Source organism: Notolepis coatsorum (genome assembly GCF_963971535.1).
Source record: "Notolepis coatsorum genome assembly, contig: SCAFFOLD_273, whole genome shotgun sequence".
In the NCBI taxonomy this organism is placed as follows: domain Eukaryota; kingdom Metazoa; phylum Chordata; class Actinopteri; order Aulopiformes; family Paralepididae; genus Notolepis; species Notolepis coatsorum.
Genome location: NW_028173722.1, coordinates 1 through 144179, shown reverse-complemented (window position 1 = coordinate 144179; position 144179 = coordinate 1). Strand labels below are relative to the sequence as shown.

The 144179-nt window shown below is 43.4% G+C and overlaps 1 protein-coding gene across 1 annotated transcript; it reads right to left on the bottom strand.

Annotated features, from left to right (window-relative positions):
* Positions 1–51008: 51008 nt before the first annotated feature.
* LOC311247723 (uncharacterized protein) lies at positions 51009–128320 on the bottom strand (the record flags this gene model as incomplete). The annotated part of the gene is made up of 5 exons (XM_084338729.1): positions 128090–128320; positions 96833–96965; positions 88364–88446; positions 60499–60918; positions 51009–51038 (listed from the first exon to the last, which is right to left on the bottom strand). The coding sequence occupies exons 1-5, from the start codon at positions 128204–128206 to the stop codon at positions 51009–51011; spliced, it is 783 nt and encodes a 260-aa protein (XP_084194855.1). The 5' UTR covers positions 128207–128320.
* Positions 128321–144179: the final 15859 nt, after the last annotated feature.

Below are 144179 nucleotides of genomic sequence, written 5' to 3'. Positions count from 1 at the left end.
GACTATGTTTGGACCCTAAGGAGCTAAACAAGGCTATCAAGCGCCCGCACTACCCTCTGCAGACACTAGAGGACATCACACCCAGACTAACAGGCGCACGCTATTTCAGCGTACTGGATGCAAGGTCGGGATACTGGTCCATCAAGCTCTCCACAGAATCATCGAAGCTGACGACGTTCAACACACCGTTTGGACGATACAGATTCCTACGATTACCATTTGGGCTTGCTTCTGCCCAGGACGAGTTCCAACGGAAAATTGACGAGACATACGAGGGACTGAACGGAGTAGCAGCTATAGTAGACGACATCCTTGTATATGGCGCGACCAGAGAGGAACACGATAAGAACCTACATGCAATGTTGGTGAGATCACGGGAGAGAGGCGTTCGGCTCAACGCAGACAAGTGCACCATCGGAGCCACCGAAGTGAGCTACTTCGGGCACGTCCTTTCAGCTGACGGCATGAAGCCTGACCCAGGCAAGATAGCTGCCATCAAGGAGATGGAGGCGCCAAAGAGCCGTGCAGAACTGGAGACCGTGCTAGGTATGGTCAACTATCTGGCGAAGTTCGCCCCGAGCCTCTCCGCGATCATCGCACCCATGAGACAGCTGCTTAAACAATCGAATGAGTTCCTGTGGGACGCGCAGCACGACGCTGCATTCCAAAAGATGAAAGACATACTTACCAGTTAACCGGGGCCAGTCCTCATCTACTTTGACCCAGATAAGGAGCTCAGCTTGCAAGTGGACGCATCAAAGTATGGTCTGGGTGCTGTGCTGATGCAGGAAGGAAGGCCCATTAGCTACGCATCCAGATCACTCACGGACAGCGAGGTCAACTACGCACAAATCGAAAAGGAGATGTACGCAGTCCTTTATGGATTCAAACGCTTCCACCAATATGCCTACGGTCGCCATGTTATGGTGCAATCTGACCACAAGCCCCTGGAGTCGATCATGAAGAAGCCGATCGCCGCAGCCCCACCGCGGTTACAGAGGATGATACTGCAACTACACAAGTACAACTTCACAATCGTGCACCGCCCTGGGAAAGACATCCCAGTTGCCGACACGCTGTCCAGGAAATCACTCACCTCTCACGACGACGGTCTCAGTGAAGGGAACAGCTAAAGCTGCTCAGCCAGGCTATCCTGGAGGGATGGCCTGAGGAAAGAAAACAATGCCCCCAGAACATCACTGAATACTGGAATCATCGAGAGATGAACTATCCAAAACGAATGGAATCATTTTCAAAGGGGAGAAAATAGTCATCCCTACCAGCCTCAGAGGAGAGATGCTGATCAAGATCCATGCAGGCCACATGGGAATGGAAAAATGCAAACTGAGAGCACGAGACATCATGTTCTGGCCTGGAATGGGTAGACATATAGAGCAAGTCGTGGAGAAGTGCTCAATATGCCAAGAGCGCCGCCCATCAAACACCAAGGAGCCTATGATGCCTCATCGTATCCCAGACCGCCCCTGGCAGGTTGTAGGGACAGATCTCTTTAACTGGAACAACCAGGACTATGTTGTGACCGTCGACTATTACAGCAGATTCTTCGAACTAGACAGACTTCACAGCACCACATCGGCAGCTGTTGTCCACAAGCTAAAGGCAGCCTGTGCCAGGCATGGCGTCCCAGAGACCATAGTCTCAGACAACGGACCACAATACAAGTCTAAAGAGTTCGAGGCATTCGCCAAGTCGTGGGAGTTTACACACGTCACGTCAAGCCCACATTATCCGCAAAGCAACAGACTAGCGGAGAGAACTGTGAAGACGGCAAAATCACTCATGGACAAGGCTAAGGCAGACGGAAGAGACCCGTACCTAAGCCTCCTGGAGTATCGTAACACCCCAGTCGACAACTTCAAATCGCCGGCACAGCTGTTGATGAGCCGCAGGCTACGCTCAACCCTCCCGAGCACCAACCAACAGCTGCGGCCAGGGGTAGTAAGCCCCAAAGATGGACATGACAAGCGAGTGCAGAGACAACAGCACCAGAAGAAATACTATGACAGGTCAGCTAGACCACTGCCCCCACTACATTGTGGTGAATCTGTCAGGCTCCAAGAACATGGACGCTGGAGGCCAGCAGTAGTCATACAACCAGCCGACACTGCGCGGTCATACCACGTTCGCACCCAAGATGGACGCGAATACCGCCGCAACCGCAGGCACCTGAGGGACACAAAAGAGGAACACTTCCAGGACAGCGACGGTATGCCAAGTCCAGAGAGCGTCGATCAACCGCCGGAGACCAACGACCCTGAACTGTCAGAGGACTCAGAAGAGAACTCAGCTTCATACTACACCAGATACGGCCGAGCAGTGAAGCCACGGGGCATTTTAGACCTATAAATGTACAGGGTGCAGGCGGATCGCTGCCCTATTATAACACTGTTTACCCCATTGAAAAAAAAAAAAAAAAAAGGGGGTGGTGAAATGTAACAAAATATTAATGTATGCTGAAATGATGACTTACTATATGTGTTGAATCTATGACTTACTTACCTTGCTTACTTGCCGATATAGTCCCATTTTGTTAGCAAGTTAATTCTACAATTAAGAGCTGCATATGGTAAGAGTGGTGAGACACACGACCAAATAAGCCTTAAATACATACCTTATTCACAGCTGAAGTATTCAAATATTAAAGCAGACTTTCCAGAATAAGAGGGCACACAATACGAACTGTAATACCTTTGATACAAGAATCTTTTTATGTTTAACATATTAATCTTACCTGTTTACATTGCCTGGTCCTGACACAGGTAACGCACATTTATTGTTTACAAAGAAACTCTTACAGAGTATTGCACAACCTTTCTTTATTTCAATTTTGTTCATAGCTTATAAAGCTTTCTTTAAAAGAAGGAGGATGTAATATTCATGCTTTGAATATATCATTTTACGACAGGCGCGCCAGGCGCACCTTCCTATTATGTATACCTGACAAGGGGTCCTGATAGTCAGTTGGCTGCCAGCCGTGGATGGAGTTACACTCATGCTTAATGAATGCTTACCTTTGAATAAATCTCTAAATGCAATCTCCTCGTCCTGAAGATTATTCTCTATAAATCGAATACGACAGGAGTGATGGATTATTCTCTTCTCTTTCAGATTAACTCTCTTCTGTCTCCACATCAGTCAGTAGTGTGTTGGATATTGATTCTCATAATAAAATGTTTACTAAATAGCGTACTCACTGTAATTAATAATTGAGGCACATTTACTGTTTAGTGAAAAATGACTTAGAATTCAGGGGTAAAAGGTTTTGACTGTGTGCAATGAGAACGTTTATAGATCTGGCTAATATTTTCATACTAAGGTTAAAAATGAATAGAACAGTCATCATACTGTAAGTATAAGTCTGTGCTTTAAATAAATAAGCAATGACTCCTAGTCCAACTGTATAACTGTGACATCATGGTTAATTAGTCACACAGGGTCTTGAATATTGTGATTCAATAGTTACAAGTATTTCTGAACACACCACTGATAATAGCTTAAACATATGTGCTAGCCTATATGATATACTTGACTAGGACATTCTGGACCATTCCAATTTTAGAATATGAGGAGTGGTTTGTTTACGTCACCTGCAGTGAGGCTGCCACCCAGTGGAGACTTGTGGTAATGACAGGAACATTCCTGAAGACACTCAAACTCTCAGAGGCAGAATATAAAAGCTGAGACAGTCCCACTGCTGAGACACAACACAACACAAGCAACACTGAACACACTCCAGCCTTCCATCACAACAAGAGGACTCAACAGTCAGTGAAGATGCTGTGCTACTGTGGAGTCCAGCCTTCTCTCAGCCCCTTCATGGACTTCTATTGGCCTGTGAGCAGTCTCTGGCCAGAGGTCTCACCTCTTCCCTGCCAGGGTGATAGACTGCAGAGAAACATGCAGACGCTCCACAGCAGTCTGGAGTTTTTGGACAAACTTCAACAGAAGATCTTGGAGGAGGTGGAGTGTGTCCCAGCCTCTGTGGCCATCCAGCCAGTCTCCTACAAGCCGGAGAAAGAGGGAGAGAGCTTTGCCCTGACCCTGGACACTAAAGACTTGGTTGGTGTCTGGTTAGTGCAGCAAATCTACATGGTTAAACTTCTACTTTATCCAAACAATGACATCATTTTCTTTTTATGATTGTATTTGATCAATAAATGTTCTGGAAATGTACCTATTTCCTTTTCTTTTACTAATGTCGCACATAATCCTCTAACAAAACAAAATAGCTTATGGGACTCCAACATCCCAGATTTGTCAGACTGTAAGCCTTTCCAATTAGTGGTGATGTCACAGATGTTATGCAGGTGGACTAGTCATGGCCTTACATCAGATATAAGGATGTAGGCACAGCAGAAGTCATTTGATCAACTGAATATTGACACTTCGTTCCATTGGCGTGACCAAGGTAGTGTCATAACAAACTTTTTCCACGTCTTTACATTACGAGCATTTGTTTTCTGGCCTATGGTATTTTCACCCAAACTCATACTATGTGGTTCCAGCTAACAGGGGTTGTGCTTATAGGGACTGATACCTTCACATTTCACTGAGCTGTAATGCTTCTGAGATCCAAATGTTCTCTCAACTGTGGCCGTGGACGTTTGATTTAAAACATGGCAAGAGTAATCAACCGGAGGGACAGTTGTTGGAAAGCTAAAGAAATTGACAATGATGTCAGAAATAAATCCCACTGGGAACAGATGTATCAGGAGATAAGTTCCCTTTGGAGGTACAGATACAGACGACACCGGCAACCAATATGGATGTCAACTCAGTTATTAAAATATCGCAACCCTTTTAGTTTATTTTATTTGTAAATTTGATTTGATTATTTTCATTGTTTGCCCCCCCACCAACTACATTTGTTAACTCTTTCTGGGAGGTACGACGACGCTACCTGAAGACCAGCTGTAACTACCCCTGTTTATGCTTGCCCTAACCTTCTGTTTCTTGTGCCCCAGGACTTCGCTCCAGCGTCCTTCCACCCTGACGTCTCAAGCTCCAGCATCCTTCCACCCTGACATCTCGAGCCCCAGCGTCCTTCCTCCCTGACGTCTCGAGCCCCGCAAAGAGGACTCCTGCTCGCTCTCAAGTGCAAGACCTGTGTCCTCTCTCTCTTGCTGCCGACAGCTGCACTGGAGTGCACCTGCTCTCATTCTTCTCCCCCCCAAGAACATTATAACCTCCGTGTTGTTCACATTCCTGTTTCACATTCCTGTTATACTCTGCTTGGTTGGGAAGAATAATTAAAGAACCCTAAACCGCTCCATTCTCTCCTCCTGTGTTTTGCTATTGGACTCCGCAAGAACCCCCCATCCTTACACACGGGTCTTTTACGGGTCTTTCATGGGTCTTTCAAATAATTGGTTGTTGAAGGTCACACAGAATAGTAACTTGAATGGTAATGTCTCTTTATTTATCAATGCAAGATCACACAACACAAAGAGAGAGAACAATCATAAAGGTTATATATTATGATACAGTAGGAGGCAAATGTCCTCTTGAAGTAAACAGAGATATTGTTGACATCAATCTCATCCACAGCTGGCTCTGTTGCCTCCTCTCCCTTTCTGTGGAGAAATCCAAATATTTGATATTAATAATCACGCAGTGCTTTAATGAATATTGAATATTGTAGCAGCCAATGGGATCATGGACTCTGATGATACTGACAGGCATGCAGTGGCAGGTAACATACTGTACTAAGAATACACTGTTTGTTCACTATGTGTGTGAGGCACATTTGGCAATAAGGTCCTGGATCGTGCTACATTCTATTCTGTAGGGGTGGGGGGGGGGGGGGGGGATTTGATAGTGATATTTTGCATGCCGATATTATATCGATACACTGATGGCAAGTATCAATCCCATTGTGCTGCAATAAGAATTATTGGAGTGAGGTGAACAGACGAACAACCTTACTGTATCATATTAGATCAAACAAATGTATATTTTCTTTGTTGAATTTGCAGTTGAAAAAAGGTAAAACATCGTGATATTACAGTATCATGACTAGTATTGTGATCGTGATGATTCCCACCCCTACTATTCTGCATTATTGTTCTTCTAAATGCAGTGCATGCATACACAATGGAGTTGAATGTTATTGTTGCACAATGTCTATTTAGTTTGGAAGGCTAAGGAAGTGGGAGACAGAGTATAGGCAGAAACACAGACACAACGTTCTGACAGGACTCCATGCCAGCCCAGCAGGGCTGTACTTATGGTTCCAGATATCTTAATCACTACACCCTAATTAGTATACATTATAGTATTAGTTTTCTTGAAGCTAAGGACAAAATATGCATCTGACATTAGACATGGTCTGTGTGTACTTGTGGCTACACTGGTCACACTTACAGCATTTGTAGAGCTTGTTGAGCTTGAGAATGTTGAGGTCAGACAAGCTCCTCCTCTGTCCAATGGGAACAGTGGCGTCAGGGATGGGCGTTATGGTTTCCTCTCTGTGCTTGTTGCAGGCACGCGGGAACTATAAAACGGCAGGGGGTGCTGGGGGGTCGCCAGATGAAACATTTTTTTTTTTTTTTTTTTTGCGGTCAGGCCACTGAACTTAGAAGCAGGCCAGGCCAGTGTTTCTATTTGCACCAGCGCAATAGTTAGATAACCTAGGTGGGGAACAACCAGGAGATCACTGCAACTCACACAAGTTGGAGAACTATCTCTCTCTCTCTCTCTCTCTCTCTTGCTCTCACACACACACAAAGGGAGCCGCATGTGATTGGTGGAGGCGGGATCCTTACGAAAAACTGCTAATCATTGACACATGCTAGCCTGTAATAATCCCCCCCAGAAAAATGTACTTTGCATTTGATATATTGCAAATATATGCCATCACACACACTGGCATTTAAAGGGTTAGAATTATAAAATGAATATGTGGTGTTATGATCAGGGCTGAAGTTGAATAAAATATTGTATTTATCAATTACAAAAAACTGAAAATCCATAAAAATCTGTGTTGTTGCTAATCATACATATGCTAGCCTGTTTTTTAACAATAAGTTGTGAAGCCATCACAAACACTGGCATTTAAAGGGTACAAATAAAAAAAATGCCTGCACCAGAATGCAGGAAATTAAGTCTTTGTAACAAAAAAAATCCTGGTGGGGGACCCCCAGACCCCCTGCTTAAAAAGTGGCCTGACTGGGGCTATATTTCCTGGCCTGAATGATTTCCCCAGTCCGGCCCTGGTTAAAAGCCTCCAATGCTTATTAGTGTGTGTGCGTTTGAACGTTTGCATGTTTCAACCATACATTTCCATAATTTTTTTTTTACCTCCTATAATAGTGGGGGTCGCGGCTCTCTGACACCGTTTTTTTTGGGTCGCGGCCTGAAAAGTTTGGGAACCCCTGGTCTAGCCTGTACCCCCCAGACATGTTGCTGGCCCCGTCAAAACAGTATCCTATCAGCCTCTCCATGGGCAGGTCGAGGCGTAAAAGTATTTTATACACAAAAACAGCGTCTCGGCTGTTGTGTCTGGGCCGGGCATTGTAAAAACCCCAAAAGAAGTTCTGAGCTTCCAAGTTGTCATCGGCGAACTGTATATTACACGAGAATTGTTCTTTTCCAGTGAGTGACATCAGTGGTTCCGTCAGCGCTCAAGCCAAAGATTGGGCTTTTGGATGCTTTGCCTCTAATTTGTCGCTGAATATCATGGGCAAGCAGCTGTAAGATTTCGTTTTGGATGTTGTTGGACATCCAGTTGTCTCTCTTTTGGAGCCAATTCTTCAACTCGGGATCAGACTCGGTGCGCACTCTTTCCATCATGAGCTGCCATAACACCCCATCCCTATTTGCATCACCCCTCAGTGGAAGCCCCTGGCGCCCGAGGGGGGGTATAGGGGAACAGACTCAGTTAACTCTTCAATACCTGATGCTGAGGCTGAACCTGTAGTCTCTGTCTCTCTCTGACGTTTATCAGATTTAGTGGGACTGTCACTGGGACCGGCGGGACGTTTCGAAAATAAATCTGATATTTTTCTTTTCTGCGAGTGAGACATTCTGTGCTAGCAAAGTCTGACTACTAGCTCAAATCGACTGACTGCGCAAGCACTGTATCACAGTAGCTCAGTGGTTCGTGGCGCATGGGAAGGGCGGGAGACGGGAGGTGAATACAATTAGTTGTTTCACCTGTCATTCAATCAGTCTGTGACAGTCTGTCATCACTCGAAAATCTACTCGGTTTTACACGTATGATTGTGTACATACAGTAGTGTAATGAATGAATGAAAACTTTATTTAACAGATTGGAGAATGGCTACAATACAGTACGGCTCAATACACACAATATTAAAATGGTGACGTGCTTTGAGCAGGATAAACTTATAATATACAGTGTTACAGTTATACAGTTACAGTATATACAAATATATAAATACTGTCATAAAAAAAAAAAAATTGCAATAATTGAGAGGGGGTGCTGCAGCCCCCCCCGCACCCCCCCTTCCTGCGTCCCTGGCTTGTTGGTGAAGGCCGTCCTGCAGAGATGGAGACTAAGATGATTGGAGAAGAACAGGCATTCCTTTCTCATGTGAATTGAGATTGAGAAACATGTAGATCAGTGGTTCCAAAACTGTGGTGCGCGCACCCCTTGTGGTGCGCGAGCGCCCTCTAGGTGGTGCGTGACATGAAAAGGCTAATGGTGGTCAATAATTTTTTTTTTTTTTTTACAATAAAATTTCATAAAAATCTTAGTCAACCCTTTAGTATTATGGATATTAAACATGCTGGCAGAGTACATGCATCCATGTTGTCGTGAACATTTTAATTAAATAAAGAAATTCCCTATCCATAGTCGCCGTGGGAAGAGATAAAATAAAAATAAAAATCTGTGCACGGAGACCAGCAAAAAAAAATTCTAACAGAAACCCATTGGGGGGTGCGTCAGCTAGGTCGGGAGGTGACAGGGGGTGCACGGCCAAAAAAGTTTGGGAACCGCTGATGTAGATTGTTCTTTAGCCTAGCGGTAGGCTTTTTCACAGTCACTTTTTCACATTTTCCGTTAGAAACTTTTCTTTTGCAGTGTTTGCATAGCAACTTTTCCCATGTTTGCATAGGAAAACATGAAAAGTTTTAAATTTGTTTTTACTCTGGTGTTTACATTTCTGTGAATATTGTTCTCACTATGCACTGTACAATCGTCGTTCCTGTAAATGAGGGAAACCTCAGATGCTCACGAATTTAAATAAAGGTTGAAATGAAATTAAAAATAGATATCCTACCCTTTTTCCCCAGGATTCATTATTATTATTATTATTATTATTATTATTATTATTATTATTATTATTATTATTATTATTATTATTATTATTATTATTATTATTATTATTATTATTATTATTATTATTATTATTATTATTATTATATATTTTTTTATAACTCTTCCTTTTTAACTTTTACATAAGCATTGTACAGAACAGAGTAATATGACAACCACCACCACAGGACAGACAAGACAGACAAGACTCACAGGACAGGACAGTGTTGCATGGTGGGCGGGGAGAGCTGTATTTGCTCTTGGTGTGTCGGGTCTGTTTTGATTGAGCCATGGCAGTCTTTACATATCTAACGGCTCATATGTTGTCCATTTCGACCAGCGTCTGTCGTATGTCTCTGCCTTCATTCTCAGCAGGAATGTCATTTTTTCCATATCGCTTATCTCCTCCACTATTCCCCTCCATGTCTCTTTGTCTGGAGCGGCTTCTTTGAGCCAGCTCCTTGTGATGGCCTTCTTACCAGCTATTGTCATGATTTTGAACAGGTACAAGTCTTCATTGTGTATGGTCTCCTCTGTTATCAATCCCAGGTATATCAGCTGGGGTTCCATGGGGAATTCATAGCTAAGAATTCTGTACATTTCCTGTGTAACACACTTCCAAAATGGTTGCACTTTATCACATAGCCAAAATATGTGAGAGTGGTTGGCATTCATCTGTCCACACTGTCTCCAGCAGGGTTGTTGCCCTTTTAATGGTTTACTCTTAATTTGCGGTGTGATAAAAAAATCACATTTTTCCAACCGAATTCTCTCCATCCTCTAGAGCTAGTGGATGAGTGTTGTGTCTCACATATAGAATGCCAATCATCCTCCGTCAAGATTATACTCAGTTCACTTTCCCATTTCTTCTTCACATTATATGAATCACAGTTGTTGCGAGCTTGTAAACTTTTGTACATTTCCGATACTATTTTCACTGGAGTTCGCGTATACGCCATTTCCATCATTCCCACCATCCCGTTACCACCTACTGATATCCTATTCTTGACTTCTGTATCATAGAAGTGTCGCAGCTGTAGATATCTAAACAAATTGTCATTTCCCAAGTCAAATGTTCTCTTAAATTGCTCAAAAGACATGAAGTTATGGTTCTCTAAAAGTGTACATATGGCTGTTATACCTCTTATCTCTCCACCCGTCAAAAGTGGCGTCCAGTGGTCCCGGGCTAAAGCCTGGGGTCTGGGAAGGCCAAATCAGAAGTCTACTGTCTTCTTTTGATTTGTATTTCCTGACCACCTCATTCCAAAACATCAGTGTGTGGTCCACTATTGAATTATTTCCCTGTTTTGTTGTGTGTTCTTTCCCCCCCAATCTGGCCTGAGGTTGGACACGTCCTAGGTGTGTCTCTATGTCCTTCCACCTGGCCCTGTATGCTCTTGAGCACCAGTAAACTGCATATCTCAGCTGGGCTGCATAGTAGTATTCCTTTAGATTAGGTAGTGTCAAGCCTCCTCCCTTTTTTTCAATTAGCAATGTTTTGAATTTCACCCTAGGTCTGCCCCCTGCCCATATGAACCTAGAGATCTGTCTGTCCCATGCTATGAATTGGGAGTCGGGGACCTTGACTGTAGTGAGAGGAAGAGATACAACAGCCTTGGCAGAATATAAATTTTGATCACTTCTATTCTGGTACTGAAATCCATCATGTGTGTAGCCCATCTCGACCAGTCCTTCTGTAATTTATCATTAATCTTATTGTAGTTAGCCGCTTCTAATTTGCGCATATCCTTGGTGATAATCACTCCCAGGTAGGTCATTGATTCAGCTTCCCAGTTCAGTTTGTAATCATTCCTCATTCCACTACTGGGTGAGAAGTTGTAAGTGAGAATCTGGGTTTTCGCGACATTCAGCTTGTATCCTGACATCCAGCCATAATCATTTAGTATGGTCATTAACTTGGGGAAGGTCAAATTTGGGTTCTGGAGGTATATTATAATATCATCCGCGAAAAGGCCTATCCTGTGGTCCCCCCTTGCTATTCTAACACCCTTAATTTCTTTACTTTCTCTAATGGCTTGGGCTAATGGTTCTACGAAAATCGTGTAGAGGGCGGGGCTTGCACAACATCCCTGGCGCGTCCCTCTGAACAGTTTGAATCTGTCCGACAAGCTACCGTTAATCTTTACTCTGGCATTTGGATTGTCGTATAGAGCTCTTATACAGCTGATGAATTGTTCGTCGAATCCAAATCTTTCCAAAACCCTAAACAGGAAGGACCATCTGACCCTGTCGAAGGCCTTTTCCGCATCTAAACTCACCAAGGCTGCTGGGAGTTGTTGTTTTTCCACCTGTTCTATCACATGTAAAGTGCGCCTAACATTGTCCTGTGTCTGTCTGCCTATTATGAACCCTGTCTGGTCCTCGTGAATCAGGTCAGGGAGGATGTCCTCCATTCTCCTAGTCAGTATAGATATGAACAGCTTGTAATCCCCATTAAACATCGTTGTGGGACGATATGATTCGCAATCTTCCTTATTCTTCCCTTCTTTTGGTATAACTGATATCACCGCCTCTTTCCAGGACGGGGGGGCTTCTGCCTTTTCAAGTGTCCAGTTAAAAGAATCTAGCATTACTGGGGCCAGGTCTTCTTTAAAGATTTTGTACCACTCGTTTGGAAACCCGTCGCTCCCTGGACTTTTGTTTGCTTTCAGTCTTCCTATGGCTATATCTAGTTCTTCCTTTGTGATGGGGGAGATCAAGGCTTTATTCTCTATTTTCCCTATACTCGGGAGATCCAAGGATGATAAAAACTGTAACATTTTCTCCGTCTTCCATCTCGGGTTGCGAGTACAACTTTTCATAGTATTCCTTGAATATACGTTGAATTTCTTCAGGTTCATAAGTCGCTTCTCCTGATTGGGGTTCCCTGATCTTGTGAATAAAGTGTCTACTCTGCTGGGCCCTGAGTCGTTTTGCTAAGATCTTGGTTGCCCTCGGGCCTGATTCATAGAAGGTTTGTTTTGTGTATCTTAAATTCTTCTCTAGCTCTCCTTTTCCCCATCTCCTCAAGCTGTGATTGTATCCCCTTCATCTGTTCCCTGTCACCCCCCCCCTCTCCCCTCCCTGCACCTGTTGCTCGAGTTTTCTCAAGTCTCTCTGTAATTGATCATATTTCATTTGCCTATACTTATTCAAGTGTGCAGTCTTTGAGATTAGGTATCCCCTCATAATTGCCTTGATTGTGTCCCATAGGATGGTCGGTTTCACTCGGCTGTCCACATTATTTTTAATAGATTCGGTTATCTCCTTCCTGATCTGATTCACGAGATCCTCCCCATTCAGAATCCCCAAGTTCAGCCTCCAGAGTGTGTCTCGTTTTCTGTTGTTCAAGTGTATGGTCAGATATACCATATTGTTCCTCTACCTTCTATCTTACCTTCCATAGTGCATGATGGAGGAGTAGTCATACGGAAAGTCCAGGTTATTAGTGTCCTTCTTCTGGAAGTTGTAGGTATTATCTGATGAATGAAAATAACATGTGAGTATGTACTATAAAGCGATAGACAGCAACAGATGTTGCCTGATTGGTTTTCCCTTATGATATAGACAATTTCTAGGCAGCAGCTGTATGACTGCAGCTAATTTCCTGTCGGGTTTGCTGTTAATATCAAAACATGGTGACAGTGGCTCAGGAGATAGAGCGGTCGTCTGGTAATCAGAAGGTTCCTGGTTTTACTCAATTAAAGTAAGTCATTTTACACAATTGATGAGGAGACACACACATACAGAAATAAACATGGGGTTACATTCTCTGCTTAAAATCATTTCGACAAATGTCAAGAAAGGTTGGTAAATTGCATACAATCTCAAAACAGACCATTCTGTATCTTCTGTAGCTTGATATATTGCATACTCTCTTTAATCCAGCGTATTGCTCTATTTCATTAGACTTTGATCTGAGAAGATCTTTGTTGTTGGATGTGATTTAGTCCAGAGATTAGCTTCTATAGCTGAGATAACAGTAGACAGTGAAACCTATGATCAGGATAATCAGAATATACTGTATTCTCTCATTGGACTATTGGCCCCATTTTTCTGGGGACCCTCTGGAACTACCGGAAGGACTCCTGGTTTAAGAACCACTGGCTTAATACACGACAGCTGCTCCAAATCCTCTGAGTCTGGCTCTGGTGATAGTTACCTCATAATCGTCCTGTGCCCCGCAGTGGCGTGGAGCGACATAAAACAAAGTACATGGGGATCCTATTGAGTATACTCTTTAGTATAAGTACATGGGGATCCTATTGAGTATACCGTTTAGAATAAGTACATGGGGATCCTATTGAGTATACTCTTTAGTATAAGTACATGGGGATCCTATTGAGTATACCGTTTAGAATAAGTACATGGGGATCCTATTGAGTATACTGTTTAGTATGAGTACATGGGGATCCTATTGAGTAACGGAACATAAGCCAATCTCGGTCACTCTCTTTGTCTGGGAACGCCCAGAGCCAAATTCGGCCACTCATCGCAGGTGAGGAAGTGGAGAGAGTCCTCTGCTTTAAGTTCCTAGGGACCTGCATCGCTGAGGACCTCACCTGGAGTTAGACAAGAAGATACATACCTTTTTCGTCTCTGTGCATGCAGTAGGAGTAGGAAGACGCGCACCGTTAACCTAGCTTAGCGTCAGTCACTGGAAGTAGGTTCCTCCATTAGCGTAGGTCTTGTTTGCTGTCCTCTCCTATCTCTCCTCTGCCTCCATATGGGGCTCTGTGCTGTTTACACACACAAACACACACACACACACACACACACACACGCACACACACACGCCACTCGTGCCGCTCATGCACACACGTGCACGCTCTGTGCTGTTGTCCTACTCTCCTACTCTCCTCTCCTCTCCCATACGGGGCTGCGTGCAGTTTACACACACACGCGCACGCGCGCACAAACGTGCTTTCTGCTCGCTACAAGTACCTGCCCGCCCATGCTCAGTGTTGGGAAATAGGCTAATGGAGGAACCTACTTCCAGTGACTGACGCTAAGCTAGGCTAACGGTGCGTGTCTTCCTACTCCTACTGCATGCACAGAGACGAAAAAGGTATGTATCTTCTTGTCTAACTCCAGGGTAGATGGCAAATAAGCTAATTTCCCAAAATGTTGGTGTTTTCCTTTAAGGCCTTCTACCACTGCTCTATTCAGAGCAGTAACACACTCCATCACAGCATGGTACGCAAACTGCACAGAATATGAAAGAAAATCCCTCCAGAGTCATAAACACCTGCCAAAAAATCGTCGGTCTCCCCCTGCCCACACTGGATGACATCTTCAGAACGCGCTGCCTCCGCAGAGGAAATGAAACGCACCCCTCTCACCACCTCTTCTCCCTGTTGCCATCTGGGAGGCGATACAGGGCCTTCAAAGCCCCCCCTCTCACCACCTCTTCTCCCTGTTGCCATCTGGGAGGCGATACAGGGCCTTCAAAGCCCCCCCTCTCACCACCTCTTCTCCCTATTACCATCTGGGAGGCGATACAGGGCCTTCAAAGCCCCCCCCCCTCTCACCACCTCTTCTCCCTGTTGCCATCTGGGAGGAGATACAGGGCCTTCAAAGCCCCCCCCCTCTCACCACCTCTTCTCCCTGTTGCCATCTGGGAGGCGATACAGGGCCTTCAAAGCCCCCCCCCCCTCTCACCACCTCTTCTCCCTGTTGCCATCTGGGAGGAGATACAGGGCCTTCATCTGGGAGGCGATACAGGGCCTTCATCTGGGAGGAGATACAGGGCCTTCATCTGGGAGGAGATACAGGGCCTTCATCTGGGAGGAGATACAGGGCCTTCATCTGGGAGGAGATACAGGGCCTTCATCTGGGAGGAGATACAGGGCCTTCAACTGGGAGGAGATACAGGGCCTTCATCTGGGAGGAGATACAGGGCCTTCATCTGGGAGGAGATACAGGGCCTTCATCTGGGAGGAGATACAGGGCCTTCATCTGGGAGGAGATACAGGGCCTTCATCTGGGAGGCGATACCGGGCCTTCATCTGGGAGGAGATACAGGGCCTTCATCTGGGAGGAGATACAGGGCCTTCATCTGGGAGGAGATACAGGGCCCCCATCTGGGAGGAGATACAGGGCCTTCATCTGGGAGGAGATACAGGGCCCCCATCTGGGAGGCGATACAGGGCCTTCATCTGGGAGGAGATACAGGGCCTTCATCTGGGAGGCGATACAGGGCCTTCATCTGGGAGGAGATACAGGGCCTTCATCTGGGAGGCGATACAGGGCCTTCATCTGGGAGGAGATACAGGGCCTTCATCTGGGAGGAGATACAGGGCCTTCATCTGGGAGGAGATACAGGGCCTTCATCTGGGAGGAGATACAGGGCCTTCATCTGGGAGGAGATACAGGGCCTTCATCTGGGAGGCGATACAGGGCCTTCATCTGGGAGGAGATACAGGGCCTTCAAAGCCTCACCTCCAGGCTGCGGAACAGCTTCTTCCCGAGAGCCATCACTGAACTGAACAATCACACCCCCCCCCTCCATATTGCCACCACATCTACATCTACCTCACTATATGACAGATGTTAGGACATCTGCAATAATGGTATTCATTAATGTGCATTTTTTCTCGCCGATGTGCAATCTTTTTTTTCCACTATGATGCTTTGTATTGTATTGTAGTGCATAATGTAGCAGAGGGTCTGAGTGGGTACATGTGTGGTGTGTCAGTGAGTGTGGGTACAACACATGCATGTATGGTAGTGTGTCTATGGGTACATCATGGATGTGTTGTGTGGTAGAGTGGGTACAACACATGTATGTATGGTAGTGTGTCTATAGGTACATCATGGATGTGTTGTGTGGTAGAGTGGGTACAACACATGTATGTAGGTAGTGTGTCTATGGGTACATCATGGATGTGTTGTGTGGTAGAGTGGGTACAACACATGTATGTATGGTAGTGTGTCTATGGGTACATCATGGATGTGTTGTGTGGTAGAGTGGGTACAACACATGTATGTATGGTAGTGTGTCTATAGGTACATCATGGATGTGTTGTGTGGTAGAGTGGGTACAACACATGTATGTAGGTAGTGTGTCTATAGGTACATCATGGATGTGTTGTGTGGTAGAGTGGGTACAACACATGTATGTACGGTAGTGTGTCTATGGGTACATCATGGATGTGTTGTGTGGTAGAGTGGGTACAACACATGTATGTATGGTAGTGTGTCTATGGGTACATCATGGATGTGTTGTGTGGTAGAGTGGGTACAACACATGTATGTATGGTAGTGTGTCTATGGGTACATCATGGATGTGTTGTGTGGTAGAGTGGGTACAACACATGTATGTAGGTAGTGTGTCTATAGGTACATCATGGATGTGTTGTGTGGTAGAGTGGGTACAACACATGTATGTAGGTAGTGTGTCTATGGGTACATCATGGATGTGTTGTGTGGTAGAGTGGGTACAACACATGTATGTATGGTAGTGTGTCTATGGGTACATCATGGATGTGTTGTGTGGTAGAGTGGGTACAACACATGTATGTAGGTAGTGTGTCTATAGGTACATCATGGATGTGTTGTGTGGTAGAGTGGGTACAACACATGTATGTATGGTAGTGTGTCTATAGGTACATCATGGATGTGTTGTGTGGTAGAGTGGGTACAACACATGTATGTAGGTAGTGTGTCTATAGGAACATCATGGATGTGTTGTGTGGTAGAGTGGGTACAGTATGTAGGTATCGTTATTTTAGGTGCTGCACCAACCAATCTCGTTGCACTGTATTGTGCAATGACAATACATCTTTCTACTTCTACTTCTACTACTTCACTCCCCATTTTGAGTGACATCCGGGGTTTTTTACTCTAAACCGTTGGGATTTTGACGTAGAAAGGTAGTTGATGTGAAATTATACTTATTTTTGAATATATATATCAAATTTCATGAGTATTCATCTATATTTAGTAATCTAATGACTATTAATATGAACATATGTACCAGTAAGAAGTGGGAATCTTGTTTTGGGCGACAGTGTTTCCAAGTACGGGTAGCCTCTCTAATCGTTGTCTGTTAACTCCCTACTTGCCCCAAGATAACGTCAAATAGTTTGGCTATGTTGTTAGCCATATAGCCAGTGTTATGTCCGACAAAATGGGGTAAAATGCATTGTAATCTTCAGCCTCTGGATGGGAGTTTTTTTGCACCCTTGAAGGCAGATTTCTCCGGGCTTGTGGGAGATCCGTCTGCAGTTAGCCACTCCTTCATGATTTCTAAGAAAGAGTTTTTTTTTTTTTTTTTTTTACTTTGACCAGACAGCTGGTTCTTTTTAGCGTTTATCGCTTTTTCTGGTCAAGCATGACCGACAGAAACAAGTTGAATGGGATATAGATCAGGGGAAGACACTCTGAGAAAATACGGCGAGTCCGGGAGTCGAACTCGTGTACCCCAGATCCGTGACGCGCACGGTTGTCCCCGACGCCGAAATAGCGCCGAGATACGCGGTGAGCTACTGGAGCTCCCCTAGAGAAAGAGTTTTCAAGGGTGTTCAGAGCCTCCTACCAGAGGCAGAAGCATCGGAGGGTGGTGGTGGTGGCTTCAGGAGGTGTGGCCTCAACCCTCTGGCTATTGATTGGTCGTGGGTCACGGCACAGGACCCCTGCCCCTCCATCTCCTGGTGCCAACCCTGCTGTTAGGGTTTGTACACCTTTTCCAAAGCAAAATGCAAGCACTTTTCAAGCATTTTCAAGGTGCCTTTTCAAGATTTTCTAGCATCTTATGCGGCTGTGGTCAATTAAATATTTACTCAAAATGATTATTTCACTTCTTCCATCACATTAAATCAGATGTTATTGTGCTCTATAAACAACCAAAATGATGTAGACTTGGCATCATATATAACCTGGCTGAGCCGATATGAAACAATCACTCAAATAATCACCAGATAAAACTTTGGTCTTCATCAGGGAAGAGAAATGAGGAGCTATCCCACATGTGGTGAGGTATGCCACTTTATACTCCCCACAAGTAAATTGCTTTGCTATCACACCGTCAGGAAACATGGTTTGAAACATGTCCCCCATGTCATTACATGAGTGGTAGGAATAGTGGCTGGTTACAGCTTTTGTTGCCCAGCATATTTCAGCTTGAAGTGTTGGATTAGAGGTAAAAATGATGTAATGGTGCCTGTGGTGTTGCTGGTTGACTGGTTCTTGGATGAGCCTGGGGATGGTAGAGGGGCAACTCCACTGCAAGCTACTCCACTGGCTGCTCTGGCTCTCACTACACTGCTGCTTGTTGATGTGGATGTAGCTGTGCTGCTTGATGCATTGCTCGTCTGCTGGAAATAATCCACTAATGCAGGACCTGGATTTAGACGTGCTTTCATCAGAATGTGATGCTTCTTCCCTAAATAAAAAGGAGCAGCATGTTATAAATAAAACAGTGTTTTATTAATTTAATCTCACTGGTTGTACTTCATTTTAAGAGTGTTTATTGTTTAATGTTGACATTTAATCTAAATGGATCATTATATTATACATTTATATTTCATTAAATGATAGGCTACTGCCTATGAATTTCAGAGCCTAATGATGGCCTACCTAGTACCTACAGGAACTAACTACCTTAACATTATTATCGATGTAATTTACTGTAAAGTTCACGTTAGCTCCATAAATTAACATGCTATAATTGGCCTGGCTCGTCACGTTTGATTGAAAACTTTATTAACAGATTGCAGAATGGGTACAATACAGTACGGCTCAATACACACAATTGTTAAGGGGATGCAGACAGACCAGAGAAATACTTTAGTCTTGTTTACATCAGGGTCCCCCATTTTCAATTCATCATGACATACAGATATACAGTACGTTACTGCGTTCCAGACTACAACTGCTCCACACCAGTCTCCGTAAATGTTCCGTTATAAAAATTAAATACCATTTCAATACACAAGTTATCGTGTATGAAATACATGGAAGGGAATGAGCTGACATTAATTCGCCTAACGTTAGGCTAGGCTACATGTAGCCCATTTCAAAACACTGCGGTGAAAAACAGAGTCCGGTAAACGCGAGTTTGTAATTCCAATAGTGTATTCTGCCTTTGACTATTTCGATTATTGAAGTGGTATTTTTATAACAAACATTTACGGAGACTGGTGTGGAGCCGGCCCACTGTAGTATCGAACTTGGCGAGCCAGGCTAAGTCACGTTAATAACATCCATGGCTCACCTTTCAACGTGGCTCGAAAGTGCAGACTCCCATGGTAAAAATCTGCAGGTCCTTTCTGCATATTTTGCACACGGCTACTCGAGGATGTTCTCCTCTTTTTAACCATGAATTATATTTGATATCTCCAAGCCAGAGCTCATTAAAACGGCAGCCTCCCGGCATGTTGGCCAGTGGCCACACACACACACACACGCTGTTCTCAGATGGCACAGGTAAAAAAACAAAAAAAAACACTACGGCTCGAGCCCAGCCACATTTCATTCTGCGTGAAAGGCGAAAGTGGCTCGCTCGAGTCGCTCAGACTTATTTTATTTCTTTATCTAAAAACCAAACTATTCAGTCAGATAGCGAGTGATTATGAAAGTATAAAGTGCAATTACAATTTCAATAACTTTCCAGCACTTTATACACAATTCAAGCACATTTAAAACCTTGAAAACACCAGATTGAAATACAAGCATTTTCAAGGATTTCCAGCACCCGTACGAACCCTGTGTTACCCCCCAGCCCCGTGCTCTTAGCTCCCCACCCAGCCCCGTGCTCCTAGTCGTGCTCCTGGCCAGGCCAGACCGACAGCGGGCCGAAAAACAAAGAACCCGGACTCCCACAGCCTCCTCCTGTACCCCGCGTGGCGGCTCTCTCCCCAGCCGCAGAAGAGGAGTGTCCCCCGGGGCCGCTCCCACCACCAGCTCCGGTCTTGCCATCGCCGGTCCCTCAGCCTCCATGCCCCCCTCTTCTGCCTCCCAGTCTGCTGCCCGCCTGTAGCCTCCACACCAGTCACACCAGCACTCGCCTGCCTGCTTTGAGAGGGGAAGACCACCACCCCTCCACCTCTTCCTCCTCAACAGCCATAATGGATGCTATTTATTTATTTGTTTTCGCTTAAGTTATTTGGGAGACAGCATTCTCAGTTAGCAAAAGAGTATTAATTTTCATATGAATAAATAATCATGTTTTCTTGTCATGTAGTGATGTTAATAGTGTTTTCTTAACTATTTCTCAGAGCCTGCAGTCCCAGCGCAGTCCAGCCGGTGAGGGTCCCAGCCAACTCCCTCCCCCTCCCACCGTACGCTTTTCAAACATGCTGTAACTGTGGGGGACACTGTAAGTGCTGTTGCATAAATATTCATTGATTAATGATTGATTTCTTATTTTCATGTATAAAGTAATAATTAGATAAATAATGTGATGCAAAAATAATTTGATGTAAAAAGCTAAATTCATTGGTCAACAGTTAAACGTGATAGGCACAAAGTCACAAGAGTATGTCACATTTAACCTTAGAAAGACGATTGGACGACAGTTCAGCAAGAGTATACGCTGCTCAACCCGTTTTAATTTGATATTTTATGGACGTCTGGTGTTGTAGCAGACCGTCAAAACAAAGGTATTCCATAGGACAAGGACTCAAGAACCTCTTTTCCTGACAAGCGGCCAACGAGGTATTTTATTTCTTTTGAGTAAATGCATTTTGTTTGATGCGCCATTGCATTGTAACCGTTACATTTGTACTGTGTCTGTGTTCATCCAATAAATATAGTTCTCATGGCGTGAGAGGGACGAGGATTGTGATGAGCCCAAGACAATAAACGCCTGTTTATAAAGAACCGACCTGTGTGTCGCTCAGCGTTTCCGTTAGAACATATTCGTGCCGGTCTGGGTGTCCTGCAAGATTTCTATCCCCGGACATATTTGAGAAATTCCGGTCAGCCTGGTTTTCCTTTTTACCGGCTGAATGCCACCATCGGCGCCAATGTTAACGTTAATATCGCCTAATCTATGTTTTAAATTATGGCTATGTGTCTAATCTGCCCATCGCATTATCAAAGACTATTTTCCAGTCAGTGCTGTCAAGGCTGTTTATCGCGTCGTTTCCGTTTCAGAGCATTTAGAAAAGCCCCCGTTTTCAGATAAAAAACAGCTCATTCTGGAGCATTCTATGAAAATCGTCTTTTAGTGGAATATTCCACAACGTTGATATTCGTCGGCCTTTTTATGAATCGTTTTCAAATAAACGCTAGATGATCAATATTATACGTGCACGCAAGCACATTACGGCCGCGCGCGGATAATCGCCCCGTTGATTTCCTCTCGGACTTTTACAGTGAAACCGAACAAAACAGCTTATAACTTCATCAAACTTACTCTGATTATCCTAACACTGATAACATAGAGTCCTTACCTGACATCAGATGGTATCCAACTGGTATATTCCAATTCCTGATCACCATTCGAAAAAATCGATACGTGTATGGATCCAACGCGATACTGTAGAACTCCATGATCAGCGGGGATCTGAGGTTCCAGAATGAACTGTGGTAACCCTGGCTGGATCAGTGAACTGGAAAATGTGGATATAATGTCGCACCTCAGCCAGGAGAATTAAACTTTCCACTCGGGCCTGAACGCTCGACATTTCTGTTTCTGTTTTCTTTCACCACGGCATCAGCGGTCTCTGTGACTTCAAGTTCAGAAGACTCATCTTCGTTGTCATTATTATTAGACCTGCTTGTGCTTGGTTTCATGAAATATTTGTTAAGCTTAGCTTGTTTTGGCCATCTCTCTCTCTCGCTCGTATACCTGTTTGTCGTTATGGTGGCCAGACAGGCTCAAAAAAAAGAAAGAAAAAAAGATTCACATCCGAGCGGCGCCATCCGCGCTTTATCAGAGTGAAGCAACATGTAATGATTGTTTCGTTCATCGCATAGGCTATTTAATTTTAGCCTATTGTAATATGTCGTATATTTATCTAAATAAAACCTGTAAATTAAACAATAGAAATTATGCACATATATGAAATAGCAAAGAACTAGGTTATTTTCTCTTAGAAAAGTAGAGACTCACAGCCATGCCAAATCACCTGTTAGGTTAACCATACATTTGAGTCAACAAGAAGGCTGTTAACTGGCCTCAGTCTAAATGGTGACAGATGGCCAAAAGCTACCTTGAGATGTACGGAGGGGAAACACTGAATACAGGTCAGGGAAGGACAAATGTGGATAGCCTTCAAATAAACTGAGACCAGCAGAAAAACGTGTTTGTGTAAGGTTTAGAAGAGATTTTATGACTACACAGCCCCACAGTTCAAAGGAAGGGTGATCGTTTCATACAGATGTACTGAGACCACAGGATGAAACCTCTTTCCCCACACAACAAAGTGGGATGGAGGGCCCAATACTTAACTTTAAGTCAGGCCTGAAGGCCAGCACCAGAGTTCTGTTTACTTTAGCTAAGCAGTTCAAACAGGCCATTATTTCAATCGGTATGAGGGTCGCATTCAGGGACACTTGGGTAGATCATTCTAAGAGAAGACTAGTTCCTGTCCCCTCTGTAAGGTCACCTTGTAACGCTGTTTCGCAAGACCCAAATGACTCACTTAGAGGGGAGACCTTCTAGCCAATAGAAAAGCAGGCTCTCTGGGGTTACGGCACTGGATGGGGCAAGGGTGGGGGGGGATTCTCTCTTCTCTATAAAACCTACAGGTTGAATGATGGAGAGAAGACAGAGACACAGAGACACCGAGACGCAGAGAGACACGCAGAGAGAACGGAGAAGCAGAGACGGAGAATCCACCCCACCAGTTCGAGAATAAGAGACGCCACTAAGAAGCCCTCCGGGAAAAGCTGATTAGAGATAGAAAATAATTGATGCTGTGAACCAGATAATTTAAGCTGTTGGATATTCCAATAAAGCAACGGTCAGACCGTTTTCACCCGCAGCGCTGTCTCCGCCTCCACGTGATTTCCAAAGGACCACATTTGAATGAACTGTTACTTTAACGGGAAATACAACGAGCAGAGTAAGCTATTCCACTATACATTAGAGAAAGATCATATAGCTATAACATAGAATCATTGAGAAGATACATTAAATACAATTCAAATAATAAAATTGTGCTTAGAGAAATTATTTTCACCGGACATTATGACCGGAGAGATTTAAATATTCGGACTTCAACATATTTTGCCGGTCAAATACCGGTAATTACCGGCTAACGGAAACGCTGGTCGCTCAGAGGCTAGCCGTGCCCACTGCCCCGCTCTCTCACCATGGTCTGTGTGGTGATATGTTACAAACAAGGTAACGGGGAACTACGCCCAATTTCAGAATTCATACATGTTATTCCCTTGGTCTAAGACTGTACACAAATATTAGTGCAAATGAACAACTCTCTCTCTCAATTTTTCTTTATATGATCCACTAAATTGGCCGAAAGGAACAGGAAGAAGAAAACTCTTATTGTACCTGCCCCTACACACATACAGTAGACTGTTCATAGGGCAATGTTTACCAAACCAAACAAAATGTACATACTTATTTTGCAGAAATGAAAACATCAACACAATTAAATTAACATAAATAAATACATTTTGTGTAACTCAGTTAAATTGCATATTTATTGAGGTTCATTAATTTATACATACACACATTTATCTATATATTTATAGTACACATTTCTATTATATCATGTATTATTCTATATTATACTTCTATATACTATATAATTGTATTATTTTGATTTATTATACTATAATTATATAAATATATAACAACCCTCCTTATTATATTATAAAATATATTCTTGATGACAGAGTACCCAGGGAGTTCAGAACTGAGACCACAACTATAGAATAAAGCTCATCTGTATATTAAAAATAAAACAAATGTTCTGTGGGTCTCCCTTCATTGTCAATGGAGCAGTTCCAGACTTCATAATTGATGACATCACAAGTTTGATCCCAAAGGTGGGCCGCGAGCAGCCACGGGAGGGCCGCGAGATGATTAAAAAAAATCAATAATATTTTTTTTTTTTTTTGTCAGGCCACTGAACTTAGAAGCAGGCCAGGACAGTGTTTCTAGTTGTATTCTAAAATTCTATTCTATTCTATTCTAAAATGTGACTATATGGTTTTATATTAACTTAATAAATAAACAAAAACGAAAAATTTACTTATTTCAACGAACATTTCAAACTAAATAACAGATTATGCACATAAAACGCTGAAAACAACCGAAGCAACAATAGTATTTTAATGAGGCTATTATTATTATCATTATTATTTTGCAACAAGTTAGCACTCTCATAAATAGCACATATAAATGAATAACTAACTTGAACTAACTTAATAGGATTGAAGTGATATTTGGCTTAAAAAATCGGTCGCCTGGCAAAAAAAAAAGAAAAAAAAGCCTGACGATGTGCATTTTCTGACGCCTTATTTTCTGGGTCCCGGCCTGAAAAGTTTGGGAACCCCTGCTATAGATCACTGGTTTCTGGCTATATGAGAAAGTAGCTCATGTTAACATATATTGATTGAACGGTCTTAGACCATGTAAATAACACATTATAATGTATGATTTTGAGTGGTGCTCCACTTATTGTGTTGCAGCCTCCTGTATTCCTGGACCATCAGGAGCATCGACCTCCTGCTCCAGACCAGACCCACGACACCCATCAGGAGCCTCGACCTCCTCCTCCAGGCCAGACCCACGACACCCATCAGGAGCCTCCACCTCCTCCTCCTCCAGACCCACGACACCCATCAGGAGCCTCGACCTCCTGCTCCAGGCCAGACCGCGTGTAGCTGTTTCGCAACAGTAAGTGACTTCCGGGGTAGGCCTGATTGGCCCCGACAGGCACGTGACGCGCAACTTTCTCTGCCGCGCGGCACGCTCCGCGGAGCCCTTACGGAATTACGTAACCGTCCAAATACGCCATGACTCTCATTCGGCGCTATAGCTCACCTCGCAGAGCAGCGGTCCTGCGATCCTGCGGTCCGTTGTTGGTGAGTTCGAATCCCATCAAATCTTTTTTTTTTAACGTGATTTTTTTTTTAACGTGTATTCTTTCGCCGGTTAAGGTTAGGCATGGTTAAGGTTAAGGTTAAGGTTAGGCATTGTTTCGGAGTTGGTTAAGGTTAGAACGGTTAAGTTTAGGCGCTGTTAAGGAGCTGGTTAAGGTTAGAGTTTGTGTTAGAGAATGGCAATATTCTTTCTATGGTTAAGGTTAGGCATGGTTAAGGTTAAGGTTAGGCATTGTTTCGGAGTTGGTTAAGGTTAGAACGGTTAAGTTTAGGCGCTGTTAAGGAGCTGGTTAAGGTTAGAGTTTGTGTTAGAGAATGGCAATAGACAGCCTATTTCCGCGCGACAGCTCTCAGCAGCCTCGTTGCGCGTCCTGAGTTTGCCGCGTCACGTGCCTGTCGGGGCCAATCAGGCCTACCCGGAAGTCACTTACTGTTGCGGAACCGGTACACGCGGCCAGACCCACGACACCCATCAGGAGCCTCCACCTCCTCCTCCTCCAGACCCACGACACCCATCAGGAGCCTCCACCTCCTCCTCCAGACCAGACCCACGACACCCATCAGGAGCCTCCACCTCCTCCTCCAGACCAGACCCACGACACCCATCAGGAGCCTCCACCTCCTGCTCCAGGTCAGACCCACGACACCCATCAGGAGCCTCCACCTCCTCCTCCAGGCCAGACCCACGACACCCATCAGGAGCCTCCACCTCCTCCTCCAGGCCAGACCCACGACACCCATCAGGAGCCTCCACCTCCTGCTCCAGACCCACGACACCCATCAGGAGCCTCCACCTCCAGGTCAGACCCACGACACCCATCAGGAGCCTCCACCTCCTGCTCCAGGTCAGACCCACGACATCCATCAGGAGCCTCCACCTCCTCCTCCAGGTCAGACCCACGACACCCATCAGGAGCCTCCACCTCCTGCTCCAGGTCAGACCCACGACACCCATCAGGAGCCTCCACCTCCTCCTCAGACTGAGGGCTTAGTGTCGTGGGTCCAGTAGAGAGGAGGACCCTGCAGACTGAGGGCTTAGTGTCGTGGGTCCAGTAGAGAGCAGGACCCTGCAGACTGAGGGCTTAGTGTCGTGGGTCCAGTAGAGAGGAGGACCCTGCAGACTGAGGGCTTAGTGTCGTGGGTCCAGTAGAGAGGAGGAGCCCCTGCAGACTGAGGGCTTAGTGTCGTGGGTCCAGTAGAGAGCAGGACCCTGCAGACTGAGGGCTTAGTGTCGTGGGTCCAGTAGAGAGGAGGACCCTGCAGACTGAGGGCTTAGTGTCGTGGGTCCAGTAGAGAGCAGGACCCTGCAGACTGAGGGCTTAGTGTCGTGGGTCCAGTAGAGAGGAGGACCCTGCAGACTGAGGGCTTAGTGTCGTGGGTCCAGTAGAGAGGAGGACCCTGCAGACTGAGGGCTTAGTGTCGTGGGTCCAGTAGAGAGCAGGACCCTGCAGACTGAGGGCTTAGTGTCGTGGGTCCAGTAGAGAGGAGGACCCTGCAGACTGAGGGCTTAGTGTCGTGGGTCCAGTAGAGAGCAGGACCCTGCAGACTGAGGGCTTAGTGTCGTGGGTCCAGTAGAGAGGACCCCCTGCAGACTGAGGGCTTAGTGTCGTGGGTCCAGTAGAGAGCAGGACCCTGCAGACTGAGGGCTTAGTGTCGTGGGTCCAGTAGAGAGGAGGACCCTGCAGACTGAGGGCTTAGTGTCGTGGGTCCAGTAGAGAGGAGGACCCTGCAGACTGAGGGCTTAGTGTCGTGGGTCCAGTAGAGAGGAGGACCCTGCAGACTGAGGGCTTAGTGTCGTGGGTCCAGTAGAGAGCAGGACCCTGCAGACTGAGGGCTTAGTGTCGTGGGTCCAGTAGAGAGGAGGACCCTGCAGACTGAGGGCTTAGTGTCGTGGGTCCAGTAGAGAGGAGGACCCCCTGCAGACTGAGGGCTTAGTGTCGTGGGTCCAGTAGAGAGCAGGACCCTGCAGACTGAGGGCTTAGTGTCGTGGGTCCAGTAGAGAGGAGGACCCTGCAGACTGAGGGCTTAGTGTCGTGGGTCCAGTAGAGAGGAGGACCCTGCAGACTGAGGGCTTAGTGTCGTGGGTCCAGTAGAGAGGAGGACCCTGCAGACTGAGGGCTTAGTGTCGTGGGTCCAGTAGAGAGGAGGACCCTGCAGACTGAGGGCTTAGTGTCGTGGGTCCAGTAGAGAGGAGGACCCCCTGCAGACTGAGGGCTTAGTGTCGTGGGTCCAGTGTGACAACTGTGTACAGTGGGAGGAGGAGGACGAAGGTGTTTGGATGAATGAGTATGAATGAATAAATGTATGTATGGTGTGTACTGCGTTGTAAATAGTTTATATTGTTTTAAATTGTTTATATGTTTATAAAATGTTATGAAGTGCTGGCTGTTTGTCATATTTTTCAAAACACATGTACTCAATAATGTTAATGTGACAAGTGATTGTGATTAGTATTTGTTTGTTAGAAAATATAAATGACAGTACTGTTGTTGTTGTTGTTGTTGTTGTTGTTGTTGTTGTTTTACTTAATTCAGTGTTAGCACTGCAGTGATGAATCTAAAGCATTTACCATTTTTTTTAAATGCATTTTCCATTGAAACCAAAATAAGTAATAAAAAAAAACATATACATTTGGGTTTTGAACTGAAAATGGCCTGTGGGGGGCTTTATTTACAACTTCCATACAGTACTTTTCTGTAGTCCAGTAGATGGCAGCATTGGTTTAAAAGGTGAAACGTTATGTCAGAAAAGGTCTGTATGTCAGAACTACAAATCCTACAAATCCCAAGTCCAGGGGTCGGCAGCAGATTAAAGGTGAGGAGACGCCACCTGAATACAGTGGCCGAGATTGGTTAACAAATTAGCATAACAAAAGTGCGACGCTAGCGTTACGTTTGTTGTCTAAAGGGGGACATGTGGTACAATTTAAGATTTTAATGATAGTCCGCTTATAAAGAACAAATAAAGCATCGTTAATTTGTAAGAAACCTCAATGAAAACGGTGCAGGATGAGTTATATTCACTATTGTTGTGAAAATGTGATAGAATCCTAGCAAAATGTGGCAGAATTTGGCAACCGTGACGTTATACTGTTTAGTATGAGTACATGGGGATCCTATTGAGTATACTGCTTAGAATAAGTACATGGGGGTCCTATTGAGTATACTGCTTAGAATAGGTACATGGGGTTACTATTATGTAAACGGAAAACTGTTTTGGGACCTGTTCCCTCTTCTTTTCAAGTCTACTCCCAGCTTAAACTTAAAATGTTTATTTTTTCAGTATGAGTTCTCATGTGTGTCTTCAGATCTCCCTTCATACTGAACCCTTTCCCACAAACTGAACAACTAAATGGTTTCTCTGCTGTATGAGTTCTTATGTGTTTCTTCAGATCTCCCTTCATACTGAACCCTTTTCCACAAACTGAACAACTAAATGGTTTCTCTCCTGTATGAGTTCTCATGTGTGGCTTCAGATCTCCCTTCATACGGAACCCTTTTTCACAAATTGAACAACTAAATGGTTTCTCTCCAGTATGAGTTCTCATGTGGTTCTTCAGATGTCCCTTCATACCGAACCCTTGCCCACAAACCGAACAACTAAATGGTTTCTCTCCTGTATGAGTTATTGCGTGTATCTTCAGATGTGCTTTCTGACGGAACCCTTTTCCACAAACTGAACAACTAAATGGTTTATCTCCAGTATGAGTTATTGCGTGTTTCTTCAGAGATCCTTTCTCACTGAACCCTTTCCCACAAACCGAACAACTAAATGGTTTCTCTCCCGTATGAATCATCATGTGTCTCTTCAGAGCTTGCTTCATACTGAAACCTTTCCCACAAACTGAACAACGACATGGTTTCTCTCCAATATGCTTATTTATGTGTATCTTCAGATTTCCTTTCTTTCTGAACCCAGGACTGCTGTTAGACAAACTTTGTATTTTCTGTGTCTTCTTTGGTTTCAGAGTCATCAAACCTGGTCCTCCACTCTCCTTCCATTCATCGCCGTCATTGGTCTCAGTTTCAGAACTGTCATCATCGCCGTCATTGGTCTCAGTTTCAGAACTGTCATCACTGTCATCAGTCTCATTTCCCGAACAGTCTGAAGAGAGGAGCTGGCCATCTCTAGTTGGTTCTAAATCACCAGCTGGATCTAGGTTACTGGCTGGTTCTGATACTCCACAGTCCTCAGCATCAGGTTCTGTTTTCATCTGTTCAGTTGAAGTGCTGGGTAAAGAGTATGCTTCTCCGTTTCTCTCCCTTTGGATTTGAAGAGGCTGATCATTCTTTTCACCATCTTCACATTTCACTGAGTCTACTGTGATCTTGGAGCGATCAGCTTCTTCCAGCCCTTGATGTAGTTCAACTTTAATCTGTAGAAGCTCTGGGTCCTGGGTTTGGCTGAGTTGTGAGGACAGAGTATTCTCACTATAGTTTTCATATTTCACAGGGTGTAAGGTCATCTTGGAGCTGTCAGACTCCTCTAGATCTTCACATAGTTCCTCCTGTTCCTCTTTAATCTGTAGGGGCTCTGTGTCCTTGATTTGGTTAAACCACAAGGACTGAGGTTTCTCTTCATCATGTTCACTCTTCACAGAGACATGATTGAATGTGACCTTCATGATATCAGCCTCCTCCAGACCTTGAAGCTGCTCTCCCTCCTGACTGATCCAGAGTTCCTCCTGTTCCTCTTTCATCTGTAGGGGCTCTGGCTCGTCCTGGTCCAGACTGGGGCTCCTCTCCTGCTGCTCAGGGGGAACCTCCTCTTCACAGATAAACAGTTGTAAGGCAACGGAGTCTAGAAAGAAAAATAATTGAAATGTTATTTGTTGTAACCATTACTTTTGAAAGTAACAAACACTACACTCTTGCCAGGAAAGTAACATGTTGAACGAATTGAGAGAGTCAACAGCTTTAAGTACCTCAGAGCCTACATATCCGAGGACTTGACATGGACCACACACATTGACAGTGTTGTGAAGAAGGCACGACAACGCCTCTACTTCCTCAGGCGCCTAAGGAAGTTCCAAGTCAGCCAGAAGATCCTTAAGAACTTCTACTCATGTACAATAGAGAGCATCTTGACCGGCAACATCACCTCCTGGTTTGGGAATAGCACTGCACAAGACCGAAGCAGACTACAAAGAGTGACACGTTCAGCCGAACGCACAATTGGAGGGGGGCTCCCCACCCTCCAGAACATTTACTACAAGCGTTGCAAGGGCAAGGCTAAGAGAATCATTAAAGACTCCAGTCACCCGAACAACTGCCTCTTTGAACTGCTGCGGTCAGGCAAGCGATACCGGAGTCTCAAGGCGAGCACAGAAAGACTCAGAAGAAGCTTCTATCCCCAGGCCATCAGGCTGCTAAACGAACAATGAATGAACACTACACAACAACAACCACCAAACGCACATAGCACACACATCCACACGCACACACTCACTTTAAACAAACACACTGTAGCACCCACTCCACACACTTTATAGCACACACACACTTTAAACAAACACACTGTAGCACCCACTCCCCACACTTTATATTTATGGATGAAGGATTGCACTACAACTCGTACACCTTACTGTAAATTGTACCAAAAATTGTACCTCATCCCATTTCTGCTTTGCACCAGATAGTACTGTACATTAGTACACTGCATAGTATTGTGTATTGTATATTATATGGTAACTCAGAACATTGTACATATGTCTATACCGAACACTGTGACCTCATTTTTCTTCTTCTAAATTCATGCTATATTATGTTATTATGTCATTTGATACTATCTTGTCTAGCACAGTCTCTGGAGCGTAACAGTAAGAAGCATTTTGTATGAAAGTATTCTGTACTTCTGTATGACAACTATTAAAGAACTTGAACTTGAATAGGCCTATATAGGGATGCACAATCATATACCCAATATCGCTATCAGGGTGATACTAGCTACATTTGATTGATCTGTATCGACTACAGTTGGTCAGATCTATTACCAAGTTGTCATAAAGCTTCCTCCTCCAGTAACATCAGAGGAGAAGGAAAAGGTTCCCAGATTTCCTCCAGAATGGATTTGATTCCACTTGATGAGATATTGGCCAAAGGTTTGACATTTCTATTACATAAGGCTATAAAGTAAGACAGGTACATGAGAATCTCATCTTTTACAGTCTATGCTTGTTATGTTTACAGTCTATGCTAGCTCGCCAGCAGTCTGAGCTGACCAGAGATTCTTCTTCTTAACTTTTTAAGTTAACGTGGAAAGTCTGTTTTTATCTCTGGTCCCATTCCCACACTGGCCTGTTGAGTAGAATCCTCAGTCTTCACACCTGGCTCCAGTGCTCAGAACATGGCTTTCATTGACAATTTGAATCTGTTTTGGGAATGTTCCTCGCTTTTTAGAACTAACAGAGTCCATCCAAACAGACTGGGTAGTGTGAGACTTTGGCTAGGAGATGAGAGTCTGTGTTCTAAAACAAAGAAATTTTTTTTTGTATCCACTTTTTCTCCTCCTGTTTTTTCTGTATTTCTTTTCTCCCATCCCAATTTTTTTAGTCGTTATGCCAATTCCCCCCTCCCCTTCCTGGTCGTTGCTCGCATGTGCCCCCCACTGGTCGTCTAGGGAGCCCTGAAGTCTATCAGATGCTTCCTCCGAGACATAGGAGACAGCCAGCCGCATCTTTTCACCTGCCAGCGCGGACTCTCATTGGTGAAGTGTAACACGTGGGAGGTCACACTACCATCACCATCTCCCTTCCTCGCTGTGCAGGCGCCCTGACCGACCTGTAGGAGTCGCTGTTTACAACAACCAGAATACCACCCACCGGCTTCCCTCCCGCTGACTGCCAATTGAGCCAGTATGATGGCTGGCCAAGCTGGAGGCAACGCTGACAGCCGGATTCGATACCAGTGTCTCTTGCGTTGGTGACGAGCGTTTAGACCGCTGCGCCACCCAGCCGCACCTAAAACGAAGAACTGTTGAAATTCTAGACCCTCTTTTAAGTCTGCTATAAAAAAATTATAAAAAAAGCCTATCCTTGTTTGGCCTGAAACTATTTTCTGAAAAGCCATTTCATTGGCTTAGTGATGATAAGACGCTTGTTTTCTCTGTTCTGGGCAGAATGTCTTGGCATCTCCACGCTACTGTATATTCTGCCCGGTGCAATGTATCATTTTCCCATTGCAACGTATTATTTTCCTGTTTGTTGTTCACTTTTGAATAAACCTCTGAAAGATTAATTCTACCTTTTATTATTGAAGATGATCAGATAAACGCAACAGCAGCCGTATGCTAGTGGCCAACTTACAGCAGGCTGTCCAGTCACGTGATTGACTGTTTACATCCCACACCCTACTCGCGGACCCCTCCCCCTCCTTCATGCCACTGTGTCATCACCCGATTCAGCCTCATTAGTCCACACTCTTTTACTTTTACACTTTTAAACATAGGAAAAGCCTGGGACTAATTAATTTAAATGTAAAGAGTCTGGTAAAACAACTAAATATGGATCATCTGAAAATTCTGGTCCCTCAGATTGATTCTGATATTTGTATTAACTTTAATGTTAATTGGTTAAGTAATGTCTCCAACTACTTTAAGGAGGCTAGTGGTAATTTATATCTTCCCCAGCTGGTTACTGAACCCACCAGGCCAAACCTGAAAAACATGGCTAAATCCACCTCAATTGATTTGATTTTCTAAAATAGATGTAATAATAATTCAGCTTGCAGAGTATTTGAGTTGGGAATCCAGAAAACAAAATCTCACACTATTTCCAAAAGACACCCCTGATGTTGTTCTCTCTCTCAGTCATCAATAAACATGCTCCTTTTAAATCAATGAGGATAACCCTGTGGTTCTCACCTGATCTGTGATTTATTTAGAGAAAGGAACACACACAGACACTCTGGAGACCCTTCCCATCTGTTATTATTTAGGCAATTTAGAAATAAATGTGCACCTGAGGTAGTGAATGCCAAATCAAACTTTTATTTGAATTTCATCACCAGCTCATATTTAGATCCCTTTATACGGCCAGAATTTATTTAAGTGGTGAATTCAATTTTATTGTCTAATATCTGAGCAGAAAGAGATTTGTCTGGCCTTTAACACATTGGCTGCCACGTAGTTTGCCGCTCTCATGCCACTCTCTGCCACCACTCTAAGCCTATGGAGATGTTCACCTTCTTTGCAGGGCTATAACTTTTTTAATTGTATTGCTAAATTGACATTACTATGGCACATTCAACATCGATTATCTATCGTTCAGGATGTAGGAACGTTATACTTTTTCATTCATAGATTCATACGTCTAGAATATAAATATGTTTTTATCGTTTTCTGCAGTAATTCCTAGAACGTGAGTTATAGGCCTAAACGCATATATAGATTATCAACTGCCGTTTGTTGCCGATACACGCTATATTAAAAATGTCAACTGTACATGATCCTAAACGTTATGACTCATCATGCGCGGATGAACGGGGGGGGGGGGGGTCGTTTATAATTCCGTGATCGTCAGTTCGGTTTGTATAATAATAATAAACGCCCAAATTATATCGATTATTGAGTTATGGCAGCGATCCATATACATGGATGTGTGTCTAGAGTCCCGCAACAATATGTGAGTGCCGGACGCATTTCCCAGATGCACGGAGATCACCAGAGATCCATTTCCGGTTGTAACTCGCCTGATCATCCACCAGGCGGCAGTATTGAAGCGTTGCAGAGTTGTGCAGGCTCCCACTGTATCAGCCGAGGCTGGGTGAGGGAATTATGAATACCATGGCGAAAAAATGAAATGTGATCTCAATAACGTTGTACGCCGTGGAATGGCAGAATTCGCATGACCTTGAAACACGTTGTACAACGTTATTGGCGCCCAATCTGTTAATAGGCACATTTTCTGAAGCCGGGCATTTGTTTGATAATAATTATATGGAGCCCCCTCTTGGTGATCATGAGCTGGTGCACGATATGAGGCATGCCTCACAGTCAACTGGAGAGGTTAAGCTAGACTATTTTTTTCTCCTCAGGGTAGCTGCTCCAGTAATTACAGAACTAACATATATACACTTTTTCATTGCCATCATGTATAGTTCCTAGTATCTGGAAAATAGCTCATGTTGTTCCATTACATAAGGTGGAGATAGAAGTAATCTGAATAGCTATCGACCAATATCCAAGCTATCCTGTCTTGTAAAGATCTGTTTCTCTCAGATCACTCTATATTAAGCCCACATCAATGTGAGTTTAGAGCAACAGCCACTACTCTAGTTGTAAATAGTATCTGACCTTGACAGAGAAAATATTGTGCTGCCTTTTTTGTAGATCTGTCAAAAGCATTTGACACAGTTCATCACTCTCTTCTATTGCAAAGGTTAATGAATGTTGGCTTTGACAAATCTGCTTACAAATGGTTTCAGAGCTATTTATCCAAAAGGCATACTTTTACATGTACTAGTTTAGTTTCAAGTGTTGTTTTATTTGTCACATATACAGTACATACTAGGGCTGACCTTCGAATTTTTTTTTGGAATTCGAAGCTTCGGGGCCGAGATTCGATTTTAACCCACTCTCCGCCACGGACGTGTTAACTCGTCATTCTCCGCCATGCGTAATCTGCCAATGACGCCGTAACACGTCATCGAGATCAATATTTCAAATTTCTGTCATGGCATTCACATTTCACCCACGGAGTCTTGGCTGGTCCTGTATGACTCCGCTCAACTCTCCAACGTTTCAATACCGCCAATTCCGTCCGGCCACTCGCTATCGCTCGCGGGACTCTATCCAGATCTCTCTATCATCGATCCGTTGCCATAACTCAATAAACAACATGATTGGACGTATATTAGTATTATACAACCCGGAACTGGATCACCTAGATCAACATCCCATAATAGCAATCTTTTTGCTCCAGTATCATCCCCCATCGCTACGAGGAAGCTGCGGTGAGTTTCAGCGTTTTCGATTATTATTATCCATACAAACTGCTATGATCTATATATCACCCATACTACATGAATCATTTAACATCGGTCATTGAATTATAAACGACCCCCCCCCCCCCCCCCCCCCCCCTCCGGTCACCAGCAGATGACCAGTCATGACGTTTAGGATTATGTACAGTTGAATTTTTTAATATAACGTTGATCGGTATCAAACTGCATTTGATCAGCCCTAGTTCAAACCTTTTTAAATCTTAGACAAACAAAACACTTTGCTTTCATGAAATATTGTAAGCCGTCTTTTGAGGCTTTATAAAAGCAGCACAATGAACACAAATCTGTCAGTGCCGAGTCCGACCTCATCTTAAATAACAAACAGCATCGCTTGTTATAGTTAACAAAGAGAGGCAGAGTTGATTTTGCACAAAAAAAAAATATATATATATATATATATATATATCATATTTTTTTTAATAATAGAATTTTATTTTCATAATCGAATCCCATGCCCATCGAACGAAGCTTCGAAGTATTTAAGACAGCCCTAGTACATACAGTAAATTACAGTAAAATGCTTGCTTCTGTATGAGCCCCTTGATAATACTCATACAGTAAAAAGTCAAAAGAATAGGATCCAAACACTATACAATATATACAATATACAAACTAAAGTACAACCTAAAGTACAAAATTTAAACAATGAGTTACAAAATGCAAACTTTTTAAAATGCAAAATGCACGAATGAGGTATGAAAATGCAAATCTTTTAGTAATAAATTGATACAAATATGGTGTTAAATGTGTTTAAAGTGTCTAAAGTGAATGTTAAAGGTGAGTGTTTGTTTTAAAGTGAGTGTGTGCATGTGGATGTGTGTGCAATGAATGTAGATGGATGGATTAGTGTTGCATAGTATCATTGAGCATCCTGATGGCCTGGGGATAGAAGCTCCTTTTGAGTCTCTCTTACTGGCCATGAGCCTCCGATAGTGCTTGCCTGACCGCAGCAGTGCAAAGAGGCAGTTGGTGGCTAGAGTATTTGACTATTATCTTAGCCTCGGAGCTGCAATGCCTGGTGTAAATGTCCTGGAGAGTGGGAAGCCCACGTCCAATTGTGCGTTTGGCTGATCGAGCCACTCTTTGCAGTCTTCTGCGGTCATGTGCGGTGCTATTACCAAACCAGGAGGTGATGTTACCAGTCAAGATGCTCTCGTGCATGAGTAGAATTTCTGCAAGATCTTCTGACTCAATTTTAACCTCCTTAGACGCCTACTATTTATATTAATGATATTGTCTCCGATATTGTCAGGATCATCTCTATGCGGATGACACTATCATCTATTGTGTTGTTGACTCTACAACTAGCCATTAAAATGTACAACTCTCATTTAATACTTTGCAGGATGCTTTTGTTAATCTTAAACTGGTAGTCAAACCAAACAAAGTTCATGCTCTCTAAAGTCAAAAGCACACGGCAGGCGAGCAACGCTCAACGACAATCGCTTAGCACCCCACACCATACCAGACCGTTCCGGTATAATAAGCTATATGTGTCGCTCTGTTTAGCTGGGGGTGTTGTTTCCCCCGGGAGATATGGGAGGACGGACTGGACGTTAGGTTGTTGTAACTGAGGGGTACAATTCCCTGACTGTATTGAATAAGTATGGTATCATTAAACCACTACTGAGTTATGTACATTACTACTGGCCATACAGTACACATGTATATGTGATGAACACCCACACAATAACACGGCTTAACGAAGAAAGTCCTGTTTGTAATATTTATTAGAAGAGCATCAATATTATCTTACATTATTGAGAATTAGAGTTGCGCTTGTAAGGCGAAGAATGTGCATGAATAGGTCAAGAGCGTAAGTCCATGAGCATATTACGAAGGGGATAATTAATACCACCTGTAGCATAAGAATTATATAAGGTACACTCGTAGGTCAGCTGGAGATACTAAAGGGGTTCCCTCCGGTTGTAAGCCAGCAGGGGAGAGGAATGTTCGGGAGCAAAAGTCTGGATCAACGAGGAATCAATAAGCTCCAGCTACGGGAGGCGGTACATATACTCCCCTCGATCGGCAGACAAAAGCAGCGGCTATAATCCAAGTATGCGCGACAGCATAGGTGAAAGCCAGCCAGCCTCTCCTAGAGACGGGCTCGAGTGATGCTCCTCACGGGTAAATCCCACACAGCAGCGGGGTAGACGGTTCTCTGCTCCAGCAGCCACGGTACCAAAGCAATAATAATCCAGCCGGAAAAGGCTCTGCATTCACCGGTGTAGATTCTCCTGTGCACGGTACTTCACATTTAACTAGGTCGAACTTGACGTTATTTCACTAAGCTCTGACACTTTTACTATCCTATTCGCACGCGGTTCTAAGTGCTCTATTTAGACGCAAGGTTGCTCACTTCACTTGGTCGTTGACTCGTGATGAAGGCTTCAACTTGTTGGGTTAACTCGTTTGAGGGTAACTAACTGCTGTATCCACCTGCAACGTATTTATACGTAAGGTGAATAATCTAGTACCAGCCTTATTTCTGTCTCGTATTACTGCGCAAACCTGGGCATGTTGAGACATGTCTTAGCGGTGACTTTGAACTAGACATTGGGGGGTATGGCCGTGGCGCCTAGGGGGGTCGCTGTCCAATAGGAGAACGAATATTATGGTCTGGCCTGTACCTAGGTAAAGGGATATTCCGTGTATATGTACAAATAATATACAAGGGATATCAGACGATATACAAATACTATACATGGGATCTCAGGCAATAAATATATATATTCGGTTTAATCTGACCCTTTGTAACAGCCGCCTCCTAATTAGTCCGCACCTAATTAGATAAGCAGAGACAGATTAACCGTCTTGTCCACTACTCAATGTCCGTTGTGAGGAGTAGGGCAATTCACAAAGTCAGTGGGTCATGGTCGTCAGCAAGGGAATCAGGTAGCCTTGGCAACTATATCAGCCTCGCCACGGGTCGGGTGTATGTCCGCCCCTGGACGAGCACTTCTGCCGTTCTGACCTTTCCGTCGGCACCAGTGATCACTTTGCTTACGCGGCCGGCCGGCCACATAGCTCGGGGTAGTGACTGGTCGATAATCATGACGACTGTGTCCACTTTTAAGTTGTCCGCGTCCTTGACCCGCTTCTGACGGGCTGGAAGGGATGGTAGGGGAGTTAGGAGGAAGCGGGCCTGAGACTGCTTTGATCTGTGCTTGGCTGTGCCTCCACCTCCTCCGTCTGTTTCTCTTGTTTGGTCTGTACCCCGTCTGAGGAGGGGCCGGTTCCGGCCGCCCCATCAAGGAGTCGCTTGGGGTGCTGGGTTCGAGGTCAGCTACGTCTGGAGCGCAGCTGAAGGCGGTGGAGTTCGGAACTCCCTCTTGTGCCCACGGTTCTCTCACAGGCCTCTCGCCTAATGTCAATAGCCTCTCAACGGGCTGTACGAGAGAGTGGCCGGTGTCGCTCGCCTTTGTGTGCAGGCAGCGTGTAGACGTGGGTTGACTGTCAAGTCCGTAGAGGGGGCCCTGGAGCGTCCACCCCAGTCGGGTCTGAACCGCGACTGGGCATCCTTTGGGTCCGATGTGGGCCGCCTCAATTGGGAGAATGAGGTCCGCGTGGTCGGAGCCGATGAGCAGGGTCGGTGTGGCGCCGTCGATAAGCGGTATAGGTAGTTGACGTAGGTGCACATACTTCGCCATCAGCTGTGGGATGGGGTAGGTGTACTGTGACAGGCCTATGTCGTGGCTGGTGAAGACGTTGGTAATACTATATTGCTTCTCGGGCTGGTCCACCGCTGCTATCTTGAAGGAGACATTTTCACCCTTTATGGTCTTCTGGTCTCTTCTGATGGTACGTATTGTCATTGTTCCTTTGGCATTCCGCAGGCCCAACTGGGCTGCGGCGGAAGCGAGGAGGAGTCTTTTCAGACCCATCGTCTAGGACGGCGTAAGTGTCTAGGACCTTGTCCTCGTAGCTCAGGAGCACTCTGACCACTTTGATGAGCACTCGGGGGGTCCCGCTATGCTGGTCTATATGGAGCACTCCTGTTGGTCGGTTGCCTTGGATCTGCTGGTGGGCCTCGCACAGTGCTGCGCGGTAAGCGGCGCCCGCCTGGGCCGCCTCACGCCACTGGTCAACTTGGACGGGGTTCAGTGTCTTATATTCGGCGCACTGTGCCAGCCAGTGTCCGCCGTCGCAGTAGGTACAGTAGGGGGCGGTCTGGTGGATCTTCGGTACTGGTGCCACCGCCTCGGCCTGGTACATTACCGCGACGGGCCCACTTTGTTGTCCTGGCGGACGCCTGTTGATGTCATGCAGGACCTCCAAGTGGGCGCCGCCGCACCTGCTGCACTTCTTCTTCAAACGACACTCAGCTGCCATATGGCTGCGCGCGCAGCGGAAGCAGCGGCGGTGGTCTTTGATCCACTGACTCACCTCGTCCGTGGTCAGCTTCTTGAACTTGTCGCATTGATACAGCCGATGTTCCCCTTCACAGTACTGTCATTCAATCTTCCACTCCTCTTTCGTCGAGGGGGTGTTGTGGTTCTTGTGCTGCGGTACTGATTCGGCTTGGTGCATAACGGTCACCGACCGGCGGTTATCATTTGATCCCCGAGGTCCATCTCTTGGGCTTGGTCCACTCCACACGAACGTGTCCAGTCGTAGGCTGCTGACCTCCCTGGCGAGGAAATCAGATAAGTCTAGGAGGGATGCCTCTGGGCCGTTGGGGTCGCGGTGGTCTCTCTGCCGCCGAAATCGCTCGTCGGGCGGGAGGGAGCTTCTCTAATATCCTTTCAACATTAGAGTTAGCATACAGTTCATATATCCCTTTCTCCTTTTGGGACCCCAGCATCCCTACCAGGGACTGTACCTTGATAGAGAGGTCATCCAATGCTCTATTGTCTCTGGCTGGGGGGAGGCGGTCGATATCTCTTATTTCCTGTATCACGTAGTCCCATATGCGTCCATAACGTTGGTCGAGGGCTACTAGAGCCGCGGTGTATGGGGTACTTGAGTTGGAATATGCCAGCGCTATATTATGCGCTCTGGGCACCTTCAGGTGCTTGAGGAGGATAGCATATTTGTACGTCTCATCGGGGACGTCGGACATCATAGTCTCTAAGCACATCCGTAGCTCCGTGTACTGTGCTCTGTCCTCGCGTGTAAAATCCGGGAACGTCGGTGTGTGGATGGCTGGCACATCGGTGAGCGTTGGGGGAGAGGCCTCCTGGGCGAGTCTCCCCGTACGTGTCGTCGTGGGCTGGTACTTGGTGGGTACCGAAGCCCGGGTACCCAGGTGCTGTTCCTCGGGGCTGGCGGTGCGTCAAACTCACCCGTGAGTTGAGTCGGGGGTTTGTAGCGCAGTGACTCTGGGCTGACGTCTGGGCTGTACTGGGCCTCCTGGTCCAGAGTACGTTGCTGCTGGTCGGGGCTGTACTGGGCCTCCTGGTCCAGAGTACGTTGCTGCTGGTCGGCTTGACATTCCTCCTCTTCCTCTTCCTCTGCTAAGTCCTGGAGTCTTCTAGTCAGTCTCTCGGCGACGTAGGCCGGTTCTTCCCGGTTGCTGGGTCTCGTATGGACCGGCCGGGGAGGGGGTTCGGAGACGTGGACAGGATCCTCCTGTTGGCGGGGTCCCGGGTCGCTTGGTCGGGTAGGGGAATGTGCCCTAGACCCTTGTCGTGATGATCTCCGGGAGCTCCGTGCGGAGAGAGGGGGTGTCGCCATGGCGATCAATTGTTCTACCATCTTCGCCTGCAGCCGGTCGCGCTCTGCTTCGCGCTGGGCATGGGCGGCGTCGCGCTGTGCTTCGCGGTGGGCATTGGCGGCGTCGCGCTGTGCATTGGCGGCGGCGTGCTGCGCATCGGCGCGGCTTCTTTCAATGTTCTCTTCCGTCTGAAGGCGTCTGGTCTCCAGTCTTATGCGGTCGTCTTCACTCCTTTGTTGCGCCTGGAAGCGCTCTCGCTCGGTTGCAGAATGTTCGCGTTCACTGAGGGCTTGCGCTTGGAGTTGCGCGTGAAGGCGCTCTCGTTGGTCTGCAGCTTGTTCGCGCTCGCTCGTCTGTTGCGCTTGAAGTCGATCGCGTTCGGTGGAGGCTGCCAGGGTGGCGATGAATGCCTGCGCCAGCATCTTGTCCGCTTCGCTGGGGGAAGACACCGACGGAGGTGATCGGCTTCTGGCAGTGCTCGTTGGAGATCTGTTCTCTGGGCGCGCCTCGAGGTCCGTCTCCTGGGCGCGCTTCTCTTCTGGTAGTGGGTCGGGTTCTGTCCCTGGAGCGCTTTCTTTATCCTGGAGCTCTCCGGGGTCCGTCCCGTAGACGTTGTCTGGGGGTATAGTCATGTCATGTCCCCCCTGGTCCCCCCTGTGGGCTTGGTCAGTTTCGTTAGAACCCACTGGGGTCTCTACTGGCAGGGTCGTCTGGTCGGTAGGATTTGACATGCTTTGACTATCCGCTTTATTTATTTTATCCGCATTTAACTTCTTTATAAAGCTAGGTAGTAGACTGGCAGCGTAGTCCTCTAAGTAAGGAGGTGGCTGCCGTCTGCGCGGCGGGCGTTCTAGCTTAGGAGAACCGTTTGTGGAGTGTTCATCGCTGGCCATGTCAATATTAATATTATATTAATATTACGCTAATTACCCTCCGGCTCGAAGGATCAATTGTAACTGAGGGGTACAATTCCCTGACTGTATTGAATAAGTATGGTATCATTAAACCACTACTGAGTTATGTACATTACTACTGGCCATACAGTACACATGTATATGTGATGAACACCCACACAATAACACGGCTTAACGAAGAAAGTCCTGTTTGTAATATTTATTAGAAGAGCATCAATATTATCTTACATTATTGAGAATTAGAGTTGCGCTTGTAAGGCGAAGAATGTGCATGAATAGGTCAAGAGCGTAAGTCCATGAGCATATTACGAAGGGGATAATTAATACCACCTGTAGCATAAGAATTATATAAGGTACACTCGTAGGTCAGCTGGAGATACTAAAGGGGTTCCCTCCGGTTGTAAGCCAGCAGGGGAGAGGAATGTTCGGGAGCAAAAGTCTGGATCAACGAGGAATCAATAAGCTCCAGCTACGGGAGGCGGTACATATACTCCCCTCGATCGGCAGACAAAAGCAGCGGCTATAATCCAAGTATGCGCGACAGCATAGGTGAAAGCCAGCCAGCCTCTTCCTAGAGACGGGCTCGAGTGATGCTCCTCACGGGTAAATCCCACACAGCAGCGGGGTAGAGGGTTCTCTGCTCCAGCAGCCACGGTACCAAAGCAATAATAATCCAGCCGGAAAAGGCTCTGCATTCACCGGTGTAGATTCTCCTGTGCACGGTACTTCACATTTAACTAGGTCGAACTTGACGTTATTTCACTAAGCTCTGACACTTTTACTATCCTATTCGCACGCGGTTCTAAGTGCTCTATTTAGACGCAAGGTTGCTCACTTCACTTGGTCGTTGACTCGTGATGAAGGCTTCAACTTGTTGGGTTAACTCGTTTGAGGGTAACTAACTGCTGTATCCACCTGCAACGTATTTATACGTAAGGTGAATAATCTAGTACCAGCCTTATTTCTGTCTCGTATTACTGCGCAAACCTGGGCATGTTGAGACATGTCTTAGCGGTGACTTTGAACTAGACATTGGGGGGTATGGCCGTGGTGCCTAGGGGGGTCGCTGTCCAATAGGAGAACGAATATTATGGTCTGGCCTGTACCTAGGTAAAGGGATATTCCGTGTATATGTACAAAGAATATACAAGGGATATCAGACGATATACAAATACTATACATGGGATCTCAGGCAATAAATATATATATTCGGTTTAATCTGACCCTTTGTAACAGTTGTCGTGAAGCGAGCGTATTAGCAGGTAGCTGTGTTGTCGTGCATTACGAGGGAAGTATTAACCTGTAAAAACCATATACGAATACAACATCTCCTCATTCTTCCCGACATTACTGCATGACTGATCGCTACAATGCGTTTGCTACCACCGATTGGACAAGTATTGTTATGCACCTGCTGAGAGAGAATGTTTTTTCATGGAAGATGCTAACTGTTCTGTTCTCAACCATAATTTTCTTTGGACAATAAACCTTACAAATCAGCTGCAGCCTAGACATTAAACTCTGTCAACATCCACAACTTATTTTGTTACCAGAGTATAAATCATCTAGTAGGTGCATCGTGGCGCATTGTCGATTTATTAGTTAATGACAAGCGGCCACTATACCTTCTCCAACTAATGTTATTTATTTAAATAATCCTGTTAATAATAATTAACATAAGTAGCATGGTAATAATACGTAGGTTATTGATCAATGAATGTATTGATAAATTAATGGTGTACAAATTATACACCAGTAGAAGTCATATTATTTCCTCATTGTCCTTGCTGCCTGCCGTCGCCAAAAAAAAATAGGATTGAGGCGATATTTAGCCAGGCGACAGAAGTTACTGCGCGATCGTCGCTGGAAAATCTCCTGCCGTGTCGGTTGTCTCATTCATAACAATGGAAGCAATACAATTCTGTCGGTCGCCTCGCTTAAAAAATCGCCTGGCAAAAATCGCCCGCCATGTGCGGCTCACTTTAAAAGGTACCGTCTGTGATAATTTGCATTTACTGTATCTACTGTGATTGGGTCTATTATTGAGAGAGTTAAAGAATATAAATACCTTGGCATTTGGCTTGATCAGAAATGTACAATTAAATGCCATGTAGATAACGTTGCATGTAATCTGCGACAGAAGGTTGGCTTTTGTACAGAAACAAAACCTATTTTCCTATGCTTAGCAGAAGGAGGGTTTTGAAGCTATTTCTGTTTTGGATTATGGACACATAGTCTATAGACATGCTGCTGCTTCTACTATAAAGCCACTTAAGGTCCCCAGAGTTTGCACTGAATTAGGATAATCTTCTTTTAGCTTCTGTGCCCCTGACAAATGGAATCTTTTGCAAAGCACTTTAAACTCAATACTTGAGTATCCATTGGTCAGTTTACATCTATAATAGCCAACCAAATTGTTTAAATGCTTAACTTTTCTGTTTCTATATTATTTTTGTATAATGTACTGTACCCTCTTAAACTCATTGAGCGCCAAAAATGAGATATCTCGTTTCTGACAGCCAACGCTTGAGCGCCAATAACGAGATACCTTGTTTTCCGTTTTTTCATTATTATTATTCTAAACACTCGTGCAGGCCTTTGTAAGTGTGCCTGGGACCTCTGGCTACGTAAAAATTGCAATGACGATCGAATCCCGACAGGTGGCAGTATCTCCTACCTTTTGAACTGCATGGGCCAGTTTAGTGTGGGGCCGCCCCACAGCACCCAAAGCACTAGGGAGCGAGCAGCAGTGAGCAAACTACAGCCAACTAACGTTGGACAATGGCGATTGCCTAGAGCGACCTATTGGATATTATGAAGAAGAAGACAAAACGGATGATATAGATGATGATTATGGATGATGAGGTGCGTTTTTCACCAGACTATGTTGGACTCAACACTTCTGTTAAATCATAAAAATACTATAGTCAAACCGGCCGATGAGGAAACCCATTCGGCTCCGTGGTATAGTCTGGCCCGAGCACACAATAGTAGCCTGCAATGCAATGGCGAGCAAACTATTAGAGATGATGGAGAAGAAGACAACGGATGAGGGCCACCTAACGTTATATGTATTGATCCTGTTCTGATCCAAGACACTTGGAGCGAGAGTGGAGTACCTGCTGACAAAGGTAACGTCTATTTTACCGAACCCCATCATAAAACATGCTTTTGTAATGATTGCAGCGTCGGAAAACGACCCCCCCCCCCCCCCCCCCCCCCCCCCTCCGATGGCTGTGTGAAGAAACATATGGTAGTGTTTACCTTTGACCTGGCAATAATATGGGTTTCAGGCGAGAGCAGCCGCGAGATTTGCGCACAAAACACTCTATATCTCACCATCTAGAAAACCAGCCTGGATTATTGTGAAACGGGGCAATTTTTATCACGGTATATCGCACAAACGAAGGTATGTAGAAATAAACTGTTTTGTCCCTGTTGGAGTATAAATAGTGCCTGTTAAATGAGCCATACTACTGTCTCCATACAGTAGCTATAATATAGAATATACAATGGGTCCGCAAACATCGTGAAAATGGTCAATAACGCTGGCGCCAGGGAGTAAAGATGGAAAAACAGCGTGGCAGTCAATGAGTTAACACTTTGGCTGCCATGGGTTAAATTCATTATCAACCGTAGGTTTCCGGCTCTATTTGTCTATAGAGAAAGTCCCCTTCTTTGCAGGGCTATAACTTTTTAAATTCTATTGCTACATTGCCATTATTAGGGCCCATTCAAAGTCCTATATGTATTGTTCATTGTGTAGCAACGTTAAACTTTTTCATTCACATATTCATAGTAAAGTATGGTCTAATGTATAAGTATGTTTTCATCTCTTTCTGCAGCTTTCTCCAGAACGTGATCTATAGCCCCAAATATATTATATTGATGATGCAATACAGTTTTATGGCAATCAGCGCGATATAAAAAATTCAAACTAGACGTACTTCTAGAAGTTACTACACGTCATCTGATGTTGACCGGATGGGCTAGGGGGCGTTTATAATTCCGTGGGCAGCGTTATACCAATCATCTAATGTGGGTCAAATGTTGATAATAGCAGTTAGTATCGAAGACGGTAACGTTACACGCTAAAACTCACCCCAGTCTCCGCGCGCCGTTGGGCGATCATCGTAGAGTAGAAATTTTATCATTATGGGATGTAGATTTACCCGGTCCATCTCCAGCTTGTATAATGGTATATACGTCCAAATCATGTTGTTTATCGAGTTATTGGCAATCGATCGCTGTGTATTGTGACGAGCTAGAATGCCGGGACCTATAGCGAGTGCCCGGAAGTAATACGGCCGTCCAGCACAACCTCTATGGCACTTCCTGTTAAGCGATTGCGCCGATCGGCCACCAGATGGCGCTCCTGAACCGCCAGAGAGCTCAGTGGGTCCTCCTGGTGGATCTCAGGCCAGCGGAGGGGAAATATGAATCCGATTCCAGATTTTTGAAATATTGATATTAAAGACGCTGTAAAGCGTCCTTGGCAACTTGAGCATGGCCGGGAATGACGCTGTAAAGCGTTTTTAGGCAGTCAAAGTGTTAAAGGGAATACACCAGGTTAGTGAGCTCAAACATGGGATGGGCATTTTACAAATGTGCAAGGATCTAATTATTGTAGCTCCGCCTTACTCACCATGGCTCATGTTTGGGTCGGATGGTCTGCCTTGTCCACCCATAGACTTAATCATTGGCATATTTTTATTTACAAGGCTATTCTTGGTTTTCTTCCATCATACCTATGGATCTATATTCTTTAAAAAGGTATGGGAAGTTATTGTCTTTGCTCCCAGGACGTATTCCTACTATCTGTCCCTAAAGCCCGTACTGGATTGGGAAACAGGGGGTTTAAGTATGTTGCTCCCTCTACTAATTATCCAAACCGTTGGTATGTGGTCTCATTGGATGCATTTAAAGTTATTCTTAATGACTTTGAGGCAGGGACATCTGGCTGCAGATGTTTTGGCCGATTTATATTGCCCCTGTATGGGCCCTGAAGTCGATGACTTGTGATAAATATTTTCTTATTCTGTAATTTGTTCTTTATTTTATTGTAAATGTAATGTTTTTATATCTGGTTTTAGAGCCAAACACAGTACTACATCAGGACCGGATCTCGCCCCCAGGGACAAAGGACCCAGACGGCGAGGAAAGAGAGCTGGAGTCCGTAACAGGCTGAGAACCAGGCGGCACAGGACACCACTACCCAGTATATTGCTAGCCAATGTACAATCAATAGACAATAAACTAGACGACATCCGAGCAAGGATTCAATTCCAGAGAGACGTTAGGGACTGTAACGTTCTCTGCTTCATCGAGACGTGGCTGGCGCCAGAAGTCCCAGACCACGCCATCCTACCGGCCGATCATTTCTTCATTCACCGCAAGGATAGAACAGCAGAATCCGGTAAACAACGTGGAGGAGGTATTGCCTTCATGTTGAACAAAAATTGGAGTGACCCAACTAACGTGAAGGAACTATCCAACCACTGCTCCCCAGAACTGGAATATATAACCATCAAGTGTCGTCTTTCTTCCTCCCGAGGGAGTTAACGGCGATCGTCCTGGTCGGAGTGTATATTCCACCGCAAGCTGAAGCCAGCAACAAGGTTGCGCTCTCCAGACTACACGACGAGGTAAATAGAATCCAAGAGGCGAATGTTAACGCCGCCATTTTAGTTCTGGGAGATTTCAATAGCGCCAATCTGAGAAAGGTATTGCCCGACTTCTATCAGCATGTGACTTGCAACACCAGAGGCGGTAACATCCTAGATCACTGTTACACGCAATTTAAAGGTGGCTACAAGGCTCATTCTGATAGTGGCTTCGGTAAGTCAGATCACGCATCAATTTTTCTTACACCGAAGTACAGACAGAGAATTAAAAGTACTCCCGTAGTCTCGCGAGAGGTGCAGAAATGGGATGTGACGTCAGAGGATACGATCCGGTCAGTGTTTCACAACACAGACTGGAATGTGTTCCGCGACACAGATAACATTAATGCCTACACGGAAACAGTGCTGGACTATGTTTGTACTAGGGTGAAAGAAACAATCCCCACTACCAAAATGAAAGTTTACCCAAATCAAAAACCCTGGGTAGACAAATCCGTCCGTGAAGCTCTGAGAGAGCGCACCAAAGCATACAACGACGGCCTAGAGGCAGGCAACATGAATGACCACAAGGTGGCGCGATACAACGTAAGGAGGACTGTGTCAGAGGCCAAACGACGCTACAGGGATAAAATTGAACTCCAGTTTGAACAAGCTGACTCTAGAGCTATGTGGCAGGGGCTCAAAACGATGACAGACTACAAAGGCGCCTCCCTCAAACTGAACAGTGACATCTCCTTAGCAAATGACCTCAATACCTTCTATGCGAGGTTTGATGCTGGTAATAACAACACCAGCTCACAAGCCTCGGCAATGGGGGGGGGGGGGGTCGGCTGCTGATGGAGGCGCAGTGTTCAGGGTAACAGAGCATGAGGTGAGGCGGACCTTTAAAAAAGTGAATATCAGGAAGGCAGCAGGTCCAGACGGCATCCCCGGCCGCGTCCTAAAAGTCTGTGCCGACCAACTGGCCCCAGTATTCACTGACATATTTAACCTGTCCTTAGAACAGGCTGTCATCCCCACCTGCCTGAAGAAGTCCACTATTATCCCTGTACCCAAAAAATCCAAGCCTGCTTGCCTCAACGACTACCGCCCTGTAGCTCTCACCTCCATAGCCATGAAGTGCTTCGAGAAGCTAGTAAAGGGCTACATCTGCTCCTCCCTCCCCATCAACATGGACCCCCTGCAATTTGCATACCGCCCCAACAGGTCCACGGAGGACGCCATATCCCATGTGCTGCACACAGCAGCATCACACCTGGACAAGAGGCAGGGGAACTATGTGAGAATGCTATTCATCGACTACAGCTCGGCATTCAATACCATAGTCCCCTCCATACTCATAGCCAAGCTCAGGGACCTGGGCTTGGGCTATGACCTCTGCCAGTGGGTCTTGGACTTCCTGACTGGCAGACCCCAGGTGGTGAGAGCAGGCAACTGCACCTCCTCATCCATCACCCTCAACATAGGGGCCCCCCAGGGCTGTGTTCTGAGTCCCCTCCTCTACTCCCTGTACACACACGACTGTGTGGCTCAGCGGAGTAGCAATACAATCGTCAAATTTGCTGACGACACAGTGGTGGTGGGCCTGATCTCTGCCAACGACGAGAGGGCCTACCTGGAAGAGGTCAAGGTCCTGGCGGGATGGTGCCAGGAAAACAGCCTCTCCCTGAACGTCAGCAAAACAAAGGAGATGATTGTGGACTTCAGGAGGTCGGGGGTCAAGGACTACAGCCCCCTCAGCATCGACGGGGCACCGGTTGAGAGAGTCAACAGCTTTAAGTACCTCGGAGCCTACATATCCGAGGACTTGACATGGACCACACACATTAACAGTGTTGTGAAGAAGGCACGACAACGCCTCTACTTCCTCAGGCGCCTAAGGAAGTTCCAAGTCAGCCAGAAGATCCTTAAGAACTTCTACTCATGTACAATAGAGAGCATCTTGACCGGCAACATCACCTCCTGGTTTGGGAATAGCACTGCACAAGACCAAAGCAGACTACAAAGAGTGACACGTTCAGCCGAACGCACAATTGGAGGGGGGCTCCCCACCCTCCAGAACATTTACTACAAGCGTTGCAAGGGCAAGGCTAAGAGAATCATTAAAGACTCCAGTCACCCGAACAACTGCCTCTTTGAACTGCTGCCGTCAGGCAAGCGATACAGGAGTCTCAAGGCGAGCACAGAAAGACTCAGAAGAAGCTTCTATCCCCAGGCCATCAGGCTGCTAAACGAACAATGAATGAACACTACACAACAACCACCAAACGCACATAGCACACACATCCACACGCACACACTCACTTTAAACAAACACACTGTAGCACCCACTCCACACACTTATAGCACACACCCACTTTAAACAAACACACTTTATATTTATGGATGAAGGATTGCACTACAACTCGTACACCTTACTGTAAATTGTACCTAAAATTGTACCTCATCCCATTTCTGCTTTGCACTAGATAGTACTGTACATTAGTACACTGCATAGTATTGTGTATTGTATATTATATGGTAACTCAGAACATTGTACATATGTCTATACCGAACACTGTGACCTCATTTTCTTCTTCTAAATTCATGCTATATTATGTTATTATGTTATTTGATACTATCTTGTCTAGCACAGTCTCTGGAGCGTAACAGTAAGAAGCATTTTGTATGAAAGTATTCTGTACTTCTGTATGACAACTATTAAAGAACTTGAACTTGAACTACATCAGCCATCACTCTGGTTACAAATTATATGATTTCAGCATTAGATAAGAAGAAACACTGTGCTGCCCTCTTTGTAGATTTGTCAAAAGCCTTTGATACAGTTGATTACTACCTGCTTCTAAAATCCAACATAAATGGCTGCTTTTTTATATGGCTGCTTTACAATTTGTTACTCATGTAGTGGATTTTCCCAAGCTCAAATGTTTAATGTACAGGTCTTCTTAAGAACATGTCATTCACAGCAGCAGGACAAACCGTTGTTCTGGTAAATCCCTGCAACAGCAGATATGTCGATTAAAACTGTAAAGCAGCCTGTTACCTGATTTGTTTTTCCAGCCCCACACATAGGTTTGTGAGTGGGTGAGTAAGTGTACTGCCCTCTGCTGGATAAAAAAAGTATATAATGTAAATTCAGGTTATACATGGTGACATTCTGCCCTCTAGTGGTAAATGTGCAAAACACACCTGGAGGGCCAGGGTGTCAACATTGAACAGAAGAGCTGTGTTCAGCCATAGTTATGATGAGGACGGATAGAGTGGGACCTTTCAGCTCGCTATAGGTTTTCATTTGGATTTAAGATGTCCCACCACGGCCTAAAGGTCTACTCACATGGAGCAACATTAAACGTTATGCTTTAATCTCTCTTGCAGCAGGGAGCACCCCTAAGAGTAGAACCACACCACCAAGAAGAACTATTACCATTGACATTTATTCTGCATTATAATAAATGGTTAAACTAATGACGTGAGTGATTCGGTCTGGCACTACTTTGGTACGGTCTGGTTCCCACCTCCCTAAAACAAGCCAGAGTCACACCGCTCATAAAAGAAACAACCATGAACCCCACCGTCATAGACAACTATCGTCCCGTCTCTCTTCTCTTATGCTTCTATCCCCAGGCCATCAGGCTGCTAAACGAACAATGAATGAACACTACACAACAACAACCACCAAACGCACATAGCACACACATCCACACGCACACACTCACTTTAAACAAACACACTGTAGCACCCACTCCACACACTTATAGCACACACCCACTTTAAACAAACACACTGTAGCACCCACTCCCCACACTTTATATTTATGGATGAAGGATTGCACTACAACTCGTACACCTTACTGTAAATTGTACCTAAAATTGTACCTCATCCCATTTCTGCTTTGCACTAGATAGTACTGTACATTAGTACACTGCATAGTATTGTATATTATATGGTAACTCAGAACATTGTACATATGTCTATACCGAACACTGTGACCTCATTTTCTTCTTCTAAATTCATGCTATATTATGTTATTATGTTATTTGATACTATCTTGTCTAGCACAGTCTCTGGAGCGTAACAGTAAGAAGCATTTTGTATGAAAGTATTCTGTACTTCTGTATGACAACTATTAAAGAACTTGAACTTCTCTCCTTCCTTTCTAAATCACTTGAACGTGCTGTATCCAACCAACTTTCTGATGATCTCTTACAGAATGACCTCCTAGACCCTAATCAGTCAGGCTTCAGGACTGGTCACTCCACAGAGACAGCCCTCATAGCGGTCAGAGTCTGTCTCACCATGCTATTTTATTAGCTCTTATCTAATTCATTACTTCATTACCACTAATGTTATTTATTATTGTTTTATTTCATATATATATTTCAATTACTGTGTTGCATTTATTTTATATGACTTCTTCATTAAGCACTTTGTATTTTAATATTGGACAAAAGGAGCTATATAAATAAAGTTTGATTTAATTTTTTAAGCAACCTGCAGGCATTTTCTTATCGTGTAAAATCCTGTTTTTATTTTTATTTGGGTTTCTTTGTTACTTAACTGTATTGAAAGGTCCTTTATAAAGAACGATATTTGAGGAGCCTAATAACAGGGACTTTATCTTTTTTGCATTTGTGCCCGTTTTACAAGGAACGTATGAAAGTATTATGCTCAGTGGACCCCGTCAGTAGCACTGATGATGGGAGCTAACGTTACGCATCCCGTGCTCGCAATCCAACTCGCAACAATGAATTGAGGCTACGACTGACAGTGATACTGCACATATTTGACATGGGGGAAAATAACGTATTACATGCTGGGTAGGCTGATAAGAGTGTATGCGCGTTCACGCAAGGGGGAGTCGGATTCTGGCAGGGAGTCCGAATTTGGCACAACACCGGCTAGCAGTGGCCCAAACAATTTGATGGAGAGGTTAGCTACTGTCTGACGTTAGCTACCGTTATGCAGAATCTTACCTGCTACTTATCGTCGGCCGTTCTGAAAGGGTAAAAAATCAGGATCTGGGTTATTTTATGGCAGAGACTCGGATCAAAGAAGTGGACACGAAGACAGAAGTTGCTTTGTTAGCAAGAGAATATGGTGGTTTACTGGTTTCTGAAGGTTGCATGAAAAAGTACAAACAGATCGATCTGTGACCCAATAATGGTGATGCAAGCTGTACGGAGAGGCAGGTTACCACATTGAGTGAACAAGTCTCGTTTCCTCCTGGTATATATTAGCAGTTCGTCCTACCAGATAGAGGTTTGGTGACAGATGGTGTGACAGGTCTGATCATTAAAGGCATGGTTTACCCATGTGATATTCGAGGAAGTGCCGGCTGGTCTAGCACTGTGGTGACTTTCTGCTGAGTCAGAGATTAAATATAATGGCAGAAAAAGGGATGATTTGTACTAGAGGGTTCTTGTAATAAAAGTTATTGTAATATAGAGTAGTGGAGTTTGAGATTGATTCTATCTATCAGGTCTAAGTGTTAATTTTATAGGGATTGGATAATCTATTTAGATAATCAACATAGGGATTGGATTTCTGTTTAGTGTCAAGTCAGCTGTTCACCAGACTGTGACCAACCTGCAGGCCAGTTGGTCTATTCTTAAACTGCCTGATCTGGAAGTCTGACCAGGCAGAATGTAACCTTTTAATTAGGGAGAATAAAACTAATATATTGCATGCGTCTCTGGTTCTATGTAAGATATTAATTAACCATGATATATTATGGAGTAATCTATTGGGCAAATATATGTGACAAATCTAAACTGTATGTTCCTATAAATATTTTAGGGAATGGAAGGGTCTACAAGCTCTCAGTGGTCAAGATCTATTTGTTACCTGGTCCCAGGACCCATAGTCACATTCCAAGTGGGGACCAGAGGAGTTTTAGATAGAAGAGCTAGTTTTAGATATTAGATATACATCTATCAGTTCCAGCATCTCAGCTCGGACATCCTTCAACAACAACATCGAGACCTCCAGGACATCTCTCTCAAGACACAACATTTTATAAGTTGGACTCCTCGTTATGCAGTTGTGGATGATGAGATGCTCCAGGTGAGCCATGTCTTCATCTTGGCAGCACACGCTTTCAACTCGAGTTTCCATCGGGATACAATATCTGCAGCGGCACCAGGCAGTGTTCCCGACACGGCCATCATCTTGCGCACCACTTTCTCCATCATCGTCCGGCTCGACAGGAGGAGCACGTCTCACTGCTGTCATTCTAATTGGCTCAAAGGCGTAGGCCACTGGATTTCTGATACTCTCTGTGGGTCTGTCCACCTCGTCAAAACTTTCCAGATCCATTCTAGCTACAGCCTCTAGGTCAATAGCTACAGCGTGCACTTCTCTGAGGTGGGAGGCTGCGGGCGCACCATCTCCGTGACGTTAGCATTTAACGTGAACAAACATGGCAGCGCACCGGTTGATAAATGCTACACGAAGGGACATAACAAATCGTTTTTTCTTAGAAACGGCTTACTTTTATAACGTGATTTTATCTGTGGTTTATCTAAATACTAATTTGATGCTATGATTATGTTTATATCGCCATTCATTTATTGATTGTCGTTACTCAAGTCTCAGACCTGATGACCTGAAATCCTTCCAGAATTGCTTCTACTTCACTTCCTAATGACACATTCAGTAAAGACCTATCCATCAGTTTACCTCCAATTCAAAAACTATAGAGTGAATAATATTAGTTCTATCTACTTTACATAGAACTTTACTTTACATTTAGTTCCTCATTAGGTCCAAGGTACTTTATTATGTATAAAAGTAAGGCGTTACATGCTCCGCTCAATAGGAGTTCACTCCACGTTGAATATGACCTCTCCTGGATACATCATTGGCATTGGGCTTTCCCCCAGATCTCAATATTGATCATTGAAAACAGGAAGAATGGCTTCTCGTTTACCTGGGCACACAATTAAATAATAGTACCTGACTCTACTTTTTCACATGTATATGCGTTAGTATCAGCATATTTAAACAAGGTTTCTGAAACACAAGTTAGTGGTGGTGACTAGTGGTCTCCACTCCCAGAGCAGACAATGATTGATGGTGACTCTTTGTGAACTGTAATACATTTGATTCCTAAAGATTGAAAATGTTCTGCCAAAGTGCTGCATTGTTTTAAATCAAGAAGTGTATTCCATTCAATCACATAATACAATATTTTCTATAGCAGTTGTGTCTAAGTGGAACTACAAGATTAGTACCTACGACTGCACAATGACGAGAATAAAATGAATACAAATGTATATTTACTTTACAAATGTCTATTCACTATGAACAGAATGTGAAAAATTAAGATATATCTTGAATGCATGAACATGTTACTTTGAGAGGAGTATGTGCTCCAATATATTCCACTCTGCACTATTAATCTATATATGCAGACATCATTGTAAAAACATCACATAAACATAACACTGCCTACATGGCACAATCTTGATGTAACTAAGAGATGTTCTGAAAATAAAAGATAATTTTCATGCATGGATTACTAGATTTCAACCACAATACAATACGTTCTCTTTCCTGGTTGTTAACTCTTTCAGTGCCACTCACGAGATTTCTAGTTTTTTTTTTATAGGTGGTTGCATGCCACTCACGAGATTTCTCGGAATTATTATTATTATTATTTTTTTGCGATCTGAAAAATTATTGCATCACCCGAGCCTACCCGAGTATAGCCGAGGTGCGCCGGTGATCACTGTGGAAAAAAGCGCCCCCTGTCGTCTCCCAGATGACATAAGTGATTTTGGAATGGACTCAATGAAAATGAATGGGGAAAAAAATCCGGTACTCCACATTTTCCAGTTCACTGATCCAGCCGGGGTTACCACAGTTCATTCTGGAGCCTCAGATCCCCGCGGATCATGGAGATCTATTGTGTCGCGTCTTCACAGCACTGACTGGAAAATAGTCTTTGATAATGCGATGGGCAGATTAGACACATAGCCATAATTTAAAACATAGATTAGGCGATATTAACGTTAACATTGGTGCCGATGGTGGCATTCAAGCGGTAAAACGGAAAACCAGGCGTGGCACTGAAAGAGTTAACCAAGGTGAAAATAGTGGAGCTAAAGCCTGGTCTGGTTCAACAAAGGCCTTCTGATAGCAGGTGGTCATAAGATTTGAAAATGTGTTTAAATAGAGGCATTGTACTGAATGTTTGCGTAGTTCTTTGTCTTCCAACATGGCTGCCTGTAACATAGCGGCCATTGTTTTGAACATGGCAAGGAAGGGACAACGGTTGCTATGTGCAAAACAATGGTTGCAATGTGTAGATATTTGAGAATTATATCAACAGGAAAGCCAGTGGAACAGTAATATGCTTTTCCAATGTTTCACATCTCAACCTTGGTGCTCAACCGAAAATAAAGGGCACATCAAAGCCTCTCTCTCTCTGATTGCTTAAAACAATCAATAATGCACAACACCAACACTTCACAAACACTGGTCTTATAATGTATGAGGGTGCAGGTTATGACAAAATACAGTATGCAATGTAAACACACTAAAGACCCTTTCACACATGTGCACACATGTGCATGTCAAATCTTGTTTTTAGCTTTATTTGAATGAGTTTGTTTTCGGTCTTTGTTTACAGACTAATCAAAAACACACTTGTGTGGACTTACAAAAAGAAAAGAAAAATCACAAATGTACATATTCAAAGTAAGCTCACACACAAAATCCAGAATCAGTGACCGAAAAAAGGAATAGGCTGAAGCACATGGTTATTTTTGCCTATCCTTTACAACTCTTAAAAACTAAATATAGATAGATAGATGCAAGATATAATTTTTTGAAAAAACAAATGTTTGATGTTTTACTCAACTGTACTCTTGAATTATTATTTTTTTTAATCTCCCTTGAGAAGTACACAACTTCAACCTGTCACTAAGACTATTCCATAGTTTAAAGGAAAACTCCAACATTTTGGGAAATTCGCTTATTTGCCATCTACCCTGGAGTTAGACAAGATGCATACCTTTTTCTTCTCTGTGCATGCAGTAGGAGTAGGAAGACGTTGGGAACTAGGCTAATGGAGGAACCTACTTCCAGTGACTGACGCTAAGCTAGGCTAAAGGTGCGTGTCTTCCTACTCCTACTGCATGCACAGAGAAGAAAAAGGGTATGTATCTTCTTGTCTAACTCCAGGGTAGATGCCAAATAAGCTAATTTCCCAAAATGTTGGAGTTTTCCTTTAACTCCCAAAATCGAAACACATCTTTTACATTAGTTCTTACTTTTTTACATGTTTGTATTGAATACCACTGAGAATACCACTGATCCTAATTAATTTAATTTCAAACCTTTATTTTAAATAGAAAAGGTTAAGGGTTCCCTCATTCACACGATGTTGAGTATAATAAGAAATATTTTAAATACATAATTATATCAATGTCATCATGGCAGGTGAAAAAAATAGCCAAGCGTACAGCGCATCAAGTTCCTCTGTTTCTCTCCCAATCACTCACTCACACACACAGCAAATTGGGGAACAAAACAGCATGCCTGTCCCCCCAAAACACACTGAAGCTCCGTTCACACCTGCACTGGACTCCTGACAATCTGCACATTAATTGGAGGGGCTGTATGTGCGAACGCAGAGTTTACCCTCCCAGCACCTAGGGGTGGGAATCGCCAGAGACCTCGCAATATGATACTATCGCGAATATTGCGTTTTTTTTTTTTTTATCACATTTCTTTTTTTCAACTGCAAAGTAAAACTTTCAACGTGTTTTATCTAATAAAATAAAGTTCAGTCTGTTCATCTCACTTCAATCATTTTTATTGCAGAACATGGTATTTTCTCAAGCAGACAGATGTAAACACTGTAATCTGTGTTGCATGTACCTGACAAACTGAACTGTTTGTATTACAGTCATATTCCAACTTAACTGAATGCACATGTGTGTGTGTGGACTACTGTACTATTTTTTTTATGAATAATTAAATATCGATACTTGGCGTCCCTGTATCGATACAGTATCGCGATACTACTACGTATCGATTTCCCCCCCACCCCTACCAGCACCCAAGTTATAAAACCAAATAATGCCACACTGAGCCCATGTCGGAACACAAGCAGATCATTGTTGGCAGAATTCACACAGCGAGCGAGTGGACGTATTGATTAACTAACCATGCTCCAACAACAATGTTGCTGATAGTTAAATTAAAGTGTATGGCTTTAGTCTCATCAAGATTTGAGTGAGTTTGCCAGATGCGCCCAATATGTTCCAAACAGTGTGGAGGCGAGCGCCGAGAACGAGACTGCAGCAAAGTCGTACGATTATATTAAATGTGTGCTTCTCAGTGTTTTAGCCTGTATGAAACTATTATTAAGTGGTCATCATTTGTGAAATAGTTCAGCTTTTCCTCAATAATGCTTTGCAACAGGAGATTTTTGAAATATCCAGCCAAGATGATATGCTGACCAGTTTGCTCCGATGTCTGACTGAAGATGAGAAACACTGTTTGCTCATCATCCAAAAACTTTACATAAATTAACAGTTTGAGTATTTCAAACGTTTTGGATGGATTGTAAACTATTTTGATACAGTTTCACAATGTAAAATTGAATGTATTGAATGTATTGAATACCATTGATCCTAATTAATTTCATTTCAAACCTTTATTTTAACTAGAAAAAAGTTCAGATTGCCCTCATTTGCAGCGATGTCGGGTATAACAAGAAATATTTTAAATAGACATTTAAATGATAATCTTCATACACAGGAGATATTGTCTCTTTCTGCGTCATGCCCTGCTCTACCTAGGAGCCACCCCTCTAAACCACATGCAGTATTTTCTACTGAAAGAATAGTTGGGAGGGAAGCAATCTTTCAAAACTTTAAAATGCATTGTTGCATCTATATTTAGCACATATTTGATAGAATTTCAATAGAAAATAAACAAAATAAAATACCATTACCACCAGACAGAGCATTGTTTGACCCGGAGGGAAAAAGGGCAGATGCTCAAGCACCCCTTAAGCCCTATGTGTGTCTGGTTACAGGCAGCCATGTTGGAAGAGAGACAACTATTGTTGGAAGAGAGGACTAGAGAGCAAGGCTCTATTTAAACCAAGAAACTGGTGTTTGAAGATGAGTGTCAGAAGTTCTTCTGATGCAGGGCTCGAAATTGCAACCGAATTGGCCACATATGCGACCGAAATTGTATCTGTGCGACCTCAAAATATAATTGGGAGCATTCGTGCGACTGCAAATAATTGTTCTGGTGCGACCCCCCCCCCCCCCCCCCTCCCCCAACGTCCCCTTCTCTGTACATTCGCTAGTTTGTCTGTCACTCAGTATGTGCCAGTGAGTTGACGGTGTCCATTCTAACCAATTAAACGTGAGCTTGACGTTCTTACATCGAATGCTGATTTTAGATTGGTTCAGTTGATGCAGTGTCCTCATGGCCCCTCCCCCTCACAGACCCGTCTTGTCACAGACCAGTCTCATTAGCACCGAAGATAGCAAGTAGTCTTTTAGTCTTAACCAAAAGATTTTAACCAAATAAAAAGCAGCAGCACTATTGCATAACTGAGTCATGTTTGCTATGTATTTCTTTCAATAAAAAAAATATTACATTATATATTGTTGGTGCTTCTTACATTTTGGTGGGTGCTCCTACATTTTTGCTGGTGCTCCAACCTTTTTGAAGTTGGGAGCACCAGTGCTACCAAGTAAAAATGTTAATTTCGAGCCCTGTGATGCAGATCACATTAGTTGGATTGCTGTCCAGGATGAATGTGTTAAGTATGTTGAGTTTTTAAGCAGATTCTTAGGGTTGAATGAATATATTGGTGCTTCTTTAAAGGGGACATGCATTACTATTCCTTGCACTATTTGGGCAACTTTACACAATTCCTGTGATTCTATGGAAGACATCTGTAAGGTTTATTTAAAAAGAAAATCATTGTCTTATATTTCTAATGGAGTACTCAAAAACATAATTTTCCAGCTGCAGGATTTCAGGCTGTTATTGGATGGGAGAGGTAATGCTCCGACGAGGGAGAGAGGAGAGATGCGTCCCCTAAACACACGCAGTCAAGTTTGTGTGTGTGTCCGACGAGGGAGCGATGGCACACACACATTTACACACTTCTGCAGTCCCTAAGGCTTCTCTCCTGTATGAGTGCGCTGGTGTGTCTTTAAGTGTCCAGTGGTTCTGAAGCTCTTCTCACACTGGTCACAGTAGTAAGGCTTCTCTCCTGTATGAATGCACTGGTGTATCTTTAAGTTTCCAGAGGTTCTGAAGCTCTTCTCACACTGGTCACAGTTATAGGGCTTCTCTCCTGTATGAAGGCGCTGGTGTATCTTTAAGCTTCCAGAGGTTCTGAAGCTCTTCTCACACTGGTCACAGCTATAGGGCTTCTCTCCTGTATGACAGCGCTGGTGTATCTTTAAGCTATCATATCTACTGAAGCTCTTCTCACACTGGTCACAGTTATAGGGCTTCTCTCCTGTATGAATGCGCTGGTGTATCTTTAATTCTGCAAAGGTCTTGAAGCTCTTCTCACACTGGTCACAGTAGTAAGGCTTCTCTCCTGTATGAATGCACTGGTGTATCTTTAAGCTTCCAGAGGTTCTGAAGCTCTTCTCACACTGGTCACAGTTATAGGGCTTCTCTCCTGTATGAATGCGCTGGTGTATCTTTAATGCTGCAAAGGTCTTGAAGCTCTTCTCACACTGGTCACAGTAGTAAGGCTTCTCTCCTGTATGAATGCGCTGGTGTCTCTTTAAGTCTCCTACTTGCCTGAAGCTCTTCTCACACTGGTCACAGTTATAGGGCTTCTCTCCTGTATGAATGCGGAGGTGTGTCTTTAAGCTTACAGACTGACTGAAGCGTGTTCCACACTGGTCACAGTAGTAGGGCTTCTCTCCTGTATGAATGCGCTGGTGTATCTTTAAGTGTTCAGATTGACTGAAGCTCTTCTCACACTGGTTACAGTTATAAGGCTTGTCTCATGCTTCTCTCCTGTATGAATGCGCTGGTGTCGCTTTAATTGTCCAGTGGTTCCGAAGCGTGTTCCACACTGGTCACAGTAGTAGGGCTTCTCTCCTGTATGAATGCGCTGGTGTGTCTTTAAGTGTTCAGATTGACTGAAGCTCTTCTCACACTGGTCACAGTGGTAGGGCTTGTCTCCTGTATGAATGCGCTGGTGTTTCTTTAAGCTGCCAGCCTCACTGAAGCTCTTCTCACACTGGTCACAGTAGTAAGGTTTCTCTCCTGTATGAATACGCTGGTGTTTCTTTAAGTTTCCAGAGGTCTTGAAGCTCTTCTCACACTGGTCACAGTAGTGAGGCCTTGACTCGTTCATATCTCCGCTTGTTGTTGGGGAGCAATGCAGCAATTGTACCTGGAGAAGAGAGACAAGTTCAGATCTTGTGTGTTTTGCATTCGTTCAGTTTGTATTTCTAAAGTTTAAACATGAATCTGCTCCAAGGGCAGTTATCTCAAGTATAAACATGAATCTGCTCCAAGGGCAGTTATTGAAAACTGGCCAACATTTGCCTGTTTCTTATCCAGCATATTGCCACCTTATACATACAGGGGGTCTCAATATACCGCATAAACACACAAGTACTAACGTGGCTAATTACAATTGCTAAAATAGAATGCTCGAATTGGAAAATTACACTGATTTCTGCATACGCCCCTAATTTGTATGACGCTAACTTTTATGCTGTGCTGTACTCCGTAGTAGTAGGAGCGGGACGTCTCTCCAAGCTGGTGGAATTGGAAAAGCTTCATGCCACGTTGATCTCTTCTTTGCAGCACAACTACTCTAGTCGACTGGAGCTTCAAATTAAGGTAGTGAAAAAAGAGATTAACTCCATTTTAAGACAATCTGAATTTCAGATGCACAGAACAAGACAGCACTACTACTTTCACGGCTCCAGGCCTAGTCTCCTACTTGCTATGAAGATAAGTGCCAGTGAGCAATTTGCGGCTATCCCTTATTTTGCTCTTTTTTTTTTTATTCCAACCTGTACAAGTCAGAGGTGGTCTTTGATCATACCAAGCTGGAGGACTTTCTTAATCAACCTACCACAGATCTCGGAAGATAGTGCTAAACTGTTAGCTGCACCCATCACACTGGTTGCATATCCGCAATCGCCTCTCTAAGTTCAGACGGCATTCCACCGGAACTCTATCTTGCATTCTGGGATGTACTCTGTCCCTTATTACTCTCAATGATTTTACACTCAATCAAAGAGGGCAATTTTTCCAGAGATGTCAATATGGCGCTTATATCCGTTTTACTCAAGAAAGATAAGGACCCCACCGAATGTGGCAGCTACAGGCCCCTAAGTCTCCTCGGAGCCGATCTAAAGCTATATGCCAAGGTTCTAGCCACTCGACTTCAAAAGCATACGTTAACTTTTTTTGCACATAGCACTGGTGCTACAGAGGTTGATCGTTTTGTAGCACAGGCCAAAATTTTGTAGCACAAGTATAAAATGTGTTATATTTGTAACAGTCACAAATGTGCCTATTTTATTTGTGTTATTTAGTTGCAGTGCCATGTTTGGCTGTAATTTTCATGCCGACAAGTTTACGTCACACAGCCAGACTCGTTACGTTTTTGGAACTCACAACACGCAACCTAAAACCCCTTCCTCTCACAAACCGTTGCTGCAATTGTTTTATGTTGCATGATGATCACGAATACATTTATTATGTATTGTATTTTTTATGTTTAAATATCAACATTATCTGTCCACCCTCAGTACATTTACTATCAATATAATATACTCGTCTGACTTCATCTGATCTTTTCAAACGCACGCACACACACACACACACACAGAAGGGAGAATGCTCACAGCCGCCAAAAAATGTATTGCCTCAAGTTGGATTCACCCAGACAAACTCTGCCCGAAGGTATGGATTCTTCTCACCTATCTTGATGTGATCTATCTGGAGATATCCACTGCACGTGTTATAGGGGTTAATGAATCTAATATCGTGATCTGGTTGGCTGCTGTTGCAAAGCTAAAAGAGCGCATATACATTTTTATTACTGAATAATGCATTATGTATGTAACTCACGTTGAGGTCCTGTGGTGAGGGGGGGGGGGGGGGGGGGGGGGCGAGTGTCCATGTATTTTGGTTTTTCTTTTTTTGTGTTTTTTTGTATATTTAATTATGTATATGTTTTGGGCCCCTTTGGCTGTGGGTCTGATGGTCGCGGGCTCGGAATGGGGGGGCCCCTGGTTCGGGGCCTCTGCGAGTCCTGGTGTTAAAGAGGCATGATGCTTTGACTCTCTGGGGCGCCGGACTCTGGGTCCTCGAGGGTTGGGGATCGTGGCTGCTGTGTATGGTGATGGAGGGGGCTCAAGATGGTCACTATACAATCTGTCTCAATTATTGTCTCGTCATTATTATAATAAGTTATTGTCCTGTGATGTCTTTTTATGTATTATTATTGTATTGTGATGAGTCTCATTTCATGTGGGAAAATTTTTTATAAAAAAAAATTTGATAAAAAAAAAGAAAACTCCTGGTGAATGTTTTCCTCAATCTGACAACATTTACCGCTCCCTCATCAACCTTCGAGTTTCACCCTGAGGACCCCAGAGTAAAGCGGGCCATACTTGTGCCAACATGAATTTGAAGGAAATCTTAATATGAGTGGTGTCTAAAATGTGAGTTTTTTTGTGGGGAATTCAAGTATTGGCTTATTTATTGGATGGGATAACTCTAACCTACATCATTTTGGATTTCAAAATGGCAGATTAACACTTTGGTTGCCTTGGGTTAAATTAATGATATACCATAGATTGCCAGCGCTATTTGTCTATGGTGAAAGTCCCCTTCTTTGCAGGGCTATAACTTTTTAAATTCTATTGCTACATTGCCATTATTAGGGCCCATTCAAAGTCCTATATGTATTGTTCATTGTGTAGCAACGTTAAACTTTTTCATTCACATATTCATAGTAAAGTATGGTCTAATGTATAAGTATGTTTTCATCTCTTTCTGCAGCTTTCTCCAGAACGTGATATATAGCCCCAAATGCATTATATTGATGATGAAATACAGTTTGATGGCAATCAGCGCGATATAAAAAATTCCAACTAGACGTACTTCTAGAAGTTACTACACGTCATCTGATGTTGACCGGATGGGCGAGGGGGCGTTTATAATTCCGTGGGCAGCGTTATACCAATCATCTAATGTGGGTCAAATGTTGATAATATCAGTTATTATCGAAGACGGTAACGTTACACGCTGAAACTCACCCCAGTCTCCGCGCGCCGTTGGGCGATCATCGTCGAGTAGAAATTTTATCATTATGGGATATATTATTACCCGGTCCATCTCCAGCTTGTATAATGGTATATACGTCCAAATCATGTTGTTTATCGAGTTATTGGCAATCGATCGCTATGTAGAGTGACGAGCTAGAGTCACGGGACATGTACCGAGTGGCCGGAAGCAATACGGACGTCTAGCAAAACCTCTAGTGCGCTTCCTGTTAAGCGCTTGCGCCGATCGGCCACCAGATGGCGCTCCTGAACCGCCAGAGAGCTCAGTGGGTCCTGCTGGTGAATCTCAGGCCAGCGGAGGGACATTATGAATCCGATCGCAGATTTTTGAAATATTGATATAAAGACGACGTACAGCGTCCCCCGGCAACTTTAGCATGGCCAGCAAAGACGTCTAAAGACGCCCCCTGGCAGTCAAAGTGTTAATGTTCGAAGCTCGTGCCATCGAACGAAGCTTCGAAGTATTTAAGACAGCCCTAGTTTAAACTTTACAGCACTGACAAAGTTGAACAAAGTGCTGTACAAGTCCCACAACATAAAAAAATTATATATAAAAAAAAAGGAATTTTTTATTTTTTATTTTGAAGCTTCGAATTAAAATAAAATCTCAGCCCCGAAGCTTCGAATTCCAAAAAAAAATTCGAAGGTCAGCCCTAGTAACAGTACACGTATCCGTACTGAACCGTTTAAGTACTGGACCTTGTACTTTTGCGTGCAGAATTTAATTCAAAACAAGTTTTTAGGCCAGGTCTTGCTCGAAAAAGAGATCTTTGATCTCAAGTGACTACCTGGTAAAATAAAAGTTAAATAAAAGTTCACCCCTTCCCAAAATATAACTTGCGAAAAGGGCCAGATGTTCGTTCGGCCCACACACACAACACAGAGATTACCTGTAATTTAGCATAGCCTCATAGTGTGGCGAACGCACACACACATCACCCCTGAGGGGAACATGGAAAGCCAAATAAATAAACTTAAACTTTCCCCCACTGTAACGAAACGGAAAAACCTTTACCGAACAGTGACTTCTCGTTTGGGATTATAAAAGACTGTAAAATGGAGTATCAGAGAGCCATGAAGTCTGCTAAAACTGAGTATATCTCCAATCTTATTTCTAAGAATATTAGCAAACCCAGGGTTCTATTTAATACTCTCGACTCTCTTTTAAACCCTCGTGATACTGCCCCTGTTGTACCATCGCCTGCTCTCTGTAATGATTTTTTTAATTTCTTTGCTGACAAAATCTTGTCTCTTCGGTCTGCACCCCCTCTTGCTGCCCCCGACCCCTCGGTTCCACCTGTGTGCCCAGCTGCTTTTGAGGAGTTTAAACCCATATCCTTGTCCTCACTGTCTGATGTTCGTGAGTTGCGGCCCACAAACTGCAGTGTTCCCGCTCTCCTTTTAAAAGAGGTTCTTGATTTTGATTCAGTTGGCTCTTTTATTCTTGTTTTGGTGCATGCTTGTTTTAGTTCAGGAATTTTTCCAACTTCTTTTAAACACGCTATAGTGCAGCCACTAATCAAAAAAACAAACTTGGACCCTTCTGTTCTCTCAAATTTTAGGCCCATCTCGAAAATGCCCTTTCTGTCCAAAGTGCTGGAGAAAGTGATCTCCATCCAGCTACATCTAAGGGGAGTTTCAGTCGGGTTTTAAACCTCGTCATAGTACTGAGACTGCTCTTTTAAAAATGTTCAATGACCTTATTTTAACTGTGGACTCTGGGTGTGATGCCATTATGGTAACACTGGATTTGACCGCTGCCTTCGATACGGTGGATCATAAGACCCTTTTATCCCGCCTAGAACAGTGTGTTGGCATAAGAGGTGCTGCCCTTAGGTTAATTCAGTCGTACCTGACTGATAAGACTTTCTCTGTCCATCTGGGTGAATTCTCCTCAAATGTGGCCCCTCTTTCCTGTGGTGTTCCCCAAGGTTCCATCCTGGGTCCAGGGTTTCAGTTAGATTTTTTTTTTGCAGGTCTGAGTGTCCGGTAGATTTCAATCTACCGGACAAATGGGATAAATTCCGGTCAGAGTTTATTGAGCTTAAAAATAATTGATAGGCCTATATAAAGAATGACATCCTCAAGGCATTTATAATATTTTAACTTAAAACTAGGCTACGTTTGCGTATATACAGTCATTAATATATTCCAAATAAAATAAGTCCCTCGAGACTTCGTGCTGCTGCCGACTTGAGGTGTCGGTGGGCAGTCTGCCCGACATTAATAAACAGCAGTCTGTTATAATCACATTTTTATGAGCTAACGAATTCCGTTATATTGGACATTTGTATTAATTATATCAAGCGAAGAACTGAGAAATTTGGCAGAGGGAGACGGCAACATTATCGTGGGTTTGCGTGATGTATATCTCCACCTCCCAACGACTTGGTGCTGGTCATAATGTCCGGTGAAAATAATTCCCTCTAAGCACAATTTGATTATTTGAATTGTATTAAAATAGGCTAAAATTAAATAGCCTATGTGTAACTGAGGGGTACAATTCCCTGACTGTATTGAGAGTATGGTATCATTAAACGACTACTTAGTTATGTACTTTAATTACTGGCCATACAGTACACGGTATATCTGGTGAACACCCACACAAGAATACGGCTTGACAAAGAAAGTTCTAGTTAGAGGTATTTATTATTAGAGCAGCAACGGTAGGTTACAGATTGAGAATTATGATTGCGCTTGTAAGGCGAAGAACACTTAAGTAAGTCAAGAGCGTAAGTCCATGAGCATAGTAAGATGGGTATAACTGACGCCACCTGTAGCATAAGAATTACATAAGGCACACTCGTAGTCAGCTGGAGACACTAAGGGGTTCCCTCCGGTTGTAAGCCAGCAGGGTAGAGGAATGTTCGGGAGCAAAGTCTGGATCAACGCGGAATAACGAGGCTCCAGATACAGGAGCCAGTGCAGTAATCCCTTGGTCCGTAGACAAAGCAACAGCTATACTCCAGTATGCACGACAGCATGGATGAAAGCTAGCCAGCCTCTGTGGTCCTAGAGGCGGGCTCGATGGTGCTCCTCACAGGGTAGATCCCACACAGCAGTGGGGTAGACGGTTCTCTGCTCCAGCAGCCACAGTACCAAAGCAATATAATCCAGCCGGAAAAGGCTCTGCATTCGCCGGTGTAGGTTCTCCGGTGTACATATCCAACGGTTCTCGTCTAGGACTCCTCGGGTGGTGGCGCGAGTTTAGGCCGCCCAGCCTGGATAAGTGCACTAGCTAGAGTACGACGAACCGGTGGTAATGATGGTCACGGAGAACGGTAGCCGCACGATACACTATAAATAATAGACTATTACTTCACAATAGAATAAGTCGAACTCGACGATACAGCGTTAAACTCTGACACTTTAGCTATCTATTCGCACGCGGTTCTCAAGGCTCTATTCAGGGGCAAAGAGGCCCACTTCACGGCACGTTGTATCATGGTGAAGGCTTCAACGTTTAGGTACTCAACCACTGCTGTATCCACCTGCGACGTATTTATACGTAAAGTGAACAATCTAGTGCCAACCTCAGTTCTGTCTCGTATTACTGCGCAAACATGGACATGCCTTGGCGGTGGCTTTGAACTTGCCATTGGGGGTATGGCCGTTGGGCGTTGGCGCCTAGGGGTCGCTGTCCAATAAGAGAACGAATATTATGGTCTGGCCTGTACCTAGGTAAAGGGATATTCCGTGTATATATACAAAGAATATACAAGGGATATCAGACGATATACAAATATTATACAAGGTATCTCAAGTAATAAATATATATATTCGGTTTAATCTGACCCTTTGTAACACTATGTGATGAACGAAACAATCATTACATTTGTTTCATCGTTGCTTCACCAAGCAGCCGGTCTAATAATGTTGTCAGCGCGAGCTTGCTGCTGCTAGATTTGCGAGAAGCATCCAGCTGCAGACCCGCAGAGCAGCTGTGTTTTCAGGTCTGGTCTGGGGACCGCTCAGCAGCGCCCCCCACCCAACAGCTGAATTGCCAATGGCTGAATTGGAGTACTGCACTGTGCCGGCAAAGCTGGCGGGTTCTGTGGGTCTGCAGCTGCATGCTTTTCGCAAATCTAGCAGCAAGCTCGCGCTGACAACATTATTAGACCGGCTGCTTGGTGAAGCAACGATGAAACAAATGTAATGATTGTTTCGTTCATCGCATAGGCTATTTAATTTTAGCCTATTTTAATACAATTCAAATAATCAAATTGTGCTTAGAGGGAATTATTTTCACCGGACATTATGACCGGAGAGATTAAATATGTTGAACGTCAACAGATTTTGCCGGTCAAATACCAGTAATTACCGGCTAACGGAAACGCTGCCTGGGTCCCTTGTTATTTTCCTTATAAATGCTGCCCTTAGGTTCTATTCTACGCAAACATAATGTCTCTTTTCACTGCTATGCGGACAATGTCCAAATTTACCTTCCTCTAAAAGTAGAATGCAATAACTGTCTTGAACCTCTGCTGGCCGCTCTTGCCGACATTAAGATTTGGATGGATCTAAATTTCCTAAATCTTAATGACGGCAAGACAGAGGTAATTGTGTTTGGGCATCTGGACCGCTTGGGAAACTCGGCTGGTATTTTAGGGCCCCTCGATGCCAAAAAACTAAATTCTATAAAAAGCCTTGGTGTCACTTTTGACAGGGATCTGAAATTTAATAAACAGATTGGGTCTGTGGTTAAAGGCTCCTTTAAACTAAGGCTCCTGGCAAAGATAAAGCCCTACCTATCTCCCAAAGACCTGGAGAGGGTCACTGGAGAGGGTCACTGTATAAATGTGTCCTTACTACATGGTGTGGTGCCAAAAAACATCAAAATTAGGAGAATAATACCCATATATAAATCAGGTGACAAAAATAGTATTAATAATTACCGTCCAATATCCGTGTTACCAACTCTATCCAAAGTTTATGAGAGTTGTGTACAATAGATTAAGCGAATACACCACCAAACTAAATATACTCACCAATTCACAATACGGCTTCAGGAAAAAGAGAACAACAAACATGGCAATACTAGACCTCATAGAAAAAATACATGATGCCATTGATCAGGGTGATTGTGGGGTGGGCGTTTTCTTGGATTTATCAAAGGCCTTTGACACCATTGACTTCACTATTCTACTTGGGAAACTACACCATTATGGCATAAGGGGTCTGGCTCTAAACTGGTTCAGTAGCTATTTACATGGTAGGCAACAGTACGTCGATATAAAAAACAAATCAATAAAAATGGACATCAAATATGGGGTCCCCCAGGGGTCAATTCTAGGGCCTTTACTATTTATTCTCTATATAAATGACTTTGTCAACTCATCTGAACTTCTGCACAAAGTAATATTCGCTGATGACACTAATTTGTTTCCGTCACATAAAAATCCACTCAAGCTACAAGATCTACTCGACACAGAACTACAAAAAGTGGACACCTGGTTTAAATGCAACAAATTATCACTAAATCTCAGCAAAACAAACTTTATTGTCTTCCACTCAAATTGGATGCGCACACATCACATGTGCATACAAATAAATGGAAAGGAGCTGTCAAGAGTGGTGTCCACAAAATTCCTGGGGGTCATCATCGATGAGTCACTCAACTTCAAATGCCACATAAAATATCTACAAATTAAACTGTCCAAATATGTTGGCTTATTCTGCAAAATACGTCATTTTCTTCCCTTGCCTGCCCTTCTCACTTTATACAAAACTAGAGATGTTCCGATACCATTTTTTTCTTTCCGATCCGATTCCGATACCTAAGCTTTGGGTATCGGCCGATACCGATACTTATCCGATACCAGTGCATACATTAAAAAAATAAGAAAATAAAAAAAATATTATATAAATTATAAAACTTTTTTTTTTTTTTTTTTATACAGCTACTGTTTATATACTGTTTTTTTTTTAGTAATAACTATAAAGTTTTATTCAACAACAGGTGATTGTATAGATTAGTATTAGTATCAGTAATTGAAAACTATCTCAATGAGTTCACCCACGGAAAGGTTGTTGGCACATTAGTTCCACACGGACATTATTCGTTGCTGCACTTGCTTCCACAAGAAGGCTCCGTTTAGTAGCAGAGGCTCTGTTGTTGTGATTTTTGCACAATAAATATTCAACATTCTCTTTTGAGACTCCGCCTCAGACTCTTATCATTTGGCACTAAAAGCTAAACATTGTCGCCGATATGGCTGTCCGCAACATGTCATTAATTGTGTACGCGACGTGCAATTGTGCAATGACGACGTTACCGTGAGCTAGGTTAGCTAGCATCAGAGCTACCGGTATATGGAAAAACTAACGTTACTGGTGACATTGTGATTTAACTTGGAATACTCCTTTGCCAACTTGCTGTACTTTGCTTGCAGGTCTGCAGCCATTATTGCTGATTTTTTTATTTGATTTGAAGTCTTTATTTCGAACATGCAATGAATACAACAAACAATAACAAAAAAGAAAAACAACTCAATCTGCATGTTCGAAAAGGAGTAGGAAGAAGTATACACTTCTGCTGGATTATGAATAGCCCCAACTTTAGCCAAGGTAACGTTATGGCTAAACCTTTAACGTTAGTTAATGCTAGCTTTCGGTTAGCTGTTCAGCTAATGCTAATAACATCAGAGCTCCCCGTCAACAGCGCTCTGCCGGGACGATGGCATTTTAAGAAAGTATCTGCTCTGCTGTTAAAATGGCAATTGACACTTTAATTCACGGTCGATTAAGCACACGTTTGTTTTATAATGCTCACTCAGCGAGTAGGGTATATCTACAGAGCCCAACGTCCGCAGTGTTGTTGATAAATTACGTCATATGGTATCGGAGCGCAACATTAGAGGGTACTCGCCGATACCGATACCAGCATTTTAGGCAGTATCGGCGGCATTTCCGATACTGGTATTGGAACAACTCTATACAAAACCCTGTATGAACCCCTCATTAATTACTGTAATGTCATATGGTGCAACACATACCCCAGCCATCTCAAGAAACTAGAAAGCTTACAAAAGAGGGTACTACAGGCGGTTAGGTGGTCGAGCGGAGATTGCGTTCGTCACCAGCCCCGGAGCTGTGAGCTTGGTTCGCCTGTTCGAATCCAGCTCACAGCTCCGGGGTTGTCACCAGCTTGGCTGGCCGTCTGCACTGATACAATTGGCTGTATCAGAGGGTGGGAGAAGCTGGCGGGGTGGGTCCGGGTCGTTGTAAACAGCGACTCCTACAGTTCGGTCGGGGCGCCTGCTAAGCGCGGATTGGACGTGAGGGGGATAGTGTGGTCCTCCCACACGCTACGCCCTCTCAATGAGAATCCGCGCTGCCAGGTGAAAAGAAGCGGTGATTGGCTGGACGTGTGTCGGAGGAAGCACGTGGTAGCCTCCACTCTCCCAAATGATCTGACTGTGGGGGGTAAAGCGCAGCGACCAGGAAGGGACTGGGAATTGGCATACGACTAACATTGGGATGGGAGAAAATCGGAGGAAAATGGAGGGGGAAAAAGACTAATAAAAAAAAAAAAAAAAAAAAGAGGGTACTACGAGTGCTGTCATGGTCCGGGTATAGAGCGCCCTCAAAGCCTCTGTTCCATCGCTTTGGTCTCCTGAGGCTCGCTGAATTTAACATTCATCAAAACGCATCAATTATGTATCAAGTTGTCAACAACATGAATCACAGACTGTCTGAGCTTGTCCCAGTCTGCTAACTACTGCACATCCACAACACAAGAAATAAGCATCTTATATTTGGCAAGAGGAGAAGGCTCAATTGTGCTAGCCTAAGCATAGCATGCAGGGGTCCACAGATCTGGAACAAGCTTGACGAAAATTTGAAAATGACTAAAACCTTTAAAAAAATCACTGAAAGAGGAACTGCTTAAATCATATCTCTAATTAAAATGATAACTTAGGAATACAATTGTCTGTATTATGTATCTGTTATATGGCAGTTAGTAGGTAGGTGTGTAAACCTACCCACGTTGTATTGTTTTGTTTTGTTTTTTGTTTATTGTTTTGTTTATATTCTGTTTTCAGGCTCCCTCCAAAAGCTTTAAATAGCTTCTTGGGAGACCTGGCACATGCACACAATTTGCGACATTGTTATATCACTTGAGGATACTCACATGTAATGTATGGTGTGTGTGTGTGTGGATAAATTCATTCATTCATTCATTCATTCATTTATCCATGCGTTCATATCGCCAAGGCTGGACTACTGTAATGCTCTATATGTGGGCCTCGACCAGCTCTCCTTACGACGCCTGCAGCTAGTGTAGAATGCTGCTGCACGCCTCTTGACTGGCACTAAGAGGCGTGAGCACATCAGACCAGTGCTAGCTTCCCTGCACTGGCTCTCTGTTTGTTTCAGGATTGATTTTAAAATTGCTATGTTTGTTTTTAAAGCCTTAAATGGTCTGGCCCCTCAGCAGGGCTCCAGACTAACTTTTTTCACCACCGTCCCAGAACCGTCCCGAAATACAATTTTAACCGTCCCAAAGTGAATGTAACCGTCCCAAAAATCAAATGTCGTTTCTTTACTTTGGTTTTGTCGTCTATAGTTGTTATTGCCATTGATTGATTGATTGATTGATTGAAAAGTTTATTAACAGATTGCAGAATGGGTACATTACAGTACAGCTCAATACATACAATTGTTAAGAGGATGCAGACCTGAGAAAGACTTTCGTCTTGTTTCCATCAGGGTCCCCCATTTTCAATTCATCAAATGACACACATGACATACAGATAGACAGTACTGCTACATCTATACATTTATGACATACCAGATTTTCAAATACAGTACTGTTTGTGATACTAAAAAAAATCCAGAAGAGTATATACATTTGACATAGAAACTGTGCATTGGGGGAGGTTGGGTAGGTGGGGTGGGGCTGTACATTGGAGGTGGGGGGGGGGGGGGGGGGGTTGGGTAGGGGGGGGGACACACTGTACATTGGAATACTGACATACATTTGACATGGAAACTGTACATTGGAGGAGGTTGGGTAGGTGGGGTGGGGTTGGGTGGGGCTGTACATTGGAATACTGACAAAGCCATGCTTGGTCTTTATTGTACAACTGGGTTAGGACATTTGTAGGGGCCAGTTTTGAATTGCAGTCTCCCGTAGGTGTTCTTTGAGAGTGTTTTTGAAGGTGGGTAGTGATTTACTTTCCTTTACAGCTTTGGGTAGGGCGTTCCACATTGTTGTGGCATAATTGCGAAACGTGTTTAGTCCCTTGTTTGAGCCGAATCTGGGTTTTACATGATTTGTGGAGCTCCCTCTGGTGTTGTGATCGTGGTATTCACTGACCTTTGGGAAGTATTTTGACATGTACATGGGTACCTTGGTCGTGTAGTGTATCTTGTAGACCAGACCATAAGAAACACCATTCAGAGAAGGGGAGAATAAATTGATTTAGTCAAAAGGCTCCCAGGTGGAAAGATTTCACAAGAATAATTATGATTAAAAATAAATAAATATATATATATAAAAAAGTGTTTAACAAGGTGCTAGTATAGGGATATTTGGTCACGGTGCTGTTATAGTCAACCAATTGGAGCCATGTTGATTATTCCTTCCATTGGAAAATATATTTAAATGCATTTGTATTTTATTTCGTTTTAGTTTTTTTTGTTATTACAAATGTGTGTGTTTATGGTTGAAAATGTTAGAGATAAATAAAGATCAAATCAAATCTAACTGAATAAGTTATCTTTCTTCTAACAAGAAAGAAAAACGTAGTTTAGCTTTAAACCAATCATGCCCCGATCGATCGGCCACCGATCGTTATCGGCCGATACTCAGTATAAATATGCGATCGGTGATCGGTGATAATGCTTTATTTTCGCCGATCGTCAAATCCGATTTCACTCGTTGTCGCTGAGTTCTGTCTCAACACCGGGTGGTGCGGCGTCTGCTCATCCCTCCAGCACGCATGTAAACACGGGTCTAGTAGTGGTCTACTCTAGTGGGACGGGACACGGGAGGACGGCGTCTCCATGAGCTAACGTTAGCTTAGCTACCGTTACAAAATGACCCAGTCAACTATTCACTTTTAGTTTAATACATGATGAGGCATTGTCTAACCGAACGGTATCTAGCCGGCCAGCTACCGATAGCTCCTGACATCAACAAACGCTCCACAAAGTCTAGTAGAGTGTATGATACCTGTTAGCTGTTAGCTCACGTTAGCGCAAGCTAGTTCACTGTTCAAAACGAAATGTCCCATTGAACTAAATAATTCACTGAGGCGTTGTATTAACGTTATATATCCGGCTAGCAGTAGCTACAGATAGCTCCTGATATCAATGTCTTATAACACTGATTCGATGCGTATTCGAGCTGAGGGCTTGTGAATGTGATTTAACGTTATACCAATACTAGGGTCCAGCTGCAGCGCCGGAGAATCCTTGCATCGAGGCTACTCGAGTATAGGGTCCAGGTGCAGCTCCGGAGAATCCTGGCCGTAGCTGGAGGCTACTAGAGTACACACAGACAGTTAGCCCCTTTCGTGACTTTCGGTTTGCAAGCCTGGGGCTTTTGTGACCGCAGTCACTCGCTTTCGCATCGGGATCATCCAGGAAAACAACAACCAAGCGTGATCGCAGGGCTCGGGGTGTCAAAAATATATCAGATCTGAATTTCAAAGATACCCAGCGTACAATATGGGTTTAACACAGCTTCACGATGGGGTCTGGAAGCTCGGAGTTGCTAATAAACAGTTTAAAACATTGTTACTCGAGTAACAAAAGAGTAAGAAAATCCCATATGTCCTAGTAGGAATTACCACTAGGAGGCTGACGTGAATGGTTTTTCCCAGTCGGAAGCTGGTTCTTCCGCTTCTTCCCACGTAACGTGAACGTGGCATTAGCTGCCTGGTGCGCATGCGCTGTGACACCAACGGCGGAGATGGACGTTCGGTCTGTAAATACCACTCGTCGAGTAACAATGTTTTAAACTGTTTATTAGCAACTCCGAGCTTCCAGACCCCATCGTGAAGCTGTGTTAAACCCATATTGTACGCTGGGTATCTTTGAAATTCAGATCGGATATATTTTTGACACACCCCGAGCCCTGCGATCACGCTTGGTTGTTGTTTTCCTGGATGATCCCGATGCGAAAGCGAGTGACTGTGGTCACAAAAGCCCCAGGCTTGCAAACCGAAAGTCACGAAAGGGGCTAACAGACAGTGGAGCTTGTTGCGTGGTGGCGATGTCTCGCAGATAATACAAGTACAAGTCTAATTATATAATATATATATTTTATAAAAAAATATATATATATAAAATACAATTTTATTTCTTTTAATCAAAAACGATCTGTATCGGATCGGTATCGGCCGATATGGCTCACGACGATCGGTATCGGTGGCAGAAAACGTGATCGGGGCATCCCTACTTTAAACTATATAATGTCATTGCGTCCAGAGATTCCACCTTTGATAACTAAAGTAATGACACTTGTCCCTTAGATCGCGCTGTCCTCCTGGTCGATATTGATAACTGCTGCTAAAATAAAATAAGTCCCGAGTCGAGACTCCGTGCTGCTTCCAACGAATCCCAATAGTATGCAACTGCAGATCCGCAGAGCCAGGGGCGCTTTCAGGTCCGGTCACAGGCCCGCTCAACAGCGCCCCCCACCCAACGGCTGAATTGCCAATGGCTGAATTGGAGTATTGCACTAGCCCTACCTAATTAATTACCTCACAAACCGTAATATTTTATTGCGAAGAGAATTACATCGCTGCAGATGCTAGCAGTTAGTTGACCATGGAGATGGTAAAGTACTACAAATGTAAACCATTTGACATTTTTTACAATTAAACTGGGATTGTGCAACTTCAAGGTTCCTGTAGGAGCCATATATGCAAGTTTCAGTATTCTCTGTGGTTTATGGTGTTGTATTGTTAGTCATACTGTCACTTTAGGTGGTTGGGGTCGTGTTCACTGAGGTTTGGCGGGAATAGTAGTATTCATATGGGATTTCATTCTCCTTTTAACTGGTGTTGACATTTTACAGAGAGAAGGGGTGAGCTCAGGGAGCGTATATTTTCTATTGACCACAAGAGCGCAAGTATAGCTAGTGCGCATGTATTGTAAGAGCGCAAGTAATGCATGACTGCAACAGTATTCGTTTATGTATGTACATACGTGTGTTTCATTAAGCATATTCTGGACGTGGAACTGAATTATTATACAATGCACATCACAGTGTTTATACTCCTCTGTTTAGCCCCTCGCTGCCTTTTTATTGACAGCCTACTAATGTTGTCACGATACTGGAATTTCTAACTTCGATACGATACCTTGAAAAGTATCGATATTCAATACCACAGGGAAAAGATTTTAATCTTTCTTAAGACTACAGGCCAACAACACCAGGCAGGTGTGGGCGGGCGTCAGGAAGATCACTGGGTTCAAACAGCAGGGCACAGCTGTTGAGGGCCCCCCAGAGCGTGCAAATGAGTTCAACTCGTTTTTCAACCGCTTTGACCAGAGTGGCCTCCCCACACCCCTCCCCCCACCCATCGACACCAGTACCAGATCACACCTACAAAGCACCCCCCCACCCCCCACCCACCCATCAGCACCGGCACCCCACCCCCAACAGCAGCAGACTGCCTACCAGCCCCAACCCTGACGATCACAAGCAGTGAGGTCAGTAGGCAGCTCTCCAGGATTAGTGTAAACAAGGCCAGAGGACCGGACAACACCAATCCCAGGGTGCTCAAAGTATGTGCGGAGCAGCTGGCAGCACCGCTCCAGCATCTTTTCAACCTCTCCCTGAGGCTGGAGAGGGTGCCCCAGCTCTGGAAGACCTCCTGCATTGTCCCGGTGCCCAAGAAGGGACGACCCAGCACCCTCAACGACTACAGGCCAGTCGCTCTGACGTCACACGTCATGAAGACGTTTGAGAGACTGGTCCTGCAACACCTCAAGCCCCTGGTGCGTGACTCCCTCGACCCCCTGCAGTTTGCATACCAGGCAAACATCGGGGTGGAGGATGCCATCATCTACATGCTCCACAGAGCGTACACGCACCTGGAGAAGCCGTGCAGCTCAGTGAGGATTATGTTCTTTGATTTCTCCAGCGCCTTCAACACCATCCAGCAGTCACTGCTAGCGGAGAAGCTCTCCGCGATGCAGCTCTGGAGCACGGCTTGGTGGCCTGGATCAAGGACTACCTCACTGAGAGGCCGCAGTACGTCAGACTAAAGGACAGTCAGTCTGACGTACTGGTGAGCAACACCGGCGCCCCCCAAGGAACTGTGCTGTCACCCTTCCTCTTCACCCTATACACCTCAGACTTCTGCCGCAACTCAAGCGGGTGCCACCTGCAGAAGTTCTCAGACGACTCCTCCATCGTAAGCTACATCACCGACGATGATGAGGAGGAGTACAGAGCCCTGGTGGAGAGCTTTGTGGGGTGGAGCAACAGCAACCACCTCCAACTCAACACCAGTAAGACCAAGGAGCTGGTGGTGGACTTCCGGAGGGGCAAGAAGAGGCCCCCCCCGATTCCCATCTCCATCCGAGGGGTGGATGTGGAGATGGTGGACTCATAAGTTCCTTGGGGTACACCTGAACAATAAACTGGACTGGTCGGACAACACAGAGGCCCTCTACAGGAAGGGACAGAGCAGGCTGTTCTTCCTGAGGAGACTCAGGTCCTTCAATGTGTGCAACAGACTGCTGCAGTCTTTTTACCAGTCTGTAGTGGCCAGCATCCTCTTCTATGCTGTGGCATGCTGGGGAGGCTACATCAACTCAAGGGACACCAACAAGCTCAACAAGCTGGTGAGGACGGCTAGCTCCGTGGTGGGAGTCGAGCTACCTAGACTTGAGGTGATGGCAGAGAGGGGGATGATAAGGAAGCTGGCTGCCATCATGGAGAACCCCTACCACCCCCTCTACGACAAGCTAGTCAAGATGAGAAGCTCGTTCAGCCACAGACTCATTCCCCCCCCGACACTCAACTAACCGCCTCGGACAGTCCTTCATACCAGCGGCCATCAGGCTCCACAACAGTGGGCAGCGACTAGCAGCCTCCAGGCTCCACAACAGGGGGCAGCGACAGCGACTGCTACCAGACATTGACCTGGGACTTATAGGAACCCAAGGAGGACAACCTACACTACCTTAGGCATACTGCACCTTATGTGGATACTGTGATACTGTGAATAATGTATATTTTAGTGGATAGTAAATTATAACACTACCTTATGCATACTGCACCTTATGTGACACTGAATAATGTGAATATTTTCTTCAGCTAGTCAGATAGTAAATTATATTGACCAAATTGTTTACACTGCCTGTGTTGTTTTTACTACCTGTACACCCCCCCCCCCCATGCTGCTATGATGCCTGAATTTCCCCAAGGGGATCAATAAAGGAATATCTTATCTTATCTTAAAATGTTAATTCTTTATAACATTTTTATTTTATTTTTATTAGCTTTTGTTGCTGGTCGATTCTCCTCACCTTCTCTCTGGTATTATAAGCGAAGAGAAATATAACACTTTTAAAACCCTTTGTTTCTCTTTAGATCAGACATTTAAAAATAACTAAATTATCTAATCTAATCTTAGAAATTAAGTAATGTTAACACTTTGTTGTTAGTTCATGCCGACCGTTGAGTGCCGCCAACGCTATATAGCGTTTGTTTGTAGTATTTTTTTTTATTGGCGGTTTGAATTCATATTTCATCAATCGAGCCTCAGGTTAGTGTTGCAGACTCTCTCTGAGCTCAATTGGGAAGATACCGCCCCCTATCGTCTCTCCCTGTGTAACTGCACCCCATTACTTAGACTGATGGGGGGGGGGGGGGGGGCGGGCCAGTTTCCTCATTTTACTTTTCTGTCAAGCCAACTGAAGAATCCATTGTGATCGCCGGCCCGGAAAACATGTGGATTATGTATTTACAGAACCCAACGCTGAATCAATAAACGCGATCGATATTTGGAATGGCGATCAGGAATTGGAATAATCTTTTTGGATAACATCTGATCTGAGAAAAGGAATTTATTTGACCAGTATTAGGATAATCAGAGCTGTTTTCACAGATATATCAGCGTTTGCCCTATGCGTGTGTGTGTGTGTGTGTGTGTGCGATCAGGAAATGAGAGAATCTATATTTCAGCCCGCTTCTATAGCGTGCATAAGTACACATATACTATCGATAATCTAGCGTTTATTTGAAAACGATTCATAAATAGGCCGAAAAATTACAACGTTTTTGTGTATGCCAGAATATTCCAGTAAATGCAGATTATCACGGAATCTTTATATTTTCCTTGAAAACAAGGGCTTTTCAAAATGCTATAAAATGGAAATGAAGCGATTAAAAAACAATCTGTTTCGACAATGTTGACTGCAAACAAGTCATTGATAAGCGACTGGCAGATTAGACACATAGCCATAATTTGAGACAGAGATTATGCGTTCACAACGCTATCATTGAAGTGGGTGCCGGCATTCAACCACGTTTTACCATGTTAACCAGTGGCACTGGAAGTGTTAATAGTACTTTGATTGAGAACTTTATTAACAGATTGCAGAATGGGTACAATACAGTACGGCTCAATACAAAACAACTGCTAAGAGGATGCAGACCAGTAAAATACTTTAGTCTGGTTTACATCGGGGTCCCCCATTTTCAATTCACCAGGAATGCGTGTTAAGCAGGGCACGAAATTAGAGCCCGCCAAGCCAGTGTTTCCGTTAGCCGGTAATTACCGGTATTTGACCGTCAAAATCTGTTGAAGTCCGAATATTTAAATCTCTCCGGTCATAATGTCCGGTGAAAATAATTCCATCTAAGCACAATTTGATTATTTGAATTGTATTAAAATAGGCTAAAATGAAATAGCCTATGCGATGAACGAAACAATCATTACATTTGTTTCATCGTTGCTTCACCAAGCAGGTATAATAATGACAACGATGTTATCAGCAGGAGTTTAGTGCTGGATTTGCGAGAGCATGCCGCTGCAGAGCCACAGAACACATGGAGCTGTGCCCGCACAGTGCAATACTCCAATTCAGCCATTGGCAAATCAGCTGTTGGGTGGGGGTCGCTGCTGAGCGGTCCCCAGACCGGTGCTGAAAACACCGCTCTTTGCGGCTCTGCAGCTGCATGCTGTCGCAAATCCAGCAGAAAGTCATTGGGAGGTGGAGATATACATCACGCAAACCCACGATAATGTTGCCGTCTCTCTGCCAAATTTCTCAGTTCTTTGCTTGATATAATTAATACAAATGTCCAATATAACGGAATTCGTTAGCTCATAAAAATATGATTATAACAGACTGCTGTTTATTAATGTCGGGCCGACATCAAACCTATTTGATTTCAAGTCGGCAGCAGCACCAAGTCTCTGGACTTATTTAATTTGGAATATAATGTATACGCAAAAGTAGCCTAGTTTTAAGTTAAAATATTATAAATCTACATGCCTTGAGGATGTCATTCTTTATATAGCCTGCCTATCAATTGTTTTTAAGCTCAATAAACTCTGACCGGAATTTCTCTCATTTGACCGGTAGATTGAAATCTACCGGACACCGAGGCCGGCAACAATTTTTTCTAACGGAAACCCTGCGCCAAGCGCCATTGGCGGGCAAATTTTACGTTTGGCAAGTGAGACTGAGAGGTCTGTCCGCCATGTGGCGGGCAACGAAATAGTCATGTGAAAGCCGATCGAAAAACATGATCCAATTCTTAGCGGAGTTCTCACTCGCTGTCTCAAGCACACAGACATGCAGCGCACTGCTCCTCCCCCTCCCAACCCCATGTAAACAGAGAGGCTAGAGTCGGGCAGTCTGCTGACTGCTCTAGTATAGTGGGACCTCCGTGAGCTAACATTAGCTACCGTTACAAAATGACCCAGTCAACTATTCACTTTTAGTTTAATACTGAGGCATTGTCTAACGTTATGTAGCCAGCTAGCTACTGATAGCTCCTGATATCAACAAATGCTCCAGCAAGTCTAGTAGTGCATAATACCTCCGTTGGATAGGTAGCACACGTTAGTATAGGGTCCAGCTGCAGCGCCGGAGAATCCTTGCTGGAGCTGGAGGCTACTCGAGTATACACACAGACAGTGGAGCTGTTTGCAGATAGCGAGCATTTTGACTTGTTGCGTGGTGGCGATGTCTCGCAGATAATACAACTACAAGTATGATTATATAATATATATATTTTATTTAAAAAAAAATTGGCTGGTAAGAAATATGCTTGGCGGGTAGATTTTTCCCATCTACCTGCCACTAATTTCGTGCCCTGGTGTTAAGCATAACAGCATCTAAGTTAATTTACTTCTGACCATTATAGTCAAAGTATTTTCCTATGAACTGAAATTCATAAGATCACATAAGGCTGGCATCATTGGCGTTCAGTTACAGCTATATTGGCCAACGTTAGCCAGCCAGCTACTGCACTACGAACTGCCAGCTGGCTACCAACAGCCAGCTAGCCAGCTACTGCACTACGAACTTCCAGCCAGCTAGCTGACTACCCCAATCCACAACAGCCAGCCAGCCAACCGTAGAAAATACAGTCTCAGCCAATCACATCGATTTGTACAGTTAGTTGGCTCTACTCCATTGCGAATTAAAAGGTGCAGCCAGCACAGACCGTATTAGCTGGCTACAGTTGCTGGGTGGCTAACGTTAGCTAGCTAGCTAGCCAACAGATGCAAAAACTAACTCCAATGGTGGTATCAGCCGTTGATATGAGCTATCGGTAGCTAGCCACCTAGTCAGCTACATAACGTTAGACAACGCCTCGTGCTCTTAACTAAAGTGAATAGTTTACTGGGCCATTTTCAAGTGATGTTGAAAGAGGAGCTGCACTCTTGCTCTCTTCAGAGCGAATGAGAGATGTTGACACTAGACGGGTCTGTGGGGAGGAGGGGGAGGGGCAGGGGCAATGCACTGGGAGCAGCGTGTGTGTGCGTCAACAACTTGCTGTAGGATGAGAGAAGACCGCGTGCCAGCTGGCATCGATAGTGCAGAAAGTATCGATATTGCGGGAAATTAGTATTGAAACCGTTTTAAATATTCAGAATCGATATGTATAGAAAAAACACTACAGCCTACATGTAAAACATAAGTCAATAGAAATAAGTAAACTAAAGTGTTGATCAACGGAGATGAACTGTATTCATATTGCGGATTCCTCTGATCGCTTCGGAGCAATCAGACCAGCAACAGAAGCGGTATGTAGTAACTTTGTGTTGATTCTACTGTGTAGCCTTTTGTTTTGAACACAGTGTGAATTGGTTACTACCGCTTGTCCATTGGGGACGTGTTGTTGACTGGTTGTGCCGTTTGTTGTCAATGGATGTTGCATGGCCTACTAAGCAACAGGGAATTGATTTCATTGATTGATCATTAAAAGGACTGGATTATTGGATGATTTGATGTGCGCCATTGGAAAATGGCATCAGGAGAATCTAGATCAAGTTGATGTCAATGGCTCAAAAATGGATGAACGAAAAAGAGAAGTCATACTCACTGCCAAGGCTTTGGTCAACAAAGTTTGGTCAACAAAGTGTAAAAGCTTCAGAAAGAACGTCAAGCAAAGATTCACAAAATGAAAGGTCTAATAAAGGCCTTAAAGGATCTCATGAAAAATAATGACAATGCTTCACAAGTGCAGTCTCAAAGTGGTTGAAGAAACCACTTTATTACACCAGTCTGTCATTCCTTTAATTCCTGAAGAGGAACAGGGAAATCTAAATGAATGGTTTGCCAATAAACTCAAATGTAGGAATGGATTCATGGAGGATGTAAAGCAGTGGCTTTCTGAAACTGGGAGACAAAAAACCAGTACAAGTGCCCATGTTGGTGTACATGATGTTCCCAGACCTGTATCACAAGTAGTAACTCATGTTGAGATACCTGATGGACACCATGATGAAAGTGAATCTCATGTTTCAAGAAACTATGAGTCTCATGAACAACATTTTGAGACCTCCGTCACACAAGATGAAATCACACCAAGCAACATTGTGTCAAATGCTGGAAGCAGAGGGTCTGGCAAGCGGAGCTCTGTTGGGCCTAGATCCAAGGTCTCAACTACATCATCAGCATCAAAGTGGAGTCCGACATGGCTGCTCTAATTGCACAACAAATGCTATTAAAGGAAAAGCATGCAATAGAAGAACAAGAGGAGCAGCCAAGAAAGAAAAAGGAGAAACTAAGAAAGAAAAAGGAGCAACTTGAACTCTAAGTGGAAATAGCTGCATTAGCAGCTAAAGTCAATGAGCTAAGAGGTTACTCACATTTAGAGTAATACGTCTGTCAATTCCATTGGCATGAATTTCCAAAGGAATGTTCAAACACTCAGTGCTGAAGCACAAACATCTCTACAGGTGGCCAGCTCTGTCCACATGCTCTGCACACAATACCTAACAGGGCTGAACAGTGCGAGATATATGTTGCACGTGCTACAGCAACATCGGTCTGTGCGATGAATGGATTTACTTCAGTAGCACTAGTGCGATAGGCATTCGGTTCATATCGATACTCTTATTTTGAAAATCTTGTGGCAACTCTCATTTCCGCCTAAGCGCAGCTCCAGCCATAATATCTATGGCTCCGGCAGCTAACAACGTTCGGTTCATATCGATACTCTTATTTTGAAAATCCCGTGGTGTCGTATCTGCTCGGCTCCACAGCACACAGCAGTACTCGTCTCAGCAGTAGGGGTGGGACAATACATCGATCCAGATCGATATATCGATCTATTATCAATTATCAAATAGGATCGATGCAACGTAAAAAGATAGATTCATATTGCGATACTCTTATTTTGAAAATCCCCTCGTGAGCATATCCGCCGGGCTGGCTGCAACAACAACAACAGTAGCTCAGCGCAGCTCAGCGCGTGCAGACGTTAGACAACATTGCTTCAGAGTCCGCCTATTTTGCCCGAAATAAGTGCCTGTTGTTTTTTTCCCCACAAGGAGTCAAATGCATCTAACATGCTTTCCATCCTCGCCATTCCTTTATGCCCACATCGCATTAGCGTGAGCTAAGCTGATAGAGAGAGCAGCAGAGGTCCACTAGGGACTGGGAAGGAGGGGGGGGTTACTGCATTCTCGAGATAGCCCCACTAACAGGATCTGGCCGGTACTGCACCTTCTGACTCCCAATATGCCTTTTTTAGCCAAAATACAGCGCTGTGATAGGATATTAATATGGGAAAAAAATGAAAAAAATAACCAAAAACAGTGAACAGGAGGTCTATTTGTATTAAAAACAATAGATTGTTTTTCATTTAAATGTCTGGAAGAGATCAAAAATAAAAATGTCAAATGATATTTCCATTGCCTTTTTTGTTGTTGATTTAAATGTTACTGATTGTGTTAAATGGGCACATAATATCGTCTCATTGATCGCAGGCACCTGAATCGAATCGTATTGTGGCAGACTTTGTGATATCGGAAAATATCGTATCGTTGTCCAAAGAATCGATATCGTATTGAAACTGGTGATTCCCACCCCTACTCAGCAGTAGCAGTAGCGTCTGGAACACGCACATTGTAACATAGCAAGGCTAGTGTGCCTATTTCGCGACCCAAAACAAATCCCTGCTGTGTTATTCCGCAACGGGTCAAATGCATCTAACATGCTTTGCAATCCTCGCCATTCCTTTATGACCACGTCGTGTCAAAAGTCCGAAATTAACGTTACGTTAGCATAAGCTAACAACAAGCTAACCTTGATCAGAGCCAGAGAGAACAGCAGAGTGGGGACTGGGAAGGAGGGGGGGGCAGGCATTCTCCCTTCTGTGTGTGTGTGTGTGCGTTTGAAAAGATCAGATGAAGTCAGACGAGTATATTATATTAATAGTAAATGTACCGAGGGTGGACAGATAATGTTGATATTTAAACATAAAAAATACAATACATAATAAATGTATTCATGATCATGCACCGATGTGAAAATTGTGGCCGATACCGATAACTGATATTAATATTGCTGTTCTGGCCGATACCGATATTTACCAATGTCGATATCTCTGTATAGAAAATCAATATGATAATCAAATAAAGAGCTATTTTCCAAAACGCATTTTTTTTATTTATTTTTTTATTTTTGTAACTTATTTTCAGAAATTACAGATATTTTGAAACTATTTAAGGCCAAAACATGCTAAAAATATATATATATATTTTCTATTTATTTTTTTATATATCGGCCCTATCTTGATATCGGACCGATAGCGATGTGTAAAAAAACGGCCATATTGGCCAATATTATATCGGCGGCCGATATATCGTGCATCACTAATGATCATCATGCAACATAAAACAATTGCAGGAACGGTTTGGGAGAGGAAGGGGTTTTAGGTTGCGTGTTGTGTTGTGAGTTCCAAAAAAAATATATTCTCTTGAAACCTAGAAACGCCAAGGAAATCATCAAATACCGACCGGTTTTTATTTGACACAAAAATCAATGGTCAAACCAAGATGAATGTCCCTATTGGGATTGAAGTGCAAACCTAACTTTCACCAATCTTCACTTTTTTATAATACATTTATAATAATATATATATATAGTGCTGTCAATCGATTAAAATATATGATTGTCCATAATTGTGTGTATTGAGCTGTACTGTATTGTACCCATTCTGCAATCTGTTAACAATCAATCAATATTTAACAGATTGCAGAATGGGTACAATACAGTACGGCTCAATACACACAATTGTTAACTCTTTCAGTGCCACGCCTGGTTTTCCGTTTTACCGCTTGAATGCCACCATCGGCGCCAATGTTAACGTTAATATCGCCTAATCTATGTTTTAAATTATGGCTATGTGTCTAATCTGCCCATCGCATTATCAAATACTATTTTCCAGTCAGTGCTGTGAAGGCAGATTGTTTTTTTATCGCGTCGTTTCCATTTCAGAGCAGTTAGAAAAGCCCCCGTTTTGATATAAAAAACAGCTCATTCTGGAGCATTCTATGAAAATCGTCTTTTAGTGGAATATTCCACAACGTTGATATTCGTCGGCCTTTTTATGAATCGTTTTCAAATAAACGCTAGATGATCAATATTATACGTGCACGCAAGCACATTATGGCCGCGCACTGATAATCGCTCCGTTGATTTCCTCACAGACTTTTACAGTGAAACCGAAAGAGGACATTTCACAAAACAGCTTATAACTTCATCAAACTTACTCGGATTATCATAACACTGATAACATGGAGTCCTTACCTGACATCAGATGGTATCCAACTGGTATATTCCAATTCCTGATCACCATTCGAAAAAAACGATAAGTGTATGGATCCAACGCGATACTGTAGAACTCCATGATCAACGGGGATCTGAGGTTCCAGAATGAACTGTGGTAACCCCGGCTGGATCAGTGAACTGGAAAATGTGGAGTACCGGATTTTTTTCCCCATTAATTTTCATTGAGTCCATTCCAAAATCACTTATGTCATCTGGGAGACGACAGGGGGCGCTTTTTTCCACAGTGATCGTCGGCGCCCCTCGGCTATACTCGGGTAGGCTCGGGTGATGCAATCATTTTTCAGATCGCAAAAAAAAAAAAAAAAATCCGAGAAATCTCGTGAGTGGCACGCAACCACCTATAAAAAAAAACGAGAAATCTCGTGAGTGGCACTGAAAGAGTTAAGGGGATGCAGACCAGAGAAAGACATTTGTCTTGTTTACATCAGGGTCCCCCATTTTCAATTCATAGTGACATTTATGACATACAACATTTATGGCATAGGGACATACATGACATACTACAGGCATATAGTAATGTTACATTTGTGACATATACGATATGCAAATATACAGTACGGTTACCCATAGATCCTAACAGAGATTATATACATTATGATGGGGAGGAGACTAGGGATGGGTACCGAATTCGGTACTTTTGAGGTACCGAACCGAAACACGTCGGTACTACCGAGTATCGAATCAAGTGAGATACCGAAAAAAAATGAAAAAAGAAAATGTACTTTTTTTTTTTTTACTTTTTTCTTTTCATGTCAACATTCACACGCACAATATATGCTTACCTAGGATTTGACTTGATTCAACAACAAAGCAGTCGGAGCAATGACAAGCCGAAAACTGTCGAAATTGTAGTTATTTTAAGTTTGGATTTTTTTCTTTTACGACTGAGGTAGGTAAATTAAATTTCTTGAGACTAAAGTACCGAAAAAAGGTACCGTTGGGTACCGGTATCGATTCACAGGTACCGGTACCGGTATCGGTTCAAATGTGAAGGTACCCATCCCTAGAGGAGACTGTACATTAGGGTGGGTGGGAGAAAAAGGATACATACGGTGGGGAGAGAATATACAGTGGGGAGGAGACCGTCTACAGATACACCTGTGTGATGTTGCTACGGAGTTAAGCTAATAAAAGATACTCGTCACAACCACAGCAGAGGACTCGCATATTTGTACTGTGAAGTAACACGACAATGACAAATGTGTTGTTTCTGTTTTTCTTTTTGACATAGTTGCGGAACACAGAACAAGTTAATTAACAACTCACCACCGTCTACAGCCCCCTACTGTAGCCTAGCCAGTCTCTTGAAACACTGCTATCTTCAAACTTCCATTCCTCTCGAAACTTTCTTTTGTTGGGTGGTGCCGCTCATCCTTTTCATCTGAGAAGACTGCGTGTGTTTTCTTTTTAGTGGCCGGCTTACTCCTTCCATTAACGTTATTATGCCGACGTTAGCTAATAACTATGTGTTGGGGATAATGGTTCCGCACGGACCATATTGTTTGTTACATTGCTGTCGGCAGTGTTGACATTGAGTTGATGTTAGCTGCTAGCTGGCTACCCGAATCCACAACAGCCAGGCAGCCAACCGTACAAAATACAGTCTCAGCCAATCACATTGATTTGTTAGTTAGCTCCACTCCATTGCGAATTAAAAGTTAGCCAGCCAGGACAGCCCGTATTAGCAAGCTACAGTTGCTAGGTAGCTAACGATAGCCACCCGAAGATCGGTAGCTAGCTAACGTTAGCCACAGCTTCAAAAACTAATCAGCTAGCCAGCTAGATAACGTTAGACAACGCCTCGTGTAGTAAACTAAAGTGAATAGTTTACTGGGCCATTGTTTAATGCTTCAGTTGTGTTAAAAGAGGACCTGCACGCTTGCTATCTCCGGTGCAAATTATACGGGTCTGTGACAAGACGGGTCTGTGAGGGGGAGGGCACTGCGAGCAGCGTGTGTGTGCGTCAAGCTCACGTTTGATTGGTTAGAATGGTCAAAATGCCCTACGCATCTACAAATCATATTTTATACCAGGTAGCCAATTCCGTCAGACTCCAAATCAAAATGAAAAAAAAAAAAAAAAAAAAATGAAATCCGTCTGGAGACGCTTTAATGCATGTTAGCCCCTGGCAGCCTTTTTATTGACAGCCTACATGTAGCCGCAACAGTTCCTTTCGAGCGTCGCTGCTGCAAGGAAGGAGCAATAAGTGGAAAACAATGTCAACATAATTGTACTTACAGATGTTGTGGTGTCCACAGTCTGATCCGTTGCCACAAGAAGAAGGTTTTGATCCAGATGTGAAGTCTTGGTCCAGTACAGTTCTGCCACAGAGACGTTAGAAAGAGACTTGTTTAATTGTATCCAACATGTCTCTGGTCCGACTCACAACAAAGCTAACACACTTGATCTTAGGGCTGGGCGATATGACGATATTATATAAATATCGGGTACAGTTAATTAATTATACACTTTTTAAACATATCGTGGATATCGTGATGTTTTGCCCAAGAGGATTGTGTCGCGTCAATCTGGTCCACACGTTCAAACTTTTGAACAACGCCGCCCCCACACACACACACTACTGCATCAAAGTTACTACTTATGATTAACAAAGGCATTCGTTTTGTGGCATTAACGTTATAGTTACACGTTCAATAACATCAGCGTATTTACCCGAACATAACAACGTCCGAGGACGACCTAGATAGATAGCAAGCATTACTCATTCATATCTCAGCCCGTGCTGAGTTGTGCCCATTCTGCGGTCTGTTAATAAAGTTTTCAATCAGACAGATGTATGGAAAGGCTTTTATTTAGGGCTGGGCGATATGGCCTAAATATGATATCACGATATTTTCTGACCTTTCGGCGATACACGATACACATCACGATGTTTTTCTTTTTTACCCCAAACAATTCATTATGAGGCTAACCAAGACAGTATTTGAGTTTGCAAGCTAACATTAAAGACAAAATAAAATACCCATGCATTTAGCATTTTTATATTAGATTTCGATTATATATTGCATATGAGATATTATATGATTTAGATATGAAATATGATGAATTGAAAATGGGGGACCCTGATGTAAACAAGACTAAAGTCTTTCTCTGGTCTGCATCCCCTTAACAATTGTATGTATTGAGCTGTACTGTACCCATTCTGCAATATGTTAAAGTTTTAAATCAATCAATCAATAAATAGCATTTTAGCATTTTTATGAAACTCCTGTATATATGTATGTCTCTAAATGTTTTGATGAATTGAAAATGGAGGACCCTTATGTAAAAAAGCCGAAAGTCTTTTTCTGGTCTTCATCCTCCTGTACTGTATTGTACCCATTCTGCAACCTTTTAATACAGTTTTCATTCATTCATTCTGACGGAAACATAATCATTTTGATTGACAGTCGAGTCTGCCAATACCGCTTGCACCCGCCCTGCTGTTCTTAGCACCAATCGGCAAGCGTTATTAGTTTTTGACTTCCTGAATGTCCCGTGTGCTGAATATCAACAAAGCTACTAACGTTAGCTCCCCGCGGCCGTCGAGTAGGAGACCAGTGCTTCACAGGATGACTAAATGAGGCATAATGATTTTACTACAACGAATGTTATAATAAAAGCCTTTCCATACATCTGTCTGATTGAAAACTTTATTAACAGACCGCGGAATGGGCATATCTCAGCACAGGCTGAGATATGAACGAGTAACGTGTGGACAGATTGACGCGACACAATCCTCTTGGGCAAAACATCACGATATCCACGATACGTTGAAAAAGTGTATCGTTAATGAACTGTACCCGATATTTATATAATATCGTCATATCGCCCAGCCCTACTTTTATTATAACATTCTTTGCAGTAAAATCATTATGCCTCGTTTAGTCATCTGCGGAGCGCTGGTAATCTACTCGTCGGCCGCGGGGAGCTAACGTTAGTAGCTTTGTTGTTGTGAGCACTCGTCAAAATCAATGGAGGACATTCTGGAAGTAAAAAAACGAATATGCGCTTGTCGATTGGTGCTAAGAACAGCAGGGCAGGTGCAAGCGGTGTGACGTAATTGGCAGACTCGACTGTCAATCAAAATTAGTCTGTTGCCGTCTGAATGAATGGAAACTTTATTAACAGATTGCAGAATGGGTACAATACAGTACAGCTCAATACAACAACAGTGGACTGGAGGATGAAGACCAGAAAAAGACTTTCGGATTTTTTACATAAGGGTCCTCCATTTTCAATTATCAAAACATTTAGAGACATACAAATATACAGTAGTTTCATAAAAATGCTAAAATGCTATTGATTGATTTAAAACTTTATTAACATATTGCAGAATGGGTACAGTACAGCTCAATACATACAATTGTTAAGGGGATGCAGACCAGAGAAAGACTTTCGTCTTGTTTACATCAGGGTCCCCCCATTTTCAATTCATCATATTTCATATCTAAATCATATAATATCTCATTGCTAAATATATGCAATATATAATCTAATAATCCAATAATCTAAATCTAATATATAATATAAAAATGCTAAATGCATGGGTATTTTATTTTGTCTTTAATGTTAGCTTGCAAACCCAAATACTGTCTTGGAAAGCCTCAATGAATTTTTGGGGGAAAAAAGAAAAACATTGTGATGTGTATCGTGTATCGCCGAAAGGTCAGAAATTATCGTGATATCTTATTTAGGCCATATCGCCCAGCCCTACTTGATCAAATGTGTTCCGTTTACGTTAAGCTGTAGCTAGGGATGTCCCGATCCCGATGAGTTTAAGACGTGAACATGGTCATGTTTGTTGAATAATAAATTAAAAAAAAAAAGTTAAAAAAAATAATAATCCCGATCTTCGGGAAATCACGTGATCGGCCCCGATCACGTGATTTTCCGAAGATCGGGATTTTTTTTTAACCTTTTTTTTTTTATTCAACAAACATGACCATGTTCGGGTCTTAAACTCATACTGAGGCCTTAGTTTTGGTTTTAAATTGCATATCATCATTCATTTATTTATTGTCACACCTAGAGCAGAAGAATTTTGCCAAAACAAACGCATTTCCTTTGATTTAATTATACATCAAATGATTTATGTCAATGCCTCGCTTGAATGAAGTTAACTTTTCACCTGGATAACGTCAACATTCAGGGTGAATGTAATGTGAGAAATTGGGATAAAAAAAAATTACTACATTTCTTTTTTTTATCGGATCGGGAAAGATCGGTATCGGTAGATACTCAAAATCACATGATCGGGAGCAAACAAATGTGATCGGGACATCCCTAGCTGTAGCCCTATTTTCTGAAATTTCTCCTAAAGGTAGATGCCCAAGTAAATGGAAGATTGCTACACTTCTACAAGGTCAATTTGCATGTTCTTGGTATCTAGGGCAGTGGTTCTCAAACACACTAGTGGTACTTGGTGGTACTGCTGGTGGTACTTGAAAACATTTAATAATTTCTTCTTTTTTTTATAATAATTATTATATATTTTTTTGCAGTCAGGCCACTGAACTTAGAAGCAGGCCAGGCCAGTGTTTCTAGTTGTGGTGGCGCGATAGTTAGATAACCTAAGTGGGGAACAACCAGGAGATCAATGTGACAGAGTAATGCAGTCTAAACAGTCATAAATCTTTTATTCAACTTCAGCCCTGATCATAACTATTTTTATTTTTAGATTTTTTGTAATGTCAGATAAAAAATGAAATACTCCCACTTTTCTGAAAAGAGTTGTTAAATCTGACATTACAAAAAAATCATAATAATTATAATAATAATTATAATATAATTTAGGACCTGCTCCGAGGTCACCATTTGGCACACATGCGAACCATGCATACAATGCGTATCTGCGATTAACCCATCCCGTCGTCCTTCCCCCCCAAGGGCAGCCGGGAGCAGACAGGCGCCACGTGAGCCGCGCCAGGGGACCAATCCAAGTGCTCCTGTCCGTCTTCGTCAAGGACGCCACAGCGTTAGCGATCTTGTTGTTGTGCATGTTTTTCCATTGGGTTTATCTTATCGGGGGGGGAAACCCTTGCGAGCACGGGGAGAACATGCAAACTCCACACAGAAAGGCCTGGGAGATACCCCACCTGGGTAACTGGCATCATGGAAACCTGGTCCCCAAGCGGGATTCGAACCCTGGACCTTCTTGCTGTGAGGCGACAGTGTTAACCACTACACCACCGTGCCGCTTCCATCAAAATCCATCAAAATCTGTGTTTGTTGCTAATCATTGACACATGCCTAGCCTGTAATAATCCCCCCCAGAAAAATTTACTTTGCAAATTTTGATATATTGAAAATATTTTACTTTTTGTGGGTTTTTTTTTCAATAATTTGTGATGCCCATCACAAACACTGGAATTTAAAGGGTAAAAAGAAAAAAAATCCTGCACCAGAATGCAGGAAATTAAGTCTTTGTAACAAAATAATTCCTGGTGGGGGACCCCCACTTAGAAAGTGGCCTGACTGGGGCTATATTTCACACTATATTTCCCAGCCTGAATTATTTCCCCAGTCCTGCCCTGCTTATGTGAGTTGTCAATGGACAACAACGTGTGTGTGTGTGTGCGCACGCGCGAAATTAGAGCCCGCCACCCGCCAATGGCGGGCAGATTTTACGTTTGGCGAGTGAGACTGAGAGGTCTGTCCGCCATGTGGCGGGCACCCACGTGAAAACCGATCGAAAAACATGATCCAATTCTTAGCGGAGTTCTCACTCGCTGTCTCAAGCACACAGACATGCAGCCAGGGTTAGAAATTAAAAAAAATGTTCAAGGGCTTTTTTTGCCCCCCTTAATTGATTTTCGGGGGCTTTTTTTTGTATTTCGGGGGCACTGAATTTTTATGATAAACGGTAGGGGTGGGACGGTTCACAAAATGGACGGTTTGGTTCGTATCACGATTTTGGGGTCACGGTTTTCAGTTCGATATATGTTAATTTTTATTAAAAAAAATGTAACACTCAAATCTAAACATGCTTCTCATTTATTAAAAATAAAATAAAAGGTTTACAGTGTTTACAGCCTTAAATAATGTTTGGCACACAAAGACCGAACTGACTGAAAAATATAGGCTACATTTGTCAAAGTATTAACTTAGTGCAAACAAACAATATGCTCAGCCAGCACTAGACTTTCCTTTCTTTAATATAAACACACAACAACAATGTCAACCATGTTTAAATTCCCTGATTGTCAGTTCTTAATGGAAAGATTCGTTTTCTGCTTGAAATTATTATGTTTCCGTCTACATTTATTTAGACTAACATTATTTAAATATTGAGTGCAACTGTGGTGGATTACGTAATTCGGTGAGTTGGAACTATCTATGGGTTGGCGCGGGTCCCCACGGACATTTTAGCGTCACGGACCACCAGCTCAGGCGGCAATGTTATCAGCTCTGAATAGTCCCGGTTGGAGTTAGTAAAACACAGTTGTATGTTAGCCTTCTTGGATGTTGAATAAACGCCTATCATTGTCTTTAAACACCCCGCCTCTCAGACTCCCATTTCCTCCTCTGCTACAGTAGCTAGTAGCTACGGTGACATTTCATTGACTGTACAGTATTAGCTTGCGGGCTGCGTCGGGCTACCATAGTTAAAACGTGCGTTGTGTTTACAAACTCCTAACGCTATGGCAAGATGTCTGTAGGCCTATGTAATGTTAATGGCTATGTTTTTAAAGTCGTAATGAAGATTGATTTATATTGTGCGTGCCATTTTTACACAAACTGACTAGCACCTGGCTGGCTGCAGTGCTGCTGCTGCCTGCAGCCAGTGCAGAACACCGGCTCCGCCAAATAATTTTTTTTATTTGCGCGTCATCTGAACCGTACGATACACATACGCTCCATTACCGGATAAATATAATTAGTAAACTGTCGGGGGCATTAAGTGCCCCCCTTAACTGATTTTCGGGGGCATTTTGTCCATTTTCAAGGGCATTATGCCCCAAGCCCCCGTTAATTTCTAACCCTGCATGCAGCGCACTGCTCCTCCTCCTCCTGCCCCTCCCAAACCCGTGTAAACACAGAGGCTATTGCCTCGGGCAGTCTGCTGTCTGCTCTAGTCTAGTGGGACCTCCGTGAGCTAACGTTAGCTACAGTTACAAAATGACCCAGTCAACTATTCACTTTTAGTTTAATACATGAGGCATTGTCTAACGTTATCTAGCCGGCTAGCTACTGATAGCTCCTGATATCAACAAATGCTCCAGCAATAGTCTAGTAGTGCATAATACCTCTGTTGGCTAGGTAGCTCACGTTAGCTCACGTTAGCTCACTACGAAATGTCCCAGTAAACTAAATTGTTCACTGAGGCGTTGTCTTAACGTTATCTAGCCGGCTAGCAGTAGCTACAGATAGCTCCTGATGTCAATGTCTTATAACATTGATTCGATGCGTATTCAAGCCCCTGGCTTCCATCGCATGACGGCATGCTGAATGTAGAGTATAGGGTTCAGCTGCAGCGCCGGAGAATTCTTGCTGGAGCTGGAGGCTACTCGAGTATACACACAGACAGTGGAGCTGTTTGCAGATAGCGAGCATTTTGACTTGTTGCGTGGTGGCGATGTCTCGCAGAGAATACAACTACAAACAAGTATGATTATATAATATATATATTTTATTAAAAAAATTTAAATTAAAACATTTTGGCTGGTAAGAAATATGCTTGGCGGGTAGATTTTTCCCATCTACCCGCCACTGGCCGGTGAGTCAAAAGGTGAATTGTGTGTGTGTGTGTGTGTGTAGGACAATTGCTTGCCGTCATCGCAGAAAGTCGAAAAAAGTCGATGACAGTATACTAAACACGACGACCTAGCAAACAGATAAAAAACAAATAAAAATAAAATAAAGACTAATGGGGAGAAACGTATATTCAGCACGGTAGAAGGGAGCTCATGTGAAACACGTCTACTCCATGATCGCTCAGCTCCGCCGGGCGAGCGATTGATTATCCAGTGTGTTGAGATGGGGTCCGGCTACCGATCGAGAGTGCCCGGACGGATTATGGATGAGCACTTCCTGTTTGGCGCGCCCCTCCCTCTTGGCCGATCTGCCGATCAGCCACCGGATGGCGCTCTTGAACCGTTAGACAGTTGAGTGGAGCTCACCAGTACATCTCAAGGCTCCGGAGGAGAAATATGATTTCGTCTTCGGCAGAATGAGCATGGCTAGGAATGACGTCTAAACACGTCATCGGCGATTAAAGTGTTAACCTGAACGTTGTATGCTGCCGGAGCCCAGATATTATGACTGGAGCTGCGCTTGGGGCTGCAATGAGACCCGCACAGGATTTTCAAAATAAGAGTATCGATATGAACTACACACACGCCAGCTGGCGGGCAGACAATTATTTTTAGACGCCAGACGGTAAATCTACACGCATTCATTGGATAAGAACGTAGAATACACATTTACAGACTTTTTTTCAATATGCTCTATTTGCATGTTCTTGGTATCCGATTCTAGGGACATCTATGGATCTCAGGGAATGTATTGCCAGTGTCAGAAATACTGTGTCTGTTATAGGGGTGGGAATCACCAGTTTCATCACGATACAATACGATATCGATTCTTTGGACAACGATACGATATTTTCCGATATCACAAAGTCTGCCACGATACGATATGATTAGATTCAGGTGCCTGCGATCGATATGAGATGATATTATATGCCCATTTAACACAATCAGTAACATTTAAATCAACAACAAACAAAAAGGCAATGGAAATATCATTTGACATTTTTATTTTTGATCTCTTCCAGACATTTAAATGAAAAACAATCTATTGTTTTTAATACAAATAGACCTCCTGTTCACTGTTTTTGGTTCGTTTTTCTTTTTTTCCCGATATTAATATATCCTATTCACTGTCACATCGCTGTATTTTGGCTGGAAAAGGCATATTGGGAGTCAGAAGATGCAGTACCGGCCAGATCCTGTTAGTGGGGCTATCTCGAGAATGCAGTAACCCCCCCTCCTTCCCAGTTCCCTGCGCGCTGAGCTAATGTTGTTGTTGCGGCCCGGCGGATATGCTCAACAGGGGATTTTCAAAATAAGAGTATCGCAATATGAATCGATCTTTTTACGTTGCATCGATCCTATTTGATAATAGATCGATATATCTGTCTGTTACTAGGCTTGAGTAAATTGTAATGAACCAAATGAGAATATCAATTAATTTTTTTTATCTTTGACTGAATAACACCATGCTAAAATTGACCAGACCTGAAAAATCTAAGCAAATTTATAAATGGAAGATGATTAAACAGAAGGTTTTGTAGATACAGTACTGAATTCTGCCATCCGGACACATGCAATTTGAAATATGATTATAGAATATAGAATATCAGGCATAAAATGGTTATGCAATTATAAATCCTGTAATTAATCCTGTAATAAATTTTTTTAATCGCCTGACAGCACTAATAATAAATTATATTCTCCTTTGGTTCATTACAATTTACCCAAGCATAGTAACAGACACAATAATTCTGACACTGGGAATACATTCCCTGAGGTCCATAGATGTCCCTAGATACCAAGAACATGCTAATGGCCTTGTAGAAGTGGAGCAATCTTCCTTTTACTTGGGTATGTACTTTTAGGAAAATGTTGAGAGTCTGGCTTAAGAGGTTAAAGTCAACACTTATAAAGTCATAATGTTTACAGATTAAAGTCAACATTTCCATACTTGTTTCCATGCAGTCCAAACAGCTCTTCTCCTGGTCCAGCTGTGATGGTTTCATGCAGTCCACCAAACAGACAGACGGTTCTCTCAAACCAAGGTGTGAGAGGCTATGAGGGGTGGTCATATTCAGACCAATCTTGGGGGGGGAAGTAAGGAAAGAAATATCAGTACATTTTACATTCATCCTAACAAACAAAGGTCTAACCTTTCAGTTGAAATTCATCAGGAACACAGAAAGCCAAGCAATAACGAAGGTTATCCTATAACCCTAGTTATGAGTAATAGCGAGCGCTTTGCTCTATTGGAACTATCCCTTTAATCATACTATCATGAAAACTTTCACCACGTGTACGCACCCATCTGCCTGACCACTCCCACATCCGCTCCTATATAAGCGGGGTCATGGCCATACAATCAGCTGCTTCCCCAGTCTTTCACCGCCGAAACGGAAGACCGTGGGGTCCTCAGTGAGTCAGAGCAAAGCGCTCGCTATTACACATAGGGCTGGGCGATATGGAAAAAAATCTTATCGCGATAACGATATGATAATTTTATTTTATTTCTCGATATCGATAATTATCGAATTGTTATAAGTATAAAAAAAATTTAATTTTTTTTTTTTTTTTTTTTTAACAACAGATGTATGTTTATTTTGCAGCAATTCTTTGTCATTGCCGCCATCTTTAGTGTTACATACCCTCACACTCCAGTTCTCAGGCTGCAGCTGGTTTAAAAGCTAAAGTAAACCGGCTTCTCTGCTGGCTGTGGCTCCAGAGGAGTTGAACAGTTCTGGCTCTGCTAGTTTATTTTCGATCTTTTGGCGCTTTTTTGGTGGACAAACCACCGCACATGTGCACTGTGACTCGTGACTGGAGTTTAGTTCTGCTAGCACACATAGCCTACTGTGTACAGACGGTTTCAAAATGTATTTTAAATTAGAAAGCAAACAAAATAAATGGACAAGAGAAAAAGAAATCTGAATTTGGTCAGTATTGTCATTTGGACAAGCAAAGCCATTACTTTAAGTTGCAGGCAAGAAAGACAAGTCTGTCCACTGTCTCTGGTTTTAAAACTGCCCTGTTGCAGGTAAAAAAAAAAAAAAAAAAAACGATTTTTCGATATTTTTTTAATTTCGATATTCGATATCGATTATTAAAATATATCGCGATATTTATCGTTATCGTTATATCGCCCAGCCCTAATTACACATATAACTAGGGTTATAGGATAACCTTCGTTATATTTCGTATATAGCTTACGCTTTGCTCTATTGGAACACAAGAGCTGAGCAGAGCGGAAGCCCGACAGATGTACCCGCTGAGGTCCCATGTAGTACAGGCCCTGTAACTCACGGACATGTCTCTTGGCCAGCAAGAAAAAGCGCCTGTGACATTTTCAAATGGCCGGGGGAATCCTGTGTCCCACCTATCCTGATTTGGTGTGGGAGACAGGAAAATCGCCCCCACCCCCCCAGCCCAAATTTTCAGAGAAAACTGCATAAACTCCAAGCAAGAAGGCGCCCCCAGCATTTGTAGCTGTGAGTTCACATAGCACACGTCGTATCCTCCAAACTGCAGTGAAGTAAACCCACGTTTTGTTAAACAAAAACATTGTTATTAACCAAAACATTCAGGGGGGGGAGGAAGAGTGGGGCATAGTGTAATGTCCTACCTGACCCCCGGATGCAGGATGAATGGCCGCAACAAATGGCTGGTCCACCATGTTGACGAGGCCTCTTGCTGGCGGGGCCAGAAGTGGCGACGATTGGAGCCTCGCCCACATCCTAGCTCTTACCGGCCTAACGATAGCTACCGGCTAACGCAGCAGCAAGCTAACGGTTAGCACTCACAGGCCCACTGTTTAGCTAACGGAAGCTGTGTAATGTGTAGGGGTGGGACAATACATCGATCCAGATCGATATATCGATCTATTATCAATAATCAAATAGGATCGACGCAACGTAAAAAGATCGATTCATATTGCGATACTCTTATTTTGAAAATCCCTGCGAGTCATATCCGCCGGCGCCCAGTATTGTGAAACTCCGTGTAGACATTACAGCAGTGTTTGCGTCTGCTGTAAAGCACTCAGAGCGTCTATTTTGCGAGCCGATATAAGTCTGTGCAGTTTTTTCCACGCAACGGGTCAAATGCATATAACAGGCGTTGCATCGTCGCCATTCCTTTATGCCAACGTCGCGTTAAATATCTAAATGAATGTCGCGTTGGCTGCTTAAAAGCTAAGCAGCTAACCGTGAGAGAGAACAGGAGAGGAGAGAGGGGACTTGGAAGGAGGAGGGGTGGGGGCTGTGGGGGACTGTGTGTGTGTGTGTGTGTGTGTGTGTGTGTGTGTGTGTGTGTGTCTGTGTGTGTCTGTGTGTGTCTGTGTGTGTCTGTGTGTGTGTTAAAGCTCAATATATAAAAACAAAAGTGAACAGGAGGTCTATTTGTATTAAAAACAATAGATTGTTTTTCATTTAAATGTCTGGAAGAGCTCAAAAATAAATACATCAATTGATATTTCCGTAGCCTTTTTTTAGTTGATCTAAATGTGACTGATTGTGTTAAATGGGCACATAATATCGCCTCATATCGATCGCAGGCACCTGAATTGAATCGTATCGTATCGTATCGTGGCAGACTTTGTGATATCGGCAAATATCGTATCGTTGTCCAAAGAATCGATATCGTATCGTATCGTGATGAAACTGGTGATTCCCACCCCTAGTAATGTGAGGAATAGCGATGCAGGCCTGATCACTTCAGACAGCCGACTGTCTCTTCTTCAGCCCACTCTTAAGAAAAAAAGGCGGCAGACAACACCCGTCCCTCTCACAGAACGGTGTTACCAGAGATACAGTGGCATCGGCAGCAAAGCTCCGTTTTATGCGGGCTGCTGCCGTCTTGAGCTCGGGGATATTCCCCTAACGAAACACCAAGCTCGCATCCTCCGCGCCGGGAGCTTCACTCGTCTTGAAGGCGGGGCATCGTCCAGCGAGGTGGCAGAGGGCATCCCTCTTTAGAGACCCGGGACTCGAACCTTAGACTCTAAATCGGGGGCCCAGGAAAACAAAGCTACAAACTCTGAGGAGGAGCACTGTGTTAACGTGGGGCATCAAACAAGAATCCCCTCCATACCGCTATGGAGGGGTAACGAAGGGATTCCTGCTCGGAGCCGGCTGTTGAGCGGGGACGCAAGCTGCGCAGCTGCCGCCGCACAACTCTCTGACACACCCGAGGCTCGCGTCGCAAAACACCACCCGCCCTAGAGAGACAGTCAGCTTTCCCACAGCCGGTGGAGGTCAGAATGGATCATCATCCTCTAGACTCTCCGGTGGTGACGACATTATCCTTTCCTTCTGCCGTAATTAGTGAGAGGGAGAAACAAAAGACAATGCCAACACAGCTCCTATAACTAACTAACTACTTTATCACTAAACTTAAAGCGGTGCTAGTATTAGTACTTGTGGTGAAAGTAGGGAAGGAGCTGATAGTATGGCCATGACCCCGCTTATATAGGAGCGGATGTGGGAGTGGTCAGGCAGATGGGTGCGTACACGTGGTGAAATTCATGATAGTATATGATTAAAGGGATAGTTCCAATAGAGCAAAGCGTAAGCTAAATACGAAATATAACCACCAGTTCTTAACCAGCTATATAGGCAGTGCTATTTTCCTAGGCTAACAAATTGCAAAGGAAGGGAGATCCTGACAGGAAGATTTTCATAAGAACTGAAAAACACATGGGTATATATATATCACAGATGCACTGCTATAGTTCTGATCTATGAATATAAGCCTATGATATTGCATTTCATTTGATGGCCAAAACATATGATTGGTTATTGATGCAGGCAACTGTTGTTTTTGGCCAATCAAATGTTTTTGTCAGAAAGTACACTAAATTAAATGAGAATACAACTAAATGTAATTAGAGATGTTCCGATACCATTTATTCCTTCCCGATCCGATTCCGATACCTAAGCTTTGGGTATCGGCCGATACCGATCCGATACCAGTGCCTACATAAAAAAAATAAGTATATAAATTATAAACAAACAAAAAATTTTTTTTTTTTTACAGCTACTGTTTTTTTGTAATAACTATAAAGTAATGGTATTTATTCAACAACAGGAGATTGTATAGATTAGTATTAGTATCATTAATTGACAACTAAGCTCACCCACGGAACGGTTGTTGGGACATTGATTCCGCACGGACGTTAAATGTTGTTGCACTCCAGAAGGCTCCGGTAACTTCAGTTAGCACAATAAATATTCAACATTCTCTTTTGAGACTCCGCCTCAGACTCTTATCATTTGGCACTAAAAGCTAAACATTGTCACCAGGGTTAGAAACTAACATTTTTTTTTCAAGGGCTTTTTTTGCCCCCCTTAATTGATTTTCGGGGGCTTTTTTTTGTATTTCGGGGGCACTGAATTTTTATGATAAACGGTAGGGGTGGGACGGTTCACAAAATGGGACGGTTTGGTTCGTATCACGATTTTGGGGTCACGGTTTTCAGTTCGATATATGTTAATTTTTATTAAAAAAAAATTTAACACTCAAATCTAAACATGCTTCTCATTTATTAAAAATAAAATAAAAGGTTTACAGTGTTTACAGCCTTAAATAATGTTTGGCACACAAAGACCGAACTGACTGAAAAATATAGGCTACAACTGAATTTTTATGATAAACGGTAGGGGTGGGACGGTTCACAAAATGGGACGGTTTGGTTCGTATCACGATTTTGGGGTCACGGTTTTCAGTTCGATATATGTAAATTTTTATTAAAAAAAAATTTAACACTCAAATCTAAACATGCTTCTCATTTATTAAAAATAAAATAAAAGGTTTACAGTGTTTACAGCCTTAAATAATGTTTGGCACACAAAGACCAAACTGACTGAAAAATATAGGCTACATTTGTCAAAGTATTAACTTAGTGCAAACAAACAATATGCTCAGCCAGCACTAGACTTTCCTTTCTTTAATATAAACACACAAAAACAATGTCAACCATGTTTAAATTCCCTGATTGTCAGTTCTTAATGGAAAGATTCGTTTTCTGCTTGAAATTATTATGTTTCTGTCTACATTTATTTAGACTAACATTATTTAAATATTGAGTGCAACTGTGGTGGATTACGTAATTCGGTGAGTTGGAACTATCTATGGGTTGGCGCCGGGTCCCCACGGACATTTTAGCGTCACGGACCACCAGACGTTCATAACATCAACATGCAGTGGAAAAGCGGCAATAGTCCCGGTTGGAGTTAGTAAAACACAGTTGTATGTTAGCCTTCTTGGATGTTGAATAAACGCCTATCATTGTCTTTAAACACCCCGCCTCTCATTTCCTCCTCTGCTACAGTAGCTAGTAGCTACGGTGACATTTCATTGACTACAGTATTAGCTTGCGGGCTGCGTCGGGCTACCATAGTTAAAACATGCGTTGTGTTTACAAACTCCTAACGCTATGGCAAGATGTGTGTAGGCCTATGTAATGTTAATGGCTATGTTTTTAAAGTCGTAATGAAGATTGATTTATATTGTGCGTGCCATTTTTACACAAACTGACTAGCACCTGGCAGCTGGCTGCTGCAGCCAGTGCAGAACACCGGCTCCGCCAAATGATTTTTTTTTTTTGCGCGTCATCTGAACCGTACTCCCACAGACGCTCCATTACCGGATAAATATATATAATTAGTAAACTGTCGGGGGCATTAAGTGCCCCCCTTAACTGATTTTCGAGGGCATTTTGTCCATTTTCAAGGGCATTATGCCCCAAGCCCCCGTTAATTTCGAACCCTGATTGTCACCGATATGGCTGTCCACAACATGTCATTAATTGCGTGCGAGAGGTCGATCAGTGACGACGTTAGCGTGGGCTAGGTTAACGTGAGCTAACATTAGATGGAAACAAGACAATATAACGTTACTGGTGAAAAAGTGATTTACCGAGGCGGTCAGGTGGCGTAGCGGAGATTGCGCTCGTCACCAATGCAAGAGGCTGCGGTCTCGACTCCCGGAGTCAGCATTGCCTTGGCTTGGGCTGATCGCTATACTAACTCGTTTGGCTGGGTTGGTTATATTTATATATATATATATATTTTTTTTTTATAAAATATATTATATAATTAGACGTGTGCTTGTAGTTGTATTATCTGCGAGACATCGCCACCACGCAACAAGTCAGAATGCTCGCTATCTGCAAACAGCTCCACTGTCTGTGTGTACTAGAGTAGCCTCCAGCTACGGCCAGGATTCTCCGGCGCTGCAGCTGGACCCTACTGGTATAAATCACATTCAGCATGCCCTCAGCCCGAATACGCATCGAATCAATGTTATAAGACATTGATATCAGGAGCTATCTGTAGCTACTGCTAGCCGGCTAGATAACGTTAAGACAACGCCTCAGTGAACTATTTAGTTTAGAGCTAACATGAGCTACCGAGTCAACGGAGGTAACTTATCATGCACTCGACTATTGCTGGAGCATTTGTTGATATCAGCAGCTAGCCAGCTAGATAACGTTAGACAATGCCTCATGTAGTCACTGGGTCATTTAGTTTAAACAGTAACGTTAGCTCGGTAGGTAGCCAACGTTAGCTCACGTCACATGCACTACTAGAGCAGACTGTTAACACCGGAGGCAGCCTCTTGTTGAGGGGCAGGAGGAGAAGGAGGAGCCGTACGCTGCAAGCAGCTCTGTGAAGTCAGCAGTGAGATCTCCGCTAAGAATTGGATCATGTTTTTCGATCGGTTTTGAGGTTCGGCGAAAATAAAGCATTATCACCGATCACCGATCGCATATTTATACTGATTATCGGCCGATAACGATCGGGGCATCCCTCACCAATGAGAGCCCTCGCTGCCAGGTGAGAAGAGAGCCACTGGCTGTCGCTGCACGTGTCGGAGGAAGCGTGCAGATACTTAGGGTTCCCTTGTACCGACCAGTAGGAGAACATGCGCACAACAACCAGGTAGGGGAGGGGGGGAATTGGCACAACGACTAAATTGGGACGGGGAGAAAACAGAGAAAAATCGGAGAAAGAGGGATAAAAAAATAAATAAATTGATTTACCTTGGAATACTCCTTTGCCAACTTGCTGTACTTTGCTTGCAGGTCTGCAGCCATTATTGCTGTATTATGAATAGTCCCAACTTTAGCCAAGGTAACATCAAGCTAAAACTAGCTTTTCGGTTAGCTCTTCAGATAAGGCTAATAACACCAGCAAGCAAATACATCAGAGCTCCCCGTCAACACCCCTCTCTCGGGACGATGGCATTTAAGAAAGTATCTGCTGTTAAAATGACAAACAGCATTGACACTTTAATTCAAGGTCGATTAAAAACATGTTTGTTTTATAATGCTCACTCTCAGTAGGAGGATACTGCACGTGTTGTTGATAAATTACGTCATATATCAGCGTACTCGCTGATACCAGCATTTTAGGCAGTATCGGAGGCATTTCCGATACTGGTATCGGTATCGGAACAACTCTAAATGTAATATCATGGACATCTACAGAAGATTTAAAAAGAATTGTTTGGGGCGGCTAAGTGGCGCAGTGGGCAAGGCACTCGCCACTAACGCAGGAGATGCTGGGTTCGAGCCCAGCTCTCGGCGTTGCTACCAGCTTGGCTGGTCGTTCATACTAATACAATTGGCAGTATTAGAGGGTGGGAAGCTGGTGGGTGGGGATCGGACGTTGTGGACAGCGACTCCTAAAGGTCAGTTGGTGCGCCTGCGCAGCAGAATCAGGAAGCAACGGGGGCGGCGTGTCCCTCCCACGCAGACCCTCGCCGCTGAGAGATCGCGCTGTGCAGGTGAAAAGATGCGACGGCTGCCTCCTCGTGTACCGGAGGGGACACGTGATGCAAGGCTTCGTCCACATTGCAGCCGACCTGTGGGAGGCATGGCCTAACAACGTTCGAGACAGGGGAGGGGTAGAATTGGACAATACGAAATTGGGGAAGGGAGAAAAATAGAAAATGGGAGAAAAAGTAGATACATTTTAAAAAAAATGGTAAACTGCAAATAATACAAATTTACCATGGACTCCTAAGCAAAGCTAAACTAGGATAATGTATGTCAGATAAACAGATGAGAAAGACTGCTAAGCTAACGTTCGTTCTGGATTTTGCTAATGAAGGGCTAATATCTGAGGCAGCTAATAATAATATAAAAAGAACAGCCATGGATCGTCACCACAGATAATTCAACAGTTGGATTAGGGCTGGGCGATATAACGATAACGATAAATATCGCGATATATTTTAATAATCGATATCGAATATCGAAATTAAAAAAAAATCGTTTTTTTTTTTTTTTTTTTTTTTTAATGTAATTTTTTTTTTTTTACCTGCAACAGGGCAGTTTTAAAACCAGAGACAGTGGACAGACTTGTCTTTCTTGCCTGCAACTTAAAGTAATGGCTTTGCTTGTCCAAATGACAATACTGACCAAATTCAGATTTATTTTTCTCTTGTCCATTTATTTTGTTTGCTTTCTAATTTAAAATACATTTTGAAACCGTCTGTACACAGTAGGCTATGTGTGCTAGCAGAACTAGACTCCAGTCACGAGTCACGGTGCACATGTGCGGTGGTTTGTCCACCAAAAAAGCGCCAAAAGATCGAAAATAAACTAGCAGAGCCAGAACTGTTCAACTCCTCTGGAGCCACAGCCAGCAGAGAAGCCGGTTTACTTTAGCTTTTAAACCAGCTGCAGCCTGAGAACTGGAGTGTGAGGGGATGTAACACTAAAGATGGCGGCAATGACAAAGAATTGCTGCAAAATAAACACACATATGTTGTAAAAAAAAAAAAAAAAAAAATGTTTATACTTATAACAATTCGATAATTATCGATATCGAGAAATAAAATAAAATTATCATATCGTTATCGCGATAAGATTTTTTTCCATATCGCCCAGCCCTAAGTTGGATAACAGATTTCTAGGGCTGTCTTAAATACTTCGAAGCTTCGTTCGATGGCACGAGCTTCGAACATGAAAAAAAATCGAAGTTTAAAAGAAAAAAGATTTGCCTCAAATCTTGCGCCTCCATTCCAATGAAACGAAAGTAAGCGGCGCCTCGACTCCACAACAAGCATGTGGAGATTATCAGTTTTGAAAACAACAAGGACATGTCCAGCAGACATGTCGAAGAAGTCATCAGACGTGTGGTTACACTTTAAAATATGCAAAGACAACGCCCAAAAAGCAGAGTGCCAGATATGCCAGAAGAAAATGGCATATCACAACTATACAACAACTTTGTCAAATCACCTAAAAAACGTAAGTATCGTTGTACACGATGGCGACGCCACACAAAACATTACTAAGGCTATGCCTATGCTGCTATGACTAATGTGTTACCAAGTTGGCTAATTTAATTGTAAATTACAATTAAATTAGCCAACTTGGTAACACATTAGTCTAATCATCTGCTTTTGTAGGTGCATTGTCTGAAAAAAACGGATGCTTCGACGTCAGGCTCAGCCGACACCTCACGACAAACAACAATTGGTGACATGCTGATTAAGAAGCTTACGGAAAGCAGAAAGCAAGCCATAAGCAAGGCTTTAGTTTCGTTTATTGCATAAGACATGAGACCTATAAATATCGTGGAAGGGAAAGGGTTTAAATGCCTAATCAAAACACTGGAGCCAGCGTATACTTTGCTGACACGAGAGGCTATCTCCTATGCGCTTACAGACCAGCACAGACGCATACGGGATGCAGTGCGCAGCGACATTGAGAAGTGCTCTGCCATTAGTTTCACAACGGATATATGGACCAGTCTACAGATGGAAGCGTACATGACGGTGATGGCTCATATGATAAACAATGACTGGGGAATGCAGAACTGTGTGTTAGAGACCAAGTCAATGGAGGAGAGTCACACAGCTAAAAATATTGCACAGAGACTGGGAGAGGCAGTCGATGCATATGCTATACCTGCAGAGAAAAGAGTTGCGGTTGTGCACGACAATGCTGCTAATATGATTCTGTGCACTGAGAAGCTGCAGGAGGAGGAGGCGTGGGGGACTGTCAGGGGAGTGCGCTGTGCTGGACACACACTTCAGCTTTGCGTTAATGCAGCGCTAAAACACAACCCAGTACACAGTACCGTGGCTGCTGCAAGGCGACTTGTGGGGCACTTTAAGAAAGCAACTGCGGCGTTAAAAGAAAAACAGAACATACAACAAGTCCCAGGCCACAAACTCATTCAAGACGTCGCAACACGCTGGAACTCGACGTGTTTTATGCTGGAGCGTCTACTTGAACAACGGTGGCCCATTTCAGCTGTCCTGTCTGACCCAATCGTCACCAAAAGAGCTGACCGAACACTGGACCTGACAACAGCCCAGTGGGTCATCGCAGAGGAAACTGTTGCCATGCTTAAGCCCTTCATCACTTTGACTGAACTATTGTCAAAAGAAGAAAATGTGTCCTTTTCTGCAGTAGCGCCAATGCTGACAAATTTGAAAAGAAGACACCTGCAAGATGACGACAGTGACAGTCCCACCACAAAAGCTCTGAAAGGTAAACTGGTGTACGAAATTAATAGGAGGTGACGACTTTCAGACGCGACTGAAGCTACCGTCCTCAGCGCAGCCACTGACCCCCGCTTCAAGCAACTAAGCTGGCTATCCGATGAGGAAAAGGAACATGTCTACGCGGAGGTGATTACGTTGGCTGAGTGCCTGGCACCGCCACCAACTGACGATGACGGGGATGAAGGAGGCAGTGAGTCGCCTCCAGTGGAAAAGAGGCATAGAACGGACAGAGAGAGAGAATGCAACCTCCTTCTGTCTATGGATGAAGATGCAGCACCCCGTGGAGAAGTGATCACTGCAAAGAGTGAACTGGATGACTTTTTAAAAGACAGAACCAAAACGGATAAAGGTGGACCGCTGGGCTGGTGGAGAATAAATGCGCACCGTTATCCTAAGTTGGCAACTGTAGCAAAGCATTTTCTTTCCATCCCTGCCACTTCAACCCCTTCAGAGCGCATCTTTTCGAAAGCTGGATTTATTGTAAACAAATCAAGAAGTTCTCTGTTGCCAAAGAATGTGGACACATTGGTCTTTTTGGCACACAACCTAAAGCGGGTTGAGGATAACCGTGAGTAGCAGCATAATATTGATAGACGAAGGTTGCAACATAATTATGTAATGTCATGTCGTTGGCTGTGAGAGCAGCCCCACTGCACCCAGGCAGCGCAGCCGAGTGAAACCTTGTTGCCGTGCGTCAGTCACGAAAGGGGCTACTTAATTAATTAATCCAATCCACTTTATTTATAGAGCACATTTAAAAACAACAAAGTGCTGTACAAGTCCCACAACATAAGATACAAAAAAATGTAAATAAAAAATTATAATTAATATATATATTTTTTTTTCTCTCGAAGCTTCGAATTAAAATCGAAGCTTCGGGGGCCGAGCTTCGATTGCCAAAAAAAGCTTTGAAGGTCAGCCCTACAGATTTCTACCACTAAGAACAAGCCCGGATCACCATCAGATCCTCCTCACCTCCACACCGCTCGGTAAGGACTGGAGCGCTTTCAAAACACCAGGCCACAGCAACAGCAAGCAAGCTGGCACTAACGTTACTAGGTCAACAACATGTGTGTCTGTGTGCCCGTCTGCCAGTTCTTCAAGCCAGTGGCCATCAGGCCAGGGAGCGAAATTAACTTTTTGACTCACCGGCCAGTGGCGGGTAGATGGGAAGAGTCTACCCGCCAAGCATATTTCTTACCTGCCAAAATTTTTTTGATTAAAAAAATATATATATATATATTTTATATAAAAAAAAATGTTTAAATAAAATATATATTATATAATCATACTTGTAGTTGTATTATCTGCGAGACATCGCCACCACGCAATAAGTAAAAATGCTTGCTATCTGCAAACAGCTCCACTGTCTGTGTGTATACTTGAGTAGCCTCCAGCTCCAGCAAGGATTCTCCGGCCCGGCAGCTAGACCCTATATTCAGCTAGACCCTATATTCAGCTAGACCCTACATTCAGCATGCAAGGATTCTCCGGCGATGCAGCTGGACCCTATTTATAACGTTACGGTTATTTTGTCAAATCACATTCAACATGCCCTCAGCTAGAATACGCATTCAATCAATGTTATAAGACATTGATATCAGGAGCTATCTGTAGCCACTGCTAGCCCGGTAGATAACGTTAAGACAATTTAGTTTACTGGGACAGATCGATTTAACGTGAGCTAGCTAACGCGAGCTAGCTAACGAGGGAACGGAGGTATTATGCAGCTCATGGAGGTCCGATCTAGACTAGAGCAGACTGCTACCATTCTGAGAGCTTAACGTTAGCACTAGAGCTGCGGGCGAGCTGCTACCATTCTGAGAGCTTAACGTTAGCACTAGAGCTGCGGGCGAGCTGCTACCATTCTGAGAGCTTAACGTTAGCAGTGGCACTAGAGCTGCGGGCCGCTCTGTGTTGATACGAGCAGAAGCCAATAGTATCGCCCCGGCTGGGCGGATATGACTCGTTGCCACGTTTTTTTTCAAAATAAGAATATCATACGAACCGAATGCTGCTAACTGCCGGAGCCATCGATATTATGACTCTAGCTGCGCTTGGGCCCGAAATGAGACCCGCACAGATTTTCAAAATAAGAGTATCGTTATGAACTACACATCCACACGCCACACGGCGGGCAGGGCTCTCAGTGGCAAGCGCCAAAGGTAAAAACTGAGCGCCCCTGGCGGGCGGCGGGCTTTAATTTTCGCCCCCTGCATCAGGCTCCACAACCGGGGGCACAGACTGCTGCCAGCAGCTGGAGAACTAACGGCTGCAGAACCATTAGGAATGTCTGACTCTTAACCACTAAACCCTGCATGGACAATAACGCATATTATGATCTGCACCTTTGGGTATACCGTTTACTTTTAGTCATATTTTATATTGCCTATATTTATTGTAAGTTATATTATGACCAATTAGGGTATACAGACTCATATGGAACTCTGTGTATAGTTTATTTTATTAAAATTGTATATTCAGATTACATTTGTTTATTGCTTATATTTATTGCTCTCCCATTACCCTGACCATACCTGTACCCCCTGCTGCTATGACGACTGAATCTCCCCAAGGGGATCAATAAAGGAATATCCTTCCCAGTCCAGATAGAATGTTTTCCCCTCTGCATGGGCGAGACCTGTTTTCTGCCATCTCCTCCATCCCAATTGATTGATTGATTGAAACCTTTAATTAACTGATTTCAGAATGGGTACAGTACAGTTCAATACACACAATTGTTAAGGGGATGCAGACCAGAGAAAGACTTTCGTCTTGTTTACATCAGGGTCCCCCATTTTCAATTCTTAATGACATACAGATATAATAATCTAATCTAATCATGACATTTATGACAGATATACAGTACCGTTACATACAAGATATGCAAATATACAGTGCTGTTAAACAGATCATAACAGTAAATATATACATACGAGGGGGAGGGAACTGTACATTAGGAGGGAGGTTCAGACATTTACAGGGGCCGGGTTCGAATTGCAGCCTCCCGTAGGTGCTCTTGAGAGCGGTTTTGAAGGTGGCAGGGTTTCCGCTAGAAAAAATTGTTGCCGGTCTCCGTGACCTGCAAGATTTCAATCTACCGGACAAATGAGATTAATTCCGGTCATAGTTTATTGAGCTTTAAAACAATTGATAGGCAGGCTATATAAAGAATGTCATCCTCAAGGCATGTAGATTTATAATATTATTACTTAAAACTAGGCTACTTTTGCGTATACAGTCATTAATTAATATATTCCAAATAAAATAAGTCCCTCGATACTCCGTGCTGCTGCTGACTTGAAATAAAATAGACCGCGTATGTGGGCAGTCGGTCCGACACTAAACAGCAGTCTGTTATAATCACATTTTTATGAGCTAACGAATTCCGTTATATTGGACATTTGTATTAATTATATCAAGCGAAGAACTGAGAAAGCAGAGAGACGGCAACATTATCGTGGTTTGCGTGACGACTCTCTCCACCTCGCAACGACTTATTTGCAAAGAGTATGGCGCTGCAGAGAAGCTGATTTAGCTGTTATTGGCTCTTTTCTGGGAACCGCACAGCAGCGCCCCCCACCCAACATTGGCTGAAAATGGCTGAATTGGAGTACTGCTGGAATACTGCATTGTGCTGTTGCCTCTCTGGCTCTGCAGCTTCACAAAAGTTCGCACACCCAGCACTAAGCTCTCGCTGACGACGTCGTTGTCATTATTAGAAGCAACGAGGAAACAAATGTAATGATCGTTTCGTTCATCGCATAGGCTATTTAATTTTAGCCTATTTTAATACAATTCAAATAATCAAATTGTGCTTAGACTCAGGGAATTATTTTCACCGGACATTAAGACCGGAGATATTAAATATGTCGGACTTCAACAGATTTTGCCGGTCAAATACCGGTAATTACCGGCTAACGGAAACGCTGGAAGGTGGGTACTGGTGTTGTCAAAAATATCGAAAAATCAATACATATCGATTCTGAATATTTAAAACGGTTTCAATACTCATGCCTTCATGATAAACAAGGAGTGGTGCGATTTAGGCAACACAAAGGAACTGTCTAACCACTGCTCCCCAGACCTGGAGTTTATCACGATAAAATGTCGACCCTTCTTCCTCCCAAGAGAGTTAACGTCCATCATCCTCATCGGAATGTACATTCCACCACACGCGAACACTGGGGTCGCACTTTCAAAACTTCACGACGAGGTAAACAAACTCCAGGCAGCTAATGTTGACGCTGCCATTTTGGTTTTGGGTGATTTCAACAGCGCGCGTCTTAAAAAGGTGTTGCCGAATTTCTATCAGCATGTGACCTGTCCCACCAGAGGCGAGAACATATTAGACCATGTATACTCGCAATTTAAGAATGGGTACAAGTCACAGGCTCTTAGTCCATTCGGTAAAAGCGATCACGCCGCAATATTTCTTTTGCCAAAGTACAAACAAAGTCTCAAGCGAACGCCGGTGGTCTCGCGAGAGGTTAAGCGTTGGGCCGTGACGTCAGAGGAGTCACTCCAAGCTGTACTGGAATGCACAGACTGGAGTGTATTCCGTGATAACACAGCCAATATTAACGAATACACCAAAACGGTGATTGACTATGTCTGTACTCAGGTAGAAGAAACAATCCCCTCCACCAAAATTAAAATCTACCCAAATCAAAAGCGCTGGGTAGACAAATCCGTCCGTGAGGCTCTGAAAGTGCGCACATCAGCATACAACACCGGGCTGGTGACAAGCAACATGGAAGAACACAAGATGGCAAGATACAACGTCAGGAGAGCAGTAATAGAGGCAAAACGGCGTTACAGGGATAAAGTTGAACTTCAGTTTGAACAGGCTGACTCTAGAGGCATGTGGCAGGGCCTCAGAACAATGACAGACTACAAAGGCACCCCCCTCAAACTGAACAGTGACATCTCCTTAGCAAATGATCTCAATTCCTTCTATGCGAGGTTTGAGGCTGTGAATAACAACACCAGCCTACAAACCACGGCAATGGGGGGGGGGGGGGGTCTGCTGATGGACTCAGTGTTCAGGGTAACAGAGCATGAGGTGAGACGGATCTTTAAAAAAGTGAATATCAGGAAGGCAGCAGGACCGGACGGCATCCCCGGCCGCGTCCTAAAAGTCTGTGCCGACCAACTGGCCCCGGTATTCACTGACATCTTCAACCTGTCCTTGGAACAGGCTGTCATCCCCACCTGTCTGAAGAAGTCCACCATCATCCCTGTACCCAAAAAATCTACGCCCGCTTGCCTCAACGACTACCGCCCTGTAGCCCTCACCTCCATAGCCATGAAGTGCTTTGAGAAGCTAGTGAAGGGCTACATCTGTTCCTCCCTCCCCATCAACCTGGACCCTCTGCAATTTGCATATCGCCCCAACAGGTCCACGGAGGACGCCATAGCCCATGTGCTGCACACAGCAGCATCACACCTGGACAAGAGGCAGGGGAACTATGTGAGAATGCTGTTCATCGACTACAGCTCAGCATTCAATACCATAGTCCCCTCCAAACTCATAGCCAAGCTCAGGGACCTGGGCTTGAACTATGACCTGTGCCAGTGGGTCTTGGACTTCCTGACGGGCAGACCCCAGGTGGTAAGAGCCGGCAACTGCACCTCCTCATCCATCACGCTCAACATAGGGGCCCCCCAGGGCTGTGTTCTGAGCCCCCTCCTCTACTCCCTGTACACACATGACTGCGTAGCACAGCGGAACAACAACACCATCATCAAATTTGCTGATGACACAGTAGTGGTGGGCCTGATCTCTGCCAACGACGAAAGGGCCTACCTGGAAGAGGTAGAGAACCTGTCACAGTGGTGTCAGGAGAACTGCCTCTCCCTGAACGTCAGCAAAACAAAAGAGATGATTGTGGACTTCAGGAGGTCGGGGGTCAAGGACTACAGCCCCCTCAGCATCGACGGGGCACCGGTTGAGAGAGTGAACAGTTTCAAGTACCTCGGAGCCCACATATCCGAGGACTTGACATGGACCACACACATTGACAGTGTTGTGAAGAAGGCACGACAACGCCTCTACTTCCTCAGGCGCCTAAGGAAGTTCCAAGTCAGTCAGAAGATCCTTAGGAACTTCTACTCATGTACAATAGAGAGCATCCTGACCGGCAACATCACCTCCTGGTTTGGGAATAGCACTGCACAAGACCGTAGCAGACTACAAAGAGTGACACGTTCAGCCGAACGCACAATTGGAGGGGGGCTTCCCACCCTCCAGAACATTTACAACAAGCGGTGCAAGGGGAAGGCTAAGAGAATTATTAAGGACTCGAGCCACCCGAACAACTGCCTCTTTGAACTGCTGCGGTCAGGCAAGCGATACCGGAGTCTTAAGGCGAGCACAGAAAGACTCAGAAGAAGCTTCTATCCCCAGGCCATCAGGCTGCTAAACGAACAATAATCGCTAAACGAACAATAATCACTATGCAACAACCATCAAATGCACACAGCACACACACCCACACGCACACACTCACTCAAACAAACAACACACTGCAGCACCCACTCTCCACTAGGGGTGGGACAATACATCGATCCAGATCGATATATCGATCTATTATCAATAATCAAATAGGATCGACGCAACGTAAAAAGATCGATTCATATTGCGATACTCTTATTTTGAAAATCCCCGCGAGTCATATCCGCCGGCGCCCAGTATTGTGAAACTCCGTGTAGACATTACAGCAGTGTTTGCGTCTGCTGTAAAGCACTACAGAGCGTCTATTTTGCTAGCCGATATAAGTCTGTGCAGTTTTTTCCACGCAACGGGTCAAATGCATATAACAGGCGTTGCATCGTCGCCATTCCTTTATGCCAATGTCGCGTTAAATATCTAAATGAACGTCGCGTTGGCTGCTTAAAAGCTAAGCAGCTAACCGTGAGAGAGAACAGGAGAGGAGAGAGGGGACTTGGAAGGAGGAGGGGTGGGGGCTGTGGGGGACTGTGTGTGTGTGTGTGTGTGTGTCTGTGTGTGTCTGTGTGTGTTAAAGCTCAATATATAAAAACAAAAGTGAACAGGAGGTCTATTTGTATTAAAAACAATAGATTGTTTTTCATTTAAATGTCTGGAAGAGCTCAAAAATAAATACATCAATTTATATTTCCGTAGCCTTTTTTTTGTTGATCTAAATGTGACCGATTGTGTTAAATGGGCACATAATATCGCCTCATCGATCGCAGGCACCTGAATTGAATCGTATTGTATCGTATCGTGGCAGACTTTGTGATATCGGCAAATATCGTATCGTTGTCCAAAGAATCGATATCGTATCGTATCGTGATGAAACTAGGGATGCCCCGATCACGTTTTTTGCCACCGATACCGATCACCGATCGTCGTGATCCATATCGGCCGATACCGATCCGATACCGATTGTTTTTGATTAAAAAGAAATAAATTATTTTATATAAAAGTTTTTTTTTTTTTTTTTTTTATAAAATATATATATTATATAATTAGACTTGTACTTGTATTATCTGCGACTGCGAGACATCGCCACCACGCAACAAGTCAAAATGCTCACTATCTGCAAACAGCTCCACTGTCTGTGTGTACTCTAGTAGCCCAGCTCAAAAGGATTCTCCGGCGCTGCAGCGGGACCCCATTGGTAACGTTAAGTGCTTTGGTCGTTTCACATTCAGCAAGCCCTCAGCTCGAATACGCATTAAATCAATGTTATAAGACATTGATATCAAGAGCTATCTGTAGCTACTGCTAGCCGGCTAGATGACGTTAAGACAGAACTTTAGTTCAATGGGACATTTCGTTTTGAACAGTAAACGAGCGTCAGCTAACGCAAGCTAACTGAGGTATGAACATGAACTACTAGACTTTCTGGATCATTTGTTGATATCAGGAGCTATCGGTAGCTAGCCGGCTAAATACCGTTAGACAATGCCTACTAAACGTGAATAGTTGACTGGGTAATTTTGTTTAAACAGTAACGATAGCTAGGTAGCTAACGTTAGCGCAGGTCGAATGCAGTGCACTACAGACTCGAGCAGAGGAGCCGCACCTCTTTGTTTACAAACTCTACACGGGGGCGGGCGGGGCTAGGGAGGAGGAGCAGCGGCAGTTTGCAGGTCGTGTGTGTCTGAGACAGACAGCGAGTGAGAGCTTCGCTTGATCGGTTTCCGCTATCGGCGAATATGACTAATTATCGGAATTCACAGATTGCATATTTATACTGAGTATCGGCCGATAACGATCGGTGGCCGATCGATCGGGGCATCCCTAGATGAAACTGATGATTCCCACCCCTACTCTCCACACTTTAGATCACACAAACACACTTACACTTTATATTTATTGATAAAGGATTTGCACTACAACTCGTACACCTACTGTGAATTGTACCTAAATTGCACCTCGTCCCATTTCTCCATTTCTGCCTTGCACTATATAGTATTGTATATTAGTACACTGCACAGTATTGTATATTGTATGGTAACTACGTCTATTCTGCATCGAACATATGTCTAAACTGAACACTGTGACCTCTTTTTTTTTTACTTCTAATTTTACTATGTTTTTATTTCATACTTATCTTGTCTTGCACAGTCTCTGGAGCGCAACAGTAAGAAGCATTTTGTACAAAAGTATTCTGTACTTCTGTATGACAACTATTAAAGAAACTTGACAAACATTTCCCGAAATATCGATATTTAATTATTCATAAAAAAATAAAAGATGTTGTATAAGGAAGTTGCATTGTTCATTTCAATACCTGTAATAGTACAGTAGTCCACACTAGGGGTGGACGGTATGGTCTAAAATTTATATCACGGTATAATTTGAAGCATAGACGGTAACGGTATATATCACGGTATCATCGTTTTTGATAAAAAAAATTATTTTATTTTATATATATATATATTTTTTTTATAAAATATATATATTATATAATTAGACTTGTACTGGTATTATCTGCGAGACATCGCCACCACGCAACAAGCTCCACTGTCTGTGTGTACTCTAGTAATCTCCAGCTACGGCCAGAATTCTCCGGAGCTGCACCTGGACCTATACTCGAGTAGCCTCGAGCAGAGCTACGGCCAGGATTCTCCGGCGCTGCACCTGGACCCTATTGTATTGGTATTATAACGTTAGCAAGCCCTCAGCTCGAATACGCATCGAATCAGTGTTATAAGACATTGATATCATGAGCTATCTGTAGCTACTGCATATATAACGTTAATACAACGCCTCAGTGAATTATTTAGTTCAATGGGACATTTCGTTTTGAACGGTGAACTAACTTGTGTTAACGTGAGCTAACAGGTAGCATACACGTCTCTAGTACTAGACTTTGTGGAGCGTTTGTTGATGTCAGGAGCTATCGGTAGCTGGCCGACTAGATACCGTTCGGTTAGACAATGCCCCATCATGTATTAAACTAAAAGTGAATAGTTGACTGGGTCATTTTGTAACGGTAGCTAAGCTAACGTTAGCTCAGGGAGACGCCGACAGCTCCCGTGTCCCGTCCCACTAGACTACTAGACCCGTGTTTACATGCGTGCGGTAGGGGCTGGCACGCCCACTGCGCGAAGCCTCCTAAATAACTTTTTCCAGTTCGCACATATCTATTATCTATGACTAATTCTATCTATTTTTAGGGGCAAATGCCAGTGAAATAGTCGCGCTGTGGTTACATGACGTCATTGCTATTTTAGAGCTGCACTACCGGTTACACGGTATACTCAAAATCCATACCGTAGAGCAAATTCATACCGTTTATACCAGGGGTGGCCAACCAGTCAGAGACTAAGAGCCACAAAAAAATGACTGTGGTACCACAAAGAGCCACACCATATACCAGCGTTTCTCAACCTTTTTTTTCAGTCACGGCACCCTTCATGTGTTTATAGGTCTCACCCTCTGGCCTCTGAAGTTGCTAATGTCTTTTTTATTTGGGCCTCACAGGGTTAAAAGTACCCTGTGAGACCCACGGTTGCAAAATTACAAAATCACTTTTAGCCATTTAAAAAAAATAATGTTTATTTAAAAAATGTTAAAGGGGAACTATTTTACTATTTCTTTCACTATTTGGGCACTTTTACACAATTCCTGTGAGTCTATGGAACACCTAGGTTTTTTTCAAAAAAAATGCATTGTTTTGTATTTCTAATCAAGTACTAAAAACCGCATTTTTCTACCTCAAGATCTTAAGCCGTTTTGAGGCTGGGCTCCAACCACTGTGTGGCCTGGTGCCAACTGCCACATCAACTGCCACATTATTATGCAGCTGAGAAATCTCTGACATCACAGATATGCACATTTTCAGATGACTCAGTTCAGTGAGGGTGAATATTGTGAGAGGAGAATTGGAAGAATTCGCCAATATGAGAATTAGAGACATATATCCTATTAATATAAGTCCACATAGCTAAGAAACAATGGTAAACACTGAAAAAAGCCGTTTATAAGATAGTTCCCCTTTAAGCACATGTATAGTCAATTGGTCCTGTTTTTCAGCCTCACAATGCTATTTGATAGTAAATGTGTTTATATGTCCCACCCTCTGGCCTCTGAAGTTGCTAATTTCTTTTTAATTTGGGCCTCACAGGGTTAACCTCTTAAGCCCGAGATATACAGTAAAAGTGTATATTTTCAGCATTATGTTTGTTTACCAATTATTTTAACTGTTATTAGTGAAATATAAGATTATAGAAATCTCAGGGCATTGAGTCGGAAACCGGCGCATATTGACAGGAGGAAGTGGCACAGCCAAAAATGAGTGTAGTCTTTTGAAGGAAGAGACTCAGGGCTTTCAAATTTCGAAAAACGACCCTACCCAGCTCACACCAGCCCCTGTCAATCATCTGACTTCTGGATTTACTTTTTAATTTCTCTTATTTTTTGGGATTATCTCCCACAAACCTGAACGTTATTGCCATAAAACAGAACGCAGTTAGTTTCTCTACCTTTCTGTGAACGTCTTGCAAAAAACGGTGTTGCAATATGATGAAAAATGGTGGAGAAATTTACATTATAAAAAAGATGGCAGAATTCAGTACTGTATCTACAAAACCTTCTGTTTAATCATCTTCCCTTTATTCATTTGCTTAGATTTTTCAGGTCTGGTCAATTTTAGCATGGTGTTATTTACAGTCAAAGATTTTTTTTTTTTTTTAAATAGAATTGATATTCTCCTTTGGTTCATTACAATTTACTCAAGCCTAGTAACAGACACACTATTTCTGACACTGATCCATATATGTCCCTAGATTCAGATACCAAGAACATGCAAATGGACCAAATTGTAAATGTTTATTCTACGTCCTTATGGAATGAGTGACATAAAAAAAAAAAAAAAAAAAATTATTTTTTTTTATTTTTTTTTATGGATGGAAGAGCCGCACATTGACGGGCAAAGAGCCGCATGCGGCTCGCGAGCCGCGGGTTGGCCACCCCTGGTTTATACCGTATACCGTTTATACCGTCCACCCCTAGTCCACACACATGCATTCAGTTAAGTCGGAATATGACTGTAATACAAACAGTTCAGTTTGTCAGGTACATGCAACTAGAGCTGCCGCGGTATTGATTATTTCCTTACCGCACAAATTTGCAAAATATTTCCTACCGCCGCGGTTTTTACCGCACGCACACAAAATAAAATAAAAAAGTTTGAATGCATTTTTTTTTTTTTAGTAGTTTACTCTTTATAGCATATAGCCTGCCTCTAGTCTAAATGTCTATCTTTAGAGGATGACTTTGCAGCATGAATATTGTTTGGGATTCGGCAAGCACGCATTAGTTATTGAAAGTGAAACACGGATGCGCAGTTCACTCGGTGTCGCGGGCAGGGGTGGTTACCCCTAACCCCCCCGACCCTTTCTTATTACTATAAAGTTACTACTTTATAATAAAGGCATTCGTTTTGTGGCATTGACATTATATAGTTATACGTTCAATAACATCAGCGTATTTACCGGACATAGCAAGCAATACTCTATTCATATCTCAGTTCCTTTCTTTGCTCAGAGCGTGCTGAGTTGTCCCATTCTGCGGTCTGTTAATAAAGTTTTCAATCAGACAAGTGTATAGAACGAAGGGCTTTTATTATAACATTCGTTGCAGACAGTAAAATCATTATGTCTCGTTTAGTACTCCTGAGGCGCGATGTTAGTCCACTCCGGCGGAGAGTTAAAGCTAACGTTATTAGCCGTGTTGTGATGATCTGACATTCAGGACGTAAAAACGTGTGACGCGTCTCTCTTCTGACCAATCAGTGGTCTGCAATGTTTCACGTGACTTTTCTGGTACCCAATAGGGTCGCTTGGAACCTCGATAGACGAGTAGGGTATATCTGCAGAGCCGCAAGCCCAACGAGAGGAGGGTAATTTATTATTATTATTATAAAAAAACAGCGGTGACGCGGTATTCAGCCTACTCTGCGGTGGCCGTGATGTAACAGCGATACCGCGGTAATGCGGTAATCGCGGCAGCTCTACATGCAACACAGTGTTTACATCTGTCTGCTTGAGAAAATACCATGTTCTGCAATAAAAAATTATTGAAGTGAGATGAACAGTTATTTTTAAATGTGTGATCTAAAGATAAACAAAGGGTTTTAAAAGTTATATTTATCTTCTCTTGTAGTACCAGAGAGAAGCTGAGGAGAATCAACCAGCAACAAAAGCAAAATAAAAAAAAATAAAAAAAAAATGTCTTTACATTTTGAGATTTAACCTTTTTCCCTGTGGTATCGAAAATGGTATTGAATATCGATACTTTTCAAGGTATCGTATCGAAGTTCGAAATTCCAGTATTGTGACAACACTAGATTAGGGGTGGACGGTATAAACAGTATGAATTTGCGCTACGGTATGGATTTTGACTATACCTTCATACCTTGCGAGTTGTGACCGGTAGACTAGAGCAGCTAGCCACAGCAGTAGCAATGACGTTAACGTTACTTGACGATTCACTCGACGTTTGCAGTGGTCGTTGCAGTGTTTAATTGTACTGAGTTTTTCTCCACTTGCTCACGGACCTTGCCATATATTTTGGGCATTTAAATTTGGCTAAGGAGGCTGAGAGGAGACTTGCTTTAGCGCAGAAAAAGGCTAACGTTAGCCGCTAAGCTAACATTCTAACGTGACTCGGCGGCACCAGTTTCATTAGTGAGGAAAGGGAGGTTATATTGACGAGGCTCGACAACAGAGGTTCAAAGATAACTTCGCATTTATTGGCTATTCGTTTCTTTATATCGCTTAGGCCTGCCACGATAACACATTTTGCTGGGCGATTAATTGCCCCCGAAAATATCGCGATAAGCGATATTATTGCAACCGGTTAGAGAATTTTTTTTGAGAAATTTATTTCCCAAAACTTTTATTTTGAAGCCCACCGCTCCGTCTTTTCCGGTTTTAGACTTTTATTTTGAAGCCCACCGACCGGACCGGAAGTATTGTTGTGATTATCCTAAGCAGAACATATGAGCCGACAACTTGTCTCGTCCGGTTGTTTTTGAGCTAATAACAAATGTTGAGATTGTTGGTGAACAACTAACTTTAGGTTAGTTTTAACGTTAGCTACTAACGTTAGATGCAGCTACTACAGGCAATCAACGATGAGGAGGAAGCGTCAAAGCAGTATATAATAGAATAGCTGTGGTGCGTAAGCACTGCAGCACGACTCGAAACTACCGGAGTGTTATAATAAATTAATTCATGTTTAACTTGTCCCCGTGTCCAGTCCTTTGACTAGCCCCACCCGTTCATTGTAAACAATGATGCATGTAATTGTATTAACGTTATTCTGTGTTGTACTTGTAGCTATGCTATACGTTGTATTTCGTTTGTTAGTTATTTAGCTAATGTTGTTAGCATGGAATGAGAATCAACGCTCTATCTTTCATCTTTATTTAGCAGTCCAGTTTCTCCGGGCAGTAGCGAGTAACTACTTGGGTCTAAAAATAGCTAACGTTACACTACAAATAATGCTACTTGGTTAAAAGGAGCAACACTATTGAGAAATGTAGTTAAGCTGTGGCGTTGCCCCACGGAGCTCCCGTGCTGTACTCTAGTAACGTCAGCGACCCGCCTCCCAACACGGACAGTGACTGACAAGCGGCACTGGTTCCGCCTCATTAAAACAAACGCGCAAATAGCAATTAATCGCGCCCGTCAAAATCATTGCATTCATTTTAATTATCGCAGCAATTAATCGATTTATTGCTTATCGCGGCAGGCCTAATATCGCTTTATCCATCGGGCTGCTCTCGTTTCCAACTGTGTGTTGACATTGACAATGACATCCTGGTGTGACAGTGACATCATCAACTACGGCAACTTAGGACGCTCAAACCTATTGCATCACGCTCTCTCTCTATGTTGTCAAACACTAAAGTTAAGTTATGTTGGAGTTTTATTGTGTTTGAGTTGTTTGAGGGAAAGAAACCTCATGTCATGCAGTCGTTTTTATTTTCACTTTGTGCCGCTTGATTTGATTGCATTTCATGAAAAAAGTGTTTTTCAGAGATGGAAGTAACTTGAGAAAAGGTTTTGCATTTTTCTATTGCAGTTTTGCACAATACATGTTAAAATACCTCTGTACTATGTGAAATATGTCCTAGTAATACAAGCAGGGCTGTACAGTGCGACGAGCTCGTCGCAAATTGCCCCTTTAATTGGCCGTTGCGATTGGTAAATAATATTTGGGGGCGGGCTTGCGAGTAGGGATTTCAAGCCTTGCATTCGCATTTCACTCCTAAATTATCCAAGCCGTGTGATGACGCCACTGACGCGAGCTGAGCACTCAGGTATGAGAGTGGGGAAAATCGATTGAGCACTGATAGACTGGCTGACTGTCTGATTTAGCTATGCCTATGAAGAAAAGTAAAGTTAGTAGTGCTTCATATTTTCGACGCGTTCCACCTCCTAGTGAGCCGTCGAATGAAAATGTGACCGTCGAGAACATTGAGCCAGCAGTGGCAGTAGCCACCACCGCAGACCTGCCTTTGTACTAGGGTTGGATGCAGTTCCCTGTTGGTCAGTCTGTGTCTGTTATTCCATCTTCTTCTGCTCTGTTTAACGTTATACACTTCAAATAGTGCAGCATGTTTGAGAGTGCTCCCTTGACTGAGAGGATGGCTAGAGGATGGCCGGAACCACGAGAACTTTTATTAAACATTCTATTAAACATTCTGATATTTCCGCGGGTCTCGTGCAGTGGTCTCGTGCCACTGTCAACTAAAGCGAGCACTTGGAAGACACGCACCGTTTGACAGTGATATGCGCACTGACAGTCGGCGCAGTTGACATTTTCCAAGTGGGGAAAAATAAATCCTCTTCGTCCGGACTGTGTCCCGGCCCCGTGGAGGATTTTTCTTCATCCCAAATACATATTTTATTTCCCCCGGGACGACGGGACGGTGTTAGTCTCAAGCCCTGTCGTCGTATACCATTATCGATCCCCAGGTACTGGTTCAAATGTGAACGGTACCCAACCCTAACTGTTCAAAACGAAACGTCCCATTAAACTAAATAGTTCAGATAGCTCCTGATATCAATGTCTTATAACACTGAGTCGATGCGTATTCGAGCTGAGGGCACGCTGAATATAGTCAATAGGGTCCAGCTGCAGCGCCGGAGAATCCTGGCCGTAGCTGGAGGCTACAGTATAGGGTCCAGCTGCAGCTCCGGAGAATCCTGGCCGTAGCTGGAGGCTACTCGAGTACACACAGACAGTGGAGCTGGTTGCATATAGCGAGCATTTTGACTTGTTGCGTGGTGGCGATGTCTCGCAGATAATACAACTACAAGTATGATTATATAATATATATATTTTATTAAAAACAATTATAAAATAATTGTTTTAATTTTTTTTTAAATCAAAAACAATCGATATAAATAATGGTAAAATTGTTATTTAAAAATGTGCCCCAAAAAAATATTTTTTGCCCCTAAATCTCTCATTTAGGGGCAAGTGTGCCCCTAGTGAAAAAGCTTAGCGTACAGCCCTGACAAGAGTACAGTAATAGCTGCCAGATCTTTACCCCTTCAGAAGCATTTATATAGACATTTTAGGGCGGCTAAGTGGCGCAGTGGGCAAGGCGCGTGCCACTAACGCAGGAGATGCTGGGTTTGAGCCTCCCACACGTTACTCCTCGCCACTGTGCAGGTGAAAAGATGCGACGGCTGCCTCCTTGTGTACCGGAGGGGACACGTGATGCAAGGCTTGGTCCACATTGCAGCCGACCAGTGGGAGGCATAGTCTAGCAACGTTCGAGACAGGGGAGGGTAGAATTGAAGGGAGAATTGGCGAGGCGAAATTGGGATGGGAGAAAATAAGGAGAAAAAGTGGATCAAAAAAGAAAAAAAACATTTAAGATAAATGAATAAACTGTGATATAACGTTAGTCTATGCTTCAAATTATACCGTGATATACATTTTAGACCATACCGTCCAGCCCTTTTTACGGCTGTGGGTAGGGCGTTCCACATTGATGTGGCATAATTGCGGAACGTGTTTAGTCCCTTGTTTGAGCCGAATCTGGGTTGGACATGATTTGTGGAACTCCATTACAACAGACAATGCTAGTGGACAATGCTAGCAATTATGTCAGTTACGTCTTGTGTCTCTTCCATTCAATTAATAGGGCCGCCAGTTTGGTCTACCCGTTTTTAAATACTGGATCAACGGAGCTATCTTTTCAACACTGCCGTTCATGGGGGGGGGCAGGTGGCGCACGGAGATTACGTTCGTCACCAACACCGGGAGACACTAGGATTCGCCTGTTCGAATCCAGCTCCCGGCGTTGCTATCAGCTTGGCTGGCCTCTCACACTGATACAATTGGCTGTATCAGGGGGTGGGAAAGCTGAAGGGTGGGTCCTGGGCGTTGTGGACAGCGACCCCTACAGTTCGGTCGGGGCGCCTGCTCAGCGAGGGTTGGAACTGAGGAGAGATAGTGTGGCCTCCCACACGCTACACTCTCCCCGGTGAGAACCTGCGCGGCCAGGTTGGCCTGCCCCAGGCTGCACATGCGTCGGAGGAAAGCATGTGACAGTCTCCGGTCTCCCGGACCAACAGTAGGGGAAAGTACGCAACAACCAGGAAGGGTGGGATGGGAGAAAAATCGGGAAAAAAGGATGGGAAGAAAGATTAAAAAAAAAAAAAAAAAAAACACTGCCGTTCATGCTTCAACAAGTGCTGATCCAAAAAAAAATAGGTAGAATGGTGGACCTAATTGTAACAATTTAATTGTAATTGTTGACAATACTTTGTGTGAATAATATATTGTAATTGTAGGCTGGACAAATGCAAACCTGTCCCAATATGAATGTATATTTATTTACTACAGATACAAGGGTTCTTAAACGTTTCAAAGTGGCAACATATCGAACTGAGTCGGCCGCACAGCCTTTAAAACACCTTCTATTCTCTCGCCTGGGCAAGCGAACGCCAGGCGACCCACCGGCGTTGATGATTGAAGACACAGATCATTACCGATCTGGAGAAGCGGTATAGTGAGGAAAAGAGGGTGTTCATGCTGCTGAACAAAGCTAGTTACTTGGATCCACACTTCCATCGAAGAAGGGAACATAAACAGGAGGTGGCCTTACTGGAGGAGATGAAACAAGTGAACAGAAGCAGGGGGTGCATAGACCACCGTAACACTTCCGGGATTCTGAAATCAGGGAGGAGATTGCAGGGGGGTCAAATGAATGAATGTGGACGAGAGCCGTGATGTAAGTGGTTGCCGATACGGCTGTGGGGGTGCTAGAGACATGATCGAATAGACGTTTATGCGCCCCGCTCTCCTGAACACGGCGTGACCCATAACTAATCGATCAGAACTAAATCGGCAGAGAAAAAGCCCATTTTAAAGCACCTATTCCGCATGGACATGCGCAGAGTGCCCATGGAGTCTGGACGACGCGAGATGACGCTCGAATTAATGTGGACTGTTCCATCAGAGGGGGGAGCTTCGATGGTCATGTAAGTGGCTACAGACCGCTGCACTTAAATATAAACATTAGTCTACCTGTAGACTCAATGAGGTAATTGTAGATGTCGCCATAAGACGCGTCTGGCCATTTAGTGGGATCATTTTTTCATTATCCTGTTCGGCTGAAAGGACATTGTCCACCGAAGCTCCCCCCTCTGATATAACAGTCCACATTCATTCGTGCGTCATCTCGCGTCGTCCAGACTCCATGGGCACTCTGCGCATGTCCATGCGGAATAGGTGCTTTAAAATGGGCTTTTTCTCTGCCGATTTAGTTCTGATCGATTAGTTATGGGTCACGCCGTGTTCAGGAGAGCGAGGCGCATAAACGTCTATTCGATCATGTCTCTAGCACCCCCACAGCCGTATCGGCAACCACTTCCATCACGGCTCTCGTCCACATCCATTCATTTGACCCCCCCGCAATCTCCTCCCTGATTTTTGTAACGCGGAAGTGTAGTGGTCTATATCAGCGGTTCTCAACAGGGGTTCCGCGGCACACAGGGGTTCCGCGGAGAGCTGTCAGGGGTTCCGCGAGATGCCTGGCAATGTTCTTTAAAAATATAGAATGACAACAGTCTTATTTTGAAAATCCTATAGCGGGTCTCATTTATGCCCACGCGCAGCTCCAGCTATAATAACTAGGCTCCGAAAGCTAGCAACATTAAGGTCATTATGATACTCTTATTTTGAAAATCCGTGGTGTCGTGACTCATATCCGCTCCAGCACACAGCCAATAGGATGCATCTCAGGCAGGCTGAGCAGTGAGCAGTAGCGTCTCTCAGCTCAGACAGCGTCTGGATCTGGAACGCGGACATTGAAACACAGCAAGGGTAGTGTTTTTGCGACCCAAAACAAATCCCTGCTGTTTTATTCCGCAACGGGTCAAATGCATATAACATGCTTTGCAATCCTTGCCATTCCTTTATGACCACGTTGTGTTTAAGACCGGAATTAATGTCCCGTTACCATAAGCTAACAACAAGCTAAAGCCCTGTTCAGAGCGACAGAGAACAGCAGAGTGGGGACTTGGAAGGAGGACTGGGGAGGAGGGGGGGGGGGGGCATTCTCCCTCTATGTGTGTGCGTTTGAAAAGATGATGAAGTCAGACTACTATATTATATTGATAGTAAATGTACTGAGGGTGGACAGACAGATTATGTTGATATTTAAACATAAAAAATACAATACATAAATGTATCCATGATCATCATGCAACATAAAACAATTGCAGGAACGGTTTGGGAGAGGAAGGTGTTTTAGGTTGCTTGTTCCAAAAAAATTACTTAAAGTTTAAAGCTCAATATATCAAAACGTGGCACTTTATAGTGAACAGGCACTTTATAGTGAATCCAAATTCTTTTTGGATTACAGAAAATTATCCCTAAAGTGCTATCTGTTGCAGCTGCACTGTTTTCCATGAAAATACCATATTTGGATAAGTTTGACCATTTCTAAAAATCTGAAAATCATTATTTAATAAAACACAGAAAAGTATCACCAAGTTACTCTGGATAAAAAAACACTTTACAGACAACATTGAGACAAAGCTTCCTGACACATCTCCATCCAAACTCTTGGAAGAACTCATTGAAATCTCATCTGATACCACCTGGAGAGCTAGTTTCAGAGTGTGGTGCTGAGTACCAAGTATCTCATGATGCTGCAGTTAAGGTGTTGATACCATTCAGCCCCACATATCTGTGTGAAGCTGGCTTTTCATCCATGACAGCTCTGAAAACAAAATATAGGGCCAAGTTGAGCCTTGAGGATGACATGCCAAACAAAAGATCTCCCCACGTATTGACCGTATTATTAGCCAGCAGCAGCGGACCTCGCATTGAGCTAGAAATGTCCACTGAGTGAACAAGTGCTTATTTTCTGTATTTATTTATATTTTTTGAGAAATGGTAACTTGGTGATCCGTTTCTGTATTTAAAAAAAATACATGATTTTCTGTTTGAGAAATTGTCAAACTTATCCAAATATGCTATTTTTATGGAGAACAGTGCAGCTGCAACAGATAGCACTTTAGTGATCCTTTTCTGTATTTAAAAAAAAAACTTTTGTCATCAGATTCAGACAACTTTATTGATCCCGCGTGGGGCAATTCATATTTGCAGATTCACCAACAAGCAACAAAGACAAACAAACAACAAAACATCTCAACGACAGCACGGCAAATAAAGAGTCATTGTATCATCATTGTAGCAAAAAAGACAGGACCGGGAAAGTCTTTATCGTATGTAGGGGTGCCCTGGAATATTTTATTGAACACAGGGGTGCCTTGGCATCAGAAAGGTTGAGAACCCCTGGTCTATATGGCCTTACTGGAGGCCAACCTCATCCTAGAAGCATTAGCATAGCATCTCAAGTAAAGCCGACACAGTGGCTGAAACGCTCAACAGTTGAGATGATCGGTCATTGTTAGTAACGAGCTGAATAAACGCACATTTCTCTCTATACACAGAGTCGCACCAGTTTCTGACCCAACATCACATATTCTCAGACTCAGTAGTAGCATTAGCATTAGCATAGCAGCTTAGCTTGTTAGCTGCTCCAGCTACCTCTGGTCAAGGCCCAGTCTGGATGGAAAAGTGGCAGAAACGCCCAACAGATGAGATGTTCGGTCAGTAGATTAATAAAAGCAGATGTTACTGTAACAAACGGAGAGGTCGACATGAACCTACCTTTGTTTCCCTTCTCCCGTGTTGTTCTGAACGTAGTAGAGTCCAGCAGCGTTCTGCTAACAACACGAGGTGGTTCTTCTGCAGGGAGTCCGCGTCCGACACAACAACACCGCTCATGTAACCTACTTGTTAGAAGTAGCCGGACTTCGGGCTCATTCCCTCTGGAAGGTGGTGACAGTAAACCAGGGAACACTTCTCTCGAGGACTGGGCATTTATTTGGGTTTGCAGGGTTGTTTATGACTCTGGTTCACAGCTCTCTCGCGACGGCCAGCCGTGTATAGGTGTAACAGACTGACAGCCAATGAAATGGGGTGCATTTGTCACGCTGTCCAAGGAGCTGAACTGCTCTCGTGCAGCCGTGTTCGAATCCCGGTCGGGGCAAAAGCCTGTCATACATTATCAAAGATAAACAGCTATGTTGAATCAATAAACATGAATATCACTAAATAAACATGAATATTGCACAGATTTAGATTATAATAGTAAAGCTATTATAATAGTTCAATGGTTGTGATGGCAAAGTTCGTGTCAGGTTCCTTACTGTATATTTGCATATCGTATGTCACAAATGTAACAGTACTATATACCTGTATGTCATGTATGTCCCTGTCATAAATGTCATGTATGTCATAAATGTCACTATGAATTGAAAATGGGGGACCCTGATGTAAACAAGACAAACGTCTTTCTCTGCATCCCCTTAAACATTTTGTGTGTATTGAGCCGTACTGTATTGTACCCATTCTGCAATCAGTTAAATAAAGTTTTCATTCATTCATTCTGTCCATCTGTCTCTCTCACTTGTTTAATCTTTGACTCCAACACTGGTTCTCTCGCAAAACCCCAAACATTACAATGCCCGCTACGATTGTGCAATAAAACAATAGTTTCGTTTGAGTTTACTCAGTTTATTTGATCAGGGACAGTGCATATCAATCAACAGTTTATACATTTATAAATTAATACAAATTACAGAAGAAAAAACATTATTATCAAACCAGATTGGAGGAGTGTAAAGGGGATAGTAAGAGACTATGGAAAACATTGAATGAAGCTGGGTATAAATAAAATGGGCAAAACGCCATCATTTATTGAGTCAGATGGTATATTCACCACTAAACCATTTGACATTGCAACTCATTTCAACAATTACTTTGTTTCCAAGGTAAACACAATTATAAATCAAATGTTGCCAATGAGTGGTAAGCGGTCAGACTCTGTAATTAAAAAACATATAATGTATGACAAGAAATGCCGATTTAAATTTAAATGCACAAGTCCAAATGATATTGAAAAGCTCCTCCTAGCCCTTAAACCAGATAAACCTTGCTGTGTTGATAATCTGAATGGAACACTGCTACAAATCTCTGCAAAATGTGTGGCTAAGCCACTATCACATATATTTAATTTATGTTTTGAAGAGAGGGTCTTTCCTCAGCCTTGGAAAATAGCCAAAGTAACTCCACTACCAAAGAACTGTAAATAGCCATTTACAGGTTCAAACAGTAGGCCCATTAGTATTTTACCAGTAATAGGTAAGTTATTGGAAGGAATTGTGTTCAAGTAGATTCAAAAGTATTTCAACGAAAACAACATTAATTCTGATTTCCAGCATGCATACAAAGTAGGATACTCTACAGGAACTGCTTTAACATCTCTTACAGATAGCTGGCTACAACTGATCGATAGGAAGTTAGTTGTGGGTACAGTGCTCTTGAATTTCAGTGCGGCTTTTCGACATCATAGATCATGGCCTATTATTATTGAAATTACACACATATGGGCTTGAAGACACTGCCATGGAATGGATGAGAAGCTACTTGTCTAATAGACAACAATGTGTTGTATTTAATGGTTCCATGTCAAATATGGTAACACTCCAGTGTGCTATTCCCCAAGGAAGTTGTAAAGGAACCCCTCCTTTACTCTATATTTGTAAATAATAATAATAATCTTCATTTATATAGCAATGTATAGAGCCATAACATACTGGAATAGGATCCCATTACATATTATACGGACGGAAAACAAGGACAATCACAACAAGTTCTTTTCTTAAAGTGCGTTTGTGTATGTGCGAGTGCAGAATGTTATCGCCCTATTTCCAGATTGTCTGTAATGGCCAAAGTCTTTGAATCTCTTGTAAACAAACTGAAAAAGTTTCTAGCTGACCATAATATTCTTAACGAGTTTCAGTCAGGCTTCAGATCCATAGTACTTCAGTGACTATGCTAGTCTCAAATGACATAATTGAAGCACTAGACAAGAAAAAACTGTGCAGCATTGTTTGTTGATCCGTCTAAAGCGGCTGACTCTGTGGATCACGCATTATTGCTGATGTGATTATGCTTCTTGCCACTGCACAAATGGCCTTCTGTATTTGTATTTGATTTGTATGTTTTTTGTTTAATGCCCTTGTTTTTATGTTGAAACTTGTTGTGTGCCGTGTTGGTCAGGACTCCCTGGAAGAAGATATATTGTATCTCAATGGGACATTCCTGGATAAATAAAGGATATTAAAAAAAAAATAGAAAAGAAAATAGCTGACACTTTTATCCAAAGCGACTTACAAGTTCTGTTCGACAAGTCATCAGGAAGGGCTCAACTCTATCAGCTGAGTAACAATGTTGACCAAAGTGTTGAGTGCTACACCCGAGGCCTTCCTACACCTGCAGAGAGAACCTGAGGAGAAAGACAGCCATAGAGACAAGGCAGGATGTAGTTGTCCCTGAGTCGCTCCATTATGGCATGCTCAGGCCTCCAGATGAAGAAGGGATGGAGCTGGAAGTATTTGGGTGATGGCAGCTCAGAAGTGGAATCAATGAGTTCAGGCTGAGGTGGATGACGCCACAAGGACACCATATTCATAAGATGCCGGACCGGTCGGGACCCTGGCCATAGACCCAAGGCTTCCAGCTCAGTCTTTGTCCAGATGCGCTGTTGGAGAGAGCAGTTCCATTGGCTGACATCCTGGTCAGAACTGGGGGCAGAGGCAGGCTGGGCAGGTGCAGAGGAGGCTGCAGGCACATTTCAGAAACAGTAGTTAGTAAAGAATTGTGAGTAATATTATTGGCAAAACTTAGCCTGAAGTATATAATTAGGTTGCCGTTTATCAAAAAAAAAAAAAAAAAAAATTGTTCTTGTTACTGACTCGTGTCAATCTTCCATGTTTTCGCTATAGTGTGTAGACCTTGCTACACATGTATTTCGTTCATATTGTTTATGGACAATGAGATGGGAGTGGAACTTTGTACATGCCCTTTGGGCTTCGTTCCCTCCTAGCACTGTTTTTTTAAATAATGTGCTAAATAAATAAAATAAACTAAACATATGAAGCTAAATACTCTGCTCTCACATTGTAGCTTCCTGGGGGCTTGTTCAGAGGAGGCTGCAGGTAGACGTGCTGCAGGTAGAGGTGCAGATAATTAGGTTGCTGTTTATCATAATGAAGCTAAATACTCTGCTCTCACATTGTAGCTTCATGAGGGCTTGTTCAGAGGAGGCTGCAGGTAGCGGTGCAGCGGAGGCAGGCTGGGCTGGTGCAGAGGAGGAAGAGAAGAGGAGAAGATCTTTGATCCTCCTTGCTTCCTCAGCGGGGTCCTGCCGTAGATGTCCAGATGGACCCTTCCTGAAAGAGACATCCTTCCTTCCAGGGAACTTCTTCATTATTGCCTGTACAAAGCAAAACATCATGCATATTATAATTAAAATCACGTCACGTCTCAGTCCAGCCCCTGTACACTTGCCCACTAGTCTGACTGTCCTGATATGATTATGATGTGTGTGCCTGCCTGCCTATACAGTGCGTATATACATGTATGGGCTTTTATTTGTCCCTGTACACTGTTTTTATTTTTTATATTATATAGATGCATGAATGCCTAGTGAAGTGAATGTACAGAATATGTTTTAAATTGTTTTTAGATTAGCTTTAATGTCCTTCTATTTTTCTGTTTCTTTCTGGCTTAAACATCTAGCCCAGGTACTACAACTGAAAACTAGCAACCCTGCTAATGTTGGCATATTTACAGTTCTTTTTATTTGTATTCATTTATAAATGTTGATTGATATGCACTGTCCCTGATCAAATAAACTGAGTAAAAAAATAAAAGCATAGCAGATATAGTGAGATAGATAGATATGAGGACACAATATATTGATCATGTAACAGCTAATAATATAATACAATTTAACTTTGCAAACTCCCATCTTACATGGTAACATTATATGATAGATCTGCTGTAGCAGATACTGTGTGTTTCTTTATTCATTCTAAATGTACACTACGGACAAAAAAATAAACTGAAAACTAGCAACCCTGCTAATGTTGGCATATTTACAGTTTTTAATTTGTATTCATTTATAAATGTATAACTGTTGATTGATATGCACTGTCCCTGATCAAATAAACGGAGTAAAAAATAAAAGCATAGCAGATAGATAGTGAGAGATAGATACACAATGTATTATCGTTATTATATGATAGCTCTGCTGTGCAGAAACAAAACACGACTCAGTCAGCTTCACCGAGTACATCCAACTGTTGAAACTGCCAACACAAACTCAAAAACAGAACCTATTGGTAAACAAACGTATTGTTGAAAATATACAATATGACTGCTGTTGTGACAGTGTTTAGGAATCGGATCTTATTTAGTAGTTTAAACTCACCTTCAAACCTTAACAGGTTGAAAAACGCTACTTTCTCCAGCTCTGCTCTTCTTCTGTTCTTCTTCTCCTAAATGTGGATACAGCAGCGCATCCACAAACTCGCAACAGCGCCACATATGGCCAAAATAATACATGGTTTTGTAAACAGGGAGTGGATGGAAGTTAAGGGAATGGAGCGTTGTTAAGACACGAGTGAATGGACGTTAAGGCCAACTACTCCAGGGTGCCGCGCGGCTGACCCGGGTTCGATTCCCGGCCAATGCAGGAGAGTTGTATTTTAAAACTACACTTTCCTAATCTTATGTGTAGAAAGTTATGTAATATCAAAGCAGCTGATCTGAAATAAATAAAGAGAGGACAAAACAAACTTCAGTGAAGACAAAATAGAACACAGGATTTAAGTGACTAATTCCTATCCCCAGCCATTGCACTCACCACAAATGTTGTTGATACATTTAGGGTTGTCATTGAGGTGGAGTAAAAGGGTTTGGGTTATTCAGAAGGGAAGGGTAGCGTGGCCGAGTGGTCTAAAGCGCTGGATTTAGGCTCCAGTCTCTCTGGAGGCGTGGGTTCAAATCCCACCGCTGCCATATTGTTCCAGAAATGATTCTGTTCAACAGCAGTGTGAAACCAAAGGCTAAAGTGTTCCCTACCTGTGAGACGTAAGGGCAAAAAAGAACAATCCAAATACCTTAGAAGCATCTTGGTACCTTGGAAAATGAAAACCTAATTTAATTTCACTACAATATCATTGGTGATGTGCATGTTAGGAAGCATGTGAAAGGTGATATGAACAATAGGAAGCTTTATAGAAAGTATAGGACGCATCTTTGGAAGCATATGCAGGATGGTAGGAAGCATGGGAAGGGTGATGCCCACTTATGTTTAAAAGGTGGAACTATCATTCTCAATCTACTATTTCTCAATGGACCTTGATGGAGATTTGTTAAAATAAAATACTTGTCGTTTACCGATTCGCAAAATATTCCATAATTCAGGCCCCTGGCCTGCTGTCAGCCTACGTGCAACGTTTCATCCAACCGGGTGTTGTATTTGGCAAGATATTTTGCGCACACACACACACACAGACATACACACACTCAGACAGAGGCAGCCAATCGTATAATCCCCACCAGGGGATCCACCTGGTGGACACAATAATTAACTGGTGATTGTGCAGCCCTACATTTCCAGTTTATGACTTGCAGTTGTGACCGAGTGGTTAAGGTGATGGACTCGAAATCCATTGGGGTTTCCCCGCGCAGGTTCGAATCCTGCCAACTGCGAGCAAAAGCGTAGTCCAAGATCTACCCTGTTGCAGAAGTGACCTTTACTGGAAATGATGCTGCATGGTGTTAAATGTACCACGTTCATTCCTCCTCAGTGGAAATCCCATCAACTTCGCCCATAGCTGAAGGGCATACTTTGTTGAATGTTTTTGTTGGTGAAAGTTGAACTAATTTGAACTTTTACAAAGCAAGGCACAGATTCTACATGCAGTTGTGACCGAGTGGTTAAGGTGATGGACTTGAAATCCATTGGGGTTCTCCCGCGCAGGTTCGAATCCTGTCAACTGCGAACATTTCTTTAGTCCAATGTTGCCCAGCTACTTGTATTCCTGCAACAATCCTCGCCATTGTTAACTCAGGAACTGGGCCATTTGAAATGGCACCAGGGCCTTGCCATGCACCCAGTGTGTTTTGTGTTGTCTTAGTCACTGGCTTAAGTGTCTCTGCCAGCATAGGTTCAAATTCCACCTCTCAAATATTGGTCATATGGAAATCATGTCCATTGTAAGTGTGCATTCAAATACTTAGTTATTGGTTAGTTTGTTCTCTACACTTGAGACACCTGAAGATAATTGGTATATTTCTCATTATATGATTATGAACAATAAACACATCTCTAAGCAAGCGTTGGTGGTACAGTGGTGAGCATAGCTGCTTCCCAAGCAGTTGACCTGGGTTTGATTCCCGGCCAATGCAGGAGAGTTGTATTTTAAAACTACACTTTCCTAATCTTATGTGTAGAAAGTTATGTAATATCAAAGCAGCTGATCTGAAATAAATAAAGAGAGGACAAAACAAACTTCAGTGAAGACAAAATAGAACACAGGATTTAAGTGACTAATTCCTATCCCCAGCCATTGCACTCACCACAAATGTTGTTGATACATTTAGGGTTGTCATTGAGGTGGAGTAAAAGGGTTTGGGTTATTCAGAAGGGAAGGGTAGCGTGGCCGAGTGGTCTAAGGCGCTGGATTTAGGCTCCAGTCTCTCTGGAGGTGTGGGTTCAAATCCCACCGCTGCCATATTGTTCCAGAAATGATTCTGTTCAACAGCAGTGTGAAACCAAAGGCTAAAGTGTTCCCTACCTGTGAGACGTAAGGGCAAAAAAGAACAATCCAAATACCTTAGAAGCATCTTGGTACATTGGAAAATGAAAACCTAATTTAATTTCACTACAATATCATTGGTGATGTGCATGTTAGGAAGCATGTGAAAGGTGATATGAACAATAGGAAGCTTTATAGAAAGTATAGGACGCATCTTTGGAAGCATATGCAGGATGGTAGGAAGCATGGGAAGGGTGATGCCCACTTATGTTTAAAAGGTGGAACTATCATTCTCAATCTACTATTTCTCAATGGACCTTGATGGAGATTTGTTAAAATAAAATACTTGTCGTTTACCGATTCGCAAAATATTCCATAATTCAGGCCCCTGGCCTGCTGTCAGCCTACGTGCAACGTTTCATCCAACCGGGTGTTGTATTTGGCAAGATATTTTGCGCACACACACACACACAGACATACACACACTCAGACAGAGGCAGCCAATCGTATAATCCCCACCAGGGGATCCACCTGGTGGACACAATAATTAACTGGTGATTGTGCAGCCCTACATTTCCAGTTTATGACTTGCAGTTGTGCCCGAGTGGTTAAGGTGATGGACTCGAAATCCATTGGGGTTTCCCCGCGCAGGTTCGAATCCTGCCAACTGCGAGCAAAAGCGTAGTCCAAGATCTACCCTGTTGCAGAAGTGACCTTTACTGGAAATGATGCTGCATGGTGTTAAATGTACCACGTTCATTCCTCCTCAGTGGAAATCCCATCAACTTCGCCCATAGCTGAAGGGCATACTTTGTTGAATGTTTTTGTTGGTGAAAGTTGAACTAATTTGAACTTTTACAAAGCAAGGCACAGATTCTACATGCAGTTGTGACCGAGTGGTTAAGGTGATGGACTTGAAATCCATTGGGGTTCTCCCGCGCAGGTTAGAATCCTGTCAACTGCGAACATTTCTTTAGTCCAATGTTGCCCAGCTACTTGTATTCCTGCAACAATCCTCGCCATTGTTAACTCAGGAACTGGGCCATTTGAAATGGCACCAGGGCCTTGCCATGCACCGAGTGTGTTTTGTGTTGTCTTAGTCACTGGCTTAAGTGTCTCTGCCAGCATAGGTTCAAATTCCACCTCTCAAATATTGGTCATATGGAAATCATGTCCATTGTAAGTGTGCATTCAAATACTTAGTTATTGGTTAGTTTGTTCTCTACACTTGAGACACCTGAAGATAATTGGTATATTTCTCATTATATGATTATGAACAATAAACACATCTCTAAGCAAGCGTTGGTGGTATAGTGGTGAGCATAGCTGCTTCCCAAGCAGTTGACCCGGGTTCGATTCCCGGCCAATGCAGGAGAGTTGTATTTTAAAACTACACTTTCCTAATCTTATGTGTAGAAAGTTATGTAATATCAAAGCAGCTGATCTGAAATAAATAAAGAGAGGGCAAAACAAACTTCAGTGAAGACAAAATAGAACACAGGATTTAAGTGACTAATTCCTATCCCCAGCCATTGCACTCACCACAAATGTTGTTGATACATTTAGGGTTGTCATTGAGGTGGACTAAAAGGGTTTTGGTTCTTCAGACGGGAAGGGTAGCGTGGCCGAGTGGTCTAAGGCGCTGGATTTAGGCTCCAGTCTCTCTGGAGGCGTGGGTTCAAATCCCACCGCTGCCATATTGTTCCAGAAATGATTCTGTTCAACAGCAGTGTGAAACCAAAGGCTAAAGTGTTCCCTACCTGTGAGACTTAGGCGCAAAAAAGAACAATCCAAATACCTTAGAAGCATCTTGGTACCTTGGAAAATGAAAACCTAATTTAATTTCACTACAATATCATTGGTGATGTGCATGTTAGGAAGCATGTGAAAGGTGATATGAACAATAGGAAGCTTTATAGAAAGTATAGGACGCATCTTTGGAAGCATATGCAGGATGGTAGGAAGCATGGGAAGGGTGATGCCCACTTATGTTTAAAAGGTGGAACTATCATTCTCAATCTACTATTTCTCAATGGACCTTGATGGAGATTTGTTAAAATAAAATACTTGTCGTTTACCGATTCGCAAAATATTCCATAATTCAGGCCCCTGGCCTGCTGTCAGCCTACGTGCAACGTTTCATCCAACCGGGTGTTGTATTTGGCAAGATATTTTGCGCACACACACACACACAGACATACACACACTCAGACAGAGGCAGCCAATCGTATAATCCCCACCAGGGGATCCACCTGGTGGACACAATAATTAACTGGTGATTGTGCAGCCCTACATTTCCAGTTTATGACTTGCAGTTGTGACCGAGTGGTTAAGGTGATGGACTCGAAATCCATTGGGGTTTCCCCGCGCAGGTTCGAATCCTGCCAACTGCGAGCAAAAGCGTAGTCCAAGATCTACCCTGTTGCAGAAGTGACCTTTACTGGAAATGATGCTGCATGGTGTTAAATGTACCACGTTCATTCCTCCTCAGTGGAAATCCCATCAACTTCGCCCATAGCTGAAGGGCATACTTTGTTGAATGTTTTTGTTGGTGAAAGTTGAACTAATTTGAACTTTTACAAAGCAAGGCACAGATTCTACATGCAGTTGTGACCGAGTGGTTAAGTTGATGGACTTGAAATCCATTGGGGTTCTCCCGCGCAGGTTCGAATCCTGTCAACTGCGAACATTTCTTTAGTCCAATGTTGCCCAGCTACTTGTATTCCTGCAACAATCCTCGCCATTGTTAACTCAGGAACTGGGCCATTTGAAATGGCACCAGGGCCTTGCCATGCACCCAGTGTGTTTTGTGTTGTCTTAGTCACTGGCTTAAGTGTCTCTGCCAGCATAGGTTCAAATTCCACCTCTCAAATATTGGTCATATGGAAATCATGTCCATTGTAAGTGTGCATTCAAATACTTAGTTATTGGTTAGTTTGTTCTCTACACTTGAGACACCTGAAGATAATTGGTATATTTCTCATTATATGATTATGAACAATAAACACATCTCTAAGCAAGCGTTGGTGGTACAGTGGTGAGCATAGCTGCTTCCCAAGCAGTTGACCTGGGTTTGATTCCCGGCCAATGCAGGAGAGTTGTATTTTAAAACTACACTTTCCTAATCTTATGTGTAGAAAGTTATGTAATATCAAAGCAGCTGATCTGAAATAAATAAAGAGAGGACAAAACAAACTTCAGTGAAGACAAAATAGAACACAGGATTTAAGTGACTAATTCCTATCCCCAGCCATTGCACTCACCACAAATGTTGTTGATACATTTAGGGTTGTCATTGAGGTGGAGTAAAAGGGTTTGGGTTATTCAGAAGGGAAGGGTAGCGTGGCCGAGTGGTCTAAGGCGCTGGATTTAGGCTCCAGTCTCTCTGGAGGTGTGGGTTCAAATCCCACCGCTGCCATATTGTTCCAGAAATGATTCTGTTCAACAGCAGTGTGAAACCAAAGGCTAAAGTGTTCCCTACCTGTGAGACGTAAGGGCAAAAAAGAACAATCCAAATACCTTAGAAGCATCTTGGTACATTGGAAAATGAAAACCTAATTTAATTTCACTACAATATCATTGGTGATGTGCATGTTAGGAAGCATGTGAAAGGTGATATGAACAATAGGAAGCTTTATAGAAAGTATAGGACGCATCTTTGGAAGCATATGCAGGATGGTAGGAAGCATGGGAAGGGTGATGCCCACTTATGTTTAAAAGGTGGAACTATCATTCTCAATCTACTATTTCTCAATGGACCTTGATGGAGATTTGTTAAAATAAAATACTTGTCGTTTACCGATTCGCAAAATATTCCATAATTCAGGCCCCTGGCCTGCTGTCAGCCTACGTGCAACGTTTCATCCAACCGGGTGTTGTATTTGGCAAGATATTTTGCGCACACACACACACACAGACATACACACACTCAGACAGAGGCAGCCAATCGTATAATCCCCACCAGGGGATCCACCTGGTGGACACAATAATTAACTGGTGATTGTGCAGCCCTACATTTCCAGTTTATGACTTGCAGTTGTGCCCGAGTGGTTAAGGTGATGGACTCGAAATCCATTGGGGTTTCCCCGCGCAGGTTCGAATCCTGCCAACTGCGAGCAAAAGCGTAGTCCAAGATCTACCCTGTTGCAGAAGTGACCTTTACTGGAAATGATGCTGCATGGTGTTAAATGTACCACGTTCATTCCTCCTCAGTGGAAATCCCATCAACTTCGCCCATAGCTGAAGGGCATACTTTGTTGAATGTTTTTGTTGGTGAAAGTTGAACTAATTTGAACTTTTACAAAGCAAGGCACAGATTCTACATGCAGTTGTGACCGAGTGGTTAAGGTGATGGACTTGAAATCCATTGGGGTTCTCCCGCGCAGGTTAGAATCCTGTCAACTGCGAACATTTCTTTAGTCCAATGTTGCCCAGCTACTTGTATTCCTGCAACAATCCTCGCCATTGTTAACTCAGGAACTGGGCCATTTGAAATGGCACCAGGGCCTTGCCATGCACCGAGTGTGTTTTGTGTTGTCTTAGTCACTGGCTTAAGTGTCTCTGCCAGCATAGGTTCAAATTCCACCTCTCAAATATTGGTCATATGGAAATCATGTCCATTGTAAGTGTGCATTCAAATACTTAGTTATTGGTTAGTTTGTTCTCTACACTTGAGACACCTGAAGATAATTGGTATATTTCTCATTATATGATTATGAACAATAAACACATCTCTAAGCAAGCGTTGGTGGTATAGTGGTGAGCATAGCTGCTTCCCAAGCAGTTGACCCGGGTTCGATTCCCGGCCAATGCAGGAGAGTTGTATTTTAAAACTACACTTTCCTAATCTTATGTGTAGAAAGTTATGTAATATCAAAGCAGCTGATCTGAAATAAATAAAGAGAGGGCAAAACAAACTTCAGTGAAGACAAAATAGAACACAGGATTTAAGTGACTAATTCCTATCCCCAGCCATTGCACTCACCAAAAATGTTGTTGATACATTTAGGGTTGTCATTGAGGTGGACTAAAAGGGTTTTGGTTCTTCAGACGGGAAGGGTAGCGTGGCCGAGTGGTCTAAGGCGCTGGATTTAGGCTCCAGTCTCTCTGGAGGCGTGGGTTCAAATCCCACCGCTGCCATATTGTTCCAGAAATGATTCTGTTCAACAGCAGTGTGAAACCAAAGGCTAAAGTGTTCCCTACCTGTGAGACTTAGGCGCAAAAAAGAACAATCCAAATACCTTAGAAGCATCTTGGTACCTTGGAAAATGAAAACCTAATTTAATTTCACTACAATATCATTGGTGATGTGCATGTTAGGAAGCATGTGAAAGGTGATATGAACAATAGGAAGCTTTATAGAAAGTATAGGACGCATCTTTGGAAGCATATGCAGGATGGTAGGAAGCATGGGAAGGGTGATGCCCACTTATGTTTAAAAGGTGGAACTATCATTCTCAATCTACTATTTCTCAATGGACCTTGATGGAGATTTGTTAAAATAAAATACTTGTCGTTTACCGATTCGCAAAATATTCCATAATTCAGGCCCCTGGCCTGCTGTCAGCCTACGTGCAACGTTTCATCCAACCGGGTGTTGTATTTGGCAAGATATTTTGCGCACACACACACACACAGACATACACACACTCAGACAGAGGCAGCCAATCGTATAATCCCCACCAGGGGATCAACCTGGTGGACACAATAATTAACTGGTGATTGTGCAGCCCTACATTTCCAGTTTATGACTTGCAGTTGTGACCGAGTGGTTAAGGTGATGGACTCGAAATCCATTGGGGTTTCCCCGCGCAGGTTCGAATCCTGCCAACTGCGAGCAAAAGCGTAGTCCAAGATCTACCCTGTTGCAGAAGTGACCTTTACTGGAAATGATGCTGCATGGTGTTAAATGTACCACGTTCATTCCTCCTCAGTGGAAATCCCATCAACTTCGCCCATAGCTGAAGGGCATACTTTGTTGAATGTTTTTGTTGGTGAAAGTTGAACTAATTTGAACTTTTACTGTAACTGAGGGGTACAATTCCCTGACTGTATTAATCAAGTATTGATATCATTAAATCACTACCGTCTTGTACATTACTGGCCAATACCGTACAAAGGTATATTAGATGACAACACTTCCACAATAACACGGTTTTCCACACAAATACTCGTTTACAATATTTATTACATCAAAATAGTATTACATTATATACTTTGTTCACTTTAGATGCGCTTATAAGGCAAAGAATGTGCAGGCAAATCAATAATGAATATTAAGTAATTATCTCTATGGTACTCTGAGAAAGGGGTGTACTACCGGTTGTAAGCCAGCAGGGGGGGGCAATGCTCTATGAATGTCAATGGTCCACGGAGCTGTAGCAAGGCACCTGGAGACGGTGTTTTAATCCCTGAGTCAGCGGGGAAAAGCAGCCTGGTCCCAGGATGCGCGCCGTGCAGGTGAAAGCCGTGGGGCCTCTGGTACGACAGAGACTGGCTCGAGTGATGGTCTCACGGGCAGGTGTAGATCCCACAGTAGCAGTGGGTTAGGCGGTTCTCTGTTCCAGCAGCTTGGTCAAAGCAATGAAGAATAATAATCCTTGCCGGAAAGTGGCACTGCTGGCGGGGTGTAAATCCTCCGTGGTGCGCGGTAGTGCACGGTTGAACTTGACGTTACTACTATCCTATTAGCACGCGGCAATAAATGCTCTATATAGACGCACAATTACTCACTTCACGTGGTCTTTGACTCGTAATGAAGGTTTACTAATAAATAGAGAACGATACGTTAAACGAACGTATTAGGATAACACGAGACTCTATCTTGGGGCGATGCAAGCCCTACTCTGCACCACACGTTGCGTAGTGGGTGAGGCTTTACTCGGTAACTGAACCAGACTGAACTGAAGGTGAACTGAAAGAGGAAGTTCTGTATTTGCTGGTCATATTTATACGTACGGTGGACAAATAGTGCCATTCGTATTTCAGTAGCTGTATTCATGGGCAGAAGCTGGGCATGTACAGACATATCTCGTCGGTACCTTTGAAGTCAGCTCTAGGGGGTAAGGCAGTGGCGCCAGGGGATCGCTTCCAATAGGAGAACGAATATTATGGTCTGTCCTGTAGACTAAAGGGACATTCAGTGTATATTGTACAAAGAATACACAAGGGATATCAAACGATATACAAATATTATACATGGGATCTCAGGCAATAAATATATATATTCGGTTTAATCTGATCCTTTGTAACATTTACAAAGCAAGGCACAGATTCTACATGCAGTTGTGACCGAGTGGTTAAGATATTCCTTTATTAATCCCCTTGGGGAAATTCATGACACACACATACAGCTCAACGTCTCATAAATGATATTAACAACAACACAATCATTACATTTTTACAGTAACAATGGCACAGCATAAATTCAACAGACATGTACATTTGTTGACACATGTCAGCATTACAGGAGGCCTGAGACACTGTATGCGATAGCCGGCAGCCTACGTATGGCTGTGGCGCCTGGTGAACTGGAGGGAGGGCGGAGTGGGGGGGGGGGGGGGGGGGGGGGCGGTTAAGGAATTTGGTTGTGGAGCAGTCAAGGGGGAGGAGTTGACTCGCCGGCGATGTGTGATTCTGGGAAAGAGGGGACGGTCTGTACTAGCTGAAAGCGATAAGATTGATGAGGCCCCCCCCCTACCCCCACCCCACCACCCACCCCCCCCACCGTCGAGCATCAGAGGCAGCCTACGTATGGCTGTGGCGCCAGATGAGTCACAACAGCAGGTGCGGATGGGGTGGGGGGGGTGGGTGGTCGGGTGGCGGTACGGGGGGGGCCTCATCAATCTTATCGCTTTCAGCTAGTACAGACCGTCCCCTCTTTCCCAGAATCACACATCGCCGGCGAGTCAACTCCTCCGCGTTGACCCTGGCCTCGGTCCGTTCCACAGCAGAAAGGATAAGGAGGGTGTGGGAAGGGGGAGGGGGGGGGGGGTGATAACAGATGCAGCTCGAGGCAGATATGCCGCATATAGTTAAAATCAGGTCAATTTTGTCTAATCATCGTCACCATCGTCGTATCCCCTATTACGGTACGGTGGCATCTTTATTTTCACGTCCCTGATTTCCGACGTGATGTCCAGTATGGCCTGTGACCGCGAAAGTTCCTCCGCATGGTTAGAAGCAAGTCTCTCAAGAATTGTCTTCAAGCATGACTGTTCGTCTACATGATAGAGTTCGCCTCTTTCCAACATGGTCTTGGAGCTCAATTGTTCATCACCGCGCAGGGTACTTAGATCAGCGATCCTCTTAAACAGTTCCATCAGGTTTTCCTTGATCCCGGCCAGATCCCTGGCCAGGGAAATCAACTTCTTCCGAATTAGCTTCAGACAGTACCAGATCCAGCAGCTGACGGTGCCCAGGCCGAGCAGCATGACAATTAGAAGATATACGTCCTCAACGTCGTTTATCTCCAGTGGGAAAAAGCATATTGCGAGCCAGGTCCCGTAAGAATTTATGGTGTATCCCGCCTGATAGCTCCCAAGAGGGCATAATGGGTCATCCGCATTCTGCTTCCTTGTAGAGAATATGCGATCAATCGCTGTAAAAGCCCAGCTTATTAGATCCATATTACGGTCAAAAGTCGAGTTGAGTTGAGGATTCTGCTGTAAAAAGAAAGAAGAAAAAGGCCAAAACGTCTGAGCGTTCTCCAGCGAGTGCAGATCTAGGCTCCGGTGAAAACGAGCTGTAAGGGCTGGTACGGACGTCTCCAAGCGGATAAGAGAGAGGCCTTGAGGTGTTTTCTCTGGAGGAGGGAGAGGAGATAAAAATGCGACTGCTCCTGGGAAGAGAGGGAGGAGGTGATGGACTTGAAATCCATTGGGGTTCTCCCGCGCAGGTTCGAATCCTGTCAACTGCGAACATTTCTTTAGTCCAATGTTGCCCAGCTACTTGTATTCCTGCAACAATCCTCGCCATTGTTAACTCAGGAACTGGGCCATTTGAAATGGCACCAGGGCCTTGCCATGCACCGAGTGTGTTTTGTGTTGTCTTAGTCACTGGCTTAAGTGTCTCTGCCAGCATAG